This window comes from Oncorhynchus nerka, linkage group LG17, assembly GCF_034236695.1.
Source record: "Oncorhynchus nerka isolate Pitt River linkage group LG17, Oner_Uvic_2.0, whole genome shotgun sequence".
Taxonomy (NCBI): Eukaryota; Metazoa; Chordata; class Actinopteri; order Salmoniformes; family Salmonidae; genus Oncorhynchus; species Oncorhynchus nerka.
In genome coordinates this window covers 16,818,261-16,962,439 of record NC_088412.1, presented here as the reverse complement: position 1 = coordinate 16,962,439, position 144,179 = coordinate 16,818,261, and the positions used below count along the sequence as shown (strand labels likewise).

Sequence of the window (144,179 nt, the reverse complement as noted above, 5' to 3'; positions counted from 1 at the left end):
GGCTCCATCTGAATTCACTCGCCGACGTTCCTCTGTACTGCCACGCACAACTTTTTCTCAGCTGGCACAATTGGCTGCTGTCCGATTCAAACTGTAATCGGTTAAATGAAGAGTTGATGCGCTGCACACTTTTTTAATAGCATAATTTTTAATATTTGGGCTTGGGGAGAGTATCAAGTCAATTCGAGTCAAAAGGCTCAAGTCCAAGTTAAGTCACGAGTCATTGGTCAAAGTCGAGTTGCAAGTCATCATATTTCCAAGTCATGTGACTCGAGTCCACACCTCTGGTAATATGTACATGTAGGTAGAGTTATTAAAGTGACTATGCATAGATAATAACAGAGAGTATCAGCAGTTTATTTTGACTACGTCTGTCCTAGCTCGCTCATTAAGGTCATAATCAAAATTATGGATTGCCTCTTATCTGCTTGTCGTCCCCTTATGCCATAGTTTGCACATCTCAATTGTCCGTAGAAACCACATTTGTTTAAGCACGTCAGCCATATCAGCTATGTTTTTTTAAAGGCAGTAAATGAGCCTGAAGAATCTGTTTCACTGCCAGACAAGGCTCTGCTGATAGCCAGGTGTAGCAGTGGTAAGGTGTTGGGACTCTGCTGTTGAGACAGCTTTATGTAGGCCCTTTTTTTTTTTCATTTTACTTATTTTACTAGGCAAGTCAGTTAAGAACAAATTCTTATTTTTAGGAACAGTGGGTTAACTGCCTGTTCAGGGGCAGAACGACTGATTTGTACCTTGTCAGCTCGGGGATTCGAACTTGCAACCTTTCGGTTACTAGTCCAACGCTCTAACCACTAGGCTACCCTGCCGCCCCGGCAGTTTGTGGGCACCGTTTGTCACCATTATAGTGCAATTAATGTATTGTTTAGTGTTGTGTGGTGTGGTGTGGTGTGGTGGCTTTGCTGGCATGAATTCCACTTTTTTTTGTTGCCCCACCAAAATTTACATGCTAAAATCTCCACTGCATATGTGGAGCGCTTGTTGGCTGCTTTTCCTTCACTCTGCGCTCCAACTCATCCCAAACCATCTCAATTGGGTTGAGGTCAGATGATGTGGAGGCCAGGTCATCTGATGCAGCACTCCATCACTCTCCATGGTCAAATAGCCCTTAAACAACCTGGAAGTGTGTTTTGGGTCATTGTCCTGGTTAAAAACAAATGATAGTCCCACTAAGCGCAAACCAGATGGGATGGCGTATCGCTGCAGAATGCTGTGGTAGCCATGCAGGTTAAGTGTGTCTTGAATTCTAAATAAATCACACACAGTGTCACCAGCAAAGCACCCTCACACCATCACACCTCCTCCTCCATGCTTCACGGTGGGAACCACACATGTGGAGATCATTCGTTCACCTACTCTGCGTCTCACAAGGACACGGCGATTGGATGCAAAAATCTCAAATTTGGACTCATCAGACCAAAGGACAGATTTCCACTGGTCTAATGTCCATTTCTTGGCCCAAGGAAATCTCTTATTATTATTGGTGTCCTTTTGTAGTGGTTTCTTTGCAGCCATTCGACCATGAAGGCCTGATTCACGCAGTCTCCTCTGAACAGTTGATGTTGAGATGTGTCTGCTACTTGAACTCTGTGAAGCATTTATTTGGGCTGCAATTAATTATTTATTTATTTGGGCTGGTAACTCAAAATAACTTATCCTCTGCAGCAGGTAACTCTGGGTCTTCCTTTCCTGTAACATTTTGTGGCCTACATGTGTGGGACGTGGCAACAGGGTCATAATTCAAAGTTGTTGTGTGTGGCAAGTACTGGTCTCATTTTCTGATTCGCTGCGGAACCAGGTAGGTGTTTTTCCTGGGAGCTGGTAGATAGTCTTTTACACAGGTGAAAGCGACGCCACTCAAACAAATGCCCCAAAACACAGGGGAACTAAACAGTCCCGAACAACACACTCAATCAGAGACAACGATAGACAGCTGCCTCTGATTGGGAACCATACCAGGCCAAACACATAGAAAAGAAAACATAGAAAACCACATAGAATGCCCACCCCAACTCACGCCCCGACCAAACCAAAATAGAGACATAAAAAAGGAACTAAGGTCAAGGCGTGACACAGAGCTGGTGTAACTGATTCAGGTTTGTATGTAACCTTACTCACACACGCTTTTTCAGTTCTGCCCACACATTTTCCATAGGGTTGAGGTCAGGGCTTTGTGATGGCCACTCCAATACATTGACTTTGTTGTCCTTAAGCCATTTTGCCACAACTTTTTTGCGACCAAGCTTTTGAGACCAAGCTTTAACTTCCTGACTAATATCTTGAGATGTTTCCATCTTCATGATGCCATCTATTTTGTGAAGTGCACCAGCACCAGACCTCCGTGCTTCACGGTTGGGATGGTGTTCTTTGGCTTGCAAGGATCCCCCTTTTTCCTCCAAACATAACAATGATTATTATGGCCAAACAGTTCTATTTTTGATTCATCAGACCAGAGGACATTTCTCCAAAAAGTACGATCTTTGTTCCCATGTGTAGTTGCAAATCGTAGTCTGGCTTTTTTATGGAGGTTTTGGAGCAGTGGCTTCTTCCTTGCTGAGCGGCCTTTCAGGTTGTGTCGATGTAGGACTTTTACTGTGGATATAGATACTTTTATACCTGTTTCCTCCAGCATCTTCACAAGGTCCTTTGCTGTTGTTCTGGGATTGATTTGCACTTTTCCCACTTTTTCATCTCTAGGAGACAGAATGCGTCTCCTTCCGGAGCGGTATGACGGCTGCGTATTCCCATGGTGTTTATACTTGCGTACTATTGTTTGTACAGATGATCGTGGTACCTTCAGGTGTTTGGAAATTGCTCCCAAAGATGAACCAGACTTGTTGAGGTATACATTTTTTTTCTGAGGTCTTGGCTGATTTCTTTAGATTTTCCAATAATGTCAAGCAAAGAGGCACTGAGTTTGAAGGTAGGCCTTGAAATACATCCACAGGTATACCTCCAATTGACTCAAATTATGCCAATTAGCCTATCAGAAGCTTGTCAAGACATGACATAATTTTCTGAAATATTCCAAGCTGTTTAAAGGCACAGTCAACTTAGTGTATGTAAACTTCTGACTTGTGACATATACTTGTGTCATGCACAAAGTAGGTGTCCTAACCAACTTGCCAAAACTATAGATTGTTAACAAGAAATGTGTGGCGTGGTTACATTTACATTTACATTTAAGTCATTTAGCAGACGCTCTTATCCAGAGCGACTTACAAATTGGTGCTTTCACCTTATGACATCCAGTGGAACAGCCACTTTACAATAGTGCATCTAGGTCTTTTAAGGGGGTGAGAAGGATTACTTTATCCTATCCTAGGTATTCCTTAAAGAGGTGGGGTTTCAGGTGTCTCCGGAAGGTGGTGATTGACTCCGCTGTCCTGGCGTCGTGAGGGAGTTTGTTCCACCATTGGGGGGCCAGAGCAGCGAACAGTTTTGACTGGGCTGAGCGGGAACTGTACTTCCTCAGTGGTAGGGAGGCGAGCAGGCCAGAGGTGGATGAACGCAGTGCCCTTGTTTGGGTGTAGGGCCTGATCAGAGCCTGGAGGTACTGAGGTGCCGTTCCCCTCACAGCTCCGTAGGCAAGCACCATGGTCTTGTAGCGGATGCGAGCTTCAACTGGAAGCCAGTGGAGAGCGCGGAGGAGCGGGGTGATGTGAGAGAACTTGGGAAGGTTGAACACCAGACGGGCTGCGGCGTTCTGGATGAGTTGTAGGGGTTTAATGGCACAGGCAGGGAGCCCAGCCAACAGCGAGTTGCAGTAATCCAGACGGGAGATGACAAGTGCCTGGATTAGGACCTGCGCCGCTTCCTGTGTGAGGCAGGGTCGTACTCTGCGGATGTTGTAGAGCATGAACCTACAGGAACGGGCCACCGCCTTGATGTTATTTGAGAACGACAGGGTGTTGTCCAGGATCACGCCAAGGTTCTTAGCGCTCTGGGACGAGGACACAATGGAGTTGTCAACCGTGATGGCGAGATCATGGAACGGGCAGTCCTTCCCCGGGAGGAAGAGCAGCTCCGTCTTGCCGAGGTTCAGCTTGAGGTGATGGTCCGTCATCCACACTGATATGTCTGCCAGACATGCAGAGATGCGATTCGCCACCTGGTCGTCAGAAGGGGGAAAGGAGTTTTAATGACTCCAACCTAAGTGTATGTAAACTTGTGACTTCAACTGTATATGTACAGATTGTCCTTAGTTACAAGCACATGTTAAGTATTAGTGGATTGCAGTGGAGGCTGCTGAGTTGAAAACGGCTCATTATTTTGTCTGGAATGGAGTGTAATGGCTGGAATGGAGTGAATGGAATGGTATCAAACACATGAATGTGTTTGATGCCATTCCATTTACTCCATTCCAGCCATTATTTTGACCCGTCATCCCCTCTGCAGCCTCTATTGGTGGATTGAGTGCATCACTTTGCTCAGCTTTACTTCCTGAAGTGTTTCCATTCCCCTTTAAGTCTCTGTTGATTTATAAGTCTTGAAACAATCATAAAACAGTACTGAACATTCTGAACACCCACTATCAAGAGCAACAGTTGTGCTTTTGACTGCAGACAGATCCAGTAACAGGAATGGGCTACAGCATCTGTAGACTATATGATTCCTCCTTGACTTTTGGTGGAGTGTGATGATCACGTCCAATACAAGCAGACAGACCCACAGGGGGGAAGACAGGAAAGAAACGCCCAACATCAAGGGCATGAGGACCATAACCCCATACACATTTGGGATACTTTAAAGGAATAATGTGTGTGTGTGTGTGTGTGTGTGCGTGTGTGTGTGTGTGTGTGTGTGTGTGTGCACGTGTGAGTTTGTTTTTACAGGAACATGTCATACAATGAGTTTGTGATTCATTTCCATAACTTTTGGGTATCTTTTGATCATCACCATCATCATCCTCACCACTATACTCATACCAAACTGGATTCGGAGGGATACAACTGAAGCCTAGCCACTGTAATAGTCTGCTTATAACAAACTAAGCATGAAGTGATCTCTCTAACAATTGTCTCCCTCCACCTCTCCTTTCCAAAACTACCATTCACCATTAACACTAGGTCTCGGCCAGCTGACTGGGTCAAATGTCATACACTGGTTTTTACTCAGATATTGTTTTAAACATAAAGGTGAAGTGGACTGTCCAGATCCAGGGCAATATTCAATCAAAACAGCTATCCGCGTTGCCTGCGCCACCGCCAGAACCTGAAACTTGTGATGCACCATGAGGAGAAATTACAAAAACATAAAGGGTAATATTTCAATTTAATTGAGCACTTGTGTCTGTCAAATAATTTTAGCAATATATTGGTTATTGTTCATGGTTTAAAATACAAAATGATTGTCCCATGTCCATAAGAAGAGTTTGTGAATGAGTTTGACATGTGTTTGTGTTCAGCACTGTTAAAGGATTATGGTTATTGGCAGCTTAGGGAACTAACTTAAGGTCATAATATTGCCAACATGGGTCCTGATATTTTCATTGATCAACAAAACACATAAACCCTGTTTTATTAAAGAGGAGGGTGTCTCAAGACTAAGCAAACTGGGTGACAATTTATTGTGTGTGTGTGTGTGTGTGTGCGCTTGCACAGCACTAGTTGAGGAAATTGACATTTCTGACATGGACTTTCTACTGTAAGCTGTCTGTTTATCTGTTGGTCTCTCATTTCTGTGGTCTGACTATCAGGCTCATCTGTTTGAGATAATTAGAGGAGAGAAGGAGACTGCAGAGGTAAACATCTTAGGCCCCTTCTTACACAAATACTTTACAAGGCCTAAACACCAACAACTTCAGATGCAACATGATGTCTCCATGCAGCTGATGTCGCTCCTGCTCCCTAAACCCCTGGAGCCAGAGAAAAGGCAATGAGTTTTTCTTCCTGTACGTCTGAAGACCCCTTTCCCAAAAAACACGTCATTAACTTAAGTCCAGACGTAAACAAAGCACGCAACTTGACTCTCAGTAAGGTAATAGATGAACTACTTAACATTAATTGATTGTAAAAGATACACTATTTAATTGTTGAGGATAAACAAAGTATTTAATCTGATCAAATAGTAGCAGTTCAGATGTTATGCTATAAGTCTCTGTTGTGCAAAAAATCATTTGAACTAAATTCTAAACATATAGAAAGAGAAACATTTATTTTCCATTATAGCCTCTTACATTCACACTTGTTGGTAAAAATAGCTCAGAAAAGAAAAACAGAGGGGGTAAAGTATTGGAGTTGAATAATAGTGTGCCAGAAACAAAGGAAATGGAGTATTATTGTAATCACTGGACCCATGCTGCAGTATTTCAAGTAATTGAAGAGGTAAACAATGCCCATTTCCCACCCAAACACAGTCCAAGAGCACAATGAGAAAGTCATAGTAACATTACACATGTAATGGGGGTTAAAATATGATTTGTTTTTGACTGAGCTTGCCTGTAATGGTAGATGGGCTTTGTTTGCGCTTTTGGGACTATGTTTTGGTTCCATCGTGCCAGGCAAGCTCAATAAAGCACAGCACGCCCCCCACCCAATTTTATTTATTTTATTTTTTATATTTGAACCTAGGTGGTTTTCAGAAACAAGAGATGGACAGGACAGTTTTGGGCAATTGCAGAGTAACTTACAATTATAAATTCAAGTGACTCCAACAATAATATAACAAGGGGAAAACTGACACCACTCGGCACAATAAGAACCGTTTGCAACTCGTCCACAAGTGACCGTTGGAATGTTTCATGACTAATCCTTTCACATAAAACTTTTCCAAACTCAATGGATGTCAAACTTTTGCAGCATACATTGACTGTAGATTCACAACACAGCGTAACTGTAACATAGGCTTATGCCACACTGGAAATGTTTGTACTCTCTCAGAAAAACAAGAGGCACATCTCACACCACACATCCGTCATTGCTAATTGTCACCTACTCAGATCTATAGTTGACTTTAGCAGGTAGAGACTTTATAATTTACTATCTCCCTTAAAGACCAGCATTTAGTGCTAAAGACTGACACATCCTCATTACCAGTGTTGTGGAGAACATCTTACATTTCTGTCATTTAGCAGACACTCTTAAGAAAGGCACTTAACCCTAATTGTTCTGGATAAGGGTACATCAACAGATTTTTTTACATAGTCGGCTCGGGGATTTTAACCAGCAACCTTTCAGTTCCTAGCCGAACACTCTTAACAACTAGGCTACCTACAGTACATGTAGTTCAACTAGTAAGTTACAGTGCCTTTAGAAAGTGTTCCCACCCCTTGACTTTTTAAAATGTTTGTTGTGTTACAACCTAAATTTAAAATGGATTACATTTAGATTCGTTGGTCACTGACCTACACACAATACCCTATAATGTCAAAGTGGAATTATGTTTTTCTACATTTTTACAAATTCATAAAAAATGAAATGCTGAAATGTCTTGAGTCAGTAAGTATTCAACCCCTTTGTTATTGCAAGTCAAAATAAGTTCAGGAGTAAAAATGTGCTTGACAAGTCACATAATAAGTTGCATGGATTCACTCTGTGTGTAATAATAGTGTTTAACATGATTTTTGAATGACTACCTCATCTCTGTACCACACACATACAATTATCTGTAAGGTCCTTCAGACGAGCAGTGAATTTCAAACAAAGATTGAACCACAAAGACCAGGGCGGTTTCCCAATTCCTCGCAAAGAAGGGCTCCTATTGGTACAGTAGATGGGCAAAAAATAAAAAGGCAGACATTGAATATGCCTTTAAGCATGGTGAAGTTATTAATGACACTTTGGATGGTGTATAAATACACCCAGTCACAACAAAGATACAGGCATCCTTCATAACTCAGTTGCCGGAGAGGAAGGAAACCGCTCAGGGATTTCACCATGAGGCCAACGGTGACTTTAAAACAGTTGCAGAATTTAATTGCTGTGATATGAAAAAAACTGAGGATGGATCAACAACATTGTAGTTACTCCACAATACTAACCTAAATGACAGACTGAAAAGAAGGAAGGGTGTACAGAATAATAAAAATATTCCAAAACATGCATCCTGTTTGCGACAAGGCACTAAAGTAATACTGCAAAAAAAATCTGGCAAAGCAATTCACTTTTTGTCCTGAATACAAAGTATTATTTTGGGCCAAATCCAATTCAACACATAACTGAGTACCTCTCTCCATATTTTCAAGCATAGTGGTGGCTGCATCATGTTATGGGTACGCTTGTAATCGTTAAGGACTGGGGAGTTTTTCGGGATAAAAAATAAACCGAATGGAGCTAAGCACAGGCAAAATCCCAGAGGTAAACCTGGTTGTCTGCTTTCCATCAGACTCTGGGAAATGAATTCACCTTCCAGCAGGACAATAAACTACAAGTCAAAATCTACACTGGAGTTGCTTACCAAGAAGACAGTGGCCGAGTTACAGTTTTGACTTATTTAAATCTACTTGAAAATTTATGGCAAGAGCTAAAAATGGTTTTCTACCAATGGTCAACAACCAATTTGAAAGAGCTTGAAGAATTCTGAAAATAATAATGGACAAATGTTGTACAATCCAGGTGTGGAAAGACTTACCCAGAAAGACTCACAGCTTTAATTGCTGCCAATTCTACAAAGTATTGACTCAGGGGTGTACATAGTTATGTAAATCATTTTCAATAAATTTGCTAACATTTCTAAAAGCATGTTTTTACTTTGTCATATTGTTTGTAGATAGGTGAGACAAAAAAAATACTTAATCCATTTTGAATTCAGGCTGTAACACAACAAAATGTGGAATACGTCAAGGGGTGTGAATAAGTTCTAAAGGCACAGTAAATAACCTGCCCAATTCTCACTTGAAATACAGGTTTGTGTTTAATAGGCTACTATCACTGATCAGTACACTGCTAATTCACTGATTCATACAGAAAACAGGTTTAGGTGACACTTTGCAATCCTTTACTGTAAAAGATGTGTTGGCCAGGAAACTCATGTTTCTCCCTTCAGTCAGAGAGGAGTCTTGGTAACTCTTTCTACAAAACACATGTTTGTAAAGCATTAAGAATGTATCAATAACCTTAATGCGTTTACAAAGGCTGTTAAAATAATCATTAGATGTTCACAACAGGTGTGAAAAAAAGGAAAGAGAAAACGTGGATTACTTCTGGTCTTTTATTTGACCAAACCTCTGTGGTATTGGTCCTCATCCAGGATTGATGATACATGTCTTCTTGAATCTGAATGGGTCTGGGTGTTCTCAACCCCACTGAATCTGGAAGGGTCTGGGTGTTCTCAACCCCACTGAATCTGGATGGGTCTGGGTGTTCTCAACCCCACTGAATCTGGATGGGTCTGGGTGTTCTCAACCCCACTGAATCTGGATGGGTCTGGGTGTTCTCAACCCCACTGAATCTGGATGGGTCTGGGTGTTCTCAACCCCACTGAATCTGGATGGGTCTGGGTGTTCTCAACCCCACTGAATCTGGATGGGTCTGGGTGTTCTCAACCCCACTGAAACTGGATGGGTCTGGGTGTTCTCAACCCCAGTGAATTTGGATGGGTCTGGGTGTTCTCAACCCCACTGAATCTGGGTGAATCTGGGTGTTCTCAACCCCACTGAATCTGGATGGGTCTGGGTGTTCTCAACCCCACTGAATCTGGATGGGTCTGGGTGTTCTCAACCCCACTGAATCTGGGTGAATCTGGGTGTTCTCAACCCCACTGAATCTGGATGGGTCTGGGTGTTCTCAACCCCACTGAATCTGGATGAATCTGGGTGTTCTCAACCCCCTGAGTCTGGATGGGTCTTGGTGTTCTCAACCCCACTGAATCTGGATGAGTCTGGGTGTTCTCAACCCCACTGAATCTGGATGAGTATGGGTGTTCTCAACCCCACTGAATCTGGATGAGTATGGGTGTTCTCAACCCCACTGAATCTGGATGAGTATGGGTGTTCTCAACCCCACTGAATCTGGATGAGTCTGGGTGTTCTCAACCCCACTGAATCTGGATGAGTCTGGGTGTTCTCAACCCCACGGAAACTGGATGGGTCTGGGTGTTCTCAACCCCACTGAATCTGGATGGGTCTGGGTGTTCTCAACCCCACTGAATCTGGATGGGTCTGGGTGTTCTCAACCCCACTGAATCTGGATGGGTCTGGGTGTTCTCAACCCCACTGAATCTGGATGGGTCTGGGTGTTCTCAACCCCACTGAATCTGGATGGGTCTGGGTGTTCTCAACCCCACTGAATCTGGATGGGTCTGGGTGTTCTCAACCCCACTGAATCTGGATGGGTCTGGGTGTTCTCAACCCCACTGAATCTGGATGGGTCTGGGTGCTCTCAACCCCAGTGAATTTGGATGGGTCTGGGTGTTCTCAACCCCACTGAATCTGGGTGAATCTGGGTGTTCTCAACCCCACTGAATCTGGATGGGTCTGGGTGTTCTCAACCCCACTGAATCTGGATGGGTCTGGGTGTTCTCAACCCCACTGAATCTGGATGGGTCTGGGTGTTCTCAACCCCACTGAATCTGGATGGGTCTGGGTGTTCTCAACCCCACTGAAACTGGATGGGTCTGGGTGTTCTCAACCCCAGTGAATTTGGATGGGTCTGGGTGTTCTCAACCCCACTGAATCTGGGTGAATCTGGGTGTTCTCAACCCCACTGAATCTGGATGGGTCTGGGTGTTCTCAACCCCACTGAATCTGGATGGGTCTGGGTGTTCTCAACCCCACTGAATCTGGGTGAATCTGGGTGTTCTCAACCCCACTGAATCTGGATGAGTATGGGTGTTCTCAACCCCACTGAATCTGGATGAGTATGGGTGTTCTCAACCCCACTGAATCTGGATGAGTCTGGGTGTTCTCAACCCCACTGAATCTGGATGAGTCTGGGTGTTCTCAACCCCACGGAAACTGGATGGGTCTGGGTGTTCTCAACCCCACTGAATCTGGATGGGTCTGGGTGTTCTCAACCCCACTGAATCTGGATGGGTCTGGGTGTTCTCAACCCCACTGAATCTGGATGGGTCTGGGTGTTCTCAACCCCACTGAATCTGGATGGGTCTGGGTGTTCTCAACCCCACTGAATCTGGATGGGTCTGGGTGTTCTCAACCCCACTGAATCTGGATGGGTCTGGGTGTTCTCAACCCCACTGAATCTGGATGGGTCTGGGTGCTCTCAACCCCAGTGAATTTGGATGGGTCTGGGTGTTCTCAACCCCACTGAATCTGGGTGAATCTGGGTGTTCTCAACCCCACTGAATATGGATGGGTCTGGGTGTTCTCAACCCCACTGAATCTGGATGGGTCTGGGTGTTCTCAACCCCACTGAATCTGGGTGAATCTGGGTGTTCTCAACCCCACTGAATCTGGATGGGTCTGGGTGTTCTCAACCCCACTGAATCTGGATGAATCTGGGTGTTCTCAACTCCCTGAGTCTGGATGGGTCTTGGTGTTCTCAACCCCACTGAATCTGGATGAGTCTGGGTGTTCTCAACCCCACTGAATCTGGATGAGTATGGGTGTTCTCAACCCCACTGAATCTGGATGAGTATGGGTGTTCTCAACCCCACTGAATCTGGATGGTGTTCTCAACCCCACTGGTGTTCTCAACCCCACTGAATCTGGATGGGTCTGGGTGTTCTCAACCCCACTGAATCTGGATGGGTCTGGGTGTTCTCAACCCCACTGAAACTGGATGGGTCTGGGTGTTCTCAACCGCACTGAATCTGGATGAGTCTGGGTGTTCTCAACCCCACTGAATCTGGATGAGTCTGGGTGTTCTCAACCCCACTGAATCTGGGTGTTCTCAACCCCACTGAATCTGGATGAATCTGGGTGTTCTCAACTCCCTGAGTCTGGATGGGTCTTGGTGTTCTCAACCCCACTGAATCTGGATGAGTCTGGGTGTTCTCAACCCCACTGAATCTGGATGAGTCTGGGTGTTCTCAACCCCACTGAATCTGGATGAGTATGGGTGTTCTCAACCGCACTGAATCTGGATGAGTCTGGGTGTTCTCAACCCCACTGAATCTGGGTGTTCTCAACCCCACTGAATCTGGATGGGTCTGGGTGTTCTCAACCCCACTGAATCTGGATGGGTCTGGGTGTTCTCAACCCCACTGAAACTGGATGGGTCTGGGTGTTCTCAACCGCACTGAATCTGGATGAGTCTGGGTGTTCTCAACCCCACTGAATCTGGATGAGTCTGGGTGTTCTCAACCCCACTGAATCTGGGTGTTCTCAACCCCACTGAATCTGGATGAGTATGGGTGTTCTCAACCACACTGAATCTGGATGGGTCTTGGTGTTCTCAACCCCACTGAATCTGGATGAGTCTGGGTGTTCTCAACCCCACTGAATCTGGATGAGTATGGGTGTTCTCAACCCCACTGAATCTGGATGAGTATGGGTGTTCTCAACCCCACTGAATCTGGATGAGTCTGGGTGTTCTCAACCCCACTGAATCTGGATGAGTCTGGGTGTTCTCAACCCCACTGAATCTGGATGAGTATGGGTGTTCTCAACCGCACTGAATCTGGATGAGTCTGGGTGTTCTCAACCCCACTGAATCTGGGTGTTCTCAACCCCACTGAATCTGGATGGGTCTGGGTGTTCTCAACCCCACTGAATCTGGATGGGTCTGGGTGTTCTCAACCCCACTGAAACTGGATGGGTCTGGGTGTTCTCAACCGCACTGAATCTGGATGAGTCTGGGTGTTCTCAACCCCACTGAATCTGGATGAGTCTGGGTGTTCTCAACCCCACTGAATCTGGGTGTTCTCAACCCCACTGAATCTGGATGAGTATGGGTGTTCTCAACCACACTGAATCTGGATGAGTCTGGGTGTTCTCAACCCCACTGAATCTGGGTGTTCTCAACCGCACTGAATCTGGATGGGTCTGGGTGATCTCAACCCCACTGAATCTGGATGGGTCTGGGTGTTCTCAACCCCACTGTTTCCTACTCTCTTAGAGAAAAAGGTGCATTCTACAACCTAAAACGGTTCCATGTCAAACCCTTTCCATAGAGGGTTCTACATGGAACCCAAAATAGTTCTACCTGGAACCAGAAAGAGTTCTAACTGGAACCAGAAAGGGTTCAGAAGAACCCTTTTTGGAACCCTTTTTCTTGAGGCTCAGCCCTTAAAGGTGAAAGGTATGAGTAACATCTGTTATCATGACATCATGGTGACATTCACTCAATTGATCAGAGGGTCGACATAACCTTTCATCAGCCAGCTGTTCGTTGAAGTGTAAAAAATGATTTACTGGGGTGATGTATTCAGGTACAGGATACATACTATAACCAGTTGGACACCAAGACATTGCGAGAGATGCTCATTTTCCTTATACCTAGACACTGTATCTGGAGCCCAATTCCATCATGGTGAAACCATAGACATAATCATAACACATGCCATATGTTCACACAAACATGGAAATTCAGTTCAAATAGAATCTTCAATGGACAAGTACATTTTCCAACCAGAAAAAGAGAGAGTTGGAGAGTGAAAGAGTGAGCTAGGGGCTCCAATGTCAAGAGACAGGCTTTCATCCAAGGTGGTTGTAAAGTGAATCTAGAGGCTGGAGCAAGTATCTCAACACCAGGCCAAAAGAACCATCCCACCACTCCGAATGTGAGAATGTGGTTTTCTCTGAAATGCTCATAACCACCACCCACCCCCAGACTCTCGCTTGTTGGGAAGACGTTTGTCTCCAAACTGACTGTACGCAAAGGATGACTGTTGGCTGGGGCACTGGGAAATGGGGGTGTATACGATGGAGGACGGTGGGGTGGGGTGTGGTCCCATGGTCCCTAGCGGGCGTAGCATGAAAGGAGAATTTGATACAAAACTAACATTCACGTGAACAATTAGAAAACCGTGTGTGTGTGTGTTCACATCAAATCTCCGGTTTCTAATAGACCTCCACCATCTGTTCTGTGTTAGATGCAGGTTCATCATGTAGAAGTGTTGAGTAGTAGAGAGAAAGGAAAGTTGTACTCTGAGTTGGCTTTGAGTTGAGTCAGACTTGACAGTCAGGATCATGTTCAGCTCAATTGAGCTCAAGCTCTGACGTAATGCAAGACGGGTGGCACCAGTATTTACATTCCTTTGGATACTCAAAAACAACCCACACGAATATTTGGAATATCATTCAAACAGGATAGATATACAGATTCATTATCTGTGTTTTTAGCACCAGAGTGGATGCGTTTGACAAGAGAGTGTGTCAAGACAGTTTACTCAGTGCAAGACTGGCAAGTTAGTTATTTTACCAACTGAACTGAGAAGTTAGCTATTTAGATTATTTGCTAACTGTTTTTATTCGAAACAACGAGATGGCAGAGGCATGGAGACTGTTGAATATGGCAGAGACTTGGAGAATGTTGAATATGGCAGAGGCTTGGAGACTGTTGAATATGGCAGAGGCTTGGAGACTGTTGAATATGGCAGAGGCTTGGAGACTGTTGAATATGGCAGAGGCTTGGAGACTGTTGAATATGGCAGAGGCTTGGAGACTGTTGAATATGGCAGAGGCTTGGAGACTGTTGAATATGGCAGAGGATCAATAATAAGAATAAAAGCACCTCCTCCCAGCTGCTCAGGATAGGAAACATTGTCACCACCGATAAATCTACGATAATCGATAACTTCAATAATAATAAGCATTTTTCTACGGCTGGCCATGCTTTCCACCTGGCACCTGGCTAAGCCCCCCCCCCAATTCTCCTTCACCCAAATCCAGATAGCTGATGTTCTGAAATCTGGAGCCCTACAAATCAGCTGGACTAGACAATCTGGACCCTCTCCTTCTAAAAGTATCCCCCAAAATTGTTGCAACCCCTATTACTATCCTGTTCAACCTCTCTTTCGTATGGTCTGAGATCCCAAAAGATTGGAAAGCTGCTGCGGTCATCCCCCTCTTCCAAGGGGGAGACACTCCAGACCCAAACTGTTATAGACCTATATCTATCCTGCCCTGCCTTTCTAAAATCTTCGAAAGCCAAGTTAACAAACAGATCACCGAGCATTTTGAATCCCACCATACCTTCTCCACTATGCAATCTGGTTTCCGAGCTGGTCATGGGTGCATGAAAAGAGTAAAAGACTACTGTGCAGCCGTCTTCCTTGACCTGGCCAAGGCTTTCGACTCTGTCAATCACCGCATTCTTATCGGCAGACTCAATAGCCTCGGCTTCTCAAATGACTGCCTTGCCTGGTTCACCAACTACTTCTCGGATAGAGTTCAGTGTGTCAAATCGGAGGGCCTGTTGTCCGGACCCCTGGCAGTCTCTATTAGGGGTGCCATAGGGCTCAATTCTTGGGCCAACAATTGTCTCTGTACATATCAATGATGTCGCTTTTGCTGCTGGTGATTCTCTGATCCACCTCTACGCAGACGACACCATTCTGTATACTTCTGGCCCTTCTTTGGACACTGTGCTAACAAACCTCCAAATGAGCTTTAATGCCATACAACACTTCTTCCGAGGTCCCCAACTGCTTTTAAATGCAAGTAAACTAAGTGCATGCTCTTCAGCCGATTGCTGCCCGCACCCTCCCGCCCGACTAGCATCACCACTCTGGACGGTTCTGACTTATGAATATGTGGACAACTAAACTCTCCTTCCAGACTCACATTAAGCATTTCCAATCCAAAATTAAATCTAGAATTGGCTTCCTATTTCGCAATAAAGCCTCCTTCACTCATGCTGCCAAACATACCCTCGTAAAACTGACTATCCTACCGATCATTGACTTCGGCGATGCCATTTACAAAATAGCCTCCAACACTCTACTCGGCAAACTGGATGTAGTCTATCTCAGTGCCATCCATTTTGTCACCAAAGCCCCATATACTACCCACCACTGCGACCTATATGCTCTCATTGGCTGGCCCTTGCTACATATTCGTCGCCAAACCCACTGACTCCAGGTCATCTATAAGTCTATGCTAGGTAAAGCCCTGCCTTACCTCATCTCACTGGTAACCATAGCAACACCCACCCGTAGCCCGCACCAAAGCAGTTATATTTCACTGGTCATCCCCAAAGCCAACACTTCTTTTGGCCGCCTTTCCTTACAGTTCTGTGCTGCCAATGACTGGAACACATTGCAAAAATCACTGAAGCTGGAGTCTTATATCCCTGTCTCTAACTTTAAGCATCAAATGTCAGAGCAGATCACTGCACCTGTACACAGCCAATCTGTAAATAGCACACCCAACTACCTCATCCCCATATTGTTATTTATTCTCTTGGTCTTTTGTACCCCAGTATATCTACTTGAACATCCTCATCTGCACATCTATCACTCCAGTGTTGATACTACATTGTAATTATTTCACCTCTATGGCCTATTTATTGCCTTACCTCCCTACTCTTTTACATTTGCACACACTGTACATATATTTTTCTATTGTGTTATTGACTGTACATTTGTTTATGCGTAACTCTGTGTTGTATCACAATTGCATCACAATACCAGGAAGCCATTGCGAGTGTACCCATGAGTTTACCATTCAAATTGCCAGGGTTAGAGGTTCCAAGCCTGTTCTATTCATTCTTTTTCTAGGAGTTTTGCATATAATAGCTCTTAACTACAGGACTGGACACAAACAAGCTGAACAATGCTGTGCCTATAATGTTGGGTTTCCTTCGCTCTTGAGAAACACTCATTACTGCAACCATCTATTTACAGCCAACGAGCTAGTCACAGCTAATGCTATCTTCCATTGGTTGTCTGAATGCTCTGGCAGCTACAACCTGTTATATATCCTTATTGGAAGTCAACATTATGTCATAGCCTCTCATTGTTTGCCTTAACTTACAAAGGATCACAACTTACAATCGTTTTCTTTGTCTATGAACATAGCGGAACATTTGTTTTCTGGAAATATTCAAAAGATGATATCCCTGTAAACATTCAAAATGTAATGGAGGCCTCCCGGGTGGCGCAGTGGTTAAGGGTGCTGTACTGCAGCGCCAGCTGTGCCACCAGAGACTCTGGGTTCGTGCCCCGGCTCTGTTGTAACCGGCCACGACCCGGAGGTCCGTGGGGCGATGCACAATTGGCCTAGTGTCGTCCGGGTTAGGGAGGGGTTGGTCGGTATTGTGCCCCTCCAGCGACTTCTGTGGCTGGCCGGGCCCAGTGCACGGTGTTTCCTCTGACACATTGGTGTGGCTGGCTTCCGGGTTGGATGCATGCTGTGTTAAGAAGCAGTGCGGCTTGGTTGGGTTGTGTATCGGAGGATGCATGACTTTCAACCTTTGTCTCTCCCGAGCCCGTACGGGAGTTGTAGCGATGAGACAAGAAAGTAGCTTGTAAACAATTGGATACCACAAAATTGGGGAGAAAATGGGGTAATTTATTTATTTTAAAAAATATATATAAAAAAAATAATGAAAAAAAACGGAATGGAAACTGAAGATGACGTCATATAGGGGATGAATAATATCTACAAGCAATGATTAAATATATCTTACTTCAATGAGGTTTTGTTTTACAAGGCCAATAACTTTATTCGCTTCAGATATAAGCATTTTGATTAGTAAAATGGTCTATTGTTATTGAGTCATGCTGTCAGGCCAAATGAGGTCTGTTAAAATAACTCACCAGCATATTTTGAACAGACACCCAGGCCAAAGAATTAATGTGTACATTGACATACAGCACATTTGAATGTTTTGGGCGGGGTCTGCATTTTTCTCATAGTAAATGAGTGTGGTTAGCCATTGGACTCTCATGTTAAAGCCAAGTTAAATGAGTGTGTGGGTATGCAATAGCATTGAATCAAATCAATGACACACTAAAAGTAGCATGCATAACTTGCAAAGCACATTGCCGTAGACTAGATGGTATAAAGGCTGGAAAGTTCTGCTACATTAACGCACACTTGGTCACATGAGAGCCAGGAGACAGGAGACCCTCAGCCACGCACACATGCACACGCGCACATGTGGCCACACACACGCACACACACACACACGAGCATAAGACGTGCCAGAGATGATCAGACTTACACATTCAGATCAGTTTTAATGTAATTTATTTAAGGTTATACCCTCCCTCCATCATTCTCTCCTCCCTCCTCCTCCACTCCCCTCTCCTTCCCTACTCTAATCGCTCTGTTGTGGTGTTAGTTCGAGCTCAGTGGTTTCTCCTCCCTCACAGGAAACTCTCTCTCTCTTTAACTCTCTTTCTTTCTCTCTCTCTCCCTCTTGCTCTCTCTTCCTTTACACTATATAAGTGTGGTGTTTGGATTGTGTGTCAGACAGAGTCAAGGAATACTAGAGTGTAGGACAGATGAAGAGGGGCACAATTCCTGTGCCCCACCCCTGCCCCCACCCCCCTCTCCCCGGGATTGGCTGATGTGATGGTCACCGTACAGGATCTACAGGTGAGAGATCTCTCTGATTCGTCAGATTCTGACATTGCTCTCACACAAACCACATAATATAAAAGGAACAAAATAGCTTTTACTAAACAGCTTTCAAACTAATGGCACAACAGCAGTGTGAATAGGAGTTTTTTTTTTAAAGTTATGTTTTTGTGCCTGTCAAGGGGCTGTGTCTGACCAATAGCTCTTATCTATAGGACTGGACACAAACAAGCTGAACAATGCTGGAGACAATTTGTGCCTATAATGTTGGGTTTCCTTCGCTCTTGAGAAACACTCATTACCCAGTAATAGGTCTTTTTTTAAGTTATGTTTTTGTGCCAGTCAAGGTGCTGTGTCTGACCTGGAATGTTCACCCGTAGGCTGCGTTTAGACAAGCAGCCCAAATTTTGGATATATTTTTTCACTATTTGTTCTTTTGACCAATCAGATCAGAATCTGAAAAATAAAAGATATTATGTGATTGGTCAATTACTGAAAAAAAGATCAGAATTGGACTGGCTGTCTACCCCATCTTTTCATGTTTGCCATCTTTGTTCATGTTCACACTTAATGATGGGAAATGATGTAAAATATATCACTAGCCACTTTAAACAATGCTACCTAATATAATGTTTACATACCCTACATTATTCATCTCATATGTATACGTATATACTGTACTCTATCATCTACTGCATCTTTATGTAATACATGTATCACTAGCCACTTTAAACTATGCCACTTTGTTTACATACTCATCTCATATGTATATACTGTACTCGATAGCATCTACTGTATCTTGCCTATGCCGCTCTGTACCATCACTCATTCATATATCTTTATGTACATATTCTTTATCCCCTTACACTTGTGTGTATAAGACAGTAGTTTTGGAATTGTTAGTTAGATTACTTGTTGGTTATTACTGCATTGTCGGAACTAGAAGCACAAGCATTTAGCTACACTCGCATTAACATCTGCTAACCATGTGTATGTGACAAATAAAATTTGATTTGATTTGATTTAATGATGAACATAAAAGAGACATTTCAAAGTTTAGCGGTGGGAGCGAGGCTGGCGAGACAAGCGGAATTAAATGACATTACAACCCCTATAAAACATCCATTTTGTTTAGTGTTGCCTATTTTTTAATCTTCTCTTCACATAATTAAAACCGAACAGTAAGAATGCCTCCTATAGAGATGAGGATAAGAGGCCTTTGGGGGGAGAATTAGATACCTGAATACCGGAGGGGATTTTGGCTCATGGATAAAGCACTTCTCTGGCTCTGGGATAATAGTGACGAGGGATGAGTTATGCCCCCACACAAGCAGAGAGATGAGCCAGACACACTGCAGGACTGACAGATTGTGTTGACAATGTTTGGGCTGCTTCCTGTAGGTTCACCGCGGGGTGAAGGTTCTGGCACAACCTGAGGTGTTGCATTATACTGTATGTCTTTCTCTCCGCCACACTCTCTCTTCCTCTACCCTCTCTTTCTATTTGCTTTCATTTTCTTTCTTTCTTTCTCTCTCTCTCAATGTATTGATAAAATCCCTTTTTACATCAGCAGATGTCACTTTTACAGAAGCACAGCCTAAAACCCCAAACAGCAAGCAATGCAAATGTAGAAGCACGTGGCTAGGAAAACCTCTCTATAAAGGCAGGAACCTAGGAAGAAATCTAGAGAGGAACAAGGCTCTGAGTGGTGACCAGTCCTCTTCTGCCTGTGCCCAGTGGAGATTATAAGAGTACATGGCCATTAAGGCCAGATCGATGACCAGCAGGGTCAAATAACAGTGGTTATAGAGGGTGCAGATCAGTACCTCAGGTGTAAATGTCAGTTGACTTTTCATAGTCGAGCATTAAGAGGTTGAGACAGCAGGTGCGGCAGAGAGAGAGGGAGAGGGAGGGTCGAAACAGCTGGTCCGGGATAAGTTAGCGCGTTCGGTCCGGGTTCCATAGTCGAGGCAGAACAGCAGAAACTGGATCAGCAGCATGACCAGGTGGACTGGTGACAGGGACAGCCAGAAGTCATCAGGCCAGGTAGTCCTGAGCAATGGTCCTAGGGCTCAGGTCCTCCGAGAGTGGAGAGAGAGAGAGAGTGATGGGAGAATAAGAGGGGGCATACTTACGATCACAATGGACACCAGATAAACAGGAGAATTACACCAGATAGCACAGAGTGACTCTAGCCCCTCAGTTGTTTTAGCCATCCAGCAAGGAAGGATCCAACTCAAACCAAAACAAAACAGTACTGTAGATTAGCTCAGCATTTCTTAATCCCCCTCTCCCAGTACCCCTGGCAATGTCAGGTGCTGTTAAAACATATTTCGAAATGTACTGTTTTAAAGGCCCATGGCAGTCAACAAAAATCATTTGAATGTATTTTACATATATTTCCACACTATAATGTTTGAATAATACTCTAAAATTGTGAAAATTATGTTAATTCCCTTTTAGTGTAAGAGCTGTTTGAAAAGACCACCTGAAATGTCTGCCTGTTTTGGGGGGATGGAGTTTTGGCCTGCCTGGTGACATCACCAGGCGACAATTTAGTCAATAGACCAATAAAAAAGAGAGTTACAAACCTCTACCAGTAACAGCTACTTTTCAGTTTTCTACTCCCCTCTCAGACCACTCCCAGACAGTCCTAGCAAAATTCTTGCTTGGGAAATTGCTCTTTGCTAAGTAAAGAGTCAAAGTAAGGTACTTAATTGCTATCCAAAAATGATTTGATAGTGAGATAAAAACATCTGCATGTTACCTTTAAGGGATACTTAGGGATTTTGGCAATTAGGCCCTTTATCTACTTCCCCAGAGTTAGATGAACTTGTGGATACCATTTGTATGTCTCTGTGTCCAGTATGAAGCATGCTAACACATACCCATAGACTTTCAGACAATGTGCTAATGCTAGTTAGCATTGGCTTGCAAAACTACCTCTAACTTCCTTCATACTGCACATAATAATGGTATCCACAAGTTCTGACTGTTCTGACTGATTTTGCCAAAATCAAACTATCCCTTTAAATGAACAGTGAAATGGAATAATATTTTCTCACTGTGTCTCCTACAAATCACTTTAAGTTCACATTTGAGTTTACAGTCAGAGTTCTTGGTCCAATAGAAGTTCCAACATCTTTAAACTCTAAGTGAGGTATGCAGGGATGAATTGTAGATGAGCTGTCATTGGCTAGAACAGATACTTAAAAACAGTTCAGTTTTAGAAGTTGTTGATGTTGGTCAGTAGGCTTCCATGTAAACCACAGTCATCAACAAAATCTTATCTTAATTGCTACCAGATAGGTCTGCGGGTTCCGGGCAGGAAGATAAATCGTTCAATTTGACAGTCGGCCAAACTTACACGCTTCTTCCAATATACAACTGTGGTTGCTTGCCTCCTCTTGGAAAAGACAATTTTATCATGTTATTATACTATATGTACACAATAACATCTGCAAAAGGCATTGAATCCTAGCAATATTTCAAAATGGGTTGCACTTAGTCAATGTTAGTGTTATTTCTTTTGGGGGGGGGGGATAGATCAGCTTTAATCTTGCAGTTAGATTGTGACTTCTAGCAATGTAATTGTCTGCATAATTTCCAATCCCCCATATATATTATTTTAAATATATATATATTTTAAATATATTTTCCTTCTATATTATTTTCCCCTTATCTACCACCCCTCCCCTAATTGAAGTAAACTAATGGACAACAATACTTAGGCTTCTACTTCCAGCTCATACATACTACAGTTGAAGTCGGAAGTTTACACACACTTAGGTTGGAGTCATTAAAACTCGTTTTTCAACCACTCCACAAAATTCTTGTTAATAAACTATAGTTTTGGCAAGTCGGTTAGGACATTTATTTTGTGCATGACACAAGTCATTTTTCCAACAATTGTTCACAGACAGATTATTTCACGCATAATTCACTGTATCACAATTCCAGTAGGTCAGAAGTTTACATACACTAAGTTGACTGTGCCTGTAAACAGCTTGGAAAATTCCAGAAAATTATGTCATGGCTTTACAAGCTTCTGATAGGCTAATTGACATAATTTGAGTCAATTGGAGGTGTACCTGTGAATGAATTTCAAGGCCTACCTTCAAACTCAGTGCCTCTTTACTTGACATCATGGGAAAATCAGAAGAAATCAGCCAAGACCTCAGAAAAAAATGGTAGACCTCCACAAGACTGGTTCATCCTTGGGATAAATTTCCAAATGCCTGAAAGTACCTTGTTCATCTGTACAAACAATAGTACGCAAGTATAAACACCATGGGGACTACGCAGCCGTCACACCGCTCAGGAAGGAGATGTGTTCTGTCTCCTAGAGATGAACATACTTTGGTGTGAAAAGTGCAAATCAATCCCTGAACAACAACAAAGGACCTTGTGAAGATGCTGGAGGAAACAGGTATAAAAGTAAAACAAGTCCTATAAAACATAACCTGAAAGGCCGCTCAGCAATGAAGAAGTCACTACTTCAAAACTGCCATAAAAAAGCCAGACTACGGTTTGCAACTGCACATGGGGACAAGATCGTACTTTTTGGAGAAATGTCCTCTGGTCTGATGAAACAAAAATATACTTGTTTGTCTATAATGATCATCGTTATGTTTGGAGGAATAATAGGGAGGCTTGCAAGCCAAAGAACAACGTCCCATCCGTGAAGCACGGGGGTGGCAGCATCATGTTGTGGGGGTGCTTTGCTGCAGGAGGGACTGGTGCACTTCACAAAATAGATGGCATCATGAGGGAGGGAAATTATGTGGATATATTGAAGCAACATCTCAAGACGTCAGTCAGGAAGTTAAAGCTTGGTTGCAAATGGGTCTTCTAAATGGACAATGACCCCAAGCACACTTCCAAAGTTGTGGCAAAATGGCTTAAGGACAACAAAGTCAAGGTATTGGCGTGGCCATCACAAAGCCCTGACCTCAATCCTATAGACAATTTGAGGGCAGAATTGAAAAATCATGTGCTTGCAAGGAGGCCTTACAACCCTGATTCAGTTACACCAGCTCTGTCAGGAGGAATGGGCCAAAATTCACCCAACTCCTTGTGGGAAGTTTGTGGAAGTTTGTGGAAGTTTGACCCAAATTAAACAATTTGATGGCAATACTACCAAATACGAATTGACTGTTTAAGTTATTCTCTCTACTCTTATTCTGACATTTCTCTTTAAATCAAGTGGTGATCCTAACTGACCTAAGACAGGGATTTGTTTACTAGGATTACATCTCAGGAATTGTGAAAAACGGAGTATAAATGTAGTTGGCTACGGTGTATGTAAACATCCAACTTCAACTGTATATTCATTTTATGCACAGTATATTTAACTTGAGTTATATTTTGTTTGTCCATCTGTCTCTGAAGACCATCCAGTTTTCATTTCTAGCTGCCATATATTTTCCCACTGTGCTGTGATGTTTCACAAAGGTTCTGAACCTTTCTGTTCGCATAGTTTCTACAGATCGTAAAATTAAAATGGTAATTTTTTTCACAAGCATTGTTGTGAAACACTATATGAAACACTATATGATAAAATGACCCCTCATCTATAATCCCTAATGTCCTCTCTCTTCCTTTCTCCTTCTCTCTCACTCACTCTGCCTCTCTTTCTCTCTCTCTCTTCCTCATCCACTCTTTCTCTCTCCATCATTCCTCTATATTGTTCACTCTCTCTCACACCATTTCACTCTCTGTCCTTCTTCTGTCTGTATCATTCACTATCTTACTCACTCTCTCTTCCCTTTTCTCTCTTCAGGATGTTTGACAGCCCTTCCCATTGACCAAAGCTCCAGGATGCTCATGGTGCCCGTCGGAAGTGGCCAACCTCACCACGCCGTGCCTGTGGCCTGCGCCCTCACCTGTTCCTGGCTCCTGCTATTCTTTCATGCCGCCTTCAGCCAGAAGCCTGCCAAACTGCCCCTGGTGGGCCGCAAGCCCTTCATCGCTGCCTGGAACGCACCGCTGGACCTGTGCACTGTCAAGTACAATGTCCACACCAACCTGGAGCACCTCTTCCACATTAGTGGCAGTCCGCGGGCCGTCCACACTGGCCAGAACGTTACCATTTTCTATGCCAACCGGCTGGGCCTCTACCCTTTCTACACGGACCACAGCATCCCTATCAATGGAGGCCTGCCCCAAAACTGCAACATGAATGACCATCTCCTCAAGGCCTACAGGGATATCAACCATTTTATCCCCTCGGAGGACTTTGCCGGTCTGGCGGTCATTGACTGGGAGTACTGGCGCCCACAGTGGAACCGCAACTGGCACAAGAAAGACATTTACCGGCGGAAGTCCCGGGAGCTGATCACACAGGCCTATGTTAACGTGACTTCATCACAAATCGAAGAGCTGGCGAGCAAACGCTTTGAGAAGAGTGCCCAGGCGTTCATGCAGAAGACTGTCCAGCTAGGGACGTTCCTTCGCCCCAACGGACTCTGGGGCTTCTACCTCTATCCGGACTGCCACAACTACAACCTGTATGAGCACAACTACACAGGCTCCTGCCCTCTGCTGGAGAGCCTGCGTAATGACGAACTGCTCTGGTTGTGGAACAGCAGCACAGCACTGTTTCCCTCAGTGGCTATCAGGAAGAGCCAAACAGACAGTGTCAGCAATCTCCATTTCTCCCAGTTTAGGGTGCTGGAATCTCTGAGGATAGCTGGGCTCACCTCACACGGCTATGACCTGCCCACATTCGTGTACACACGCCTGGGCTACAGAGACGAGGCAATGGCCTTCCTCACCACGGTAAGAGTGCCACACTTAGTAACCCAAAGGTCTAAAATCAAATGCTTTTCATCGTACATTATCCCAATGGGACTGGTAATTCACTGATTATTAGTTGATACTACAAAGCTTTGTAATGCTTTACAGACAGGATCAGTTTAGACATAATTTGTTTGACTGGGAATAATTTATTTTTGGCATTCTTTAACCTACACTAATCTGTTTCCCCCTCAGCAGTCAACCCTATTTAGAGTACTGCATCATCAGTTGTGTGCAGGCAATTCTGCTTTTCCTGAGGAGACATTAGCACCATCTTGTGGCTGCTTAAAAAAGTTGAAAATGTGGTGGAATCATCCTGTCTGTGTGTCTGTGTGTGTATTGCAGAAAGACTTGATCCACACCATTGGGGAGAGTGCTGCTCTTGGTGCGGCTGGTTTTGTGATCTGGGGAGACCTCAACCTCACCTCATCCAGAGTGAGTCTGATTCTCCATCTTTACTGTTATTTTATATCATTTGCATTATAGTTAGACCATCCAAGTGTTAGACAAGCTAGAATAGAGAAGAGCCAAAAAGGCTCTGAACGAGCACGAGCTCCAACTGCTGGCAATGAACAGCTCTGACAAAGACAAATCATGAATTAAAGCTATGAAAATAATGTGCTTGCTATTTCATTCTGTTTGGATTTAATTTTTAAGTTTAAAGTCAACACCTCCAAGGCCTGTGTACATCTGTCATTCAAAATGAGGCTTTGTGAAGAAATGTAATGTATTCCTAAATGTATTCCAAACATTCTTCCCACTAAGCATTTACCAATGGCGATGTCTTTTGGATGTCTTTTTTTGGTGCAGTCTGGACTGGCCTTGTTTTCAGCATACAAGGATGCAGCATTTTGGTCTCAACTTTATTTTAGCCAAACATAGACATCTATGGTTCAGATTTTGTCAGGTCTGGACCAGCCTTGATTTCTCCTTCCACAGATGTCTGTTCCGGACTTGCCTATATTTGGCCCAAACATAGACATCTATAATTGGTTCAGATTTGGTCCGGTCCGGTTTGGACCAGACCGTACAATATAGTACATTGATGAAAAGTAGAGTACAATACATTGCAGTACAGTAGAGCACATTAAGGAACAGTAAAGTATAGAAAAGTAAAGTATAGTGTACTGTTTTGCACCCCACTGTACTCTACGGAATTAAACTATACTGTACTGTAATGAATTATACAAGGGTGGGTCTAATCCAGAATGCTGATTGGTTAAAACCGCATTCCAGCCAGTGTCTATTTCACAAGTTACCACTGGCTGAATCTATGATGTTGAAATGCCTATTTCCTCTGTTCCATCTTCACTAGAAAACAGTTTAAACAAATGCAAATGCAAATGCAGCTACTTGCTGTTATTCTGGCTGCACTTTTTGACATGACTGTAAATTAACCGTAGTTGGCTAGCTAGCAGGCAAGGGAAAAGAACTTTGCCAGTCAGTATGGCAATGGAACATTTGGAATGAACGACTGGATCGTGTCTGTAGATACAGAACAAAAAGAATGAACGACTGGATCGTGTCTATAGATACAGAACAAAAAGAATGAACGACTGGATCGTGTCTATAGATACAGAACAAAAAGAATGAACGACTGGATGGTGTCTGTAGATACAGAACAAAAAGAATGAACGACTGGATCGTGTCTATAGATACAGAACAAAAAGAATGAACGACTGGATCGTGTCTATAGATACAGAACAAAAAGAATGAACGACTGGATCGTGTCTATAGATACAGAACAAAAAGAATGAACGACTGGATGGTGTCTGTAGATACAGAACAAAAAGAATGAACGACTGGATCGTGTCTATAGATACAGAACAAAAAGAATGAACGACTGGATCGTGTCTATAGATACAGAACAAAAAGAATGAACGACTGGATCGTGTCTATAGATACAGAACAAAAAGAATGAACGACTGGATCGTGTCTATAGATACAGAACAAAAAGAATGAACGACTGGATGGTGTCTGTAGATACAGAACAAAAAGAATGAACGACTGGATCGTGTCTATAGATACAGAACAAAAAGAATGAACGACTGGATGGTGTCTCTAGATACAGAACAAAAAGAATGAACGACTGGATCGTGTCTATAGATACAGAACAAAAAGAATGAACGACTGGATCGTGTCTATAGATACAGAACAAAAAGAATGAACGACTGGATCGTGTCTATAGATACAGAACAAAAAGAATGAACGACTGGATCGTGTCTATAGATACAGAACAAAAAGAATGAACGACTGGATGGTGTCTCTAGATACAGAACAAAAAGGAACGACTGGATCGTGTCTATAGATACAGAACAAAAAGAATGAACGACTGGATCGTGTCTGTAGATACAGAACAAAAAGAATGAACGACTGGATGGTGTCTCTAGATACAGAACAAAAAGAATGAACGACTGGATGGTGTCTCTAGATACAGAACAAAAGAATGAACGACTGGATCGTGTCTATAGATACAGAACAAAAGAATGAACGACTGGATCGTGTCTATAGATACAGAACAAAAAGAATGAACGACTGGATCGTGTCTATAGATACAGAACAAAAAGAATGAACGACTGGATGGTGTCTGTAGATACAGAACAAAAAGAATGAACGACTGGATCGTGTCTATAGATACAGAACAAAAAGAACGAACGACTGGATCGTGTCTATAGATACAGAACAAAAAGAATGAACGACTGGATCGTGTCTATAGATACAGAACAAAAAGAATGAACGACTGGATCGTGTCCATAGATACAGAACAAAAAGAATGAACGACTGGATCGTGTCCATAGATACAGAACAAAAAGAATGAACGACTGGATCGTGTCCATAGATACAGAACAAAAAGAATGAACGACTGGATCGTGTCTATAGATACAGAACAAAAAGAATGAACGACTGGATCGTGTCTATAGATACAGAACAAAAAGAATGAACGACTGGATCGTGTCTATAGATACAGAACAAAAGAATGAACGACTGGATCGTGTCTATAGATACAGAACAAAAAGAATGAACGACTGGATCGTGTCTATAGATACAGAACAAAAAGAATGAACGACTGGATCGTGTCTATAGATACAGAACAAAAAGAATGAACGACTGGATCGTGTCTATAGATACAGAACAAAAAGAATGAACGACTGGATCGTGTCTATAGATACAGAACAAAAAGAATGAACGACTGGATCGTGTCTATAGATACAGAACAAAAAGAATGAACGACTGGATCGTGTCTATAGATACAGAACAAAAAGAATGAACGACTGGATCGTGTCTATAGATACAGAACAAAAGAATGAACGACTGGATCGTGTCTATAGATACAGAACAAAAAGAATGACTGGACTGTAGATACAGAACAAAAAGAATGAACGACTGGATCGTGTCTGTAGATACAGAACAAAAAGAATGAACGACTGGATCGTGTCCATAGATACAGAACAAAAAGAATGAATGACTGGATCGTGTCTATAGATACAGAACAAAAAGAATGAACGACTGGATCGTGTCTATAGATACAGAACAAAAGAATGAACGACTGGATGGTGTCTGTAGATACAGAACAAAAAGAACGAACGACTGGATCGTGTCTATAGATACAGAACAAAAAGAACGAATGACTGGATCGTGTCTATAGATACAGAACAAAAAGAATGAACGACTGAATCGTGTCTATAGATACAGAACAAAAAGAATGAACGACTGGATGGTGTCTGTAGATACAGAACAAAAAGAATGAACGACTGGATCGTGTCTATAGATACAGAACAAAAAGAACGAACGACTGGATCGTGTCTATAGATATAGAACAAAAAGAATGAACGACTGGATCGTGTCTATAGATACAGAACAAAAAGAATGAACGACTGGATCGTGTCTATAGATACAGAACAAAAAGAATGAACGACTGGATCGTGTCTGTAGATACAGAACAAAAAGAACGAACGACTGGATCGTGTCTATAGATACAGAACAAAAAGAATGAACGACTGGATCGTGTCTATAGATACAGAACAAAAAGAACGAACGACTGGATCGTGTCTATAGATATAGAACAAAAAGAATGAACGACTGGATCGTGTCTATAGATACAGAACAAATAGAATTTACGACTGGATCGTGTCCATAGATACAGAACAAAAAGAACGAACGACTGGGTCGCACATCTAGCAACCCTAGATTTGTGTCAGGACTATATCTTATTGAACACAGACAACAACACAGGGTTACATATGGAATAAACAATAAACAAGCCAATAACAAAATAAACAAGTCAATGACACAGTAGAAAAAAGAACGATAATATACAGTCTATATACAGTAGAGTACTGTACTCTACTCTACTGCATTAAACTCTACTGTACTGTACGCAACTGTACTCTACTGTACTAAACATGTGGGAAGCAGGTAGCCTAGCTTTAAGAGCGTTGGGCCCGTAACCAAAAGGTTGCTGGTTTGAATCCCTGAGCCGACCAGGTGAACCATCTGTCGATGAGCAAGACAATCTGTTGATGTGCAAGGCAATCTGTTGATGTGCAAGGCAATCTGTTGATGTGCAAGACAATCTGTTGATGAGCAAGGCAATCTGTTGATGTGCAAGACAATCTGTTGATGAGCAAGACAATCTGTTGATGTGCAGGACAATCTGTTGATGAGCAAGACAATCTGTTGATGAGCAGGACAATCTGTTGATGTGCAAGACAATCTGTCGATGAGCAAGACAATCTGTTGATGTGCAAGACAATCTGTTGATGAACAAGACAATCTGTCGATGAGGAAGACAATCTGTTGATGTGCAAGACAATCTGTTGATGTGCGGGACAATCTGTTGATGAGCAAGACAATCTGTCGATGAGGAAGACAATCTGTTGATGAGCAAGACAATCTGTCGATGAGCAAGACAATCTGTTGATGTGCAAGACAATCTGTCGATGAGCAAGACAATCTGTTGATGTGCAAGACAATCTGTTGATGTGCAAGACAATCTGTTGATGTGCAAGACAATCTGTTGATGAGCAAGGCAATCTGTTGATGTGCAAGGCAATCTGTTGATGAGCAAGACAATCTGTCGATGAGGAAGACAATCTGTTGATGTGCAGGACAATCTGTTGATGAGCAAGACAATCTGTCGATGAGGAAGACAATCTGTTGATGTGCAGGACAATCTGTTGATGAGCAAGACAATCTGTCGATGAGGAAGACAATCTGTTGATGAGCAAGGCAATCTGTTGATGTGCAAGGCAATCTGTTGATGTGCAGGACAATCTGTTGATGAGCAAGACAATCTGTCGATGAGGAAGACAATCTGTCGATGTGCAGGACAATCTGTCGATGAGGAAGACAATCTGTCGATGTGCAGGACAATCTGTTGATGAGCAAGACAATCTGTTGATGTGCAAGGCAATCTGTTGATGTGCAGGACAATCTGTTGATGAGCAAGACAATCTGTCGATGAGGAAGACAATCTGTTGATGTGCAGGACAATCTGTCGATGAGGAAGACAATCTGTTGATGAGCAGGACAATCTGTTGATGTGCAAGACAATCTGTCGATGAGCAAGACAATCTGTTGATGTGCAAGACAATCTGTCGATGAGCAAGACAATCTGTTGATGTGCAAGACAATCTGTTGATGTGCAAGACAATCTGTTGATGAGCAAGGCAATCTGTTGATGTGCAAGGCAATCTGTTGATGAGCAAGACAATCTGTCGATGAGGAAGACAATCTGTCGATGAGCAAGGCAATCTGTTGATGAGCAAGACAATCTGTTGATGTGCAGGACAATCTGTTGATGAGCAAGACAATCTGTCGATGAGGAAGACAATCTGTTGATGTGCAGGACAATCTGTCGATGAGGAAGACAATCTGTCGATGAGGAAGACAATCTGTTGATGTGCAGGGCAATCTGTCGATGAGGAAGACAATCTGTTGATGAGCAGGACAATCTGTTGATGTGCAAGACAATCTGTCGATGAGCAAGACAATCTGTTGATGTGCAAGACAATCTGTCGATGAGCAAGACAATCTGTTGATGTGCAAGACAATCTGTTGATGTGCAAGACAATCTGTTGATGAGCAAGACAATCTGTTGATGTGCAAGGCAATCTGTTGATGAGCAAGACAATCTGTCGATGAGGAAGACAATCTGTCGATGAGCAAGGCAATCTGTTGATGAGCAAGACAATCTGTTGATGTGCAAGACAATCTGTTGATGTGCAAGACAATCTGTTGATGTGCAAGACAATCTGTCGATGAGGAAGACAATCTGTTGATGAGCAAGGCAATCTGTTGATGAGCAAGACAATCTGTCGATGAGGAAGACAATCTGTTGATGAGCAAGGCAATCTGTTGATGAGCAAGACAATCTGTCGATGAGGAAGACAATCTGTTGATGAGCAAGGCACGAAACACAAATTGCTCCTGTAATCCGATCTGTATAAGAGTGTCTGCTAAAATGTAATGTAAATATAAACTGTGCAGTACTGTGATGTTCAAACTTGTGAAATATATCCTAGACGTCTATGATTCGTTTGGACAGACCACATTTGTACTTGTTTGCTTAATAAATTATTAGTGTGATATAATGCCTCTTAAAATAGGAAAGATAATCAAAATGAAGATTGCAACATTAAATGTATTACATTATTGTAAATGTAAAAACAAACACTTGCAAACGCATGCTGGGTATTATTCTAATGAACTCCACCCCCAAACAAGTACAAATGTGGTCTGTCCAACCGAATCATAGACGTCTAGGCTATATTTCACAAGTTTGAACATCACAGTACTGCACAGTTTATATTTACATTACATTTTAGCAGACACTCTTATACAGAGCGGATTACAGGAGCAATTTGTGTTTCGTGCCTTGCTCATCAACAGATTGACATTGATAATGTATGTGCAGTTGAAATTTGGCCACAAAGTCAATGAGCAAAAAAATACTTATTTCAATATCTGTAAAATGTCTGGAAAATACATATTTTTGACGTCTTTGTATTTTCTCCTTTCATTCAGCACCTCAAATGCACTTGATTGCAACGGTCAGAAAACAAGTATTTTCAGCATCCGGAAAATAAGTATTTTCACCTTTCATTCAGCATATAAAATACACCGTCAACGTCTGGAAATGAAGTCTAAAATATGTATTTTCAACTAAATTTTGCTTACTGGGTTCTTTTGAAGCTTGAGTTGAAGCTTCAAGCATTTTATAAATCTGGGTGTAAGACGTACCAATGCTATAAGGAGGACAATAGTTGGTTGAAAATAGCTGAAAACCAACAGAGAATAGTTATGACAGTATGGGGCAACGCGCTAAAGTATATAAGGGATTATCGTGGATTGTACAATGCCCTTATTTGTTTGACTGTCTCTTCGTTTTCTCTCTCTCTCTCTCTCTCTCTCTCTCTCTTGTCTCCAGCACAACTGCACAAAGGTGAAGTCCTTCCTGAACCAGCGCCTGGGTCAGTACATCACCAATGTGACACGGGCTGCAGAGGTCTGCAGTGACTTCCTGTGCCAGAGCAACGGCCGCTGTGTCCGCAGGAACCTCCATGCCCCGTACTACCTCCACCTGAGCGGAGACAGCTACCACATCCAGCCCTCAGGGGACGGGGACTTTGTGGTCACTGGCTGGCACTCGCAGCACGAGCTCCAACTACTGGCCGAGAGGTTCCGCTGTCACTGCTATGAGGGACACACCGGGGAGAAGTGTGACAGCCTGAACAAGGTGGTGGAAGAAGAGGAGGAAGAGGAGGGGGGAGAGGGGGAGGAGGAGCAGAGGGAAAGTGCTGCTTCACGAACTGGGAACACCCTTGTCTTGGTGGTGTTGCTCCTCCTATTGAACTTATATCCTTAGTGGGGACTGTTGTATGATGATAGCACTTTAAGTGCCGTGTGTTATTTGTGGTAGGGGAGACAGAGCTTGAAGTCACTTCCATGGGACACTGCTTTCATGCAATGCTGTGTCATTTTTCAACTGGGGTCCTTCACTATAATGGGTAACACTTTACTTGAAGGGTACCACCTTGTCAGCTCAGGGATTGAAACTAACAACCTTTCAGTTACTGGCCCAATGCTCTAACTGCTAGGCTACCTGCCACCCTAAATGCTTATCCTGTCATCAAACCTACTTTATGGTTTCATTAAGCCTTACTAAATATTAGGATCAATATAAACTGTGGGCTGTTTTTTGCTCCAGTCTCCCCTAATACTGTGCAGTTTCATCTAGCAATAAGCTTTTTGCTCCAGTCTCCCCTAATCCTGTGCAGTTTCATCTAGCAATAAGCTTTTTGCTCCAGTCTCCCCTAATACTGTGCAGTTTCATCTAGCAATAAGCTTGGTATTTCCACAACGCAAAGTTTATAATGTTTTTAACCGTACGCTATCATTGAATGCTAATTCATTTGAACGGATTATCTAATTTGACTACTGGAGGAACAATAAAGTTTTAAAAAGTTCCTTGGCACAGCGCAATTTGAAAAAGCCTATAACAAATTGGTGTATCTCCATGGAAAAGTTTCCGAACCACGTCACGTTCGGGCCTTCCCATGGCCTTCCACAGGGAACACTGTTTAGCAGGCAACGTATAGGAGCATTGTGTAACAGAGGCGCTATGGAGGGTGCCAGCTGTTTCCTCCCCACACCTTTTTGCAAACATTGGTGTTCAAGTTGTATTTAAACTGGACATCTCATCGATTCACAGGGGTATGTTCAAAAGAACCCAAAGCCTTTACGTATCACTCTGACATTAAAGCTCAGGTAGGCAGGGGTTAACACTGAGCAGCAATGGAAGAGACCTTTATGTCATGTCAACACCTTTTGCCTATCCTCCTTAGTTAGTAGTTTACTGTAGGAGAGTTACAAGGTATGTCATGTCAACACCTTTTGCCTGTCCTCCTTAGTTAGTAGTTTACTGTAGGAGAGTTACAAGGTATGTCATGTCAACACCTTTTGCCTGTCCTCCTTAGTTAGTAGTTTACTGTAGGAGAGTTACAAGGTATGTCATGTCAACACCTTTGCCTGTCCTCCTTAGTTAGTAGTTTACTATAGGAGAGTTACAAGGTATGTCATGTCAACACCTTTTGCCTGTCCTCCTTAGTTAGTAGTTTACTGTAGGAGAGTTACAAGGTATGTCATGTCAACACCTTTTGCCTGTCCTCCTTAGTTAGTAGTTTACTGTAGGAGAGTTACAAGGTATGTCATGTCAACACCTTTTGCCTGTCCTCCTTAGTTAGTAGTTTACTGTAGGAGAGTTACAAGGTATGTCATGTCAACACCTTTTGCCTGTCCTCCTTAGTTAGTAGTTTACTGTAGGAGAGTTACAAGGTATGTCATGTCAACACCTTTTGCCTGTCCTCCTTAGTTAGTAGTTTACTGTAGGAGAGTTACAAGGTATGTCATGTCAACACCTTTTGCCTGTCCTCCTTAGTTAGTAGTTTACTGTAGGAGAGTTACAAGGTATGTCATGTCAACACCTTTTGCCTGTCCTCCTTAGTTAGTAGTTTACTGTAGGAGAGTTACAAGGTATGTCATGTCAACACCTTTTGCCTGTCCTCCTTAGTTAGTAGTTTACTGTAGGAGAGTTACAAGGTATTGTCTTGTAACACCAAAGTGAGTGTTTTCTACCCAGGTTACTCTTGAAATGTGTGAAACTGTAAAATCATTTTCATGTACAATTGTTATGCTAAACTAGACCGTAAAACCATTATGTATATGGACTATATGTTATTTTAATGTAAAGAACAGAAATGTTTCAAATCTTGTATTCATGTTGTTCTTTACCCATGCACGATGGCACTGCACAAATGTACTCCAGATGTTCTTTCTGTGAAGCACCAAGGGCTAGAGTCATAATTGACTTGGCATCAATATAAGGCATGTCAGCATTTTGATAGCCGCCAACATTTCTTTTTGGATTGCTTTACTCACTTTTTGTTCATGTTTTATGTGTATGAACAAGTGGCTCATATAAGTAGTTCATACAATATATTTCATTATGTCTACTGACTGTGGTTTCACTGTAGACAAATCCATCTCAATGTGGATGATTTCATCATCTCAGCCATCTCAGCTATAGTAGCCCTGTGCTTTTGCCTAGACTGCACTTAAGATTCCAAGATTGTAAACCAAATACACAAGGATTATATGCAACATATGACACGTGTTGCTTGAATGTAGATGAACTGCAAAAAAATAAAAAAAATGGATCATTTTGGATACATCAATTTGTTTCTACATTCTGCTTCAAAGCTAAGAAACTTAATTAAATGACATTGTATGTAGGCTGATATCAAGAAATTAACATGGATGACTATTTTCCGATTGACAACGTATCAATGAAGATTCTCAATTGAGAATGGTTTTTAATCGGCCCCTAGTAGACCTTTAACAGTCCCTGAAAGTGGCCCTGAAAGTGACCCTTAAAGTGGCCCTTAAAGTGGCCCTTAAAGTTTGGATTCTATTGCATGTGTATTTGGACACATTCCTTCTCTTACACGCAATGTGTTAGGCTGATAACTGCAGACAAACACTGATATCCTCGGCACACTCCAGAGGTCAGGTGCCTTGAAGGGCATCTGTGTTTTCCAGAGTGCAGAAACGAGATAGGAGACCAGATATCAGTAAAAGCAGCAGTTTCACAGAAATTTGTTTGTCTGTTGCCAGTATGTCCTATTTGTCAAGTCAACCAGCATTTTGTCTCAGCTCCTGTTTTTCCCCAGTCTCTTTTTCTCGTCCTCCTGGTTTTGACCTTTGTCTGACCCTGTCCCTGAGCCTGCCTGCCTGACCACTCTGCCTGACCCTGTCCCTGAGCCTGCCTGACCACTCTGCCTGTCCTGACTCTGAGCCTGCCTGCTTGACCACTCTGCCTGTCCTGACTCTGAGCCTGCCTGACCACTCTGCCTGTCCTGACTCTGAGCCTGCCTGCTTGACCACTCTGCCTGTCCTGACTCTGAGCCTGCCTGCCTGACCACTCTGCCTGTCCTGACTCTGAGCCTGCCTGCCTGACCACTCTGCCTGTCCTGACTCTGAGCCTGCCTGCCTGACCACTCTGCCTGTCCTGACTCTGAGCCTGCCTGCCTGACCACTCTGCCTGTCCTGACTCTGAGCCTGCCTGCCTGACCACTCTGCCTGTCCTGACTCTGAGCCCGCCTGCCTGACCACTCTGCCTGCCCCTGAGCCTGAGCCTGCCTGCCGTCCTGTGCCTTTGCCACTACTCTGGATAATACTCTGTGATAGTAACCTTTAACCCCATAACCTTTGAGGGGCTTTGAGTAATGCTACTGTGATAATTAAGTTGATGAAATAGTTTGTTTTAACCCCTTAGAGTAGATTGACACACCGGTTCATAACAAAAAATTCCAATCAATGTTTAAGATAGAGATGTTTTTTTGCATTGGATGCTTCTCAATCCACCACATCTGCCTGTCGCACTTCCACAACTGTGGTGAAAGGTGGCAAAGCTAGAGCGGTGTTTGTCAGACCATGAGACATCCCGAAAATCAGTCTTCTCACAAAAACGTCTGTTGTGTCCGAAGGACTTGAGCTATTATGACCAGTCTTTTGAAAGGGGGAGACTCACGAATGATGTTCTCCATTTTGCTCTATGACCCCCACAAGTGTCAAGAGACTCGTATGAAGTCGGTACTGTCGATGTGCAAACTTCTGTTTGGTAGCGTCCAAACACTTAGGTAAAAAAAAGTTAGTTTTGTGCCTTCCCAATAAGGGGTTAAATATGTGTAAAAAATATAGATATATTTCCTGAGTTTTTTTGTAACACTTCAAAACCTTATTATTTATTTTTGGACTGTCCTTTTTGCCATTTATCAATGTGTTATTCAATGTGATTCTATGTGCATATACATATTTTATATATATTATACCTAAAATGTATCAAAAAAAGGTCCTACAATTCCAAATCAAATAGCTAAATGATCCATAGTATGACCATCTAAAAACAAATCCATATTTCAACTTAACACCCCCCCCCAACGTCTTAGACTCCAAAGAATTAACAGATTCGGTCATAGATATGATGAAATTACTGGCTACATATGTACAATTACTCAGCAGTACATTTCCAATTTAAACTGACCAAGCATATAGAGGGAAAGATACTAGAGACAAATCAAATCATGACACATAGCAAGGATATTTGGTGGTGTCCACACATTGTTGTGATAAATATGTTTCCTCATACCCCCCTCCAGGCACAGACAAGTTCATTTTAAACCTGTTCATATCAACGAATCCCAATAAATAGAACCCCCTGAGGGAGTCACAAGACCTAGCATATAAATCAACGTCTGTCTTCTCCGTGCTGACAAGTTTACGCAAGCGTTTGCTTTGTAACACCAAGCTACACTCAAAGCTGTCGCAAAACGTATTTAGAGACACACTATTTCAATTTCCCAGATGAGACCTGTGGTGAGGTTTGTATTAAGGGATCAAACATTTTGAGCAGGAGAAGGGGAAATACAGATTGTGCTGGATTGCAAGGGATTTGTGTGCGAATCCCTGGAACAGGTGTGTGCACATTCATGTTGTAACCTTTATTCCTTTGTTCTACCAGCTCGACAACTTTGTTAAGTCTCATTTTCTCTCATGTTATTGTTTGAAGTAAATTTGAAGTGGTATAGATATAGGATCTTAATTTGAGCCAGTTCGCAACAGCAGGAAAATAATCCTGCAGCAAAAGGAAATGTGAATTATTATCTGGATTATAATTAATGGACATTTTAGTAGGGTTTGATTCATTTTTCATTTTTTGGAAATGACAAACTTTATAGAAGCCTTTTTAAACCTTGAGTACATTACAAGGTTGCATAATGTGAGGAATGAGAGTGGGAATTGGAGTTGATGATCATTGATTAGTAATGCCTGACGTGTGTCTAAGTTCCTATCTGCCATGTAAATGAATTGAGATGGTGGTAATGCAATGCTCCGTTTGTAGGTTTCAGAGTGGAACATCATCTTTATTAAAGAAGAGACTTGGACAGGAGACAGCTTAACTGGATGTGACTTTATTCCAGTACAACCACCATCCAAATTAGTTCAAGTGAGAGATACATGTACACTCTCAGAAAAAAAGGTGCTATGTAGAACCAAAAAGGGGTCTTCGGCTGTCCTCATAGGATAACCCTTTGAAGAACCCCTTTTGGTTCCAGGTAGAACCCTTTGTGGAAAGGGTTCTACATGGAACCCAAAATAGTTCTACCTTAGTTCTACCCTTAGTTCTACCTTGAACCAATAAAGGTTCTTTATAACACAAAAAAAGTGTTATCCTATGTTGACAGCTTCAGAGCCCTTTTGGAACCCTTTTTTCTAAGAGTGTAGAACTGGGACAATAAACTCTGACCATACCAATCACTTATCGCAGACATTTTGCAGATATCCTTCATTAAAATAATTCACATTTACTACAGAAATGGGAAATACGTTTGTTAATATGGGTGTTTGTTCATTTTACAATTGATGACTTCAACCATCAAACTATTTGTAGTTTAAAGTATATAAAAATATATATATATATATATATGTGATGCACATTAAAGTTCTGTATAGTATATGTATAGTTCTAGTTCTACTCACAATATTCAGGCAATTTATTGTATTACGGATTTTTGTCCATATCACAGAGCTCTAATTCACACGTCAGGCATTGCTAGTCAATGATCATCAACTCCAATTCCCACTCTTCCAGTTGCAATACATTGTGAAATAGTACAAGTACCAACAGGTGTTCTTGAGGAAAGAGAAAAACAGAACATAGATCAGATCTTTGGAAATGCTCCAAATCAATTACCCTTTACATAATGATGGAATTTCTCTACTAACTCTATTGTGCGGGAAATGGGGTGTTAATTTTCAGCAGTTGAGAAATCACAGATATGATTCACCTCATTTGCTCACATTGTATATAGACTTAAATAAAGGTGATTGAATACAATGTGCTTAGTTTTGTGCTGATGTCATTCTCTATTGCCTCCATTTTAACTATTACTTCTATTTTTACAATTTGTGCAGTGTTTGGTTGTATTTTCCACTCCACACAAGATGTTCCCTCGCAGAAAAATGTTATTATTTTTTATTGAACACTTTAAATTTAAAAGCTTTTTTTGAGTAGATGGTGCAGGATAGAATGCTGACCAGTGATGTCACAGTTATGTTTGTATTTGCCAAAATTACATCAAACAAAAACAAATACTTCTTCTTTGAAAGGAAATCTGCTTTGAAAAGAAAGGTAGTGCAGAACACATTTACCTACTTAAATCTGGGTTGGATGTGCTTTCTTTTGATACTGCTCCAAAACATTACTCACAAAAACTTCATTATGCTTTGTTTTCCCATCTTAAGGAATAAGACAAAGAGTTGAAAATGAATCTGGACAGGGTCTCCGTTCGTGGACTGCACTTCATGGAATGTTTTTTTCTCATGACTCTGCTGGGCACTAACTGGGCACTACCTAAAACAGACCCACCTGTAGATCCTGACTACCCCTTCCTATTCATGTGGAACGCTCCCACAGAGCTCTGCGAGACCAGATTTGGCGTAGGTCTCAACCTCTCCCACTTCCAGTTAGTGAGCAGCACTTTGAAGTCTGCCACCAACCAAAGCATCTCCATTTTCTACACTGACCGTTTCGGCCTCTTCCCCTACGTGGACGAGGACACAGGGGAAATGTATGATGAAGGCCTTCCACAGCTGATTGATTTCCAGGAACACCGTGAGCAGGCCGAAGATGACATTGAATACTACATCCCCGAAGACCAACCGGGCCTCGCCATCCTTGACTTTGAGGAGTGGCGACCACAGTGGGTCCGGAACTGGGGCAGCAAGGACATCTATCGAGATCTCTCAATTGAGACTGTGAAAACCAAGACCCCAACCTTATCCGACGACGAGGCCGAAGACAGAGCCAAGATAGTGTTTGAGCGAGCAGCAAAGCGATACTTTCTCCGATCTCTCTTGGTTGGGAAGAGGCTAAGACCCAACAGGCTTTGGGGATACTATCTGTACCCGGACTGTTACAACTACGACTACAACCAGGATATGAGTGATTATTCTGGGATATGTCCTGAGCTTGAGCAAGAGAGGAACGATGCGTTGATGTGGCTGTGGAAGGAGTCCACTGCTCTCTATCCATCCATCTATCTGGAGCTGATCCTGAGAGATTCCTACCAAGCCCGCCTGTTTGTCCGCCACCGCATTCAGGAAGCTATGAGAGTATCCATGCTCCCCAACCAAAGTTACGCCATTCCTGTCTACGCCTACATCCGCCCAGTTTTCAAAGATAGTGGTGATGACTACATGTCAGAGGTCAGTGAACACTGTCAAGAGATCTGAAAACTATGTATGTACCTGACAGCACACTAACTGTCCTGAAATCAGACATAGCCTAAACCAGGGGTCTGCAACTAGATTCAGCCGTGGGAGAGGATGGAACTTAATTATAATCATTTGTACACTGCATAATTGACCACAACTAAGCCCAAAAAGAGATTGTATTTCAAAAGAACAATACTTATGTCTCGTTTTATATTTGTGGGAATAATTTAATAGATTTCCTAAATTAAACAAATGTTTTACTGGAATACTGGTGATTTTAGTCTTTTTTGACATAAAACTAAAATCCTACAAAAAAGATGTATAGTTTTTTATGTTGCTAAAAACCTTTGGCCGACCCCTGGCCTAAATGTCTCAAGGGTATTGCTAAAAAATCATAGTGATCTCTCTATCTTTTTCTTTAATCCTCTGTTCTACCAACATGACAACTTTGTTTAGTCTCATTTTCTATCATGTTATTATTTGAAGTGTGTTTGAAGTGCTAGTGTTTTGTCTTGGCAAAATGTGTATCCTTTGAATGACTTGGTGTGATTTGTATCTTTTAAATGACTTGGTGGGGGTGTATTATGTCATAGTGATTTTTCCTTCTGACTTTGTAACTCTGTGGTTTCCAGTATGACCTGGTGAACACCATTGGGGAGGCAGCTGCCCTGGGAGCGGCTGGGGTGATCTCCTGGGGGGACATGAATGTCACTGACTCAGAGGTATGCTCCCTATTTCTTTACAGATCTATTTCATATGCTTCTAAGAACAATCCATACATCTTTAACACCTAAATGCATTTAATCAAACATATAATGTAAACACAACAAAAGCACTTTAACATTCTGTCCCTAACTTTTCACAGGAGTCCTGCTTCACTGCCAGACGCCACCTGGAGAAGATCATGAATCCATACATCTTGAATGTTTCCACAGCATCACGGCTGTGCAGCGAGGCTTTGTGTCGGGCGAATGGCCGATGCATAAGAAAGCACTGGGACAGAGACGACTACCTACACCTCAACCCATATACCTTCCAGATCAAGAGATATAAAACAGGCAATCTGGCTGTGAAGGGTGAAATGTCCCAATATGAGATCGACTGGTTTGCTGACAGATTTGACTGTTTGTGCTACTCTGACGAACCATGTCAGTCCTCCATTACTCTAAACTCCTTCCCCAACTTTGTCCAAAGCAATGGAACTCCCCAATACTTCCAACCGTTTGTCATTCTGACTTCTGTCTACAGTAGTATGTATGTTTTTCTTGTAATGATATGCAACAACACAGGAAGCTGGTGAAGGGAAGACTGCTAATAATGTCTGGAATGGAGTGAATGGATTGGTATCAAGCATATGGAAACCATGTGTTTGATACCTGTCACGCCCTAACCTTAGAGATCCTTTTTTATGTCTCTATTTGGTTTGGTCAGGGTGTGATTTGGGGTGGGTATTCTAAGTTCTATTATTTGCATTTCTATATTTTGGCCGCGTAGGGTTCTCAATCAGGGACAGCTGTCTATCGTTGTCTCTGATTGAGAACCATACTTAGGTAGCCCTTTTCCCACCTGTCTTTGTGGGAAGTTTACTTTTGTTTATGGCACATAGCCTGTAGCTTCACGGTTGTTTTCGCGTTTGTTGTTTTGTTGGCGTCATTTTTTATAATAAAATAAAATGTATGCTGACCACTCTGCACCTTGGTCCAGTTCTTCCTTCAACAGCCATGACAATACCATTTGATTTATTCCGTTCCAGCCATTACTATGAGCCCAATTAAGGTGCCACAAGCCACCTGTGATGTATGTGTATTGTGTACAAAAGGAGGTGTTGTACTGTCACTTGGAGTTTCCAGGGCTTCTTGAGTTTATGTTTGGGATACTAGTTTGGGTTGCTACCATATGTAAAAAATTATTGTAAAAAAAGTTCAGGTAAAAGGTATGAACATTGCACTTTTGGTGAAAATACGAAAACATAAATGAAACTGCTGTGAAAAGTGTAAACACACTTGATGGTGATGTAAAAGTACACATTATGGTGAAAATACCATCATTTCCAAGTAAAGACAAGATCACAAGTGTAACTGGATATACTGTATACCCACAACCTTTAACTAGGTTTCTAATGTGATATACTGTATACCCACAACCTTTAACTAGGTTTCTAATGTGATATACTGTATACCCACAACCTTTAACCAGGTTTCTAATGTGATATACTGTATACCCACAACCTTTAACTAGGTTTCTAATGTGATATACTGTATACCCACAACCTTTAACTAGGTTTCTAATGTGATATACTGTATACCCACAACCTTTAACTAGGTTTCTAATGTGATATACTGTATACCATCAACCTTTAACTAGGTTTCTAATGTGATATACTGTATATCCACAACCTTTAACCAGGTTTCTAATGTGATATACTGTATATCCACAACCTTTAACTAGGTTTCTAATGTGATATACTGTTTATCCACAACCTTTAACTAGGTTTCTAATGTGATATAGTGTTTATCCACAACCTTTAACTAGGTTTCTAATGTGATATACTGTTTATCCACAACCTTTAACTAGGTTTCTAATGTGATATACTGTTTATCCACAACATTTAACTAGGTTTCTAATGTGATATACTGTATACCCACAACCTTTAACTAGGTTTCTAATGTGATATACTGTATATCCACAACCTTTAACCAGGTTTCTAATGTGATATACTGTATACCCACAACCTTTAACTAGGTTTCTAATGTGATATACTGTTTATCCACAACCTTTAACTAGGTTTCTAATGTGATATACTGTATATCCACAACCTTTAACCAGGTTTCTAATGTGATATACTGTATACCCACAAGCTTTAACTAGGTTTCTAATGTGAAATACTGTTTATCCACAACCTTTAACTAGGTTTCTAATGTGATATACTGTATATCCACAACCTTTAACCAGGTTTCTAATGTGATATACTGTTTATCCACAACCTTTAACTAGGTTTCTAATGTGATATACTGTATATCCACAACCTTTAACCAGGTTTCTAATGTGATATACTGTATACCCACAAGCTTTAACTAGGTTTCTAATGTGAAATACTGTTTATCCACAACCTTTAACTAGGTTTCTAATGTGACATACTGTACCCAATATCTTATGACACTGTAAGGCCAGCATTCATCAGGTATATAGACCACTGGCATCTCCTGTCAATGACAAATTTCCTGTTCACAAATCTCCAGATAGCTTTCAAAACCTGTTGTTTAGCTCGAGGGAACTTTGTCTGACAGATTTTTTTTAAATACATTGATCATGAAAATACTTTTTAACTCTGCATTGCTGGGAAAAGGCTCGTAAGTAAGCATTTCCCAGTAAAGTATACCTGTACCTGAAGTATTCGGGCATGTGACAAATAAAATGTGATTTGATTTCAGTAATTTCTCACAGATATTAATCAAATCAAATCAAATGTATTTATATAGACCTTCGTACATCAGCTGATATCTCAAAGTGCTGTACAGAAACCCAGCCTAAAACCCCAAACAGCAAGCAATGCAGGTGTAGAAGCACGGTGGCTTGGAAAAACTGCCTAGAAAGGCCAAAACCTAGGAAGAAACCTAGAGAGGAACCAGGCTATGTGGGGTGGCCAGTCCTCTTCTGGCTGTGCCGGGTGGAGATTATAACAGAACATGGCCAAGATGTTCAAATGTTCATAAATGACCAGCATGGTCCAATAATAATAAGGCAGAACAGTTGAAATTCACACAGGACACCGAATAGGACAGGATAAGTTATTATTGGACTTTGCAGATCCATAGCATGAATCCATGTGTCTTCTGGCTAGAGTGCCTATGTGTCTCACTAAGGGGACAATGTAAACAAATAAACCAGACCATACCGCTATGTTCCACCCGAGCTCCTTGTTGCTGTTAGCGTTCCTCCATTTGAAAATATGTATCCATATGTATCCTAGCCAGACAGGAAGGGAATGCTGTCCTAGCCAGACAGGAAGGGAAATTAAACTCCTGCTGATAGTGTAAAGTAACTGTAGGGGGCGATAAATCTGCATTTTGCACTGATTCCTCTGGGTTAGTCAAGGGATAACAGTGACAACAATTCCTCTCATATATCCCGTTTTCGTGGGAAACACCTCATGGATTAAATGAAATACATTTTGAAACCAATAAGGCAACTTGAACTGGTTACATAATTTCACATAGCAATGACACATACCAATGGCACTCATCATTCATTGAAATGACTATTAAACAGCTGGACATATCCCAGATTGTGTCTATAATAAGAGTTCAAGAGTAACTCCAAGTGTTTTTCTATTCAGTAAAACATTTGATATTCAGTGAAGTTCTTGCTTCCACAGGTGGCAGTCTAATACTGGGTAGCCACAGTCCAGCTGAATGAAACAGTGCAAATGGTTTAACTGTACAGCATAACACAGGGCCATAAGCATGACACATCAACACACACTGCTGCGACACCGCGTGACTGTCTACGATTAGAGTGGGTTTACACTCATCTCAAGGGTGGGTGGAGGTGGTCTTTACAACTACAGAGTGAACTAAGCGGCATTGGCTCTCTCAAGTGCAACACAAAAGGGGGTCTATAGCCGGACAGTGTATCTGCACAAACCATTCAGCAATGACTCAGCTTGAATACAACTGTCAATGCTGAGAAAAAGCATTGCTCTTTGGTGGTTGTTTGTCCTCTATGATATCTATAGTGATAAGGAGGATTGTTACTTCTCGTGTCTGCCGTAGTTTAGAGTAGCTGTTCTTAATAGAGTCTTTTTTTCTTCTAAAATGTCGTATGAATATCACCATGTCAGAGTAATGTCAGGAACAGTTTTGAGTGACCCACTCCTTTCATCAGAGCACTCAATTCAACGTCTAAAGGACATGGAACAACGCTGACTCAACCAGTGTCTGCCCAATGGGAAGTGTTCCATCTGACAGAGAGAGAAGTAATTTAGAGAAAGGACTGGGGAATGCAGTAATATGAAATAATGTACTCTCTTAGAACAGTACCTTAAAGCTACTGTGCTGCAGGGTAAGCCCTAATGGTTATTATATTTCATGACTCAGAGAATGCTACATTGTCCTACTGATTGATTTAGATTAGGGAGAGCATGCTGATGAGGGTAGATCAAATCCCTTTGTCTGAAGACTTAGATTAGGGAGAGCATGCTGATGAGGGGAGATCAAATCCCTTTGTTTGAAGATTTAGATTAGGGAGAGCATGCTGATGTGTGGAGATCAAATCCCTTTGTCTCTGAAGACTTAGATTAGGGAGAGCATGCTGATGAGGGGAGATCAAATCCCTTTGTTTGAAGATTTAGATTAGGGAGAGCATGCTGATGAGGGGAAATCAAATCCCTTTGTCTCTGAAGACTTAGATTAGGGAGAGCATGCTGATGAGGGTAGATCAAATCCCTTTGTCTGAAGACTTAGATTAGGGAGAGCATGCTGATGAGGGGAGATCAAATCCCTTTGTTTGAAGATTTAGATTAGGGAGAGCATGCTGATAAGGGGAGATCAAATCCCTTTGTTTGAAGATTTAGATTAGGGAGAGCATGCTGATGAGGGGAAATCAAATCCCTTTGTCTCTGAAGATTTAGATTAGGGAGAGCATGCTGATGAGGGTAGATCAAATCCCTTTGTCTGAAGACTTAGATTAGGGAGAGCATGCTGATGAGGGGAGATCAAATCCCTTTGTTTGAAGATTTAGATTAGGGAGAGCATGCTGATGTGTGGAGATCAAATCCCTTTGTCTCTGAAGACTTAGATTAGGGAGAGCATGCTGATGAGGGGAGATCAAATCCCTTTGTTTGAAGATTTAGATTAGGGAGAGCATGCTGATGAGGGGAAATCAAATCCCTTTGTCTCTGAAGACTTAGATTGGGGAGAGCATGCTGATGAGGGTAGATCAAATCCCTTTGTCTGAAGACTTAGATTAGGGAGAGCATGCTGATGAGGGGAGATCAAATCCCTTTGTTTGAAGATTTAGATTAGGGAGAGCATGCTGATAAGGGGAGATCAAATCCCTTTGTCTCTGAAGACTTAGATTAGGGAGAGCATGCTGATAAGGGGAGATCAAATCCCTTTGTTTGAAGATTTAGATTAGGGAGAGCATGCTGATGAGGGGAGATCAAATCCCTTTGTTTGAAGATTTAGATTAGGGAGAGCATGCTGATGAGGGGAGATCAAATCCCTTTGTCTCTGAAGACTTAGATTAGGGAGAGCATACTGATAAGGGGAGATCAAATCCCTTTGGACTCCATTCTCTTCATTAGTCAAATGAATTTGGGCTTGGGCATATTTATGCGTACTTGTCTTCTTGTCAACATATGTTTATTTTGTGTGTGTACGTGTGTGTTTAGCGAAACACACACACAAAACAAACCTTGCTACACACCTGCTGCCTGTGCCTCACTGCATTGAACATCCCTTACGGGAAAACCACACGAGGTCACGTGATCACATGTGAAATTCACATGGTTTCTCCGTAAGGGTTTTCTTTGATTCCTGTATGACTGTGAGATACAAGAGGACTGCTTCAAATACAGAGAGCTGAGGCTATGAAGTTCCAACCCAGTGTGGGATACTCACAGAAACAAGAACAAATAATTACATCTCTATAATCCACTGCAGAAAACCTCAATCTCCTCTCTTCTAAAGCTATAGCCATCTACAGAGAGAGTGAGAGCCTTGATATCACCATGGTTACAATTCTAATCACATTCTCATCTAATTTCCGTCACAAAACAAAACTTCTTATCGACATACTGGAGTATCATCAAGTTAATCCTGACAACTATAATCCACATGGTTTCCCTCTAGAAAGCTTACCATTGGATAATATCTGGGAACCACAAACTAAGTCGTTTTTTCAAGCCAGTTTTGCAATGTTTAACTTCGAAAGTTCGAGGATAGGATTGAAGTTGATCACTACTTGGTGAATGAGAGATAAGTAGAGAACACTATCGTGTCCCTTTGCATAGGCCCTTTCCCAACCCTCCAGAGGGTTCACACTAAAAGCATCCAGGAAATACATCTGTATAGATCTCAATAAAGAGAAAACCGTGTGTGTGTGCATGTATATCAAGGAGCATTATGTGTAGACTTTTGTCTATCATCCCCTAAAATCATATTCTGGGGGCAGGAGGGCGTCAAGGTTCTATAGCAGGAAGGGATCAAGGTTCTATAGAAGGAGGGGATCAAGGTTCTATAGCAGGAGGGGTTCAATGTTCTATAGCAGGAGGGGATCAAGGTTCTATAGCAGGACGGACTTAAGGTACTATAGCAGGAGGAGATCAAGATCCTTTAACAGGAGGGAATCAAAGTCCTATAGCAGTTGGAAATCAAGGTTCTACAGCAGGAGGTGGTCAAGGTTCTATAACAAGGGGGGTAAAGGTTTGATAACAGGAGGGGGTCAAGGTTCTATAGCAGGAGGGGTTCAAGGTTCTATAGCAGGAGGGAATCAAAGTCCTATAACAGGTGGGAATCAAGGTTATATAGCAGGAGGGGCTCAAGGTTCTATAGCAGGAGGGGATCAATGTTCTATAACAGGAGGGGGTCAAGGTTCTATAACAGGAGGGGTCAAGGTTCTACAGCAGGAGGGAATTAAGGTTCTATAGCAGGAGGGGTTCAAGGTTCTATACCAGGAGGGGATCAAGGTTCTATAGCAGGAGGGGATCAAGGTTCTATTGCATGAGGGAATCAATGTTCTATAGCAGGAGGGGCTTTAAGGTTCTATATCAGGAGGGGATGCAGGTTCTATAAAGGGGGGGTCAAGGTTCTATAACAGGGGGGTCAAGATTCAATAGCAAGAGGGGGTCAAGGTTCTATAACAGGAGGGGGTCAAGGTTCTAGAGCAGGAGGGGACCAAGGTTCTATAGCAGGAGGGGTTCAATGTTCTATAGCAGGAGGGGATCAAGGTTCTATAGCAGGAGTGGATCAAGGTTCTATAAAGGGGATCAAGGTTCTATAGCAGGAGGGAATCAAGGTTATACAGCAGGAGAGGGTCAAGGTTATATAACAGGAGTGGGTCAAGGTTCTATAGCAGGACGGGCTTAAGGTACTATAGCAGGAGGGGATCAAGGTTCTATAGCATGATGGGATCAAGCTTTTATAGCAGGAGGGGATGAAGGTTCAATAAAAGGGGGGTCAAGGTTCTATAGCAGGATGGGTTCAAGGTTCAATAGCAGGAGGAGATCAATGTTCTATACCAGGAGGGGGTCAATGTTCTAGAGCAGGAGGAGACCAAGGTTCTATAGCAGGAGGGGTTCAATGTTCTATAGCAGGAGGGGATCAAGGTTCTATAGCAGGACGGGCTTAAGGTACTATAGCAGGAGGGGATCAAGATCCTTTAACAGGAGGGGATCAAGGTTCTATAACAGGATGGGTTCAATGTTCTATAGCAGGAGGGGTCAAGGTTCTATAGCAGGAGGGGATCAAAGTTATATAGCAGGTGGGGTTCAAGGTTCTATAAACGGAGGTCAAGTTTCTATAGCAGGAGGGGGTCAATATTCTATAGCAGGAGTGGATCAAGATCCTTTAACATGAGGGGATCAAGGTTCTATAGCAGGAGGGACTCAAGGTTTGATAGCAGGAGGGGATCAAGGTCCTTTAACAGGAGGTGGTCAAGGTTCTATAGCAGGAGGGGTTTAAGGTTCTATAATAGGAGGGGTCAAGGTTCTATAGCAGGAGGGGATCAATGTTATATAGCAGGTGGGGTTCAAGGTTCTATAAACGGAGGTCAAGGTTCTATAGCAGGAGGGGCTTCAAGTTCTGTAGCAGGAGGGGATCAAGATCCTTTAACATGAGGGGATCAAGGTTCTATAGCAGGAGGGACTCAAGGTTTGATAGCAGGAGGGGATCAAGGTCCTTTAACAGGAGGTGGTCAAGGTTCTATAGCAGGAGGGGTTTAAGGTTCTTTAACAGGAGGCTATCAAGGCTCTTTAACAACAGGGGGTCAAGGTTCTATACTATAGCAAGAGGGTGTCAAGGTTCTGTAACAGAAGTGGATCAAGGTTCTGTAACAGAAGTGGATCAAAATTCTATAGCAGAAGGGGATCAAGGCACCCAGTGACATACTATACATCCTTAATTAAGCCCCTCCCTTTCTACTCTGTCCATCTGTTGGGGAGCCCCTGTGGCTCGAAACCTCTCTCACTCATGCACGCACCCGCACGCGTTCGCACACGCACACACACAAACACAAACACACACACATGCACACACTCACGCACATACACATGAAAGGTGAAACTACAGTTGAAAAGTGATTGTTACAAACGCAACCATGAGTCAATTTTGATAGCTGTACCTGATCATTGAAAAGCTCACATGCTAACATTCCTTTCCACACAGTACTAACGACATAAAGTAACAACAATAGTAAGTGATAGCTGAATCCCATCCTTAATGGTGTCATTATAAATCCTCATTTGATTAGTCATATCCTTTGTTTAAAAGGTTATGTTCAAGATTAAGCTTGTGACCATTCTTGATAATCAAGTTCCTTATCCCTCCCCAAGTCCCAAAGCTGTAATTCAGTGACTGAATTGAACTCAACTGAATTCAAATTAACTGATCTGATCTGCACTGAATTGAGTCGAGTTTTACTGAACTAACTTGAAGTGAACTGAGCTGAATATTGGCCTAATTGTCTACTGAGCCACTTTAGCATCATGAACCACTTTCATGCAATAATAGTATGATTTAATTTCCCATCACAACGTCATCTCAGGTGCTCTGACACTGTGATAGAGAACAGGCTGGTGGTTTGTGGGATGAAGCTTGATGCTATCATGTGCATTAGCAAGCTAGCTTGCTAGCTGAAACCATTGAAACCATTACCAGAGGTGTTCCTGTGGATTGCAAGGCCTACCTTCAAACTCAGTGCCTCTTTGCTTGAAAAAAAGTTGTAGACCTCCACAAGTCTGGTTCATCCTTGGGAGCAATTTCCAAACGCCTGAAGGTACCACGTTCATCTGTACAAACAATAGTACGCAAGTATTAACACCATGGGACCACACAGCCGTCATACCGCTCAGGAAGGAGACGCATTCTGTCTCCTACAGATTAGCGTACTTTGGTGTGAAAAGTGCAAATTAATACCAGAACAACAGCAAAGGACCTTGTGAAATGCTGGAAGAAACAGGCACAAAAGTATCTATAGCCACAGTAAAAAGGGTCCTATATCGACATAACCTGAATTGCCGCTCAGCAAGGAAGAAGCCACTGCTCCAAAACCACCGTAAAAAAAAGCCAGACTACAGCTTGCATATGGGGACATAGCTCGTACTTTTTGGAGAAATGTCCTCTGGTCTGATGAAACGAAAATAGAACTGTTTGGCCATAATGACCAACGTTATGTTTGGAGGAAAAATGGGGAGGCATGCAAGCCGAAGAACACAATCCGAACTGTGAAGCACGGGGTGGCAGCATCATGTTGTGGGGGTGCTTTGCTGCAGGAGGGACTGGTGCACTTCACAAAATAGATGGCATCATGAGGCAGGAAAATCATGTGGATATATTGAAGCAACATCTCAAGACATCGGTCAGGAAGTTAAAGCTTGGTCGCAAATGGGTCTTCCAAATGGACAATGACCTCAAGCATACTTCCAAAGCTGTGGCAAAATGGCTTAAGGACAACAAAGTCAAGGTATTGGAGTGGCCATCACAAAGTCCTGACCCCAATCCCATAGATAATTTGTGGGCAGAACTGAAAAAGAGTGTGCGAGCAAGGAGGCCTACAAACCTGACACAGTTACACCAGCTCAGTGAGGAGGAATGGGCCAATATCCACCCAACTTATTGTGGGAAGCTTGTGGAAGGCTACCTGAAACGTTTGACCCAAGTTAAACAATTTAAAAGCAATGCTACCAAATACTAATTGAGTGTATGTAAACTTCTGACCTACTGGGAATGTGATGAAAGAAAGAAAAGCTGAAATTAATCATTCTCTCTGCTATTATTTTGACATTTCACATTCTTAAAATAAAGTGGTGATCCTAACTGACCTAAAACAGTGAATTTTTACTGGGATGCACTAATATCTCACAAGCAAAAAAATACTGCAAAGATACTTAGCAGTCTGAAACAATGCGGCCATGTCCATTGGCGCCATCATGCAACTGCATGTGGAGATAGGTACTGTCCATCAGCGCCTTCTTGCAACTGCATGTGGAGATGGGTACTGCATATGGAGAATGGTAATTTTACAAGGTCACTGAAGGTTACCAGAGTCGTCTATGGCAACAGTTGTCTGCTAATATAATAGGGGGGCTATATACCAGACTTTAGCAAAACATGATGCTGTCCAGAGTAGATGAGATAAAGCCATACTGTGCATTCAGAAAATATTCAGACCCGTTGGCTCTTTCCACATTTTGTTACTTTACAGACTTATTCTAAAATGGATTAAATAAAGATTTTCCTCATCAATCTACGCACAATACCCCATAATGACAAAGTGAAAAGAGGTTTTTAGAAATTTTAGCAAATACCTTATTTACATAAGTATTTTTTGCTATGAGATTCTAAATTGAGCTCAGGTACATCCTGTTTCCATTGATCATTTTTGAGATGTTTCTACAACTTGATTGGAGTCCACCTGTGGTAAATTCAATTGATTGGACATGATTTGTAAAAGCACATAAAATAAAATAAAATGTAATTTTATTCGTTACATGCGCTGAATACAACAGGTGTAGACCTTACAGTGAAATGTTGACCTACAAGCCCTGAACCAAGAATACCGTTTTTTTAAATAGCTGGGTAAAAAAATAAAAAATAAAATTTCAAATCATTACCTTATGACATCCAGTGGAACAGTAGTGCATCTAAATCTTTTAAGGGGGGGGGGGGGGGTGAGAGGGATTACTTTATCCTATCCTAGGTATTCCTTAAAGAGGTGGGGTTTCAGGTGTCTCCGGAAGGTGGTGATTGACTCCGCTGTCCTGGCGTCGTGAGGGAGTTTGTTCCACCATTGGGGGGCCAGAGCAGCGAACAGTTTTGCCTGGCCTGAGCGGGAACTGTACTTCCTCAGTGGTAGGGAGGCGAGCAGGCCAGAGGTGGATGAACGCAGTGCCCTTGTTTGGGTGTAGGGCCTGATCAGAGCCTGGAGGTACTGAGGTGCCGTTCCCCTCACAGCTCCGTAGGCAAGCACCATGGTCTTGTAGCGGATGCGAGCTTCAACTGGAAGCCAGTGGAGAGAGCGGAGGAGCGGGGTGACGTGAGAGAACTTGGGAAGGTTGAACACCAGATGGGCTGCGGCGTTCTGGATGAGTTGTAGGAGTTTAATGGCACAGGCAGGGAGCCCAGCCAACAGCGAGTTGCAGTAATCCAGACGGGAGATGACAAGTGCCTGGATTAGGACCTGCGCCGCAGCAGAAAAATAACAATAGCAAGGCTATATACAGGGGGTACCAGTACAGAGTCAATGTGCGAGGGCACCGGTTAGTCGAGGTAATTGAGGTAATATGTACATGTAGGTAGAATAAAAGAGAGTAGCAGCAGCAGCATAGCATAGGGGGGGGGGCAATGCAAATAGAGTGGGGAGCCATTTGATTAGCTGTTCAGGAGTCTTACGGCTTGGGGGTAGAAGCTGTTCAGAAGTCTTTTGGACCTAGACTTGACGCTCCCGTACCGCTTGCCGTGCGGTAGCAGAGAGAACAGTCTATGACTAGGGTGGCTGGAGTCTTTGATAATTTTAAGGGCCTTCCTCTGACGCCGTCTGGTATAGAGGTCCTGGATGGCAGAAAGCTTGGCTCCAGTGATGTACTGGGCTGTCGCACTACCCTCTGTAGTGCCTTGTGGTCAGATGCCGAGCAGTTGCCATACAAAGGCAACCATGCAACCAGTGCTCTCAATGGTGCAGCTGTAGAACTTTTTGAGGATCTGAGGACCCATGATAAATCTTTCCAGTCTCCTGAAGGGGAATAAGCTTTGTTGTGCCCTCTTCATGACTGTCTTGGTGTGTTTGGACCATGATAGTTTGTTGTTGATGTGGACACCAAGGAACATGAAGCGCTGAACCTACTCCACTACAGCCCCGTCGATGAGAATGGAGACGTGCTCGGTCCTCCTTTTCCTGTAGTCCACAATCATCTCCTTTGTCTTGATCATGTTGAGGGAGAGGTTGTTGTCCTGGCACCAAACGGCCATTTCTCTGACCTCCTCCCTATAGGCTGTCTCATCATTGTCGGTGATCAGTCTACCACTGTTGTGTCATCGGAAAACTTAATGATGGTGTTGGAGTCGTGCCTGGCCATGCAGTCATGAGTGAACAGGGAGTACAGGAGGTGACTGAGCATGCACCCCCATGTTGAGGATCAGCGTGGCGGGAATGTTGTTCCCTACCCTTATCAGCTGGGGGGCGGCCCGTCAGGAAGTCCAGGATCCAGTTGCAGAGGCAGGTGTTTAGTCCCAGGGTCCTTAGCTTAGTGATGAGCTTTGAGGGCACTATGCTATTGAACACTGAGCTGTAGTCAACGAATAGCATTCTCACATAGGTGTTCCTTTTGTCCAGGTGGGAAAGGGCAGTGTGGAGTACAATAGAGATTGCATCATCTGTGGATCTGTTGGGGCAGTATGTAAGTTGGAGTGAGTCTAGGGTTTCTGGGATAATGGTGTTGATGTGAGCCATGACCAGCCTTTTATAGCACTTCATGGCTACAGACGTGAGTGCTACGGATCGGTAGTAATTTAGGCAGGTTACCTTAGTGTTCTTGGGCCGAGGGACGATGGTGGTTTGCTTGAAACATGTTGAGATTACAGACTCAGTCAGGGACAGGTTGAAAATGTCAGTGAAGACACTAGCCAGTTGGTCAGCGCATGCTCGAAGTACACATCATGGTAATCATCTGGCCCTGCGGCCTTTTGAATGTTGACCTGTTTAAAGGTTTTACTCACATCGGGTACGGAGCGCGTGATCACACAGTCGTCAGGAACAGCTGATGCTCTCATGCATGTTTCACTGTTACTTGCCTCGAAGCTAGCATAGTTCTAATTTAGTTAGTCTGGTAGGCTCATGTCACTGGGCAGCTCGCGGCTGTGCTTCACTTTGTAGTCTGTAATAGTTTGCAAGCCATGCCACATCCGACGAGCGTCAGAGCCAGTTTAGTACAATTCAATCTTTGTCCTGTATTGGCCTGTTTTATGGTTCGTCGGAGGGCATAGCTCTACCTTGAAAGCGGCAGCTCTACCCTTTAGCTCAGTGTGGATGTTGCCTGTAATCCATTGCTTCTGGTTGGGGTATGTACGTACAGTCACTGTGGGGACGATGTCATCGATGCACTTATTGATGAAGCCAGTGACTGATGAGGTGTACTCCTCAATGCCATCAGAAGAATACCAAAACATATTCCAGTCTGTGTTAGCAAAACAGTCCTGTTGCTTAGCATCTGTTTCATCTGACCATTTTTTAATTGACCGAGTCACTGGTGCTTCCTGCTTTAGTTTTTGCTTCCTGCTTTAGTGTTTGCTTCCTGCTTTAGTTTTTGCTTGTAAGCTGGAATCAGGAGGATATAATTGTGGTCAGATTTACCAAATGGAGGGTGAGGGAGAGCTTTGTAAGTGTTTGTTTCCCTCTGGTTGCACATTTAACATGCTGGTAAAAATGAGGTAAAACGGATTTAAGTTTCCATGCATTAAAGTCCTCAGCCACTAGAAGCGCTGCCTCTGGATGATCGTTTTCCTTTTTGCTTATGGTTGTATACAGCTCATTGATTGTAGTCTTAGTGCCAGCATCGGTTTGTGGTGGTAAATAGACAGCTACGAAGAATATAGATGAAATCTCTCTCGGTAAATAGTGTCGTCTACAGCTTATCATGAAATCACCTCAGGTGAGCGAAACCTCGAAACGTCCTTAGATTTAGTGCACCATCTGTTGTTTTCATTTCACCATCTGTTGTCTTACTGTTGTTCTATCCTGCCGAAAAAGCGTAAAACCCACCAGCTGTATGTTATTCATGTCATCTTTCAGCCATGACTCTGTGAAACATAAGATAATACTCATAGTTTGTCTATTTTATTATCCAATGATTGTATGTTGGCTAATAGGACTGATGGTAAAGGCAGATTAACCACTCGCCGTCGGATCCTTACAAGTCACCCAGACCTACGTCCCCGATATCTCTGTCTCTTTCTCCTGTGAATGATGGGGATGAGGGCCTTGTCCGGTGTCTAGAGAAAATCCTTTGCGTCCGATTCGTTAAAGAAAGAATATTATTTCAGTACGGGTGAGTAATCGCTGTCCTGATATCTAGAAACTCTTTTCGGTCATAAGAGACGGTGGCAGAAACATTATGTACAAAATAAGTTACAAATAACGTGAAAAAACACACACAATAGCACAATTGATTAGGGGGCCGTAAAACGACAGCCATCTCCTCCGGTGCCATTATCATTACACCTGTCTATATAAGGTCCCACAGTTGACAGTACATGTCAGAGCAAAAACCAAGCCAAGAAGTCGAAGGAATTGTCCATGGACCTCAAGGAGGTGACCAAGAAGCGGATGTACATTCTGACAGAGCTCCAGACTTTTTTTCCTTTTTTTTCAAATTTTATTTGTCACATACACATGGTTAGCAGATGTTAATGCGAGTGTAGCGAAATGCTTGTGCTTCTAGTTCCGACAATGCAGTGATAACCAACAAGTAATCTAACTAACAATTCCAAAACTACTGTCTTATACACAGTGTAAGGGGATAAGGAATATGTACATAAGGATATATGAATGAGTGATGGTACAGAGCAGCATACAGTAGATGGTATCGAGTACAGTATATACATATGAGATGAGTATGTAGACAAAGTAAACAAAGTGGCATAGTTAAAGTGGCTAGTGATACATGTATTACATAAGGATGCAGTCGATGATGTAGAGTACAGTATATACGTATGCATATGAAATGATAATGTAGGGTAAGTAACATTATATAAGGTAGCATTGTTTAAAGTGGCTAGTGATATATTTACATCATTTCCCATCAATTCCCATTATTAAAGTGGCTGGAGTTGGGTCAGTGTCAATGACAGTGTGTTGGCAGCAGCCACTCAATGTTAGTGGTGGCTGTTTAACAGTCTGATGGCCTTGAGATAGAAGCTGTTTTTCAGTCTCTCGGTCCCAGCTTTGATGCACCTGTACTGACCTCGCCTTCTGGATGATAGCGGGGTGAACAGGCAGTGGTTCGGGTGGTTGATGTCCTTGATGATCTTTATGGCCTTCCTGTAACATCGGGTGGTGTAGGTGTCCTGGAGGGCAGGTAGTTTGCCCCCGGTGATGCGTTGTGCAGACCTCACTACCCTCTGGAGAGCCTTACGGTTGAGGGCGGAGCAGTTGCCATACCAGGCGATACAGCCCGCCAGGATGCTCTCGATTGTGCATCTGTAGAAGTTTGTGAGTGCTTTTGGTGACAAGCCGAATTTCTTCAGCCTCCTGAGGTTGAAGAGGCGCTGCTGCGCCTTCTTCACGACGCTGTCAGTGTGAGTGGACCAATTCAGTTTGTCTGTGATGTGTATGCCGAGGAACTTAAAACTTGCTACCCTCTCCACTACTGTTCCATCGATGTGGATAGGGGGGTGTTCCCTCTGCTGTTTCCTGAAGTCCACAATCATCTCCTTAGACTACCTCTGTGGAGATGGGAGAACCTTCCAGAAGGACAACCATCTCTACAGCACTTCACCAATCAGGCCTTTACGCTAGAGTGGCCAGACGGAAGCCACGCCTGCGCTTTGGTCCACTTCTTCATGCAACGATGACCGTTAAACCATGAGGTCAAATTAATTGTCCGTAGAGCACAGATCTGGGAAGGCTACCAAAACATTTCTGCAGCATTCAAGGTCCCCAAGAACACAGTGGCCTCCATCATTCTTAAATGGAAGAAGTTTGGAACCACCAAGACTCTTCCTAGAGCTAGCCGCCCGGCCAAACTGAGCAATCGGGGGAGAAGGGCCTTGGTCAGGGAGGTGACCAAGAACCCGATGGTCACTCTGACAGAGTTTCAGAGTACCTCTGTGGAGATGGGAGAACCTTCCAGAAGGACAACCATCTCTACAGCACTTCACCAATCAGGCCTTTACGCTAGAGTGGCCAGACGGAAGCTACGCATCAGTAAAAGGCACATGATAGCCCTCTTGGAGTTTGCCAAAAGTCACCTAAAGGACTCAGACCATGAGAAACAAGATTATCTGGTCTGATGAAACCAAGATTGAACTCTTTGACCTGAATGCTAAGCTTCCCATCAGGAGGAAACTTGGCGACATCCATACGGTGAAGCATGGTGGCGGCAGCATCATGCTGTGGGGATGTTTTTCAGTGGCAGGGACTGGGAGACTAGTCAGGATCGAGTGAAAGATGAATGGAGCAAAGTATAGAGAGATCCTTGATGAAAACGTGATCCAGACTGGGGCAAAGCTTCACCGTCCAACAGGACAATGACCCTAAGCACACAGCCAAGACAACGCAGCAGTGGCTTCGGGACAAGTCTCTGAATGTCCTTGAGTGGCCCAGCCAGAGCCCGGATCGAACATACAGTGCCTTGCGAAAGTATTCGGCCCCCTTGAACTTTGCGACCTTTTGCCACATTTCAGGCTTCAAACATAAAGATATAAAACTGTATTTTTTTTGTGAAGAATCAACAACAAGTGGGACACAATCATGAAGTGGAACGACATTTATTGGATATTTCAAACTTTTTTAACAAATCAAAAACTGAAAAATTGGGCGTGCAAAATTATTCAGCCCCTTTACTTTCAGTGCAGCAAACTCTCTCCAGAATTTCAGTGAGGATCTCTGAATGATCCAATGTTGACCTAAATGACTAATGATGATAAATACAATCCACCTGTGTGTAATCAAGTCTCCGTATAAATGCACCTGCACTGTGATAGTCTCAGAGGTCCGTTAAAAGCGCAGAGAGCATCATGAAGAACAAGGAACACACCAGGCAGGTCCGAGATACTGTTGTGAAGAAGTTTAAAGCCGGATTTGGATACAAAAAGATTTCCCGAGCTTTAAACATCCCAAGGAGCACTGTGCAAGCGATAATATTGAAATGGAAGGAGTATCAGACCACTGCAAATCTACCAAGACCTGGCCGTTCCTCTAAACTTTCAGCTCATACAAGGAGAAGACTGATCAGAGATGCAGCCAAGAGGCCCATGATCACTCTGGATGAACTGCAGAGATCTACAGCTGAGGTGGGAGACTCTGTCCATAGGACAACAATCAGTCGTATATTGCACAAATCTGGCCTTTATGGAAGAGTGGCAAGAAGAAAGCCATTTCTTAAATATATCCATAAAAAGTGTTGTTTAAAGTTTGCCACAAGCCACCTGGGAGACACACCAAACATGTGGAAGAAGGTGCTCTGGTCAGATGAAACCAAAATTTAACTTTTTGGCAACAATGCAAAACGTTATGTTTGGCGTAAAAGCAACACAGCTCATCACCCTGAACACATCATCCCCACTGTCAAACATGGTGGTGGCAGCATCATGGTTTGGGCCTGCTTTTCTTCAGCAGGGACAGGGAAGATGGTTAAAATTGATGGGAAGATGGATGGAGCCAAATACAGGACCATTCTGGAAGAAAACCTGATGGAGTCTGCAAAAGACCTGAGACTGGGACAGAGATTTGTCTTCCAACAAGACAATGATCCAAAACATAAAGCAAAATCTACAGTGGAATGGTTCAAAAATAAACATATCCAGGTGTTAGAATGGCCAAGTCAAAGTCCAGACCTGAATCCAATCGAGAATCTGTGGAAAGAACTGAAAACTGCTGTTCACAAATGCTCTCCATCCAACCTCACTAAGCTCGAGCTGTTTTGCAAGGAGGAATGGGAAAAAATTTCAGTCTCTCGGTGTGCAAAAACTGATAGAGACATACCCCAAGCGACTTACAGCTGTAATCGCAGCAAAAGGTGGCGCTACAAAGTATTAACTTAAGGGTGCTGAATAATTTTGCACGCACAATTTTTCAGTTTTTGATTTGTTAAAAAAGTTTGAAATATCCAATAAATGTCGTTCCACTTCATGATTGTGTCCCACTTGTTGTTGATTCTTCACCAAAAAATACAGTTTTATATCTTTATGTTTGAATCCTGAAATGTGGCAAAAGGTCGCAAAGTTCAAGGGGGCCAAATACTTTCGCAAGGCACTGTATCTGGAGAGACCTGAAAACAGCCATTCAGCAACGCTCCCCATCCAAACTGACAGAGCTTGAGAGGATCTGTAGAGAAAAATGGTGTGCTAAGCTTGTAGCATCATACCCAGGAAGACTCAAGGCTGTAATCGCTGCCAAAGGTACTTCAACAAAGTACTGAGTAAAGGGTCTGAATATTTATGTAAATGTGAATACAAATGTTGTCAATATGGGGTATTGTGTGTAGATTGATGAGGGAAAAAAACTATTTAATAAATTTTAGAATAAAACTGTAATGTATCAGAATGTGGAAAAAGTCAAGGGGTCTGAACACTTTTTACGAATGCACTGTATGTAAAGCGATCTCAGTGGATTAGTGCAAGCAGTTGGATTCCCAGTTTATACCCTGATATTACCAAATGTACAATGGGGACATATTGCTTTGAGGACTTTTATTGGTGAGTTGTGAGCCCTGTTCCTTAGAAACAAAGTTGACTGGTGATTGACTGGTAGATTGTGTGCATTGCACCTGTGGCATGGCTCCCTTGGCTTTGCTGTTTTCCCTCTCTATTCTCCCGACAATAGAATGTGCATTTGATTATAGCAATATTTCCTCTGGCCTCTTGGATCCTTCCTTAAGTTATGTTAGTCATCTTGTTACTTCTCATCTCCCCCCAGGAACAGTCTCAGTCAGACACATGCAGCTTTAACAAGAGGCGCTAGCCTCCATGAGACAAAGAGCCTCTGTGGCCGCATACTGTCGTATTCCAGCATCAGTACACGATTTTGATGCACTAGAATGTAGAATAATGGTCGACATTCTCTCTGTGCTATATAACTGTGTTATGTTGGCATATCTTTCCTTCTTCTCAGTATACTGTCATCCATCCTCAGAATAAAATAGATCTTTACTGAATTCTATAGTATGTCTTTTGGGTGTGTTTTCCGACATTTGCGTAAGTGCAATTAAAGCCCCTGATTAAGGGTGCGAGTTCAATCCATTTTGAGCCCATTTAGCATTAATATTCCCTCTGTATCACAGATTACTGTGAAAGGACGTTATTTCCTGTTGACTTTGAGGCATATAAAAGGTGTATGTAATTACACAGCCCACGTTGGGTTCAACGGTGCAATGACAGACCACCTAGAACATCAGTCTTTCAGTAGGCTTCACTTTACAGGCCTCTGTTGGTCTGTCAAGGCAATGTACAAGTTCCCTGGTGATATGAGGAGCTCAAGACCATCCATTCCTCACTGTCTTCCACATACAATGTTGGGAGGGTGGAGGTGGAGGATGGGGCTTTTGCTGCACCTTGGGCCCAATGGAGCGTAGGCGTACAGAGTTGTTAACTTTGACGCGGACGAAGTGAGCTCACAAGTGGCACAGCGGTCTAAGGCAGTGCTAGAGGAATCACAACAGACCAAGGTTCGATTCCATGTTGTATTTCAAACAGCCGTGATTCGGAGTCCCATAGGGTGGCAGAAAACTGGTCCGGGTTAGGCCGTCATTGTAAAAAAAAAAAAAATCTTAATTAACTGACTTGCATAGTTAAATAAGAAGTGGGTTATGATTTTAAACAGCCAATACAGAGATGCATAGGGAACAGCTAAGGCTACTATCATCATCATTATTCTCCCAAAATACGCAAAACCTCAAGAGGCTTTGTACAGAAAGTACATAAAATAGCATCAGTGATGGAGAAGTCATATGAGGACAGATGTCTTTCATTTTAGTCTGAATTTATCCTCAGAGAACTAATGTGACGTTACTATGGTAATGCTAAGATTGTGCACTGTGTTTGTCTTACACAAAATATGTTTGAACTTTTGAAGTCTCATTTTGTGGCAGCTACTGATTTAACTTGCCTGGGGAAAAATGGGTAGGTTCCTAACATGAATATTTGACTAAATCACAAATTAGGAGTAAAGAAAATAACACTTGAATAAAGCCCTCGAAGATGACAATTTCTTTATAAATCATGCATACATTTAGTAACACTACATTTTAAGGGCTATACTGAAATCAAGTGCATGGGTCTGCCAGAGTGGAGTTACTCGAGAACTGAAGCATCAAACACACTAACCTCAAGATTCTCCATTCTCTCATTTAGAGATGGTATAAATAGATGGGTGGGTTGTTAAACAACAATTTTGGGGCAAAACAACTGTCAAAGCATTATTTACTACATGTAAACTATATTTAGTCTTCAAGTGTTTATTGAAAACATAAATACATTTGCACATACATTTGTGTTCTATCAAATCTATCAAATACATCGTTACAGTTGTTGGTTAGCTATTTAGCAAATCTTACCATATTAGCATAGACGTGACTTAAGTCAAAACACCTCAAAACAAAACATATCAAGAACAAGACACAACTAGCTGAAACAAGCCACCTATGATTCCCCACATGGCAGCTTCTTGTCATTGTTCCTAGCTATCTGATTGTTCAGAATCATAACACTACACAGCCTTCTGCCTCAACGATGCGCGCACATACATTTTTGTGATGTTGATGTAAAACAGAATAATTAGGAGCTGTCATGCATGAGACAAACTTGGCTTGGAGCTTTGGGAATGCTAGGTCGTTAGCAAGGATGAGGGAAGGGCACTTGCATGATCATGTCATTCATTATCTAACAAAACGTAGACCAGCCAGAGGAGAATAAGTAATGTCTGCCTCTCAAAATCTGTTTTCTATTTCTCCCTTTCTCTGATACCTGTCCCTCAGAGCTGAGTATTCTTCCTCCCTCTGCTAATTGCATTTGGAATGTATTCTGACTTTTTCCACGTTGTTACATTACAGCCTTTGTCTAAAATGGATTAAATAGTTTTTCCCCTCATCAATCTACACACAATACCCCATAATGACTAAGCAAAAACAGTTAACATGTGCATATGTGTGATTAGGGTCATTGTCCTGTTGGAAGGGGAACCTTCACCCCAGTCTGAGGTCCTGAGTGCTCTGGAGCAGGCTTTCATCAAGGATCTCTCTGTACTTTGCTCCGGTCGTATTTCCCTCAGTCCTGACTAGTCTTCCAGTCCCTGCCGCTGAAAAACATCCCCACAGCATGCTGATGCAACCACCATGCTTCACCGTATGAATGGTGCCAGGTTTCCTCAAGATGTGATGCTTGGCATTCAGGCCAAAGGGTTCAATCTTGGTTTCACCAAACCAGAGAATCTTGTTTCTCATGGTCTGAGTCCTTCAGGTGCCTCTTGGCAAACTCCAAGTGGGCTGTCATGTGCCTTTAACTGAGGAGTGGCTTACATCTTGCCACTCTACCATAAAGGCCTGATTGGTGGTGTGCTGCAGAGATGGTTGTCCTTCTGTAAGGTTCTCCCATCTCCACAGAGGTACTCTGGAACTATGTCAGAGTGACCATCGGGTTCTTGGTCACCTCCCTGACCAAGGCCCTTCTCCCCCGGTTGCTCAGTTTGGCCAGGCTGCTAGCTCTAGGAAGAATCTTGGTGGTTCCAAACTTCTTCCATTTAAGAATGATGGAGGCCACTGTGTTCTTGGGGACCTTGAATGCTGCAGAAATGTTTTGGTACCCTTCCCAGATCTGTGCCTCGACACAATCCTGTCTTGGTGCTCTACGGACAATTCATTCGACCTCATGGTGTAACGGTCATCGTTGCATGAAGAAGTGGACCAAAGCACAGCGTGGTAAGTGTTCATGATTTATTAATAGAACTGAACACTGAATAACAAAACACCAAAGAGAACGAACTAAACCAAAACAGTTCTGTCTGGTGCAGACACAAAAACAGAAAACAACTACCCACAAAACAGAGGTGGGAAAAGGCTACCTAAGTATGGTTCTCAATCAGAGACAACAATAGACAGCTGCCTCTGATTGAGAACCACACGCGGCCAAACACACAGAACTAGAAAACATAGAACACAAAACATAGAATGCCCACCCCAACTCACGCCCTGACCAAACCAAAATAGAGACATAAAAAGGATCTCTAAAGTCAGAGCGTGACAGTACCCCCCCCCCCCCCCCCCCCAAAGGTGCAGACTCCGGCCGCAAAACCTAAACCTATAGGGGAGGGTCTGTGTGGGCATCTATCCGCCGTGGGTGGCGGCTCTGGTGCGGGACGTGGACCCCGCTCCTCCTTAGGCTTGGCCCACTTAGGTGGCGCCTCTGGAGCGGGGTCCCTCGCCGCCGACCCCGGACTGGGGACCCTCGCAGCGGGCCCTGGACAGGAGGGCGACTCTGGCAGCTCCGGACAGGGGGCGACTCTGGCAGCTCCGGACAGGGGGCGACTCTGGCAGCTCCGGACAGGGGGGCGACTCTGGCAGCTCCGGACAGAGGGGCGACTCTGGCAGCTCCGGACAGGGGGGCGACTCTGGCAGCTCCGGACAGGGGGGCGACTCTGGCAGCTCCGGACAGGGGGGCGACTCTGGCAGCTCCGGACAGGGGGGCGACTCTGGCAGCTCCGGACAGGGGGGCGACTCTGGCAGCTCCGGACAGGGGGGCGACTCTGGCAGCTCCGTACAGGGCGCAGGCCCAGAACTCACCAGGCTGGGGAGACGTGCCTTTCCAAATCATGTCCAGTCAATTTAATTTACCACAGGTGGACTCCAATCAAGTTGTAGAAACATCTCAAGGATGATCAATGGAAGCAGGATGCACCTGAGCTCAACTTTAAGTCTCAGAGTAAAGGGTCTGAATACTTATGTAAGTAAGGTTTTTTTTTTCTTTTTTTTTCTTGGAAACATTTATAGAAAACAGTTTTTTCGCCTTGTCATTATGTGGTATTGTCAGTAGATTGATGAGGAAAATGTATTTTTAGAGTAAGGCTGCAATGTAACAATATGTGGACAAAATGTGAGTCTGAATACTTACGAACCTTATCTAGGCCTACCCTCCACATTTCTAGGATCAGCCTACTCCCTACCACAGATCTAGGACCAGCCTACCCTCCCACAGATCTAGAATCCGTCTACCCTCTCACAGATCTAGGTTCAGCCTACCCCTCTCACAGATCTATTATCAGCCTACCCTCCCACAGATGTAGGATCTGCCTACCCTCCCACTGATCTATAATCGTGCTAACCTCTAACATATCTATGATCAGCTTACCCTCCACAGATCTAGGATCAGTCTACACTCCCACAGATCTAGGATCAGCCTACCCTTCCCACAGATCTAGGATCAGCCTAACCCTCCCACAATCCTGACCATAACCAGATATGAGGTGGGTCTAGGTGCAACATTAGCTTACTCCTGACAGGACAAGACATATATGGTCAATTGTCCTCCTTCTTCCAATTGTGTTGGCATGTTTGCCACTTGAAGGATCAGAGGGGTGACCTAACAGCATGCCCACTCACTCAGGGTGTGTCTCCCATGGCTGCTCCTTAGTGAGTTACAGACCATCAGTGCCTGCCTTGGCCATTAACCCACACGCCATAAACAACCCCACACAAAGCACCGATTGTTCCCCCTCGATCCGAGTCACACAGTGACGCAAACCCTCTTCTTTGTCTTCCTGTAAAGTCAGCAAAACGTATCTTTTTGAATGAAAGAAAGTCAGTGTGGGTTTAGTTTTCTAAATGCTTACTTTATCAAATATGAATGAAAACAATAGGAAGTGCTGGCTCTTGAAATAGATTCACACTTTTCAGTTTGTGTTCTGTCATACAGATGGTTATCCAATGTTTATCCCAAAAACACCAATGTACTGTAATACATTTATTTCAAATTTAAATGTTTCAGTTCATTCACAGATATCAACTGCTATTACATGGCATATGTTACAGGAAGAGCTGCCCTTGGTGATCATGTAGTGTTTGTGTCCTGTCAGAGCGTTGTGACAGTTGGTGCAGGGTGAAACCACCATTAAGAGATGGCCTCGATGCCATAGTTGTCCTCTCTCTATTTCTCTCTCTCTCACACACACAAATGCTTATACAGAGTGACACAATGCAGAGTTTGTTATGGCCTCTGGTCAGTGCTGTGTTACCCTTTTCCAGCCATTGGTAACTGTCCAGAGGGAGGAAAAGGGTGAGGGAAGGAGAGTAAGGGAGGAGAGGAGGAGAATGGAAGAGGAGAGGAGAAGGGAGGCGAAGGAGAGGAAGGGAGGGAGAACGGAGGAGAGGAGAAGGGAGGAGGAGGAGAGGAAGGGAGGAGAGCAGAGGAGAGGAGAGGAGAAGTAGAGGAAGGGAGTAGAATGGAAGGGATGAGAAGGGAGGATAGGGAGAGGAAGGGAGGAGAAGGGAGGAGAAGGAGAGGAAGAGAGGAGGAGAGGAGAAGGAAGGAAAAGGAGAAGGGAGGAGAAGGGAGGAGAACAGATGGGAGGAGAAGGAGAGGAGAGGGGAATGAGAAGGGAGAAGGAGAGGAAGATAGGAGGAGAAGGAAAGAGAAGGGAGGAGAAGGAGAGGAGAAGGGAGAAGAAGAGAAGTAGAGGAGAGGGAGAGGAAGAGAGGAAAGGAGAAGGGAGGAGAATGGAGGAGAACAGATGGGAGGAGAAGGAGAGGAGAAGGAAAGGAGAAGGGAGAAGAAGGAGAGGAAGGGAAGAGAAGGGAGCAGAAGGGAGGAGAATGGAGAAGAAGATAAGTGGAGGAGAAGGAGAGGAAGGGAGGAAAGGAGAAGGGAGGAGAATGGAGGAGAACAGATGGGAGGAGAAGGAGAGGAGAAGGGAGGAGAAGGGAGGAGAACAGATGGGGGAGAAGGAGAGGAGAAGGAAAGGAGAAGGGAGAAGGAGAGGAAGATAGGAGGAGAAGGAAGGAGAAGGGAGGAGAAAGAGAGGAGAAGGGAGAAGAAGAGAAGTAGAGGAGAAGGAAAGGAAGGGAGGAAAGGAGAAGGGAGGAGAAAGGAGGAGAACAGATGGGAGGAGAAGGAGAGGAGAAGGAAAGGAGAAGGGAGGAGAAGGGAGGAGAACAGATGGGAGGAGAAGGAGAGGAGAAGGAAAGGAGAAGGGAGAAGGAGAGGAAGATGGAAGGAGAAGGGAGGAGGAGAGGAGAAGGGGGAAGAAGAGAAGTAGAGGAGAAGGAAAGGAAGGGAGGAAATGAGAAGGGAGGAGAATGGAGGAGAACAGATGAGAGGAGAAGGAGAGGAGAAGGAAAGGAGAAGGGGGAAGAAGGAGAGGAAGGGAAGAGAAGGGAGGAGAAGGAGAGGAGAATGGAGAAGAAGAGAAGTGGAGGAGAAGGAGAGGAAGGGAGGAAAAGGGAGGAGAAGGAGAGGAAGGGAAGAGAAGGGAGGAGAGGGAGAGGAGAAGGGAGAAGAAGAGAAGTAGAGCAGAAGGAGAGGAAGGAAGGAAAAAGAGAAGGGAGGAGAAGGGAGGATAACAGATGGGAGGAGAAGGAAAGGAGAAGGGAGAAGAAGAAGAGGAATGGAAGAGAAGGGAGGAGAAGGGAGGAGAAGGAGAGGAGAAGGGAGAAGAAGAGAAGTAGAGGAGAAGGAGAGGAAGGGAGGAAAAGGGAGGAGTGGAGAATCTAAAGCATGATTTAATTACGTAGTAACTTTTCATCATGTTTACGTCAGTGCCCGAGTGATGTTGAGCCAGATTGTGTCTCATGTCACCAGAGTTCCGCTCCAAGCACATTCACTCTTTGTGACTCCAACATTAAATGGACGAGTGCACTGCTTTATTTATAAGGCTATGTTGTTTCTTTACAGACGTTCTGTGCTAGGGATCACACCTGGGGCCAGTTGGGCATATGCCTGGTCGTAACTCGACGCCTGATAGAATTCGTTTGAATGTTTTGCTTGATAGCCACAGTCAAAGCACTTCAATTGCTGCAGTAAATGGTGTGTAATTGCTGGAAAAAGTACAGTGTGCTATGCAGACTTATGGGCTTACTTGTTGGATAAATTCACTTCCTCTTCCTCGGTTTGGTACACCAAACAGGTTAACAGAGGAATACCGTTGGCCAGCACTGGCGGAATTCACAAAACTTCCCTGGATCTCTTAAGAAGGGGCACCATCTCTTTGCAAATATACTTGAAAGGTTCAAACCATTCTTGTCAGGATTTATGGTTTGTGTGCAAAAACCATCCTGTTCATGGCTTTTGTTTTACTGAATTCAAGATACGTGCCACCATTCTTTCTTGTTGATTAAAATCATCCTTCTTAAAACTAATATGGAGAAATCATAATATTTGAAGTAATTTTCCAGCAGGGCTATTAGAGGGTATGGGTGAAGCAGATCATTAGTGCTTCGATAATGACTTCTTAGTATCAATACCCAGCTGTCAAAGCCAGGCATGAGCACTAATAAACTCAGCAAAAAAAGAAACGTCCTCTCACTGTCAACTGCATTTATTTTAAGCAAACTTAACATGTGTAAATATTTGTATGAATATAACAAGATTCAACAACTGAGACATAAACTGAACAAGTTCCACAGACATATGACTAACAGAAATGGAATAATGTGTCCCTGAACAAAGGGGCGAGGGGGTCAAACTCAAAAGTATCAGTCAGTATCTGGTGTGGCCACCAGCTGCATTAAATACTGCAGTGCATCTCCTCCTCATGGACTGCACCAGATTTTCTAGTTCTTGCTGTGAGATGTTACCCCACTCTTCCACCAAGGACATTTCAGGGTGGAATGGCCCTAGCCCTCACTCTCCGATCCAACAGGTCCCAGACGTGCTCAATGGGATTGAGATCCGGGCAGAACACTGACATTCCTGTCTTGCAGGAAATCATGCACAGAACGAGCAGTATGGCTGGTGGCATTGTCATGCTGGAGGGTCATGTCAGGATGAGCCTGCAGGAAGGGTACCGCATGAGGGAGGAGGATGTCTTCCCTGTAACGCACAGCGTTGAGATTGCCTGCAATGACAACAAGCTCAGTCCGATGATGCTGTGACACACCACCCCAGACCATGATGGACACTCCACCTCCAAATCGATCCCGCTCCAGAGTACAGGCTTCGGTGTAACGATCATTGTTTTGACAATAAACGTGAATCCGAAAAAAACGTGACTCGTCAGTGAAGAGCACTTTTTCTGGTCCAGCGAGGGTGGGTTTGTGCCCATAGGCGCTGTTGCCGGTGATGTCTGCTGAGGACCTGACTTACAACAGGGCTACAAAGCCCTCAGTCCAGCCTCTCTCAGTCTATTGCGGACAGTCTGAGCACTGATGGAGGGATTGTGTGTTTCTGGTGTAACTCTGGAAGTTGTTGTTGCCATCCTGTACCTGTCCTGCAGGTGTGATGTTCGGATGCACCGATCCTGTGCAGGTGTTGGTACACGTGGTCTGCCACTGCGAGGACGATCAGCTGTCTGTCCTGTCTCTCTGTAGCGCTGTCTTAGGCATTGCACGGTACAGACATTGCAATTTATTGTCTTGGCCACATCTGCAGTCCTCATGCCTCCTTGCAGCATGCCTAAGGCACGTTCACGCAGATGAGCAAGGACCCTGGGCATCTTGCTTTTGGTGTTTTTCAGAGTCAGTAGAAAGGCCTCTTTAGTGTCCTAAGTTTTCATAACTGTGACCTTAATTGCCTACCGTCTGTAAGCTGTTAGTGTCTTAACGACCGTTCCACAGGTGCATGTTTATGGTTCATTGAACAAGCATTGGAAACAGTGTTTAAACCCTTTACCATGAAGATCGGTGAAGTTATTTTAATTTTTACGAATTATCTTTGAAAGACAGGGTCCTGAAAAAAATTACGTTTTTTTTGTTGTTGCTGAGTTTATATGCTAAACCCTGCTATGATTACAAATCAGAGTCAGTAATAACGATGCTGATGAGAGTGAATGGGACATAATGAGAGCCTACAAAATGGTGGAGATAGCTGAAGAGATCTGAAGGTCCTACTGAACACCAGTTATTGCCATGAATAACCCTTTTGTCGAAAAAAGCTTTTTGTCAAGAGAAGAAAATCATTTGGCAGCTCATAGCTATGTCATTGTAGCCTCTCATCCCAGTAGAGGAGGTGAAGGGGGGACCACTTATTGTACCCCTAATAGCAGGCAGGCAGTCCTTTCAGGGCATTCAGTATGGGAGGGAAGCGGGAATTCTCAGTGCGAAAAACACTAATTTATGCACTCAAGCGTTCAATCACAGGCGGTGACCTAGATATTAGGATACAATGCAACAGAGGGTTGAGACAATAAAGCCCTTATCCTCCCAGGATGGCTGTCCATCCGCTCCATCAGATGGATCCCATATACAACAAGGCTGAGCTGAGCCGACAGCCCTGTCTGCACCCGCACTCACAGGGCACTGCCCACGGGAGGGAGTCAGGACATGGCAGCCATACTGTGCGCTGTGGATTCCTCCAAAAGCCATTGGGATGTGCATGCAAATCAACCCGGTCTCTCATTAACTAGGTACTATATGGACAAGTGCATCAAAACATTGTGCCTATTTTTACATATAGTACATATGCCAATGTAGAGCAGAGGAACCGCTTATCCCTTCTGAGACCAAGGAGTTCAGTACCAGAATCTCTGCGGGGGTGAGTTTCCCAGAAGTTTTGCAGCACTAACGTCTTTACGAGTTTTACACTTGTAAAACTGTGGCGCTTTAATATTAAAGATCCATTGATACTGGGGAAACTTGCCTGTGTGTTTATATAGCCATTTGGTGTCTGTTTCATAGAAACCAGGGAAATTATGTTTGGCATGTTTTGGCTGTCACGTAGCATTGTTTGGTCTGTGTTTTAGATGGTGTTAGGCTCACCAGAGTTTATTTGAGGAAATCTGTCTTTTCCGAGGGGCTTTTCTTTCCTACAAAGGGGCTCCCGAGTGGTGCAGTAGTCCAAAGGCACTGCATTTCAGTGCTAGAGGCGTCACTACAGGCCCTGGTTTGATCCCGGGCTGTATCACAACCAGCCGTGATTGGGAGTCCTTTAGGGCAGTACACAATTGGTCCAGCATCGTTCGGGTTAGGGTTTGGCTGGGATCGGCCGTCATTGTAAAATAAGAATTTGTTCTTAACTGACTTGCCTAGCTAAATAAATAAATATAAATGAGAGACTGGGTTGTGCAAACACACGAGTAGATTTTTGAGGAACATCCAACTGATCATGCGGACAGAGTGGTAGTGATATACTAACCCATAGTAAATGTTTTGTGTCCACGTATACCACAGGGGAATTTGACAGAAACGTAGGGACAGACCTGGTTATTGTGGATTCATATTGTAGCATTAGTCTGGATGAGCGTGTTGACATGGCAACCATAAACTGTGATGGGTAACATTACGGACAGCGTTGCCCTGTACCAGATATAGAACGTTCTATGTACATATGAGAGTACCATCATTCATAACACAGATGAATGCAACGTACACCTCACGTATCAAACCCAGACTATATCACGTGGACCCCCCCATGTTGCCCTGAAGTGCCAAGTCATATCAGAAACAAGAGTTTACAAGCATTAAATATTCATAAGGCACACGCCTTACAACAGAATAGATGTTTGCTTGTACAGTATAATTATTAATCCACAGATGTGTGGGTTGGGACACATCTGAAAATCATTTGACTGGGCAGACTTCATGAAAATAGATGACAGTTTCGAACAATACCAAAGGGGCTTTTCAACAATGAAATACCACATTGTTTCAGAGTGCAGTGAGTAGCGCACCCAAACATGATGTTATGTGAGAATGTGTTTTGAACCAATGGCAGACACTTTAGTCGATGGATGCTGTATTTCTGCATGCTTACTGTGTAGTTACCTGATAGATCCAGCCGTGAGACGGGAGACTTGCTTTAGACTCTGCTTTCGATATCCACACTCACTGTTTTCTCATTTCACACCTTAGTTTGCATGTGGCATAACTCCCAGAGGTGGTTTTGGTTACCATGGCACCCTGGCTCCTTGTCAATCATGAAGGATACTGGGCTTGTACAGAATGCCCTGCCCATCCCACGTAACCCTGAAAGGAGTTAGTCTAAGGTCACTGAGCAACTTGTTTAGCGGCAATACATCAATGTATTATCAAGCTATTGTTTCCAAAGGAATAGAGGAACCTTTAATTGCAACTAGGAAGCAGGGATGTCCAACCGACTCGCAGGTTTTCATGGAAAGGAACTACTGTGATATACTGGACTTTTGGCATATTGTAAATCTTTCGTGTTTTTGATCATCATTATGAAAAGTGAAGCAGGATTTTTTTTTAGGGACGCTGAGGTAACTGTCACTCTAGCGGCCGACCGACAGATGCCCATCAATCACATCCAGCTGCCTTGTTAAGTTATAATAAATGCCTGTGGATTTAAATGAATAATTCCATTACATGGGCACATAACATAAAGAAAGAACCATGGTTGTTTTCATCTGTAGACTACACTGAAAACCCCTGTACATAATGTACATAACTGTTGAATACCATACAAACAGTGACTATGGTCAGTATGATTGTTGATGAATGAAATGAGGAGCATGCGGGTTCAGGAAAACGGACATCTTTGTTGTTCTGCGGAGGTCCTGACTGGCAGCTTCTGTGGCACAACAGTTTTTTCATACAACAGAGAGCTTGAACCTCACAGTGAGTTGCAGATTGACCAAGACACTTTCAGGCATGTTATTTTGGATAGTTAATAGAGATGAGCGCTAATATTCTCAGTTCCCATTACAAAAATGCCATTGTCATTGAACAGGGTATATATACTGTAGATAGAATTGTGCATGTTTAATGTCACCACAAGCTCAGCTAAAGTAAGAACTTAAGAAACACATTCCTTAACAAAATCAATGCACTGCCTCAACAAAAGGACCTCACTCTTATGACTGGATGAGCACGGGAGGCTGAAATCATTTTTATGGAACATTTTCTTTTTCTCTTTAATCAGATTGAGCTTTTCTGATAGCTGGACTCTGGAGACATGCCATTCCATTAAGAACAGCAGTTCAATCGACAGGTCACCTACCGTAGCCATGGATTTGCATAACGGTCGAGGTTCAAAAATACTTATTTTCCCGGTTTCCAAATAAATACACTATTCCAGTCTTTTTGTCAAAATAGGTTTAGCCAAACGTTGACCAACGATGTCTCATTTCTGGTAATATGTTCACCTGTAAAATGTGTTGCTGTTCAATGGCCCTCAGCTACAGCATTATCCTAACAGTCAGAGTGAACTCTATGGAGCCTTTTACTTCCTGTGAAGAGAAAAAAAGTGTAGTCACTATGCATAATCCCATCAGGAACAGAGGGAGTGATTGAAAATGAAAGACGGGCTCAGAAGCACTGTGGGAGGACAGTGTTGTGAGGAGAATAAGCCGTTGTGTTCCATAACAAGACCGGATCTGACAGCCAAATGATTTGGGGACATCATGGGTCTATATACGGCAGATGAAAGTCGTACACCATTTTGTTGCACTGTGTATGGACGTTATGGCAGCCATGTTGTTTTGTTACTGTAGTATTGCAGGCAGGCAATATCTCCACAATGTATTACAAATCAGGACCAGGAAGCCATAAAACAGCATCATTCTGTTAAACAGAGACAATGCAATTTTGCCAAAAATATGATTGTGTCCATCTATGCCGTTCCTATCAGCGCAGATGTTACTTGATCACAAACATGTTGTAAGCTTGACATTCAAGTCAAGCATGTTCCAGAAATGTTCTAAGGACACAGTTTTCAATAGAAACGTTCTTAGACTGTCTAGAAAACTGGACGACTATACAGAACATTGAAGGAAGGCTGAACAGAACCAAGGCTCACGTCTGAAATGAACTCCTGAGAGCCAACAACCAACCATCTCCATGGAAATGCATGATTCGCACCATACCCTAGTTAAGTCCAATACTATGAACACTTCTTCTCTACCCACCCTACCATCTGATCTAACTCCCTGCCACTCGGCCGACCATGACGTCATGGAGACAGCTGAGAAGCAGATTCCTGCGGTTGCCGTGGTGACGGGTAGTGAAACAAGGGTTACTGTGTACTCTGGGGAGTGGGTAGTGATGTCACAATGGCCAGATGAGAAACTCCCCCTCTGAGAGCTAACTGGCCATTCTCAGGAAACCACACTCCTCTTCTCCATCTGGAGAATATTATCACATATGTTTAGTTCCCAAGACAAAATGACGAGGTAGATTTATTATCCATAGTTAACAGTTTTGGAAGAAGGTATGTTAGTCCCTAAATAGTAAGTGGATTGTTTATTCCATATATGAAGATATTGACATTTTGAGGGTCAAAGAAACATTCAAACAAATTCTGTGTTCTTTTTTTATTAAAGTGAGCAACAACAACAAAAAAAGACCACTCCAGTAACTTTACTGACTGACTGAAGTGTATCGTACAGTTTTCTGCTATCAAATACAGAGTGCATAATATACTTACATAGCAAGGGAGCTAGGCATAACTTTGACCTGATTCACAAGAATCACCATTATAAGCTAAACACAATACAGTACGATCAGCCATTTTCAATATATTACTTTCCATTTGACACAGACTCTCTGTGGAAGCAGAAAAAGAACACTATGACCCACCCCAAAAAATAATATAATAATTAAAAAGAGAAAACACTGGTGAGTTTATAATGAATTTGCTATAAATTGAATTGAACTACACATATGTATTCCTTTCCGTATGGTTTCTGTAAACAAGTGGTCACCAACCTTTGAGTGAAGATCACTTTGAGTCAAAATGGAAGCTGAGATCTACTGCTCAGATTTTTTTTTGAAAACGTAACCAATTACAGTTCTGTAACAATGAGGTTTGTGCAGTAGGCTATAGGCCCAATACATTATCAATGCTTGAATTTCCCTGACAATGTTTTTCTTCTCAGACCATTTGGAAATCCTATTTAAAAAACGTTATTCAAAATGGGAAGACTTTGCCTTCCTGGCGCCAGGGGTGCTGAATCAAGTGCATCTACATCTTACAACCTAAAAGAAATCAGAAATAAAGTGCAACTACCGCCAACAGCGCAAAACAAATAACAAAATAGGAACGCAAGGCTTTATTGTTTAGTTTTTTACAGAGATGTTTGGTGATTGACTAGGAATGCCTTGGAGATCAACCACGGTTGGTGACCACTGCTGTAAACAAAGTGTAGACAGACAGTATAGTACGTATACAGAATTCTGCCCTCAAGTAGACAGACAGTATAGTACGTATACAGAACTCTGCCCTCAAGTAGACCAAGACAGTATAGTACGTATACAGAACTCTGCCCTCAAGTAGACCAAGACAGTATAGTACGTATACAGAACTCTGCCCTCAAGTAGACAGACAGTATAGTACGTATACAGAACTCTGCCCTCAAGTAGATAGACAGTATAGTACGTATACAGAACTCTGCCCTCAAGTAGACCAAGACAGTATAGTACGTATACAGAACTCTGCCCTCAAGTAGACCAAGACAGTATAGTACGTATACAGAACTCTGCCCTCAAGTAGACCAAGACACTTATGTCCACCAGAGTTTACGTCAATTTAATTCAAAGTCAAGTGGACATGGATTTAAAATGGGATGTGCCCTTTATCCGCATTATCAATTCAATTCCTATATTGACAGGAATAAAAAATGAACTGATCATAACTCTTAAGGGCCGGTCTCCCAGACTCAGATTAAGCCTATTCTCTGATTTACAAGCACTCTCACTGGAGATTGTCCATTGAGCATGCCTTTTATTCCAGGAGTAACCTTAACCTGAGTGTGGGGAAACCTGTCCAAATGGTTTAAAGTCCGAACTCTTCACATGGCAGTTGTAACTTTCTGAAGGAGGTCATGACCTTTGACCTCTCAGCAGTGGGTCCCCACAGTGGTGTAGGAGGAGGATGCCTCCCTGTGGATGGTGCTGAATGGTGACAGCTCCAGGTCGGTGGTGGTGCACTCGTGCTCGTTCTCCTCGCTGGTGGTGGCGGTGGTGGAAGACCTGGGAGGGCCGCACTCGTTACAGCAGCAGCAGCAGCAGTCCAGGAAGGCCCGGCTGAAGGGCTGGTACAGGCAGAACAGCAGGACGGGTGTCACCGCTGACTTACAGAACAACAGCAGCTGGCTGACCAGGTGGAGAATGTCCAGGGTCCGTCTGGGCACACCCGCTGCCATGTAGACAGTGACGATGTTGCAGATGTTCTCAGGGATGATGCAGAAGCCGTAGAGGATGGCCAACGCCACAACCGTACAGTTCATCTGGTTCTCCAGCTGGAGCTGCTTCTTGTTGCCACGCACACAGGCTCGCTCGGCCTGCTGGATTTTACGGGCAGTCACCAGGGAGCTGCCGATGGTGAACAGCGTTGGCAGGCAGAAGTAGCAGCCAAAATACCACCAGAGGCGGGCTCCGTCGTAGGTGAGGCCCAGCACATAGAGCGTGTCGGGGAGGTCGGTGGAGATACGAACCACACAGCGCTGGCAGGGCGTCACATCCGGAGGCTCGCCATCTTCAGTGACCAGCTGGTGGATCAGGAGCTCTGGCAGGGCCAATAGGAGAGCCCCGATCCAGATAACGGCCAGCTTGGCGGCCGTGGAGGCGCAGTTTTCAATCATCTCGTAATACATCTGGGCGTTGGTGGCGGCGCGAAGGCGGTCAATGCACAAAGCACACAGGGTGAAGGTGGTGACCCCGAGGGAAGAGACCTGGAAGGACAAAGAAAAGAGAGGAGGAAGTCAGACACTACTGTATGCAGTTGATGTGTTATTTCTGCACATTAACATTACAAATGAAGCACTTTGACAGAACTTTGATGGAAACAAGTATAGACTGTCACCAGGCCCTAGGCTTAACACACAATAGAGGAGACTAATCCTAATTGCAATGCACCTTGGAAAGTCTGGATGATATACCAAGGCCCCAGAGTCATCTTGTTCTCTGAAAAGACAGAATGAATGTGTCCACTGTACACTATGCGTGTTCAAAACACAGTTTAGAACAATTTTCATGTGACAATGGTACATACAGCACAGTATACTGGATGTCAACAGGTTTAGAGCGGGACAGCTCTGTTACTTACTGCACACGAGTTCCCAATTTCCATACTGAGATGCTTGAAAGTAGCCATGAGTAATGATTTATGTGTGATACTTTAAAGAATGGGAAGACTACATTTGGGCGTCAAAAAGGGGAACTTTAGACTTTCTAATTATATCAAATCATAATATTGATGACTGTATAACATAATAAGGTGCACAGTATACCGTGTGCAAGGGAGCCCATGACACAGAGAGAGCGAGAGAGATTGTGGAAAGAGTTTGATTTATATGCTAGGTCTTGTGACTCCCTCAGGGGGTTCTATTTATTGGGATTTGTTGATATGAACAGGTTTAAAATGAACTTGTCTGTGCCTGGAGGGGGGTATGAGGAAACATGTTTATCACAACAATGTGTGGACACCACCAAATATCCTTGCTATGTGTCATGACACACAAGGAATGCTTTGTCTCTAGTATCTTTCCCTCTATATGCTCGGTCAGCTCAAGTTGGAAATGTACTGCTGAGTAATTGTACATACGTAGCCAGTAATTTCATCACAGCTTTGATCAAATCTGTTAAAACACACCACCACTCCAGAGGCCCCAGCTAAAATTGGCCACAAACAGTTGCATTCATGAGTTTTACTGACAAATGTCAATAAAAAAAAATAAGGTCAGCCAAAGCAAAAACCTGATAATTTTTTAAAATGTATATGAATGCTGTACAGAAATTGTTTGTTTAGTGGGAAATTAATATCCAACTAGTCGGTGACAACTGTGTGGAGTTTGTGACAGCAACTATGTCAGCTTATTACAGTATTATAGACACTATGTCCTGGGATTGCCTATGATTTTTGTAGAAGTCCCCTTACCTTGTAGCAGACCCCTTACATTCCTACGACTTATCTAGCTTGTGAGAAATCAAGAGAAGAGAGAGGGAGTGAGAGAGAGAAAAGAGGGAGGGAGTGATAGAGAGAGAATATATTAAGGGAGAGAGAGAGAGAAGAGCAAGGGATAGATGGAGAGAGAAGATAGGGAGAGATGGAGAGAGAAGAGTGAGGGAGAGATGAAGAGAGAGGGAGAGATGGAGAGCGAGAGAAAAGAGAGAGGGAGAGAAGAGAGAGGGAGAGAGTATTGTCAAGACAAAGCGCTCTCAGCAAATACCATCATCGTCAACGTGACAGCTATCCTCTAGAGCTGTGTCAACAGTGGCGGGCAGGCCTTGTCTAACTAACCTCTCACCTTGGTGTCCATAATGACAAAATGTCATGTGACAGAGCACTTAGTTGCCACAGGAGCCATTAGAATTAATTGCCCCACTGTTTGTGTAGTTATGCTCCATTAATTGCTTGATTAGCGAGTCGCTTAGCATAACGAGGATGCGTCTGCCGCTATCCATTTAATGTTCTTACCACGGAGGCTGGCTACTCAAAGAGACTCAAAGTGCTATGTTTGGGACTGTGGTTTTAAAATGGCCTACAGGTCATGTTGGCATAGAATGGGACTTACAAACACAATGACAATCACTGCCACTAAGCAGCTTACAGACTAGCGCTGGCAGTTTATACAGCATCACTCATACAGATTGTTTGGGTCGTTTTGAGGTTGTTTATTTGTCTTGGGGTCATTGTGTAGGCCTATACACTGAGTGTACAAAACATTAAGAACACCTTCCTAATATCCCCCCCTTTTGCCCTCAGAACAGCCTCAATTCGTTGGGGCATGGTCTCTACAAAGTGTCGAAAGCGTTCCGCAGGGATGCGGGCCAATGTTGACTCAAATGCTTCCCAACTTGTGTCAAGCTCGCTGGATGTCCTTCGGTGGTGGACCATTCTTGATAGACACAGGAAACCCAGCAACGTTGCAGTTCTTGACACAAACCAGCGCGCCTGGCACCTACTACCATACCTTGCCCATTCACCCTCTGATTGGCACACATACACAATCCATGCCTCAATTGTCTCAAGGCTTAGAAATCCTTCTTTAAACTGTCTCCTCCCCTTCATCTACACTGATTGAAGTGGATTTAACAAGTGACATTAATAAGGGTTCATAGCTTTCACTGCCCCAACACTTTTTTAGCTCACAATATTTGACAGATTTCACAAGGAAGAGATGGTTATGACAGCAGACGTTGAACACCAGCTTCATCACCCAATCATAACATTCAATCAAGTAACACAATAGCTAGTGGACATTATTACCTCAATATAGGGGATGATTTTACAGGAGAACTCCCCCAACAGCCAATTCTTGGTCAGTTCATGGAAGATCACCAGGGGCAGGCAAAAAAAGATGACAACAAAATCCCATAGGGCGAGATTGGCTAGAAGAGAATTTGAAATACTTCTCATGTAGTAGTTGTGGCACACAATGCACATGATTGCTATATTCCCAATTAATCCAACAGTGAAAATGATGACCGAAATGATCATGATGGCATATGCCCCATATGATTCTGCTGTTACGGGGTAAAATGGGTTTTTTACATCTTTTCTCCTAGTTTGAGGATTGAGAGGAATCAGTGGGGTATAGTCCTGGAGGTCTGGCAAAGTGAACTGTTCATAATCAGTGGCATGAAATGGCATGTCTGTTGACTGGTTCTGGGCCATAGGTTTAGGCAGCGGTTCCCACGTGGCCAGCGGTGTGTCCAAAGACGCATCTGACAGCAAGGTTGGCTCGTTTATTAAGTTCCCTTTTTTACTGCCATCCTTCGCATTTCTTCTCCGACGGTCTACACTTGCTCTTTTGTGTATGCAGATCCGGTTGTGCTCGCCACGGTGGTGTCCTCCTCGCTTATGTCTCGTGGAGGGCTTTAAATGAATGTATACACCATCTCGTGTTTTCATGGCTGCATGTTTCTCCGTGTCCAACTTTTCTTCCATCAGCCTTTTTGACTCGCCTTCCTCGTGTAACCAAATGGGTTCTGTTCCATTTGACGAATTGCTTTTGCGCATTGTTATTTCATTCATACCCCTTTTCGTATTGAATGAAGTCACATGTATGTTATCCATCCATGTCCTAACCACATCCCAGGAGGATGAACTTGGAGTACGCACCCTTTTATTGTCAATGTCGTTGATAACTCTGCCATACGCCGAGTGCAATCTCTGACTATCACCATTGGTTTTGTGTAGATTCCCGATAGTGACGGCGGTTTCATAATGTCTAGGAATCATATTTGTCTTCTCCCCGTGTATTTGCGAGAACACATTCTCGCTCCAAAGTGAGAAACACAGTAATCTTAAGAGTAGTACCATCATTGTTTATTCTAAAACAGGCAACAATAGTATATTGTATTCCAAATATATTTATCCATGGATGATTACCACATCGGAGAGACGACAGAAATAAAGCCAAACCTTCATTCCATAGTTGTCAACACCACTTCGAATTAAATAAAGTGCACTTGGCAATTGACAGGTGCGTCTCCGAAATGCGACAAAGTAAAGTTCAACAACGGTTGTTTGCATACCATGTGAAGTAGGGTATGTTTGAATTTCGTCTGTGCCTCTGAATATATAACAGATTGTAAAAAGGTTAAATGGACACAAGATCGCATTTTCTATTCAAACGCATTTGCTTCTATGTCCGAAAAGCGCCCTGGACGGTTATTACTGGTACCCACGATCCGGGCGCCCAGAGTCGGAGAGGGAGTGCGTATTGTTGGGAATGTGCCAAGCTCCGTCTAGAGCTGCACACGTGAGCATCATGGAGAGAAGAGACGGGCTCCCCTGGCGGCTAAACCGGATCTGTTCAACTAAATCAGCTAGCATCACTCAACCATGTCAGACAATGTTTCTCCTTGAAATACTGAAGTAGCCTACAAAATGGTTCTTGTTTTGCTGGAGGTTTATCTCTGTTGTGCAACTTTCCAAAAACATGATTCACTGCAACTAGACGTTTTGGTTCAGCGTGGTGGCATGTTGTATAAGGACTACTGTACACATCAATGGATATGGCCTGGACTGCAGGACCACAACGTGTGAGGCGCTCGGGTTCATGGATGCAAGCACTCATTGTCTTTTTGTGAAAAACTTTTGGGGCCCATGCTTTCAGCAATTCCAAACACACCAGCATACTAGTCTATAGGCTATTGATTAATTTACCATTTTACTGCCACATTCAGTGGACAGGGGTTAAAGTAACTGTCCAGGGTTTCCAGATTTATATGAAATATTACCTAGAATTAATTACAATATGAGTGAAATAGTTTCCTTCTAAAAAAAAACTGTAATTAAGTATGTTCATCTTTTTTGTGTTGGAATGGTTTGGGGGTACCCCAATAACAGAATGGTGTGGCTATATGCAGTTGATAAAAATATTTACGCTAGTAATCCGCTGATTGGCCAGATCATCCTCCTCGGGAGTATGACATTATACTCTGTGAGAAAATAGCAATAATTAGTTGTGGCTGCTTTGGATGATGTATTGATGTCTCTATCTTCTTGCCCTTCGTGTAGTCTATGCCCAATAATGTTTGTACCATGTATCGTGCTGCGACCATGTTGTGTTGCTACCATGGTGTGTTGTCATGTGTTGCTACCTTGCTCAGTTGTTGTCTTAGGTCTTTTTTTATGTAGTGTTGTGTTGTCTCTCTTGTCATGCTACCACTAGTGTGAAAGCACCGCCAGCATTCAAAAGTGACCAAAACATCAGCCAGGAAGCATAGGAACTGAGAAGTGGTCTGTGGTCCCAACCTGCAGAACCACTCCTTTATTGGGGGTGTCTTGCTAATTGCCTATCATTTCCACCTGTTGTCTATTCCATTTGCACAACAGCATGTGAAATTGATTGTCAATCAGTGTTGCTTCCTAAGTGGACAGTTTGATTTCACAGAAGTGTGATTGACTTGGAGTTACATTGTGTTGTTTAAGTGTTCCCTTTATTTTTTTGAGCAGTGTATATATATATATATATATATATATAAAATACTTTTGAAAAATCCCAACCCCCTGTCCCCGCAGGAGGCATTTTGCATTTTGGGAGGCCCTCATTGTAAATAAGAATTTGTTCTTAACGTAAGTGGCCTAATTAAATAAAAGTTTAAATAAAATAAAACAAAAAAAGTCTGTTTGAGATTGAAGTGAGGTGGGGTTTTTGATGTGTTTTTTCCCTCTAATTTATGCTTTGGCCACAAACACGAGTATAGGATAAGTCAACAAAATTATGTGGGAATGAGTTAACCTCTTGAAACTAGGGGGCACTATTTTTATTTTTGGGAAAAATAACGTTCCCAAAGTAAACCGCCTATTTCTCAGGACCAGATGCTAGAATGTGCATATAATTGACGGCTTAGGATAGAAAACACTCCAAAGTTTCCAAAACTGTCAAAATATTGTCTGTGAGTATAACAGAACTGATATTGCAGGCGAAACCCTAAGGAAAATCCAATCAGGAAGTGCCTCTTATTTTGAAACCGTTGTGTTCCTATGCACCCCTATTGGCCATTGAAAGGGATATCGAGATTCCTTTTTCTACGTATTCCCTAAGGTGTCTACAGCATTTTGACATAGTTCCACACCTTTATGTTGAAGAATGAGCGTAAACGACTACATTGCGCAAGTGGCCAGCTGAGTGCTCTCAGAGTGATTCTTGCGTAAAAGACAGAGGTAGTCATTTTTCCTCTCGCTCCTACTGAAAAGCCAATTGTCCCGGTTGATATATTATCTAATAGATATTTGAAAAACACCTTGAGGATTGATTATAAAAAATGTTTGACATGTTTCTGTCGATATTATGGACATATATATTTATTTTTTTTGCCGTTGTCGTGACCGCTATTTCCGGTGGATTTCTCAACATAATGTGACCAACAAAAGGAGGTATTTGGGGTATAAAAATAATATTTATGGAACAAAAGGAACATTTGCTGTCTAACTGGGAGTCTCGTCAGTGAAAACATCCAAAGATCATCAAAGGTAAACGGTTAATTTGATTGCTTTTCTGATTTTCGTGACGCTAGGCTATCGATAAACTTACACAAAAGCTTGTCTTGCTTTGGCTGTAAAGCATCATTTCAAAATCTGAGATGACAGGGTGATTAACAAAAGGCTAAGCTGTGTTTCACTATATTTCACTTGTGATTTTATGAATATGAATATTTTCTAGCAAAAAAAATTGACCGTTGCGCTATGCTAATTCGTATAGTTGATGACAATTCTCCCAGATCCGGGATGGGTAGTTCAGGATATTAACTTTTGAAAGTGAGATTTCACCTCCCGAGTGGCACAGTGGTCACTAGAGGTCCTGCTTTGAGTCCAGGCTCTGTCGCAGCCGGCCGCGACCGGGAAACCCATGGTGCGGCACGCAATTGGCCCAGCGTTGTCCGGGTTATAGGGGAGGGTTTGGCCGGCAGGGATGTTCTTGTTCCATCACGCACTAGCGACTCCTGTGGTGGGCCGGGCGCAATGCACGCTGACACGGTCGCCAGGTGCACAGTGTTTCCTCTAACACATTGGTGTGGCTGGCTTCCGGGTTAAGTGAGCATTGTGTCAAGAAGCTGTGCGGCTTGGCTAGGTTGTGACCGTGTCACCTCTCCCGAGTCCGCACGGGAGTTTCAGCGATGGGACAAGACAAGACTGTAACTACCAATTGGATACCATGAAATTGGGGAGAAAAAAAAGGTTACAAAAAAATACATAAAACAAATACAGTGAGATTTCACTGGACAGTTACTTTTGTTATCTAAGTACCTGGGTCTATCATGTCATACCCAGACAAGTATAATACATGTAATCACCGTAGCTTTTACACACAGCTCATTGGCACCCCCTGGGGAAAATGGTAGCAACAACGAAAACGATTTAGGCTATAGCAAAATATGATGTGTCATTCAATATAAAAATAAACAGAAGAACATAACAGAAAATAAACAATTGACTCCAATTTAGGTTTGAGCAGTCCTGGATAAATGCAATTGGAGTGTGTGATAATAGCTACATAAAGTAAAGTAGCATAAAGTTTAATTTTACAGGAACAGTGCACATTCATCAACATTACTGTAAAAGTGCCAGTTTAAGCCAACTGCAGACCGATTGCCTTGGGATAAGGGTTGTTAATAACTAATTGAAGCATGTTTGGTGAATTTTTATATCTCACTCGGATGTTAACCTGGACTAATGGGCGTTAGGCAACACACATTGGTGTTATTTGCTCTAATAACATCATTGATAATCGACTAATTAGTTATTCCTCTACGGGATCAGTGTTCCCCCCCCGCGAGACGGTAGAGCTAACATGCGCTAATGTGATTAGCATGACGTTGTAAGTAACAAAAAAAAAATCCCAGGACATAGACATGTCTTATATGGGCAGAAAGCTTAAATTCTTGTTAATCGAGCTGCACTGTCCAATTTACAGTAGCTGTTACAGTGAAACAATACCATGCTATTGTTTGAGGAGAGTGCACAACAAAAAATTATCACGGCAACTGGTTTGATACATTCACCTCTGAAGGTAAATAATGTACTTACATTCAGTAATCTTGCTCTGATTTGTCATCCTGAGGGTCCCAGAGATAAAATGTAGCATAGTTGTGTTTGATAAAATAAATTGTTATATTAAAATGTAGGAACTGGGTTCTACAGTTTGTTTGAACAGCTGCTGTGTCTGCTACTCACCTTTGTACGACCACTATGCCACCAGCACAAGATTCTTTCCACCGTAGCTGCTTCCTGACACCATGTAGCAGTGTATTCCACTATATAAATTTGCTTCACTGTGAATATCCATTTCAGGGACATTGAAAACCCCTTTTGAAGCTTTGGCTGTGAGAAAGGTATGCCGGGGGGTTCTGTTGCGCTCTGCTCACACAAAGGGATGAAGTTAGAGAGCAGGTGTTGACGTGGGTGGATTTTCCCCAAGCAAACACTGGTTCCTCACAGCATGGATGATGCATACGGTACAAATCCAGGATTCAGGAAATCAGAATAAAGCTGAGATCAAAAAGTCCCCTGCCAACCGCATTACAGCACACATCAACATCACTCCAGGCACGAGTCTTATTCATCTTTTTAATCATTTTGATCAGTGTGCCCTTGACTTAGGAGCCATTGGGCTATATACTGAGTACACAAAACATTAAGAACACCTGCTCTTTCCAATACATAGACGGGCCAGGTGAAAGCTATGATTCCTCTATTGACGTCCCTTGTTAAATCCACTTCAGTCAGCGTAGAAGAAACAGAGGAGACGGGTTAAAGAAGGAGTTTTAAGCCTTAAGACAATTGAGACATGGATTGTGTATGTATGCCATTCAGACAGTGAATGGGCAGGACAAAAAATGAAAGTGCCTTTGAATGGGGTATGGTAGTAGGTGCCAGGCACACCGGTTTGAGCTGCTGGGTTTTTCACGCTCAACAGTTTCCTGTGTGTGTCAAGAATGGTCCACCAACCAAAGAACTTCCTGCCAACTTGACACAACTGTGGGAAGCATTCGAGTCAACATTGGCCAGAATCCCTGCGGAACGCTGTCGGCACCTTGTAGAGTCCATGCCCCAACGAAGCGAGACTGTTCTGAGGGCAAAAGGTGGGGTGGGAAACTCAATATCTCAATATTAGCAAGGTGTTCCTGTTTGATATATTCTGTGCAGTGCCCGCCTGATTAAGTCCTGTATAGCAAATCAAACTCTCACAATTACATAAATCAAAAGAATGCATCCGGTAATTAGGTTCTTGGCTGTTTCAACCAATGTTTTATCTGCTTATTGCAGTTTTTCCCCTCTATTCATTTAGCAGCAGGCATTTTATTTTGCTGCCATTTTATTTTTAAATGGTAAAACGTTTTCAGAATAAACTTAAAATCAGATATAAAGTACAGTATGTACACAAGATAATGGAGCTATATATGAATTTTTAACAAGATCTTTGAGAACTAACAACGGCCAAATAAAAACTACAGTCGGGGAGAATCTAAAATTCCCATAGATTTTGTTATGTTTGAGTCACTCAGAAAGCATTAGAACACAAAATAGCGATGGCATAATGTGTAGAACTGCAGGACACAAGGTTGAAAACAGTCAAATGTTCTCCCCACTGATAAAATGTGTAGAATTGCAGTGAAAAGCTTTAAAAGGAACTGCCCAGTGAAAATCCAACTTGCAATAGTTCATGTTCTGTTAACTCATGCGTAAATAATGTTGTTGACCCTGTTCTATATTTGTATTTGTGGCCAAAGCAGAAGTTGGAGAATTTTGTTACCAAAATTCCAAGAACAAGCCTGGCCACTAACATCATTAGCCTAATAATCAAACATGATCAAGTAATAGATTAGAAACCAAAAACCTGCATGCACCCCACAGGGGCTCCATAGCGTTCATAACACATTTCACTGATACACCACCCGATGGAGCCCTAGAGCTACATGGACAATAGGACGTCACTACTAGTTCCCAGTGAACTATATCCATTTCAGCCACATTACCTCGGGCCATGAAGCCCATCATAAAACAATCGGTCACCCACAGTGGAGCTCCATTGAGAGTGATTCGAATCTGCTTTTAGAACCCATCAGGTGCCAGTGAAATTCAAAGATAATTATGAACTATCAGTAGGCATTGAACACAGAAATAGTCATTCTATGGTTTTGACATGACATCATTCCACCCTGAGGCGGCCCTGGGTTGAAAGTGCCTACTGTAATGATATCCAATTAAAAACGTAATATATATTCTTTTTGCTGCAATTAAGCAGATGCAAACCTTCACATCTGTCCCTATAAAGGCTACTTAAGAAATAGTGTGATATGATGTAGAGCAGTGGTTCCCAAACTTTTTACAGTCCCGTACCCCTTCAAACATTCAACCTCCAGCTGTACCCCCTCAAGCACCATTGTCAGCACACTATCAAATGTTTTTTTTTGGCGTCATTGTAATCATCCTGCCACACACACTTTACGATACATTTATTAAACAGAAGAATGAGTGTGAGTTTGTCAATTCCCACGACCCGGGTTGTGACAAAGAGCTCTTATAGGAGGACCAAGGCACAAATAATAATCATTCATTGTGCTCTTTATTTAGCCATCTTACATATAAAACCTTATTTGTTCCTATAAAATTCGGGAATAACTCACCACAGCTTCATGAGAATGGTGTGCTAGAAACGATGCACATAACTCGCAATGTTGGGCTGTATTGGAGTCTCAATCTAAAATAATTTTCCACACAGTCTGTGCCTGTATTTCTTTTTTTTGTGCTAGTGAGGGCCGAGAATCCACTCTCACATAGGTATGTGGTTGCAAAGGGAATCTGTGTCTTAACAGCTTGCCAAAGCAGGATACTCTGAACGCAGCCCTATCTTGTCTCCTAGAGATTAACGTACTATGGTGCGAAAAGTGCAAGTCAATCCCAGAACAACAGCAAAGGACCTTGTGAAGATGCTGGAGGAAACAGGTACAAAAGCATCTATATCCACAGTAAAAACGAGTCCTGTATTTATTTATTTTTCTTTCACCTTTATTTAACCAGGTAGGCTAGTTGAGAACAAGTTCTCATTTGCAACTGCGACCTGGCCAAGATAAAGCATAGCAATTTGACACATACAACAACACAGACATGGAATAAACAAAACATAGTCAATAATACAGTAGAACAAAAGAAAACAAAAAGTCTATATACAGTGAGTGCAAATGAGGTAAGATAAGGGAGTTAAGGCAATAAATAGGCCACGGTGGCGAAGTAATTACAATATAGCAATTAAACACTGGAATGGTAGATTCCACGATTCATGGAATTTCCATGATTCAAATTAATCCATGCTTTTGTTACTTCTAGGTTCGACTACTGCAATGCTTTACTTTCCGGCTACCTGGATAAAGCACTAAATAAACTTCAGTTAGAGCTAAATACGGCTGCTAGAATCCTGACTAGAACCAAAAAATGTGATCATATTACTCCAGTGCTAGCCTCCCTACACTGGCTTCCTGTTAAGGCAAGGGCTGATTTCAAGGTTTTACTGCTAACCTACAAAGCATTACATGGGCTTGCTCCTACCTATCTCTCTGATTTGGTCCTGCCGTACATACCTACACGTACGCTACGGTCACAAAACGCAGGCCTCCTAATTGTCCCTAGAATTTCTAAGCAAACAGTTGGCGGCAGGGCTTTCTCCTATTAGAGCTCCATTTTTATGGAATGGTCTGCCTACCCATGTGAGAGACGCAAACTCGGTCTCAACCTTTAAGTCTTTACTGAAGACTCATCTCTTCAGTGGGTCATATGATTGAGTGTAGTCTGGCCCAGGAGTGGGAAGGTGAACGGAAAGGCTCTGGAGCAACGAACCGCCCTTGCTGTCTCTGCCTGGCCGGTTCCCTTCTCTCCACTGGGATTCTCTGCCTCTAACCCTATTACAGGGGCTGAGTCACTGGCTTACTGGTGCACTTTCATCCTGTCCCTAGGAGGTGTGCGTCATTTGAGTGGGTTGAGTCACTGACGTGATCTTCCTGTCTGGGTTGGCGCCCCCCTTGGGTTGGGCCGAGGCGGAGATCTTTGTGGGCTATACTCGGCCTTGTCTCAGGATGGTAAATTGGTGGTTGAAGATATCCCTCTAGTGGTGTGGGGGCTGTGCTTTGGGCAAAGTGGGTGGGGTTATATCCTTCATGTTTGGCCCTGTCCGGGGGTATCATCGGATGGGGCCACAGTGTCTCCTGACCCTGTCCTGTCTCAGCCTCCAGTATTTATGCTGCAGTAGTTTATGTGTCGGGGGGCTAGGGTCAGTCTGTTATATCTGGAGTACGTCTCCTGTCTTATCCGGTGTCCTGTCTGAATTTAAGTATGCTCTCTCTAATTCTCTCTTTCTTTCTCTCTCTCGGAGGACCTGAGCCCTAGGACCATGATGACTCCTTGCTGTCCCCAGTCCACCTGGCCGTGCTGTTGCTCCAGCTTCAACTGTTCTGCCTGCGGCTATGGAACCCTGAACTGTTCACCGGACGTGCTACCTGTCCCAGACCTGCTGTTTTCAACTCTTTATAGACAGCAGGAGTGATAGAGATACTCTTAGTGATCGGCTATGAAAAGCCAACTGACATTTACTCCTGAGGTGCTGACTTGCTGCACCCTCGACAACTACTGTGATTATTATTATTTGACCATCTTGGCCATGTTATGTTATAATCTATACCCGGCACAGCCAGAACCAGAAGAGGACTGGCCACCCCTCATCATTTGAGAAACCACGGCTGTTGAGTCTGCCGATAAGAATGTGGGGATTGACAGAGTCGAAAGCCTTGGCCAGGTCGATGAATACGGCTGCACAGTAATGTCTCTTATCGATGGCGGTTATGATGTCATTTAGGACCTTGAGTGTGGCTGAGGTGCACCCATGACCAGCTCTGAAACCAGATTGCATAGCGGAGAAGGTACGGTGGGATTCGAAATGGTCGGTAATCTGTTTGTTAACTTAGAAAGACAGGGTAGGATAGATATAGGGCTGTAGCAGTTTGGGTCTAGAGTGTCACCCCCTTTGAAGAGGGGTGTGACCGCAGCAGCTTTCCAATCTTTGGGAATCTCAGACGATATGAAAGAGAGGTTGAACAGGCTAGTAATAGGAGTTGCAACAATTTTGGCAGATAATTTTAGAAAGAGAGGGTCCAGATTGTCTAGCCCAGCTGAATTGTAGGGGTCCAGATTTTGCAGCTCTTTCAGAACATCAGCTATCTGGATTTAGGTAAAGGAGAAATTGTGGGGGCTTTGGCGGGTTGCTGTGGAGGGTGCCAGGCAGATGACCGGGGTAGGGGTAGCCAGGTGGAAAGCATGGCCAGCCGTAGAGAAATGCTTATTGAAATTCTCAATTATAGTGGATTTATCGGTGGTGACAATGTTTCCTAGCCTCAGAGCAGTGGGCAGCTGGGAGGAGGTGCTTTTATTCTCCATGGACTTTACAGTGTCCCAGAACCTTTTTGAGTTAGTACTACAGGAAGCAAATTTCTATTTGAAAAATCTAGCCTTAACTTTCCAAACTGCCTGTGTATATTTGTTCCTAACTTCCCTGAAAAGTTGCATATCATGGGGGCTATTCGATGCTAGTGCAGAACGCCACAGGATGTTTTTGTGCTGGTCAAGGGCAGACAGGTCTGGAGTGAATCAAGGACTATATCTATTCCTCGTTCATTTCTTTTTTGAATAGGGCATGCTTATTTAAGATGGTGAGGAAGGCACTTTTAAAGAATAGGCATCATCTAATGACGGGATGAGGTCAATGTCATTCCAGGATACCACGGCCAGGTCAATTAGAAAGGCCTGCTCGCATAAGTGTTGTAAGGAGCGTTTGACAGTGATGAGTGGAGGCCGTTTGACCGCTGACCCATTACGGATGCAGGCAATGAGGCAGTGATCGCTGAAATCTTGATTGAAAACAGCAGAGGTGTATTTGGAGGGTGAGTTAGTTAGGATGACATCTATGAGGGTGCCCGTGTTTACGGATTTGGAGTTGTACCTGGTAGGTTCATTGATAATTTGTGTGAGATTAAGGGCATCAAACTGGGATTGTAGGATGGCCGGGGTGTTAAGCATGTCCCAGTTTAGGTCACCTAGTAGCACGGGCTCAGAAGATAGGTGGGGGGCAATCAATTCACATATGGTATTGAGGGCACAGCTGGGGGCAGAGGGAGGTCTATAGCAAGTGGCAACAGTGAGAGACTTGTTTCTGGAAAGGTGAATTTTTAGAAGTAGAAGCTCAAATTGTTTGGGTACAGACTTGGATAGTAATACAGGACTCTGCAGGCTATCTTTGCAGTAGATAGCAACACAGCCCCCTTTGGCAGTTCTATCTTGACGGAAAATGCTATAGTTAGCGATGGAGATTTCAAGGTTTTTGGTGGTTTTCCTAAGCCAGGATTCAGACACGACTAAGACATCCAGGTTGGCAGAGTGTGCGAAAGCAGTGAGTAAAACAAACTTAGGGAGTAGGCTTCTAATGTTAACATGTATGAAACCAAGGCTTTTACGGATACAGAAGTCAACAAATGCGAGCACCTGGGGAGTGGGAGTGGAGTTAGGCACTGCAGGACCTGGATTAACCTCCACATCACCAGAGGAACAGAGGAGAAGTAGGATAAGAGTACGGCTAAATGCTATACGAGCTGGCCGTCTAGCACGTTCGGAACAGAGAGTAAAAGGAGCAGGTTTCTGGGCACGATAGCATAGAGTCAAGGCATAGTGTACAGACAAGGGTAAGGTAGGATGTGAGTACATTGGAGGTAAACCTAGGTATTGAAAAATGATGAGAGAGATATAGTCTCTAGAGACGTTTAAACCAGGTGATGTAATCGCATATGTAGAAGGTGGAACAACATGGTTGGTTAAGGCATATTGAGCAGGGCTAGAGGCTCTACAGTGAAATAAGACAGTAATCACTAACCAGGACAGTAATTGACGAGGCATATTGATATTAGAGAGAGGCATGCATAGCCAAGTGAACATATGGGTCCAGTGAGTGGTTGTGCTGACTGGGAATACGGCGATTCAGACAGTTAGCAGGCCAATGCTAACACGCTAACAGTTAGTAGGCCGGGGCTAAACAAGCTAGCAGTTAGCAGACCGGGTTAGCAAGCAAAGCAGTTAGCAGACCGGGGCAGGCAAGCAAGCAGTTAGCAGGGGCTAGCAAGTTAGCCTTTGGGGGACATCGCGATGGGGTTAAGTCTGTTTTTGCCTCTTCGTGCGGTGACGCCGATAGACCAGTCATGGAATTAGTAGGGTTCCAAGTAGCTCTAGGTAACCGGCAGGTTAGCAGAATGGGCCTTAAGCGGGCGTCGCGCCATAGGGGCCTGTTGGAATCCTCGGGCTGATTATGTCGGTATTCCAGTCGCAGAGGATCGGCGGGGTTCCGTGCCCCGTACCGGCAGTAGAAGGGGTCTGGATATTGTAGCCCAGGAGTGAGCCGGGAGATGGTTCTAGCATGGGCTAGCCCCAGGCTAGTTGGTGCTAGCTCCGGGACGGAAACGTTAGCCAGGAGTAGTCAACCCTGCTTGAGGTATTCCAGTTCTGAGGTAAATAGAAATACTTTAGGGGAAAAAACATATAAATCCACACCACATTGGGTGAGGCGTGTTGCAGGTGAGTATTTTGAAGTTGAGGTTTAGGAAAAATATTAAAAAGAACGCGAAGAAAAATATATATACACATGGGACGAGACAAGACGTCTGACTGCTACGCCATCTTGGATTCTGAAAGGACACTCAGCAAGGAAGAAGCCACTGCTCCAAAACTGCCATAAAAAAAGCCAGACTACGGTTTGCAACTGCACATGGGGACAAAGGTCGTACTTTTTGGAGAAATGTCCTCTGGTCTGATGAAACAAAAATAGAACTGTTTGGCCATAATGACCATTGTTATGTTTGGAGGAAAAAGGGGGATGCTTGCAAGCCGAAAAACACCATCCCAACCGTGAATCACGGGGGTGGCAGCATCATGTTGTGGGGGTGCTTTGCTGCAGGAGGGACTGGTGCACTTCACAAAATAGATGGCCTAAGACATTAGTCAGGAAGTTAAAGCTTGGTCGCAAATGGGTCTTCCAAAAATGGACAATGGCCCCAAGCATACTTCCAAAGTTGTGGCAAAATGGCTTAAGAAAAACAAAGTCAAGATTTTGGAGTGGCCATCACAAAGCCCTGTCCTCAATCCAAAATAAAATTTGTGGGCAGAACTGAAAAATCGTGTGCGTGCAAGGAGGCCTTAGAAACCTGACTCAGTTACACCAGCTCTGTCAGGAGGAATGGGCCAAAATTCACCCAGCTTATTGTGGGAAGCTTGTGGAATGCTACCCAAAACTTTTGACCCAAGTTAAACAATTTAAAGGCAATGCTAACAAATACTAATTGAGTGTATGTAAACTTCTGACCCATTGGGAATGTGGTGAAAGAAATAAAACATTCTCTCTACTATTATTCTGAAATTCTTAAAATAAAGTGGTGATCTTAACTAACCTAAAACGGAATTTTTACTAGGATTAAATGTCAGGAATTGTGAAACTGAGATTAAATGTACTTGGCTAAGGTGTATGTAAACTTCTGACTTCAACTGTAAGTGAACCCCAAATCAATGTAAATTGTCATCATATTTGCGCCTCTTCGATGGTCCAACGTCCCTGTCGGTTTTTCGGTGCTTTCCCGGGTAAGCGGGCAGTAGCTCTTCAGCTGCATCAGATTCACAACTGTCAGTATCCATGCTAGCTGGGCTAACAACAAATGTAGAATTACTGATGCTAGCATTGGATGTGCTCGTGGAAGCAGAACAACTTGTGTCGTCAACAGGTGTAGGTATAGTACTGCTGGTAGTAGCAGTACTACCAGTAGAGCTGGTATGTGTCTCTATGGACGCAAGCCTTGTTTTATAAAAACATTTTATAAATTTTCGAGCAAACGGAATGAGAAGCAGCTACGTTAGTCACCAAAATGTATAGCCCCGTTGGAAAATCTAAATGGACTGTTTGAAAATGTGAATCACATTTTTATTTGGCGCAGCCCCGACTGTATTGCGTGTACCCCCAGTTGGGGAATAGCTGATGTAGAGTATTCAACTCTTACCCTATGAGGCCCGGAGCCTGCTGGTTTTCTGTTCTACCAGATAATGAATTGCACACACACCTGGTCTCAGGTCTAAACCAGTCCCTGATTAGAGGGGAACTCTAATGCAGTGGAATTGAGTTTGAGGGATGTAGACAATGAAAATGCCATGGTTAAATTCAAATTGACAATACAAATAATTTTCACATAATTTATTTCTAAGAAGGGGAAAACAGAGTTTACACATACTCTCAATAAAGTACAAAACATATAAAATGTTGGTACAAAGGAGGAAATATGACAAAGGAAATGGTCAGAGACACTCAAAGCCAGATACATTTCAGCCAATATAATTTGTTTTATTAATTTGGAGGTACACAACTGTATACCAATATTCACAAATAACTATTTTGGCATATAGATGATATTTTGGTTGGTTGAGTGTTATGTGTCTCTAGGCGAGGCGTGAGGGTGTGTATGTGGGTTAGTGCCTCTGGTACCAGTGTGGCAGATCTGGTAGCAGGCCCGTCTCTGGCCGTTCTCCTCCACTGTGTAGGCACTGAGACACAGGTCCATCCAGGGCCTCTCCGCTGGGCACAGGAAGGGAAAGGGCACAGACAGACATAAATACGCCACACAAACATGCACGCACACACACCAAATTGACATCCTTAAATACATATTTTAGCCTAGTCTGCTCAGGAGGACATGTGAAAACTAATTGCTGTCCAGTTACTTGCTCAATTGCTGCAGTGCATGCACGCTCTGAGGGGTCATCTGCCTGGAAGCTCATCCAGCCTCATTGCTCACTAATGGGAAACCTCTACGCGCTGTTTGTCAATGCTTCATTAGAGCCCACTGTTGATGTGGGGTTAAAATCTCTGCCCTTGAAATATTGACAAAAACATTCTCACTTCACAGGTCTATTTATGTGATAGTGATACATCCGTGGACAGTGCTAGAAGCTGTAGCTCAGTTGGTAGAGCATGGCGCTTTCAACGCTTACCCATATGTAAAAAGTATGCATGCATGACTAAGTCGGTTGGATAAAAGCGTCTGCTAAATGTCATATTGTTATTATTATTATAATAAAATATGATTACCCGTACTACTCCCTGGTGGGCAGAGTCTGTCCATGGTTTCCTGGACCCGGTCTTGTGCCTCCTGGTCAGCTGATGCGTCCTCAGCTGACACGTGGAAGAAGGATTCCTGCCATAGGGTTAATGGTGTTACCAGTTAGACAACAATAATACAACACACATAGAGCCCAAATACCCATGCAGACCTATGGGCACCAAGTTGAAAAATATTTCAATGTGTTGTGTCTGTCTCGTCTCTTCATATGGATGCCCTCACGTACTGCATCTCTCCAGAGCAGGGCCTCCAGGAAGCCGGTGCCATCCTGCAGCTCAAGCTTCATCAGTAGGCCATACTGCAGCAGCTGCACCCCGAGAGCTGGGCGAGGGAAGAGAGCCGAGAGGAGAGCCATAACATTAAAACCACATGATTTAAGAGAGAGACCTGAGCAGAGGCAGGAGCGGACGCTAGGCGTAACTTTACAACCTAAGGAGGGAAGTCATAACATTAAAACCACATGATTTAAGAGAGAGACCTGAGCAGAGGCAGGAGCGGACGCTAGGCGTAACTTTACAACCTAAGGAGGGAAGTCATAACATAAAACCACATGATTTAAGAGAGAGACCTGAGCAGAGGCAGGAGCGGACGCTAGGCGTAACTTTACAACCTAAGGAGGGAAGCCATAACATTAAAACCACATGATTTAAGAGAGAGACCTGAGCAGAGGCAGGAGCGGACGCTAGGCGTAACTTTACAACCTAAGGAGGGAAGTCATAACATTAAAACCACATGATTTAAGAGAGAGACCTGAGCAGAGGCAGGAGCGGACGCTAGGCGTAACTTTACAACCTAAGGAGGGAAGCCATAACATTAAAACCACATGATTTAAGAGAGAGACCTGAGCAGAGGCAGGAGCGGACGCTAGGCGTAACTTTACAACCTAAGGAGGGAAGTCATAACATTAAAACCACATGATTTAAGAGAGAGACCTGAGCAGAGGCAGGAGCGGATGCTAGGCGTAACTTTACAACCTAAGGAGGGAAGTCATAACATTAAAACCACATGATTTAAGAGAGAGACCTGAGCAGAGGCAGGAGCGGACGCTAGGCGTAACTTTACAACCTAAGGAGGGAAGCCATAACATTAAAACCACATGATTTAAGAGAGAGACCTGAGCAGAGGCAGGAGCGGACACTAGGCGTAACTTTACAACCTAAGGAGGGAAGTCATAACATTAAAACCACATGATTTAAGAGAGAGACCTGAGCAGAGGCAGGAGCGGACGCTAGGCGTAACTTTACAACCTAAGGAGGGAAGTCATAACATAAAACCACATGATTTAAGAGAGAGACCTGAGCAGAGGCAGGAGCGGACGCTAGGCGTAACTTTACAACCTAAGGAGGAAGCCATAACATTAAAACCACATGATTTAAAGAGAGACCTGAGCAGAGGCAGGAGCGGACGCTAGGCGTAACTTTACAACCTAAGGAGGGAAGTCATAACATTAAAACCACATGATTTAAGAGAGAGACCTGAGCAGAGGCAGGAGCGGACGCTAGGCGTAACTTTACAACCTAAGGAGGGAAGCCATAACATTAAAACCACATGATTTAAGAGAGAGACCTGAGCAGTGGCAGGAGCGGACGCTAGGCGTAACTTTACAACCTAAGGAGGGAAGTCATAACATTAAAACCACATGATTTAAGAGAGAGACCTGAGCAGAGGCAGGAGCGGACGCTAGGCGTAACTTTACAACCTAAGGAGGGAAGCCATAACATTAAAACCACATGATTTAAGAGAGAGACCTGAGCAGAGGCAGGAGCGGACGCTAGGCGTAACTTTACAACCTAAGGAGGGAAGTCATAACATTAAAACCACATGATTTAAGAGAGAGACCTGAGCAGAGGCAGGAGCGGACGCTAGGCGTAACTTTACAACCTAAGGAGGGAAGCCATAACATTAAAACCACATGATTTAAGAGAGAGACCTGAGCAGAGGCAGGAGCGGACGCTAGGCGTAACTTTACAACCTAAGGAGGGAAGTCATAACATAAAACGGAGGATTGGTGGAGTAAAGAAACACAGCAGACGTAACATTAAAAGTGCCGGTGGAGAGGAGACATAAGATCAAAACAACTGAGGGTTCAGGAAAGGAGGAGGAGCCGAGTAACAAGAGGGAGAGAGAAGACAATACAGTCCAACTAGAAGAGGCTGGTGGGAGGAGCTATAGGAGAACTCACTGTAAAGACGAATGGAATAAATGGAATGGTATCAAACACAACAAACATACGGAAACCATGTTTGACTCTGTTCTATTCATTCCATTCCAGCAATTACAATGAGCCCTTCCTCCTAGAGCTCCTCCCACCAGCCTCCCCTAGCTGAGGGCATGGTGCAGAGAGAAGATCAAGAATAGCCAGTACATTTAAAAGAAAAGAGAGGGATGAAGGTAGTCCTAACATGATCAAAACGAATGCTGTGACCATAGCATTAACAAACCGAGACGTCACAGACACAACAGAGCAGTGAAGTGGAAAACCCAGCCGAGTCAGAATATCCACGAAAGCTGAAGGGGCAGTTACATAAAAAAAAAACGTCAAGAACATAAACCCAGGTCACAAAGGTCACCGTGAGAGACCTGTCTCTGTGTATTGTAGCTCATGTTCCGCAAAGACCAGGTCACAAGTGTTCAAGTCACTCAAGTCCTTAAACTTGTACTTTTATTGCATGGAAAATAATGGTCTAACTAGTCTAATAAGATCTTCCTACCACTGCAAAATGTTTTGCTGAGGTTTTGCCTGTGAACACGACCCAGGTAAGAGGTTAATGTGATCAAGGGGTGAATAGGGAGAAATGACAATGGGGTCAGGTCCACACTAAATCGCCACCACCTAAAAGGTGTACACAGTGAGAAAGAGATCACCATACCGTCTGCCACACTTTTCTCATCCCAAACCTCTACTCCTTCTCCCAATGATTCTCCCACTTTTAGTTGGGAGCACTGTTTGCATCTGAAAAACAAAGGCATAAAAACCCACATCACATTTGAGTGTATTTAAGTACACTGATGGACAAAATGTGGCCTGTGTCAGATGTGGCTAAGACAGTCACTTTCAAGATAGGTACAGACCCATAGTATCTTTTCGTGCCCCGGAAGAGGAAGGGAGCCGAGAGATCCAGCGGGGTCATGGTTCCTTGTGGTGATGTCACTGGGACAATGTTACTGTACGCGGATGCTATCCGACACGTCTCCTCCAAGGTAGCCCCTACGGGAAAGCAGACAAAATAATGGATAACAGTTTAGCCTTTGGCGTAAAACGTAGAATCAAACTGTCATAGCATAGCTTTTAGAAGGTAAATGTGAAATGCATCACTAAAAGAGACACACATCACTGTTTTTCAGTAGAAATAGATTGCATTTATATAGTGTTTCTTTACTAGGTTTCAAGTCTGTACGGTTGTGGCCATGAGAGGAAGAGAGATGCAGATAACACTCCATAGTAACAAGGCAGTTGTGTGGTTCGCACCCATAAGGAAGATCAGCTCCTTTGCCTTGCCCTTTCCCATTAGCTGACTGGACATCAGAAGGGTCAGGGTCCGGCTGGGGGATTCAGAAGGAGGCTCTCTCGGGAGTGGCAGAACCAGAGTCCAGTAACCATTATTACATGGTCCAACGTCCTTCTGGGCTTCTGAGAACAAGCCCCCCACTGTGACATCATCAGGGACGTCCCGTCTGAAAGGTACAGGGCAGTTTCTCAACCCTAATCTTGTCCTTAACATTTAAAAATGTTTAAACGTTAACTTCAAATGGAGTAAGGATGTCACAAGGATCCCAGATAGCAAGGACAATACCTGATTGACACCCAGAGAGTGCACACACCTGTTTCAACTAATCAAAGGCTTGGTGATTAGTTGATCAGGTGTGTTAGTGCTGGACTAGATAATTGTGCACACCCTGGGGTCCCCAATGGATTGAGAGAGACATGTGCGAGTATGTATATGAAGAAGCATGGATAACCTATGACCTCACAATTGGAGCAATGTAGCTAATACAATCAAATAAATGTTGTGTTTTGCGTGTTTGTGTTTGGTTGTCAGTGTATAGCAGTAACTCACATGGTTTTACACTTGTGACAGAAGAGTTTCAGGGACTGGTAGAGTCTCTGAGGCTGGTAAGACTTGAGCTGAACCTGAACGTGGAACACCTGAGGAGGGTTTCTGCTCTTCACTTCAGCCAGACTCACCTGTTCCACAGTGTGGTCACACGTCCTCTCTACACCAATACACATACAACAAGTGTCAGAGTCGCTAGCAGATTGTAACGGGCTAATGTGATTCTCCATTAGCCGTTACGGGATAGGTACTGTTTGGCGTAGCAGAGAATTTTCCACCAACCTTAACGATACTATCTTAGTTCTCGATTCACTCTAACATGCATGTTCTAAAATGCCCATGTCCAGTCGCAGCTGGTTCGTTTGAATGTAGAAAATAAAACACATTAATGTTTTGCTCTATGAAGTAATCCAACAATGTGTACGCCACCATCTTTATTTCTAATCTTCTCTCTGTGTTGGATCACGTTATGGAGCAAAACCAATTATTTATTTTAATAACAGAGCATTTTCTAAATTCAAACGAACCACTTACAACTGGACACAGACATTTTCGGAGATATATATTTGGCCGAATCGAGAAAGAAGATAATATCGTTAAGGTTGGCCAAAAATTCTCGGTGCTATGCCGTATCTATCCTGTAACGGCAAATGGAGCAGCACATTAACACGTCACAATCTGCTAGCTAGTGTCAGACAGGACTGCAACAAATCAAAGACATAGACTTCTATCACAGATGTGGATGTACATTAGTAGTGGAGGGTGTGGATTACACCTAGACTGGGAAGTGATTTTGTACTGGCTGAGGGTGTGGATTACACCTAGACTGGGAAGTGATTTTGTACTGGCTGAGGGTGTGGATTACACCTAGACTGGGAAGTGATTTTGTACTGGCTGAGGGTGTGGATTACACCTAGACTGGGAAGTGATTTTGTACTGGCTGAGGGTGTGGATTACACCTAGACTGGGAAGTGATTTTGTACTGGCTGAGGGTGTGGATTACACCTAGACTGGGAAGTGATTTTGTACTGGCTGAGGTGTGGATTACACCTAGACTGGGAAGTGATTTTGTACTGGCTGAGGGTGTGGATTACACCTAGACTGGGAAGTGATTTTGTACTGGCTGAGGGTGTGGATTACACCTAAGACTGGGAAGTGATTTTGTACTGGCTGAGGGTGTGGATTACACCTAGACTGGGAAGTGATTTTGTACTGGCTGAGGGTGTGGATTACACCTAGACTGGGAAGTGATTTTGTACTGGCTGAGGGTGTGGATTACACCTAGACTGGGAAGTGATTTTGTACTGGCTGAGGGTGTGGATTACACCTAAGACTGGGAAGTGATTTTGTACTGGCTGAGGGTGTGGATTACACCTAAGACTGGGAAGTGATTTTGTACTGGCTGAGGGTGTGGTGTGTGATTTTACACTGGCTGAGACTGGGAAGTGATTTTGTACTGGCTGAGGTGTGGATTACACCTAGACTGGGAAGTGATTTTGTACTGGCTGAGGGTGTGGATTACACCTAGACTGGGAAGTGATTTTGTACTGGCTGAGGGTGTGGATTAGACACTGGCTGAGGGTGTGGACTAGACTGGGAAGTGATTTTGTACTGGCTGAGGGTGTGGATTACACCTAGACTGGGAAGTGATTTTGTACTGGCTGAGGGTGTGGATTACACCTAGACTGGGAAGTGATTTTGTACTGGCTGAGGGTGTGGATTACACCTAGACTGGGAAGTGATTTTGTACTGGCTGAGGGTGTGGATTACACCTAGACTGGGAAGTGATTTTGTACTGGCTGAGGGTGTGGATTACACCTAGACTGGGAAGTGATTTTGTAAGGGTGTGGATTTTGATTTGTACTGGCTGAGGGTGTGGATTACACCTAGACTGGGAAGTGATTTTGTACTGGCTGAGGGTGTGGATTACACCTAGACTGGGAAGTGATTTTGTACTGGCTGAGTGGGTGTGGATTACACCTAGACTGGGAAGTGATTTTGTACTGGCTGAGGGTGTGGATTACACCTAGACTGGGAAGTGATTTTGTACTGGCTGAGGGTGTGGATTACACCTAGACTGGGAAGTGATTTTGTACTGGCTGAGGGTGTGGATTACACCTAGACTGGGAAGTGATTTTGTACTGGCTGAGGGTGTGGATTACACCTAGACTGGGAAGTGATTTTGTACTGGCTGAGGGTGTGGATTACACCTAGACTGGGAAGTGATTTTGTACTGGCTGAGGGTGTGGATTACACCTAGACTGGGAAGTGATTTTGTACTGGCTGAGGGTGTGGATTACACCTAGACTGGGAAGTGATTTTGTACTGGCTGAGGGTGTGGATTACACCTAGACTGGGAAGTGATTTTGTGACTGGCTGAGGGTGTGGATTACACCTAGACTGGGAAGTGATTTTGTACTGGCTGAGGGTGTGGATTACACCTAGACTGGGAAGTGATTTTGTACTGGCTGAGGGTGTGGATTACACCTAGACTGGGAAGTGATTTTGTACTGGCTGAGGGTGTGGATTTAGACTGGGAAGTGATTTTGTACTGGCTGAGGGTGTGGATTACACTAGACTGGGAAGTGATTTTGTACTGGCTGAGGGTGTGGATTACACCTAGACTGGGAAGTGATTTTGTACTGGCTGAGGGTGTGGATTACACCTAGACTGGGAAGTGATTTTGTACTGGCTGAGGGTGTGGATTACACCTAGACTGGGAAGTGATTTTGTACTGGCTGAGGGTGTGGATTACACCTAGACTGGGAAGTGATTTTGTAATGGCTGAGGGTGTGGATTACACCTAGACTGGGAAGTGATTTTGTACTGGCTGAGGGTGTGGATTACACCTAGACTGGCAAGTGATTTTGTACTGGCTGAGGGTGTGGATTACACCTAGACACCTAGACTGGGAAGTGATTTTGTACTGGCTGAGGGTGTGGATTACACCTAGACTGGGAAGTGATTTTGTACTGGCTGAGGGTGTGGATTACACCTAGACTGGGAAGTGATTTTGTACTGGCAGGGTGTGTGAATTATGTCTAAACTGGGAAGTGATTTTGTTTCTTGAGATGTGATTCAAACCTTTATTTTTCTGCTCACATCCTAATATTTTACAATTATATAAGCTTATAATTTGCCCACAAGTGTAACAAAATAGCGCCATACTTCTCATTTCATACCTGTAGCAATTTCATCTGGAGCAGTACCTAAAATGATAGCAGAAACTTATGTGGTGCCATAAGTTTCCTCCAAACCACAGCCTTCCAAGCCATTATGGCTGTAAGGAATATTAACAGGAAAACAAGATATTGTTCATATAAGCATCAGTGAAAAATGTCAACATACCAAAAGACTCTGGTGGTGTACTCCAGACTTCAAACATGGACGAGTCATTTATGTCAGACTCGGAGAATGTCTCCAAGATCCTGAAACAATGAGAAAATAAACTTAAAAGATTGGCACTTCAAGTGAAAGTGTCCTATCATTTAGGCCTTATGAGGTGACAACACAAATTGGCAGACAGCCCCCTCTTACTTTTTGAGGTCCAGTATATCTGGGCTGTCTTCAGGCAGCACACGTAACCCCCTGCCGTATGAGGTGCCCCCATGCAGGTGGAAACCCAGGTGTCCCGTCTGATCAGACTGGACAGAGTCATTGCTTGGCAACCGACTAGCCCCAGGAACTGCGTGTAGGTTGTATATCCGAAGGTATGACCCGGGCTAGAAGGAGAAGGAGGGGTCAAAGACATGTTAGAAATGTATGTATCACTCCAACCCCTCTCAACTAAAATAGCACCTGCATATTGGAAATTGATGAGGTGAGTTACTGTTTCACGATCTTTGGATTTGAGTCATCCAATGTATCATTTTTGCAATGCAGATTGTATTTTTTTTAATTTTTTTTATGTAGTTGCAGTCTTCGCATCAGATGGAAATCAGCACCAGACATCATACTGCTCCCCATAGTGGTCATTGAATCATTTCACTGTTGCTGAATAACAAGTAGCAGGATGCATCAGTTTAATTTGACACTTGCAGCCAGAAGAGGGCGGTATGGTACCAAATCTAAACCTTTCCCGTGATACGAGACAAATCAGGTTTAAGTATTTTTAACAAGTATATCTCATCAAGGGTACACAAATCAGCTAAATCAACGAACAGATGAGCTTTATGGTCACAACCAGCTTCAGGGTGACAGGAACCTGACTCTCATGCTCTATCAGTGAGAGCACATGAGTACAGGGTAGTAGAGTAGTACCGTTTATCTCTACTGCTCATCAGGGGCTTTGTTCAGCTTCCGGCCACAACATGGGCTAGTACCGTGTACCTATCTAGTAACACTGGCCACGTTTAAAAGACGGCCTACATTTCCTTAACATGTTCTTGTTTAGTTGTTTTGTAAAGCGACTGCACAAAGCAGGCATTCCAAAGAACATTTGTGGAATTTTGAGATACTATTCTTAGAAGTATCCTCCACAGGGTGAAAAAAGCTAACAGCAGAAGAAAATTGTCCAATTCATTCTTTATACTCAACTGCAACATCTACAGCCCAAAGACATTCCCTTATGTGCAGACAGAGGCAAGCAAGGTTTGCCTGATGGTCTCCCAAAACCTTCCTTTCTGGAGCAACACTCAGTTCTGAAGATTCTATCAGTCAGGGCTGACTGGAGCACAGGGGGTTGATAATGGTGCTGGGGGGGGGGCACCAAAATTGCAGCACATTGAAGACATTTCACAGAAACATTGTCACAATATCCTAAGTATTAAAAAAAATGAAAAGATCAACAACATTGGGGCGCCCAATGTTTAGTATTTGAGAGTTCTGTGAGTTGGCCACAATTTTGTTTGTGTTTAAATGCCAAAGATAGAAACAGGTGTTAGAACCGCAGAGTAAATGATTAATGCTCAGAGACTGGTGAGAGAACACAGGAGGACAGTGAGTCTTCAGCGAAACGGGGGTGATGCTGCATGCTTCTGGTTCAAAGCCAGCCAAGCTCAGTCCTGCTGCTAACCCCAAAGCTGTTCCTGCCTTGCTACAGCTATTACATCTACCATCCTCTGCCCAAAGTAGCCAGGTGTGGTTATAATGAGAACACATACTGAGCCAAGCGATGGGGGCTCTCTTTCTGCCAGTGACAGCTCTGGTTCCTGATATATTTCGTTGACGCATTAAGGTGACGTTTTCTATCCGCTTTAACAGTCATCGCCCAAAAATACATGTTCAAGTGCGTCTGTGTGACCAAACGTCATGATCCCACCGACTAACAGTGTCTCATTCTCCGAGTGACGCAATGATTGCTCAGTAAATTATTCTCCAAATTCAGAAGATTGCTTTCGGCTTTACAGTTTCTTAACGAGTCAGGCTCAATAAACCAGACCAAACTTTAGTCGCCTGGCAGAGAAAAAAAAACAACAACCCAATTTCACACCAGTCTTTTTATAATAGAGGGAAACTAGAACCAGAAGCTAGAAAGAAAGCCGACATTACTCAGTTACAGGATTCAGGGGTTGTGGGTGGGGAGTGGGGAAACTCACAGGAGAGGGGAAGGGGAGTAGCACAATAAGTGTGGCTCATTGAGATTAAGCACCTCGATTAAAAGTACAATGTTTGGGGCTCTTGGCAGACATTTTGTTAACACTTTTCTGGAAGGTAAACAAAGTCAGACAAAGTGTTCCCTAAGATACAAGATTAAAACAAATGAGGAAACAGTGCATTGAAACAAGAGCTGCCATAGTAATGAAGGTGGTTTCAGACCACGCTCATCTGACAAGTAACCTTGTGTGAGACCTGAAGACTTGTGTAGACTCCCTGAACTAATGCCTAGGCTTTAGCTCAGCAGCCTAACACCATCTTGTGGTGTTGGCAAGCCACGCAAGTGTGTTCAGACAGCACAGGTGCCCTGTCTCGCTCTTGTATTTATCTCACACTTCATGAATAACAGATGACAAGATGTGTGGCTAGCCAAGAGGCCACAGTGGTACAGTATGGGGGATGGGCCTAACTATCCGCAGACAGAAAGTCATCTCTCTGGTCAACATGCACAGTCTACGAAGGCTAAAGTGGTGGGACATTTACATAGAGGCGGCAGTTTATTCCCACTGTAGAGCAGGCCACATGTTAAAAGTTGTCCACGCACCCAGTCACGTAACTGACACGCTTTAATGCAATCTCAGAAACCCAGGGTGAGGTAAAACACCGGTGTGAGAATGGGACTGAAATCCTCAACTTGAGACAACCTGAGTCAAGAAAGGATACTACTACTAGGAGAGTTGCATTCTGGGAGCAGACCAATGGAACTAGGTCCAGTTTTGAGTTCTACTCTTCACATTGCAATTCTAATGATGTCAATAAGCCTCAAACCCCCTCATCCCCACAATGATTAATAAGTACCCTTATTCAAAACAGCAATGATAGGGATCTGGAATCCAGGTGCTTCAATGACACCGCGACCTCTCTTGGTCCAGACACCAGGGTTCACTTACAAATGGGGCTATTTATACGAACACAGACCTATGCAAAGCAGCGCTCCCAATTTGTCATTTTCCCCCCTTAAAATAACTCTAAAAATGGCATTGGGTTAAAAATGCCTTCTCACAGAAGGCGAGCATGGCAGATCATGTTTTCACAGGCAAAGGGAGCGAGCGGAGTAATGAAGCAGAAGTGTGAACGCTATTCTTTCTCAGAATGCTCTCGCCATGCGCAATTGCTTTTTAAAGCATGAGGAGAAATGGCGTCTGACACTTCTGTACTTTACGAGGACTTTCAACCACAGCGTTAATCTCATTTTCACCATCATACACTGTGTTCAACAAACAGGAAGCAAGGGCAAGGGGGTGTGGGGGAGGGGGAACTGCATCCAGCAAGTGCAGGGTCAGCTGTAAATAATCACCATAGATTGTCCTCTATATGTGTAAGTGTCTATACGTTCACATGGAAGGTCACTAGCTATTAAGGGACTCTACTCTGCCTATTTTCTTACTAAAAGCAAATGGACATAACCAACACCGTTCCAGTTTATTTAGAATAAGTTGAATCCAAAAGTATCTATACATTTTGGGGCGGCAGCCTAGTGGTTAGTGTTGGACTAGTAAACGAAAGGTTGCAAGTTCAAATCCCCGAGCTGACAAAGTACAAATCTGTCGTTCTGCCCCTGAACAAGGCAGTTAACCCACTGTTCCTAGGCCGTCATTGAAAATAAGAATGTTCTTAACTGACTTGCCTAGTTAAAAAAAGGTATAATAATAATACACACAAACAGTTGAAGTCGGGAGTTTACATGCACTTTTTTCCCCCCTTAACACATTTAATCGTAGTAAATATTCCGTCTTTGGTCAGTTAGGATCACCACTTTATTTTAAGAATGTGAAATGTCAAAATAATAGTAGAGAATGATTTATTTCACTTTAATGTCATTCATCAAATTCCCAGTGGGTCAGAAGTTTACATACAATTAATTAGTATTTGGTAGCATTAACTTTCAATTGTTTAACTTGGGTCAAACGTTTCAGGTGGCCTTCCACAAGCTTCCCACAATAAGTTGGGTGAATTTTGGCCCATTCCTCCAGACAGAGCTGGTATAACGGAGTCAGTTTTGTAGGCCTCCTTGTTGGCACACACTTTTTCAGTTCTGCCCACAAATTTTCTATAGGATTGAGGTCGGGGCTTTGTGATGGCCACTCCGATATCTTGACTTTGTTGTCCTTAAGCCACAACTATGGAAGTATGCTTGCGGTCATTGTCCATTTGGAAGATCCATTTGCGACCAAGCTTTAACTTCCTGACTGATGTCTTGAGATGTTGCTTCAATATATCCACATAATTTTCCTTCCTCGTGAGGCCATCTATTTTGCGAAGTGCACCAGTCCCTCCTGCAGCAAAGCACCCCCACAACATTTTTTTTATTTGATACATTTTTATTTCACCTTTATTTAACCAGTTAGGCTAGTTGAGAACAAGTTGTCATTTACAACTGTGACCTGGACAAGATAAAGCAAAGCAGTGCCACACAAACAACGACATAGAATAAACAAACATACAGTCAATAATACAGTAGAAAAAGTCTATATACAGTGTGTGCTAATAAGGTAAGATAAGGGAGGTAAGGCAATAAATAGGCCATGGCGGCGAAGTAATTACAATATAGCAATTATACACTGGAGTGATAGATGTGCAAAAGATGAATGTGCAAGTAGAGATACTGGGGTGCAAAGGAGCAAGATAAATAAATAAATACAGTATGGGGATGAGGTAGTTGGATGGGCTATTTACAGATGGGCTATGTACAGGGGCAGTGATCTGTGAGCTGCTCTGACAGCTGGTGCTTAAAGTTAGTGAGGGAGATATGAGACTCCAGCTTCAATGATTTTTGAAGTTCGTTCCAGTCATTGGCAGCAGAGAAGTGGAATGAAAGGCGGCCAAAGGAGAAATTGGGTTTGGGGATGACCAGTGAAATATACCTGCTGGAGTGCTTGCTATGGGTGGGTGCTGCAATGGTGACCAGTGAGCTGAGATAAGGTGGGGATTTCCAGTTTGTTGAGTAGAGTGTTGGAGGCTATTTTGTAAATGACATCGCCAAAGTCGAGGATCGGTAGGATGGTCAGTTTTACGAGGGTGTTTGGCAGCATGAGTGAAGGATGCTTTTTTGCGAAATAGGAAGCCGATTCCAGATTTAATTTTGGATTGGAGATGCTTAATGTGAGTCTGGAAGGAGAGTTTACAATCTAACCAGACACCTAGGTATTTGTAGTTGTCCACATATTCTAAGTCAGAACGATCCAGAGTAGTGATGCTGGACGGGCAGGGGCAGGGGCGGGCAGCGATCGGTTGAAGAGCATGCATTTAGTTTTACTTGCATTTAAGAGCAAGTAGAACCCTGTGGCACCCCTATTGAGACTGCCAGAGGTCCAGACAACAGGCCCTCCGATTTGACACACTGAACTCGGTCTGAGAAGTAGTTGGTGAACTAGGCGAGGCAGTCATTTGAGAAACCAAGGCTGTCGAGTCTGCCAATAAGAATGTGGTGATTGACAGAGTCGAAAGCCTTGGCTAGGTCGATGAATACGGCTGCACAGTATTGTCTCTTATCGATGGCGGTTATGATATCGTTTAGGACCTTGAGCGTGGCTGAGGTGCACCCATGACCAGCCTGAAACCAGATTGCATAGCGGAGAAGGTACGGTGGGATTCGAAATAGTCTGTAATCTTTTTGTTAACTTGGCTTTCGAAGACCATAGAAAGGCAGGGTAGGATTGATATAGGTCTGTAGCAGTTTGGGTCTAGATTGTCACCCCCTTTGACGAGAGGGGATGACTGCGGCAGCTTTCCAATCTTTGGGAATCTCAGACAATATGAAAGAGGTTGAACAGGCTAGTAATAAGGGTTGCAAAAATTTTGGCAGATAATTTTTAGAAAGAGAGGGTCCAGATTGTCTAGCCCGGCTGATTTCTAGGGGTCCAGTTTTGCAGCTCTTTCAGAACATCAGCTATCTTGATTTGGGTGAAGGAGAAATGGGGGGGGCTTGGGCGAGTTGCTGTGGGGGGTACAGGCGGGGTAGGGGTAGCCAGGTGGAAAGCATGGCCTGCCGTAGAAAAATGCTTATTGAAATTCTCAATTATAGTGGATTTATTAGTGGTGACAGTGTTTCCTAGCCCCAGTGCAGTGTGCAGCTGGAAGGAGGTGCTCTTATTCTCCATGGACTTTAGTGTCCCAGAACTGTTTTGAGTTTATGCTACAGGATGCAAATTTCTGTTTGAAAAAGCTAGCCTTAGCTTTCTTAACTGCCTGTGTATATTAGTTCCTAACTAACCTGAAACGTTGCATATCACAGGGGCTATTCGATGCTAATGTAGTACGCCACCGGATGTTTTTGTGCTGGTCAAGGGCATTCAGGTCTGGAGTGAACCAAGGGCTATATCTGTTCCTGGTTCTACATTTTTTGAATGGGTCATGCTTATTTAAGATGGTGAGGAAGGCACTTTTAAAGAATAACCAGGCATCCTCTACTGATGGAATGAGGTCAATATCCTTCCAGGATACCCGGGCCAGGTTGACTAGAAAGGCCTGCTCGCTGAACTCTTTTAGGGAGCGTTTGACACTGATAGGGGATGGTTGTTTGACCGCAGACCCATTACGGATGCAGGCAATGAGGCAGTGATCGCTGAGATTTTATGAGGGTGCCTGAGGGTGCCTGTGTTTACGGATTTGGCGTTGTACCTGGAAGGTTCATTGTGATGCCGCCACCCGTGCTTCACGGTTGGGATGGTGTTCTTCGGCTTAGAAGCCTCCCCCTTTTTCCTCCAAACATAACGATGGTCATTATGGCCAAACAGTTTTATTTTGGTTTCATCAGACCAGAGGACTTTTCTCCAAAAAGTACAATCTTTGTCCCCATGTGCAGTTGCAAACTGTAGTCTGGCATTTTTATGGCAGTTTTGGAGCAGTGGCTTCTTCCTTGCAGAGCGTCCTTTCAGGTTATGTCGATAAAGGACTTGTTTTATTGTGGATATAGATACTTTTGTACCCGTTTCCTCCAGCATCTTCACAAGGTCCCTTTCTGTTGTTCTGGGATTGATTTGCACTTTTCGCACCAAAGTAAGTTGATCTCTAGGAGACAGAACGCGTTTCCTTGCTGAGCGGTATGACGGCTGCGTGGTCCCATGGTTTTTATACGTGCGTACTATTTTTTGTACAGATGAATGTGGTACCTTCAGGCATTTAGAAATTACTCAAAATGATGAACCAGACTTGTGGAGGTCTACAATGTTTTTTTCTGAGGTCTTGGCTGATTTCTTCTGATTTTCCCATGATGTCAAGCAAAGAGGCACTGAGTTTGAAGGTAGGCCTTGAAATACATCCACAGGTACACCTCCAATTGACTCAAATTATGTCAATTAGCCTATCAGAAGCTTCTAAAGCCATGACATAATTTTCTGGAATATTCCAAGCTGTTTAAAGGCACAGTCAACTTAGTGCATGTAAACTTCTGACCCACTGGAATTGTGATACAGTGAATTATAAATGAAATTATCTGTCTGTAAACAATTGTTGGAAAAATGACTTTTGTCATGCACAAAGTAGATGTCCTAACCGACTTGCCAAAACTATAGATTGTTAACAAGAAATGTGTGGAGTGGTTGAAAAACGAGTTTTAATGACTTCAACCTAAGTGTATGTAAACCTTTGACTTCAACTGTATATCTAGGTTTTGCATGTGGAGGAATTGTACCAAGACATTTGCCGTTTCAGCAGAAAGGGAAATTGGGAGATCCAGAGCTGAGCATTAGCATCTGTGTGAGAGTTTGTGCTGAGAAAGAGAGAAAGGGACCTGAGATGACAAACATTGATTTTTATTTTTTTTACTTGGCAAGTCGGTTAGGAACAAATTCTTATTTACCATGACGGCCTACATCGGCCAAACCCAGACGACGCTGGGCGAATTGTGCGCAGCCCTATGGGATTCCCAATCACGGCCGGTTGTGATACAGCCTTGATAAAGATAAATGAAGGGAGATTCGGGAGAAAACTTAAGTAATGACAGAGGGATAGATGGAAAGGGACAAAGGGAATGTTAGAGGAAACCGATGCAAAGGGATGGGACAAGTGCAGTAAGAGAGAAAAAGAGAGATGAGAGAGAGTGGAACAGACCATGCCGGATAATACCATGTCATTTTCGGGTCTGACACGGCATGTTCCCCTTCTGGTCTAAAGACGTGGAAAGATACAGCTGGATTTGCATGATCCCACAGTATCATGACTTTGTGGTCCATGTCATTGGACCCTTACCAGCGAATTAATGAAGCTGGGCATCCAATCTGTCCTGCACTTCAGACAAAGCACAAAAGATCTGCCAGTCCCCTGCATGCATAACTCAATGTTCTGTACATGTTGAGAAGTGGGTGACACGTATATGAAACCAGATATAGAGTGATGGCGTATCAGTTGTGTGCTCTATGATGAATGCGTAGGGGTCAATAAGAGTGTGTGTTAACAGTGCCATTGAAAGCTACAGGCCCCATGATGTCTCACTGTGTAGTCATATATCTGTTTGAGTGTGTGGAGAACAGAATGTGGTATCCAGACCGCAACTGAAAGCACCCTGCTGTTTTAGCAGTGGCGAGTGTGTGTGTGTGTCTCAGAGACACCATGCTGTGAGGGTGACCACAGGGAAACCATGACGGAGGCGGATCGATTGGGCACTTCTCCTTCTCCTCCCAATTCCCCCACTCTCTCATTTTCCGTTATCCTAATAACCTCCTTTCTTCTCTAACTAGCCGTCTTCTCAAAAGCCGGCTCTGCCAATTTCACACACTATTACTGACGATTCGCCAGAGGAGATTGATAAATGGGGAAACATTTCTATTTTCACACTCATCTGCCCTGAAAACCCTTTATTTAGGAGGGTGAATTGATTGATAAGCATTAAATGACTCCTGTCAAATAAATCCTCTATCGTTTAAGAGGCTATGATATTAAGTACTGTATTCCACCTAATCAGAGGAAGTCTGAAATAACTGGAGAATGTGTGAAGACAAAATCAATAGTATTACAGTATAAAAAAGGAGGATAACATTTTTGTTTTGACCTTTTTTTTCTCCCAGTTACAAACAAAACACTGAAATTCTCAAAATTGTGGAACTTTTTAGTCATGTATCAACATAGGATTTGTTTGTGCATGTGTGTATCAAATGAACGTTTATTGGTTGCATACACAGTTTAGCAGATGTTTTAGCAGGTGCAGCTAAATTCTTGTGTGTGTTGCATAGGTCATCTCTCTGCTGTCACACAGTAATGTTTATCCATGATGAAGGACAGTTAGGCCAGTGGACAGAAGTCATGAGTGGTCCAAAATCAAATGTATGTCAAACTCCATGATACAAATGCATGTTAGATGGGAGTTATCATTGACTTTTAAGCTTGTGATACTGTACATACATAATGTAGGTCGACCTGTATTCTACAGAGTTTGGCAAAATGGGTAGTTTGCACAGTTTGGTAAAAGCAGAGTATTGTTTTCCTTTGTGACAGAAATGTTTTGTCTTATCATCCTTAATAAAATAGCACAATGTGAAACTGCTTCTTCTTAATCAAGAGAGGATTGACTACACATAACACAACATATTACTCAATGCATTGGTCTAGGCTAGGGGTTGTTGATGGAGATGACCCCGATGAGTCCTACAGATGACCCCAATGAGTCCTACAGATGACCCCAATGAGTCCTACAGATGAGATGTTGAGTGGGTGTGGACAGGCCACCCTGGTGACAAGAGGAATCTTGTCGGAGTGGGTTAACAAATTATGCAATCACGCAACCATATGCTAATAGCGCCTATCTCCACTGATAAGGATGATCGCTAAGGCAGAGGATCAAAGCTTTGCTGCTTCTGTCAAGCAGAAAGACGGAATTATACATTCAGGAAGGGTGGAGAAGGAGAGAGTAAGAAATGGAACGTGTGAGAAAGCAATGCATATTGTAGCATTTTAAATATTCATCGTTATTATTGTCAGCAGGGGAAATGAGGGGGAAGAAAGTAAAACAGATTTGCCTGAGGCGCTGCAAAAAGCAAAGTACTCAAGAGTTTGTGTTTTGAAGGAGAACACAGTGAACTATTAGAAGACGAGAGAGAGAGAGAGAGAGAGAATCGTTGAATTAGGGCACGACGCAGCAAAACAGCCCGTGGCAAAACCTTCAGGTGTTGATGTAGTGACAGGGCACTAATTCTTTTTTTTTTTTTTACCTTCCCTCCCGATCTCTGTGTAATCACACAGCCATGTAGCCTACCGTCACGGACTGGTAGGCCTGTATTTCAAAGACAAAACCATTGGATTGACGATGAGCACAAAGTACCTGATGTGGTTTTCCGTCCCACATTGCTGAGCGACAGTCTGTGACCTCTCACCTTAAACTGCCGGGCGACCTCTACATGGTTGTCGTAGACCAAGATGTTGGCTGTGAGGTTTGCCATGTCCTTGGACAACGTGGGACTTCCTTCAAGAGTGTTGGGCTCCACAAATACATCCAGCAGGGGGTGAGGGCACTTTGATCCGTCCCAAACCTGGAGAAAGAAAAAGGTTGATCATTTTTAACTTACACAGAGGGAGAGAGAAAGAGTGAACAAGACGGAGAGCCAAAAACCAAAGAGGAAGACAACAGAACAAAACAAGTACAAAACAAGTCAACGACTCAAGTTGTCAACTGCCATACAAAATGTCTAAGTGTAAAAAATTAAAGAATGGAAAGAATACGCTACAAAGTGAGAACAAATAAAAAGGAGGGAATGGCCCCCCAGGCACTAGTAATCTAATGTCATGTTGCCATCCCAACACAGGAGGGTCATGAGCCTCCAGTTCTGTGGTTTATCACTGCGTACCCACAATAAGGATCTTATGTAAACATACATGACTATTATTAAACTGAGTGGAGTGGCATCCCAATGAGGACAAATTCCCTGAGGGTTGACACGGTTTCTACCTCATAATGAATATGTTCTTTGGCATAAAGTGTCAACACTCACAACTGCATCATTGCACTAAGCCCATGTCTTTTTACGTCCTCATATATATTTCAAACTGTATAAGCAGGGAGATGAAGTGCTCGCAGATATAAGTAGAAAAGAAAAAAGAAAACCTTTGCCACAAACTGTTAAGAGGGATGCTCAAAGACATACACTAGCCTAAATCAGAAAACGTTTTTCTCATCATTATGCTTTTGCTAAATGTCAAACCTTTTATTCACTGTACACCAAGGTAGCAATCCGATGACCAAAATATCACATTTTCCACTGGATTTCCAGTTTCCTAGATACCGGATTCAATACAGTCGCTAAAGAAGTGGAAAAAGGTTCTTCATGGTTCTTACCTTCAACAGGGTGCAGCTGCTGTCCACAGGGGCTTTAGCCAGCAGTTGGCAGGTCAGGTCAAAGTAAGTCTTGGGCTGTACTGCCGACAGGGGTACACAGGGCTGGGCAGGAACCAGAGACTGGTTGGCCACCCATGTGCGCAGGGCCTCCACGACCTGGCAGTCTTCCTCCCCAAATTTGAAGGACTCGCTGGAGGTACGAGGGACCACGGGACTGCCAACCATTCCATCAAAGGTGACCACAGAGAAACCATGGCTGGTCAAAAGGCTAATGGCTCCATTAAAAAGCTGGGTCTGAGAGGCAAAGAGATTTGAGCTTTGTGACTGGATAATCTCAAACATTTCAGCAAGGCTCACATTCTAAATATCAGTTCATTTCAAAGGTCAGAATCAATCTTGGGCAAGTCCACAGTAAGAGTGATGCTGAGACTAAGATTTCTCACTTTAAAATAATGTCAAACAAAAACCAATGATTGCAAAGTTAAACAAACCATCCAACTCTACGGACAAGGATGACCTTTCATAATTTCCACAGAAAATTTTACAGATGCAAAGTTTGGTAACAGAATGACGGCACCAACTGTTATTCTGTTACAAAACGTTGCATCTGCACTGCTCTTCAAGTAAATGTGTTTTTGTAAATTGTTCAGTTAAAGTTGTCCTTGTGGCCTCCCGAGTGGCGCAGGGGTCTAACATTCAGACCACACAATTTACACATACCCACACTGCTTGCTCGCTCGCGTGCACCAACAAGCGTCTGCGTTGCCATGCTCTAAAATAGAATAAAAGTCAGTTCTATTTGTGACACTGAACGCCTTGCAAGTCCTGCATCTCCCATCTCCTCATTGGTTTATCAAAGCATATACCCACGTGCCATCTCCTCATTGGTTATACCCACGTTGGCGATTGAAAGATGAACTGAGGTCGGTCAGTTGTGGTGATACACCTTATTAGAAAAAGTTAGATGCCAATCGCCATATAAAGTCCAAAAAAGTAAAAGCCTGGAAGGAGGAGAAATGACTAGAAACGATTCGGTTGACCGTTTCATGTGTGGATTAATTGTTGGAGTATAGGACCTTGTGCATCAAGTAAAATAACAACTCAACGTGTATATCCCAGGGCAAATTTGCTAGCAACAGCAATCTAGCTAAATAGGACAAATTAGCAATCAACTGCAAGCTAGCTAGCTAAATTGCCATGAATGTTTAATGCTTTTCGACCTGTCCCCAAAATAATAAAATCGGTTCAGAGTTGGTTTTGATATTTCAACCTGCATGTCGTGATCTTGTTTGGTGTGGGGGGACAAAATCAATCTGCGCGCGTCCGGTTTGGGCATGGTGTAAGGCACTGCATCGCAGTGCTTGAGTCGTCACTACAGACCTGGGTTCGATCCCAGGCTGTGTAACAGCTGGCCGTGACCGAGAGACCCATGAGGCGGCGCACAATTGGCCCAGCATCTTCCGGGTTAGGGGAGGGCTTGCACGGACGGGATTTCCTGGTCCCATCATGCTCTAGCAACTCCTTGTGGCGGGCCGGGCGCCTGCAAGCTGACTCTAGTCGCCAGATGGGCTGGTGTTTTCTCCCGACACATTGGTGTGGATATCTTCCGGATTAAGCAAGCAGTGCGGCTTGGCAGGGTCATGTTTCAGATGACGCATGGCTCTCAACCTTCGCCTCTCCCGAGTCTGTAGGGGAGTTGCAGCGATGGGACAAGACTGTAACTGCCAATTGGATATCACAAAAAAGGGGTAAAAGTACAACAACAAAAAAGTAATCCTTATGGTTTGTTTAACTTTGCAATCATTGGTTCTTGTTTGGCATACATTTTAAGAAGTGAAAAATCTGATTCTCAGCCTTACTCATTTACATTTGAGTCATTAAGCAGACGGTCTTATCCAGAGCAACTTACAGGAGCAATTAGGGTTAAGTGCCTTGTTCAAGGGTACATTGACAAATTGTTCACCTAGTCAGCTCAGGGATTCGATCCAGCGACCTTCCGGTAGCTGGCCCAAAGCTCTTAACTGATAGGCTACCTGCTGATCACACATTTACCTTGACTCTGTGTAGGCGTATGATGTCTCCCATTTTGAAGATTTTAGGGTGTTCCTCGAGCTTGTCACAAAAGATGGTACAGCCCACTTTTTTATTTGATTGGTCTGTAATCTTCAGTGTGGAGCAGTAATCTATGGGGGATAGAAATCGGGACCACTGTCAGATCAGATTCCAGATATGGCCTATGGTCTACTGAATACTGAGACGGGTCCTAGTATGCACATCTCATTGCAATGTGATTTGAGACAGCCCAAAATGATTGCTTGCTTTAAACATACTTTGACCGCAGCTTTCAAAAAGGCAAGGTTCTCAACCTTCTTATGCTCCCAACAAAAGCCCTTCTAATCCAGTGTTTCTCAACTCTGGTCCTTGAATACCCTCAACGGTACACATGTATTTTAGAGCCCAGACAAGCACACCTGATTAAACTAGTCATCAAACCCTTGACTACTTGAATCAAGTGTGTTTACTTGGGTCTACAACAATGTGTACTTTTGGGGGTACTCGAGGATTAGAACGCTGAGACACACTCACCACACAACAGTACACAATGTAAGAAATACACTCACCGGATGGTTTTATTAGATACACACCCCAGTTCACGAAAATGGATCGCTCCTACAGACAGTGAGTCACGTGGCCGTGACTTGCTATATAAAGCAGGCAGACAGGAATCGAGGCATTCAAGTTAGTTAGATTGAACGTTAGAATAGGTAAAACGAGTGACCTAAGCGACTTTGAGCGTGGTATGATCGTTGGTGCCAGGCGCGCCGGATCCAGTATCTCAGAAACGGCCACCCTTCTGGGCTTTTCACACACGACAGTGTCTAGGGTTTAACGAGAATGGTACGACAAACAAAAAATATCCAGTCAGCGGCAGTCCTGTGGGCGGAAACAGCTCGTTGATGAGAGGTCGAAGGAGAATGTTAAGAATCGTGCAAGCTAACAGGCGGGCCACAAACTGACAAATAACAGCAGTACGTACAACAGTGGTGTTCAGAACGGCATCTCGGAAAGCACATCTCGTTGGTCCTTGTCATGGATGGGCTGCTGTAGCAGACTACCAGAGGGTTCCAATCCTATCAGCAAAAAACAAGAAGCGGCTCCAGTGGGCACCCGATCAACACTGGACAATTGAGGAGTGTAAAAACATCACTTGTCTGGCGAATCACGGTTCCTCTTGCGTCATACTGATGGCAGTCAGGATTTGGCGTAAGCAGTATGAGTCCATCATGCCTGGTGTCAACGGTACAGGCTGGTGGCGGTGGTGCATCGCTGTCCAATCTGCAGCAACTGCGTGATGCCATCGCGTCAGCATGGACCAATATCCACCTGGAACATGTCTGACTTGTAGAATCCATGCCCCAAAGAATTCAGGCTTTTCTGGCGGCAAAGGGGGGTCCGACCCGGTACTAGATGGGTGTACCTAATAAACTGTAATAATAACATTAGATTCCTAGGCTGAGGGGTGGTAAGGGGTCATCTGGCTAATACCTAACTCTGTGTTCTCTTCGCTGCGTAGTCAAGTGCGTGGCGTCAACCAGGCTAGGTAAGGGGCTCATCCATCTGCCACCCCACCAGTGTCTCAACTGATGGATTCTCTTAATATCTCCCTTCTGCTGCCACTAGGATTCAGTAGCATGACAATACACGGTCAGTTAATGCTGTACGACTAACACTGCTGTTTATAATTTATTTATTCATTCATTCATTACTCAATCCAGTTTGGCTTAAGGGGGAACTCTTTGTATGAGGCTCCCACAAACAAAAAGGACCCCAAGGTACACTGTTTGCAGGCTTTGTGAGACGCACAAGAAAATGTGAATTGGAAAGGCATGGACATATTACTGTCATTCAATATTGAGCTCTTTCTTTCATTACGGTACTTCCCGAGACAAGAGGGGTTCAGAGATTACTACTAACCGACTGTCCCCTCAGGTCAAAAACAAGGCATAAATGGCTTGGCTCGTAAACGTTGTGCTCCTCGAAGCATATCAAGTCTGTTGTGCTTGCCATGTAAACGCCTTGTGAAAATAAGCAGAGCAAAGCCCTGACCACAAAAGAATAATAATTTTGTAAGGTACTTCCACATTAAAATGGTAAATGTTACAAGTTGGATCACACACAGATTACAGCTTTTCAAAGCATTAACACATGCTTTGCTCAGGCCCCATTTTACCACCTTAAGATCAGTTAACTATACTTATGCTATAAGGCCCGAGGGGGTGTGGTATATGGCCAATAAGGGCTGTTCTTATGCACGACGCAACGCGGAGCCCTTAGCCATGGTATATTGACCATATACCACAAACCCCCGAGGTGCCTTATTGCTATTATAAACTGGTTACCAATTTAATTAGAGCAGTAAAAATACATGTTTGTCATACTTGTGGTACAGTGCCTTGCAAAAGTATTCACCCCCTTGGCGTTTTTCCCATTTTGTTGCAGTACAACCTGTAATTTAAACGGATTTTTATTTTTATTTCATCTAATGGACATACACAAAATAGTCCAAATTGGTGAAGTGAACTGAAAAAATTACTTGTTTAAAAAAATTCTTTAAAAAAACACAAAAAAAACAGAAGTGGTGCGTGAATATGTATCACCCCCTTTGCTATGAAGTCCCTAAATAAGATCTGGTGCAAGCAATTGCCTTCAGAAGTCACAAAATTTGTTTAAAAAAAGTCCACCTGTGTCTAATATAAGTGTCATATGATCTGTCACATGATCTCAGTATATATATACACCTGTGCTGAAAGGCCCTGTTCTGAGAGTCTGCAACACCACTAAGCAAGGGGCACCACCAAGCAAGCTGCACTATGAAGACCAAGGAGCTCTCCAAACAGGTCAGGGACAAAGTTGTGGAGAAGTACAGATCAGGGTTGGGTTATAAAGAAATATCTGAAACTTTGAACATCACACGGAGCACCATTAAATCCATTATTAAAAAATGGAAAGAATATGGCACCACAATAAACCTGCCAAGAGAGGGCCGCCCACCAAAACTCACGGACCAGGCAAGGAGGGCATTAATCAGAGGCAACAAAGAGAACAAAGATAACCCTGAAGGAGCTGAAAAGCTCCACAGCAGAGATTGGAATATCTGTCCATAGGACCACTTTACGCCGTACACTCGGAAGAGTGGCCAGAAAAAAGCCATTGCTTAAAGGAAAAAGCCATTGCCAAAAGGCATGTGGGAGACTCCCCAAACATATGGAAGAAGGTACTCTGGTCAGATTAGACTAAAATGTTGCTTTTTGGCCATCAAGGAAAATACTATGTCTGGGCAAACCCAACACCTCTTATCACCCGGAGACCAGTGAAGCATGGTGGTGGCAGCATCATCCTGTGGGGGTGTTTGTCCATTGGCAGGGACTGGGAAACTGGTCAGCATTGAAGGAATGATGGATGGCGCTAAATACAGGGGAATTCTTGAGGGAAACCTGTTTCAGTCTTCAAGAGATTTGAGACTGGGACGGAGGTTCACCTTCCAGCAGGACAATGACCCTAAGCATACTACTAAAGCAACACTCGAGTGGTTTAAGGGGAAACTTTTAAATGTCTTGGAATGGCCTAGTCAAAGCCCAGACCTCAATCCAACTGAGAATCTGTGGTATGATTTAAAGATTGCTGTACACCAGCGGAACTCATCCAACTTGAAGGAGTTGTAGCAATTTTGCCTTGAAGAATGGGCAAAAATCCCAGTGGATAGATGTGCCAAGTTTATAGAGACATACCCCAAGAGACTTGCAGCTGTAATTGCTTCAAAAGGTGGCTCTACAAAGTATTGACTTTTGGGTGGGGGGGTGAATAGTTATGCATGCTCAAGTTGTTTTTTGTCTTATTTCTTGTTTGTTTCACAATAAAACATATTTTGCATCTTTAAAGTGGTAAGTCTGTTGTTTAAATCAAATGATACAACCCCCCAAAAATCTATTTTAATTCCATGTTGTAAGGACACAAAATAGGAAAAATGCCATTGGGGGGGGGTGAATACTTTCGCAAGCCACTGTATACCACGGCTGTCAGCCAGTCAGCATTCAGGGCTCGAACCACCCTGTTTATAATTGCTTTTTTTGCCATTTGCATCACAGGCACTTGCATTCCAAATGGATCTTACATGCAGAGTTTTCCCTCCAGACACAATAAAGAACCAACTGCTCCATTCTGGGCCACTGATTCAATTGGACGAGATGGCCCAGAACATTGTACAGTACATCAAAATCAAGTCAGATATCTACAGGGTTGGTTGAGTGGGATGAGGATTGATTTTTCACCACTTTATGTCAGCTTGCATGACAAGATCTAATGCTCGATCAATGCTTAGGGTGTGTTAAGGCAGAGATTAACCGCACGAGGACTCAGTGACTGTGGTTTAATACAGGGTGCTGTAATTTACCTTGTAATTTTTACAATGTGTTTGTATTGTACAAAAAGTAATTGGTTTGGAATAGTAGCAATAAAGAGCAGACACTGTAAATGTTGAGTATCCAGTTGTTCTGTTCTGGAGATTATTGGACAACCATAATAAAACCATTGGTGATAAAAGAGTTGGAGAAGCTAGAGATGAAGAATATTAGGTGGATATGAGAGGGGGAGAGAAGGAGAAGAAAAGAGGAGAAGAGGAAGAGAGGAGAACAAGATAGGAGTCAGAGAATAGGTGCTATGAGGACAGGATAGGACAGAGTATGTTCGTATAATAGCAAAAGAGCGAGGTTCCCTTACCTCGGACAACCATTCTGCGTGCCCTTCTGCGCTTTCTACAGCAAGGTTTTTTCTTCCTCTGTGTGAACAAACCTCGCCACACTGCCTGACTCCCGGCAAGGGCCGACCAGTTAAAAAGGCAGTCGCATCACTTCCAAGTCAAAGGTCACGAGTCGAAGGGCTAAGCAACACCGCAAGGACTCATATGTACCCTGTGATGTTAGGTGCTTAGAGAGAGGGTGCAGAGAGAGGTCCTCTTTTTCCCATTGACAGCCTCCACCTCACCTCCCCCGCCCGCCAAACCCTACGCCTCTACAAATGCTTGTTTAATGAGATCACAGTACAGTAACCACCACCCAACCTACCCTGGATGACACCACCTAGACACACCAACAAACCCCTTATTATCTCGCAGCAGCAAGTCAGGGGGTCCAGTAGTCATAGCAACCAGCCTGTTGGTTGGTTGAATATGGACTTCAAAGTGCTTTGCTGAGTAGGAAGTGTGTCCATTTCTGCCTGTAGAGTATCTTAGCACAGAGCCAACACCTTGAACTGAGCTCAACATGGGGCTGGTGGAATATCACCATATTTGTCTATACCATGTTAGTGCATTTGCAGGGCAGGTTGACCTACCTGTCCCCTTGGTCCGGAATGGCTGCTTGAAGAAGGTGACCACAGCGTAGACATTCACCACTACCCCAGGCTTCAGGTCGCTCAGTGGGACGTAGGTGTACTTAACCACCTTCACTGCCTTAGTGACCTGAAGACAAACACTACTGCATTACCATTCAGGATCGGACAACAATTTAATAAGTAAAGAGAGAATGTCTATTTGTAAATTACTTCAGAGAGAACAACAGTCAGTTGTAGAGACTGGATATAATCAGTCTCTAAATTGATCGATTGGAAAGACTAAAGTTGTTTTGGGATCAGTAAGAGTGATTTAAGTAGAAGGGCCAAAGGCCAGCTATTTTATATGTATTCAGTACCATAAAGATCCTGCAAAACATTACACACACAGGTTCACATTGGGATGAACATCTGATGACATGAGATTTTTCAGACAGGCACAATACGGCATCTGACAGCCTCCATAAAACCAAGGTCTTTGAGCTAATGAGTTCACAGACTGACCTCAGTGCTGGCTGGAGAGGTTCTTTTGCGGGGTACAGATGCTCTCGAGCTTACAGTAGATGGCCACACCTAGGACACAGAGAAAAACATTTCAGAAAACTAAAAGGGTCACATTTTATTAAACCCTCCCTATAATTAACAACCAACGTAGGAACTCCTCCCTAAACATGTACTCACATACATCCAGGCATCATCTCCAGCTAGCTGCAGGTTACAGGCATGGAGCTTGTCCTTTTGAGCTGTGGGAGAATTGCCCACAGAGAAGCCAGTCACCAGCAGCATGTCCTGGGTGAACAAACACATGCAACAGAGAGAGTTATGTGGTGTGGTGAGAGGCGAGATAACACTGCCCCCCCCCACCCCCAAATATTTAAAAAATAATAATAAATGATGTAAAATAGCATTGACCTATATTAAACCTATCTGGGATACTTGGGATGTCCCTAACCTAACTCTTACCCTAACCAACCATTTAAAATGGAATGGGGTAGGGAAGTCCCAAGGATAGCACAGACCGTTTCATATAGCAGATGTTGTGGTAAGAAATACAGGTTGTGAGTAATACGCTACACTCAAAATAGAGATAAGCCAGTTGTATTTTGCTTGGGGAGCAGTGTGTGACTGTCCTCCAAATGGTTTAACAGTGTTCTCTGACATAACTCATACAGCAGACAAAGGGAAGGGAGATATACAAAGTAATCATGTTACAGTGGATTAAACAAACCATTGACAGACTACTCTACAGCCACGATAGCCAATCCCTTTTCCCGCTACGTCTGCTCAGAATGTGATGATTCTTCTCCTCTCAGGGATGTTCTGAGACAATAGGTCAGCCATGTCTAACACTGGTGCAACGCTCAGCTCATTCAACTTTGTCTGTGCATTGGTCTTAAATGACATGGATGCCTGAATCCTATCATTGGGTTTGAGTGTCATTTTATCAAGGTTAATAAAAAGATTTGCTGATCAGTCACCACCGTTACAGAGCATGTCAACACTGCTACAGAGAGAGCATGTAGGACGTCAACACTATTACTAGAGGACATAAACAACCAAAATGACTAACATCCCTATGTGTTCGCACTTAAAGAGTCTGTCTGATCCTCAGACTCTGAATAGCATCCCTAAGATCAAACTGTTGACTTAATCTACTTCAATGTAGATGATAATTGCGTGATAAGAACTCGCTCCACAAGGAAGATGCTCTCTCTCATTGGGAGTGTTGCAATTTTGCTCACAATGACTAGAGCTCTGATCAGCAGCTAACGCTCCAATCATCTCTTTTGAAGATTATACCACTCCTCAAAGCAATATGGAACTGAGGATAAGCATGCAGCTACAATATGGAACTGAGGATAAGCATGCAGCTACAATATGGAACTGAGGATAAGCATGCAGCTACAATATGGAACTGAAGATAAGCATGCAGCTACAATATGGAACTGAGGATAAGCATGCAGCTACAATATGGAACTGAGGATAAGCATGCAGCTACAATATGAAACTGAGGATAAGCATGCAGTTACAATATGGAACTGAGGATAAGCATGCAGCTACAATATGGAACTGAGGATAAGCATGCAGCTACAATATGGAACTGAGGATAAGCATGCAGCTACAATATGGAACTGAGGATAAGCATGCAGCTACAATATGGAACTGAGGATAAGCATGCAGCTACAATATGGAACTGAGGATAAGCATGCAGCTACAATATGGAACTGAGGATAAGCATGCAGTTACAATATGGAACTGAGGATAAGCATGCAGCTACAATATGGAACTGAGGATAAGCATGCAGCTACAATATGGAACTGAGGATAAGCATGCAGCTACAATATGGAACTGAGGATAAGCATGCAGCTACAATATGGAACTGAGGATAAGCATGCAGCTACAATATGGAACTGAGGATAAGCATGCAGCTACAATATGGAACTGAGGATAAGCATGCAGCTACAATATGGAACTGAGGATAAGCATGCAGTTACAATATGGAACTGAGGATAAGCATGCAGCTACAATATGGAACTGAGGATAAGCATGCAGCTACAATATGGAACTGAGGATAAGCATGCAGCTACAATATGGAACTGAGGATAAGCATGCAGCTACAATATGGAACTGAGGATAAGCATGCAGTTACAATATGGAACGGAGGATAAGCATGCAGCTACAATATGAAACTGAGGATAAGCATGCAGTTACAATATTACAAAATTCAGCGTTATATTCTGCCAGATAACACAGCCACCTACACCATTAACGTCCATTACATTCCAATTAAGATTGTTGTGCCCACTTCCTCAGTAAGTACAAATCAGGGCCATTATTACACTGTGTTTGAGATCCTATAGGGAATGGTCAGAGACCTACCCCTTGACTGACGGATTCGGAGTAGTCCTTCGCCAGCGCACCAAACAGGATGATATTGATGGATGAGTGTTCCGGGGACATGTTCTGTTGGGAGTCTACTTCTGACGGAGGCAGAGACAACTCTTAAGCAGAAGATAGTTTACACACGCAGCAAATTTGACAGATGCAAGACATATTCAGAAAATACCTGAGCCTGTAAGGCTTTAAGGGTATTCTATTATTAGGGCTACACTTCAATGAAATGTCACCCAACACCGCTCTGCACAAGGTGCAAGTTCAAAATTGGATAGAGGGTAATCCGTTTTCCTGTCAGTCATTGCATATCTTAGAGAACTATAACTCAACTAGCCCATGTCAGCTAATGTTTTTCAGCCCATAGATTTTGTAGTAATGTTTGGGTTACTCAAACATCACATGAACACACATTGGACATGGCAAAATGTATAGAATTGCAGGAAATAAGCTTTAAACCTGCAACATATTCTCTCCACCAACAAGAGGGGTGTGAACAGTTTGTGTCATGAACAGTACCCATAGAAATAGACGTGGCATGCGAGGGGGGAGGGATGTTCCCCAGTGCTGGAAGGGGGACCTGAGTGAAAAAGTTGCTCTAAAAGGGACAATGCAATCAGCATCTCTGAAATGCTCTGTACACTACTAAGACAATTAGCACTTCCCTATAATTCCAACCGCTCTGGGTTGTGTAAATGTCAGCCGAAGAACACAAAGTGAAAAACATTATCAAAAAATAGCACTGATCATTCTGTCACGACTGACAATTGCTGTGGTAATACAATTATTACACAAGACAAGGAAACAAGGCATATTTCAAATGGGTTTGAAGTACTGTATTAACAAGCGAGATAACCCTCTCTGAATAAGCAGTGCTGCTGTATGAATGCTAATCATAATGCAGAGGGATAAATGTAGCATGGACGACACAACAAAGAAGAAATGGCCTTTTTCAACAATCCTATTGAGATCCATTCCAGCTGAACGGCTTACAGTGGGAGTGAGACAATCGAGCCAGCTGAGATCTAACACAGCCAGCTACATGCCCTCCAAGGAAATTCCACCAATGCATGATTGGGCAGTCACTCCTTCATTGTATAGGCCTACATCCTTCTGGGCCGAAATGTTTTCTCATATACAATACCTTGAATCACAGTCTTCAGGACATAGTTGTCTTCTCCCATGGATACCAATGGCCCTTTGTGAACTACTCTCCCCTGGCAGAATAGCAGAAAAATACAACTTTAGATGAATGGTAAAACATGTCAAATCAATGCGTGTCAAATCGGTCAAGTCCACAAGCACAAGCACATAACTCCCTTAGAAGGAAAATGGTGGATGGGGGGGGTTGTTGTTAATTGCTTTGTCTGCTTTACAATCATCTGCCAATAATGTACTTGAAAGAAGGTAAATAAATAAACTGTGGAGAGAGGAACATGGATAAATAGACAGAGAAAGGAAAGTGAAAAAGAAAAGCAGGCAGTGGAGGACAGGATCGAGAATGTAAGAAAGGGAGAAGAGGGGGATTTATGGAGATATAAGAAACGAAGCAGAGCGGAAGGGTTTGACCTGACTGAGACACACCTTCACAGTCTTGCCAGTGCAGTCTGAGGTAGGGCTGAGGAGTGGAATGGGGATCCTCTGGAGTTGAGGGGGAACCTGGGTGCCGGGCCCGGGCCCATCCTTGACCACAAGGACAGGCATTACTTCAAGAATACCTGATGAAAAACATACATTTACATTTTAGTCAATTAGCAGATGCTCTTATCCAGAGCTACTTACAGGAGCAATTAGGGTTAAGCGCCTTGCTCAAGGGCACATAGACAGATGGTTCGAATCCCTGAGCCGACTAGGTGAACAAACAACCTCTCGGTTACTGGCCCAACACTCTTAACCGCTGGGCTAGCTATACACTATGTAGCCTATTGTCACAGAAATAACAGACATCTGTTCAAAAAAATAATAATAGGCCAACAATGAAATGACTAAACTTCAAAATACAACTGACTCATCAACAAGCAAAAAGGTGTATGTTTATTTCCCCCAGGCAGTTGACTGAGAACACATTCTCATTTACAGCAATGACATGGGGAACAGTTACAGGATAGATAAATGAGCCAATTGGAAGCTGGGGATAATTAGGCGGCCATGATGGTATGAGGGCCAGATTGGGAATTTAGCCAGGGTTAACAAGTGCAATGGGATATTTAGTGACTAAAGAGAGTCAGGACATCACTGCCCTGGGGCATTTGGATATTTTTTTATTTTAGACCAGAGGAAAGAGTGCCTCCTACTGGCCCTCAACACCCCTTCAGGCAACATCTGGTCTCCCCCATCAAGGGACCAACCAGGACGAATCCTGCTTAGCTTCAGAGGCAAGCCAGCAGTAGGAAGCAGGGTGGTATGCTGCTGGCATATCACAAAAGCCTTAGCGAGGGACACAGGAGAGGTGTTTTAGATGCATTCCCAGCAGGTGCAAGGTTGTTACCTGTCAGTGTGAGTACTTGTTTGCTTTGGGGGGATTTGACTGGTGCATCCGACTCCCACAGTGCTACATTGTATGGCCAGCCTTGGAGGCAGCCAGTCAGTTAACCATTTAGTCAGTCAGAATGAAAGATTTTCCTTCCAATTTCGACTAGGGGGGGGAGGAGCCACAGGCACAACGTGTGAGCCTGCTGGGAGGCTCATTGTAATTAGAACTGTCAATTGTTTACTTTTGAAAAAACGTTCCGACTTAACCAAGAACATCTCCATTTCATCTATAATCCCTCAGTCACAACTCTCTCTAGAACAGTCTGTCATTCTCTCCCAGCTCCATGTAAAACTAAAAGAGGATAGTCTGGCTCCTGGCTCTCTCCGTGTGCATCTTACCCTCAGAACAGCGGCAGCGACACAGTGGGGTTGAGGAGGGGTAGAGGCGCACCAGCTGTAAATACCACCCACAGCCCTGGAGCTTGGTGCCAGCCTGTACCCAGTGAGATGGCAGACGCTCTGGCCTAGGTCCTGCGGTGGAGAGACAGCTGCCTCACCCGTTCCTCAGTCGCCAACCCCCAGCCCTGCCTGGCTCCTTCAAACCACAAGGCGCTCGTTAAGTAAAGAGGCTAATTCAAGTTCAGCCAAACAAATGATTAATGGAGAGGTTTAAATGGCTGAATAACGCTGGAGAATGAGGGAGAAATACTGGCTACTATGTGTTTGTAGGTTAGTACATTCCAGTGTTCTGTAGTGGATGACCAACTGAGTGATATTGAGGACCAAATTAGACATAAACTACATGACATGATGCTCTCCTGAACTGAACACTCCCAAGCAAGACCTGAATATTGAGAGTGGATAAGCTCCCAGGTGTCAATTATCATTGGCCAATAGTTAGGCTACATTAGTAACGCGTAAACATGCTAACAGCCTCTGCCATTTATCAAGGGCCTCAAGAATATATATATATATATATATTTTTAGAGGGTGGATAATCTTTAATACTGCAAGTAGATTGTGGCTTCTATCAATGTAACTGTCTGGATAATTTTGAATCCCCCATATACACACACACACACACACTACCAGTAAAAAGTTTGGACATACCTACTCATTCATACATTTAAAAAAGTATACATTGTAGAATAATAGTGAAGACATCAAAATTATGAAACAACAGATTTGGAATCAAATAGTAACCAAAAAACTGCTAAAACTAAATATATTTTATATTTGAGATTCTTCAAAGTAGCCACCCTTTGCCTTGACAGCTTTGCACACTCTTGGCATTCTCTCAACCAGCTTCACCTGGAATGCTTTTACAACAGTCTTCGTGTTCCCACATATACTGAGCACTTGTTGGCTGGTTTTCCTTCACGCTGTGTTCCAACTCATTCTAAACCATCTCAATTGGGTTGACGTTGGGTGATTGTGGAGGCCAGATCATCTGATGCCGCACTCAATCACTCTCCTTCTAGGTCAAATAGCCCTTACACAGCCTGAATGTGTGTTGGGTGATTGTCCTGTTGAAAAACAAATGATAGTGCAAACCAGATATGATGGTGTATGGCTGCAGAATGCAGTGGTAGCAATACTGGTTAAGTGCGCCTTGAATTCTAAATAAATCACTGACAGCGTCACCAGCAAAGCACCCCCAAAACCATCACACCACCACCTCCTCCATGCTTCATGGTGGGAACTACACATGCAGAGGTCATCCGTTCACCTATTATGTGTCTCACAAAAACACAGCGGTTGGAACAAAAAATCTCAAATTTGGGCTCATCAGACCAAAGGACAGATTTCCACCGGTCTAATGTCCATTGCTCGTGTCTAAGGCCCAAGCAAGTCTCTTGTTCTTATTGGTGTCTTTTAGTAGTGGTTTCTTTGCAGCAATTAGACCATGAAGGACTGATTCATGCAGTCTCCTGCGTGTTACTTGAACTGCAGAGTTGTCACACTATCCAGGTCTATGCCCAAACAGGTCGAGCTTCTACTTTTAATGATCCATCTCTCCAGAAATAAGTCCTGCACTGTTGCTGCTTGTTATAGACCCCCCCTCAACTCCCAGCTGTGCCCTGGACACCATATGTGAACTGATTGCCCCCAATCTATCAACAGAGTTCATACTGCTAAGTGACCTAAATTGGGATATGCTTAACACCCCGGCCATCCTACAATCTAAACTAGATGCCCTCAATCTCACACAAGTTATCAAGGAACCTAACAGGTACAACCCCAAATCCGTAAACATGGGCACCCTCATAGATATCATCCTGACCAACCTGCCCTCTAAATACACCTCTGCTATTTTCAACAAGGATCTCAGCGATCATTGCCTCATGCCTGCGTCCGTTATGGGTCTGCAGTCAAACAACCACCCCTCATCACTGTCAAGAGCTCCCCGAATCACTTCTGCGAGCAGGCCTTTCTAATCGACCTGGCCCAGGTATCCTGGAAGGATATCGACCTCCTCCCATCAGTAGAGGATGCCTGGTTGTTCTTTAAAATTGCTCTCCTCACCATCTTAAATAAGCATGCCCTATTAAAAAAATGCAGAACTAAGATCAGATATAGCCCTTGGTTCACTTAAGACTTGACTGCTCTTGACCAGCACAAAAACACCATGTGGCGCACTACACTAGCTTTGAATAGTCCCCGCGATATGCAACTTTTCAGGGAATCCATACCAGGAACAAATACACACAGTCACTTGCGAAAGCAAAGGCTAGCTTTTCAAACAGAAAGCACTAATTCCAAAAGGTTTTGGGAAACTAAAGTCTATGGAGAATAAGAGTACCTCCTCCCAGCTGACCACCACTGAGACTAGGAAGCACTGTCACCACTGATAAATCCACGATAATTTGAATAAGCATTTTTCTATGGCTGGCCATGCTCTCCACCTGGCTAACCCAATCCCGGCCAACAGCTCTGCACTAGAGGTCGACCGATTATGATTTTTCAGCGCCGATACCGATAGCGATTATTGGAGGACCAAAAAAGCCGATACCGATTAGTCCCTCTCCTCGCTCCAAAAACAAAGTGTTGGAGAAGAAAGTAATATGTGCCATGTAAAAATGTGTGCCATGTAAAATATGTGCCATGTAAAAAAAGCTAACGTTTAAGTTCCTTGCTCAGAACATGAGAACATATGAAAGTTGGTGGTTCCTTTTAACATGAGACTTCAATATTCCAAGGTAAGAGGTTTTAGGTTGTAGTTAATATAGTTTTAAAGGACTATTTCTCTCTATACCATTTGTATTTCATATACCTTTGACTATTGGATGTTCTTATAGGCACTATAGTATTGCCAGTGTAACAGTATAGCTTCCGTCCCCCTCCTCGCCCCTACCTGGGCACGAACCAGGAACACATCGACAACAGCCACACTTGAAGCATCGTTACCCATCGCTCCACAAAAGCCGCGGCCCTTGCAGCACAAGGGGAATAACTACTCCAAATCTAAAAGCGAGTGAAGTATGAAACAGTATTAGCGCACACCCAGCTAACTAGCTAGCCATTTCACATTGGTTACACCAGCCATTAGGCTGATAGGCTTGAAGTCATAAACAGCGCTGTGCTTGCGAATAGCTGCTGGCAAAACGCACAAAAGTGCTGTTTGAATGAATGATTACGGGCCTGCTGCTGCTCAGTCAGACTGCTCTATCAAATCAGACTTAATTATAACAACACACAGAAATACGAGCCTTTGGTCAGTAATATGATCGAATCCGGAAATTATCATTTCGAAAACAAAACGTTTATTATTTCAGTGAAATACGGAACCGTTCGGTATTTTATCTAACGGGTGGCATCCCTAAGTCTAAATATTATTGTTACACAACCTTCAATGTATGTCATAATTACGTAAAATTCAGGCAAATTAGTTCTCAATGAGCCAGGCAGCTCAAACTATATACCCTGACTCTCTCTGCGTGCAATGAACGCAAGAGAAATTACACAATTTCACCTGGTTAATATTGCCTGCTAAACTGGATTAGTAGTTATAACTAGTGATTATGATTGATTGTTTTTTATAAGATAAGTTTAATGGTAGCTAGCAATTTACCTTGGCTTCTACTGCATTCGCGTAACAGGCAGGCTACTCGTGTAGTGCAATGGTTAGAGCGTTGGACTAGTTAACTGAGAATGTGTTCTTAACTGACTTGCCTTGTTAAATAAAAGGTATAAAAATAAATGTAAAAATATATATTTTTAAATAAATCGGAAATTGGCGCCCAAAAATACCGATTTCCGATTGTTATGAAAACCTGAAATCGGCCCCAATTAATCGGCCATTCCGATTAATCGGTCGACCTCTACTACAAATACCTAGGTGTCTGGCTAGACTGTAAACTCTCCTCCCAGACTAGCATCTCCAATCCAAAGTTAAATCTGGAATCGGCTTCCTATTTCGCAACAAAGCCTCCTTCACTCATGCTGCTTAACATATCCTCGTAAAACTGACTATCCTACCGATCCTTGACTTCAGCATTTACAAAATAGCCTCCAACACTCTACTCAGCAAATTGGATGCAGTCTATCACAGTGCCATCCGTTTTGTCACCAAAGCCCCATATACAACCCACCACTGCGACCTGTATGCTCTCGTTGGCTGGTCCTCACTACATACTCATCGCCCAACCCACCCGCCAAGCCCTGCCTTCTCAGCTCACTGATCACCATAGCAACACCCACCCGTAGCACGCGCTCCAGCAGGTATATTTCACCTGTCATCCCCAAAGCCAACACATATTTGGCCGCCTTTCCTTACAGTTCTCTGCTGCCAATGACTGGAACGAATTGCAAAAATGACTGAAGTTGGAGACATATCTTCCTCACTAACTTTACGCGTCAGCTGTCAGAGCAGCTTACCGATCGCTGCAGCTGTACAAATAGCCCATCCATCCAACCAACTACCTACCTCATCCCCATATTTGTTTTTCTGCTCTTTGCACACCAGTATCTTTACTTGCACATCCACATCTATCACTCAAGTGTAAATTATTAAATTGTAATTACTTCGCCACTATTGGCCTATTTATTGCCTTACCTCCTTACTTAATTTGCACACAACTGTATACAGATTTTTTTATTGTGTTATTGACTATACGTTTGTTTATCCCATGTGTAACTGTTGTTTTTGTCGCACTGCTTTGCTTTATCTTGGCCAGGTCGCAGTTGTAAATGAGAACTTGTTCTCAACTGGCCTACCTGGTTAAATAAAGGTGAAAAAATAAATAATTTAAAAAACAATCTGAAGCATTTATTTGGGCTGCAATTTCTGAGGCTGGTAACTCTAATGAACTCTGGGTCTTCCTTTCCTGTGGCGGTCCTCATGAGAGTCAGTATCATCATAGCGCTTGATGGTAGCTCTTGATAGGTGCTTGGATAGGGCTATCTTCTGTATACCACCCCTACCTTTTAGTATAAGAAATAAAACACTAAGTTTTGAATCCTACGTCATTTGGTCACTTCATAAACCATGTTCCATGGAATCGGTACATTGAAAATCTCTTCCCAATTATTTTGCCATCTGTATGGCACAGCTGTCAATTTGTTGGTCCTTAAACAAAACTGGTATACTTTTTTTAAATCACAATTTTATTTAAAACAATAATGATTATCATTTGACTTTATGATACTCAAGTCTCCTCTTAATAATAGATCATATCTCCAAGCCTTACTGTTCAAACCCCAATTGCAATAACATTAGCCTGTAACAAAAAGGTTCATTTCCTGAATATCAAAACGCCAGATTAATCAGTTTTATGCTCTTGCAGGTGTATGAAAATGTATCCTTTGGCTGAGTAAAAACCCCACAGAAGATAAAACGGTACAGCAGGTGTTTCCATTGCTCTTTTATCGGCTGGGGAACAGTTTGCCAGTGGGAGTGTGAGTGCATGCGAGAGCCTAGTTATGCGCCGGCGGAGCCAAGGCCACTCTCTCACAGACCCAATTTAAAACTCGGCATCACTCTGTTCCTGAGTCAGACTCTCTGCAGGTGAGTGGAGAGGGGGATGGCTAGCAGTCTGTCCAGCCAGATAGACACTGCCTCAGACCCTTGTCCTTTGGTTCTCTCCTCACGCCCTTGAGGAAATCGGGCTGTGGACAGACTGAGGTGGCAATGATGAGTCGGTCCGTTCACTGCTAATTCTGCACAACAGCATAGGAAGGGTTTCTAACTCAGTCAACATCCGTAGAGGGAGTGTCATAGTAGAAGATACTGTATGAGATGCCATGGCTTTTATTCAAAGGGCCCCCCTTTGTAGGCCTGCTAATACATTTCCAAAAACAAACAAAAAAGCTTACTGTAGAGAGTTAGAATACACATGGTGCAAGTTTGAAATGTGGTTGTGAATCAGCAGTTTCTTTCATTATGTCAGTCACAGTCACTTTTTTTTAGATTGGTAAATTAGCCAGCTATCCAATTTGAAAACAAGTGTTGACGGTCCATATTCTCCTTTCACTCTACAGGTGCCATTCTACTGGGTCCGCAAACACAGAAGGAGCTGAAATTCCAAGTGGCATGAGTCTCTATGCTGCCTGACTTAAATCCCCATCTTGGTGAGTGTGGCATTTGAAGGTGACAGGCCTCACAGAGAAACTCCCATCAGGCTGTGACTCCCAGAAATGCCAAACAAAACAAAAAAGAAAAGAAAAACTTGACAAGTTTCACAATAAATCGGTGTAAACTGTAAAATGTCAACAAAAAAATCTAGATCAAGGTACCCATTTCTATATCAAATGCTAAAAAAAGATACACCACAAAATTGTCGTCTTTGTTTAAAGGATTGGATTTGAGGTGTCGTTCTGACGCCTTTGAACTGGGATTTTACAGATTAGGCCAACTGTGGGAGCAACGACACCTTTCAGTGTGACTTGTAATGTGATACCAGTATGAAAGCAGATAGTTTTGTTAATTCAACCGAACCATCCAAATATTTCAACATTTGTGCTGAATAGTCAGTTGATTTTGTTTGTTTCAATTCTTTCATCCACCAAGGCCTGTGCAAATCGGCTTGATTCCACAAATCTTGCCAGGGAGGGATTCACGACGAACATGTAAATAATATGCCGTACCAAATGTCTTGCTGCTGCAGAGTGTAAATGTGGGATTGAGGAAAAGCATAGAGGAAAAAAAACATGTTGAACAAAGAGCGACGTCTGTATTCAGTGATGCCTCCAGGGCAATGCTGACAAAGCGTCGCTACATGTCAAACAAAATGTTGCGGATGAAGGGAGGACCCTTCGCTTGCTCCACATTTCCATAATCTGGTTTTGATAAAGGCTTACAGAATGGGGCTACCGAAATAAGTCTTCAAAAGGGCTTGTCCAAATCTTAACGATACCCACTGCCAAGGGAAGCTTTGTGTTCCTGTATCTCTACAGTGCATGGGGAATTATGGCTCCGACAGAGATGCTGCAGCTGTTATGCTGTTTATGTAAGAAGTGTGATGGGACAGGGTTCTTCCAGAATGTCGTCTTTGCCATCTTTCTCTCCTTATCTGCAGTCTTCTTTTGAGGTTTCACAGTAGACTGCAAAGGCATTTGTATCTCTGCTCTTCTTCCTTCAAATGGAGTTTATTCCTCTTCTGTGCACCTGTTGTGACTTAGGCGACCATCTTAGCACAAACACTTGCCGTTAAGGCCCGGGTATTTGCTTCTGGGTCAATCCCTTTCAATGGACACAAAGGAATAATGGATAGCAGACAGAAAACACAAGACCATCTTTAAAAAACATCTGTTTATTTTCTTTCATGAATTACAGAGCAGTTTTGCATCCTCTCATTATTATTATCATCATCATCTTTATTCCATATTTAATAGTCTATGTAAAGTACGTATTTTCCTCCTATATATTTCTCTAGTTTTAACAGTGCATTCGGAAAGAATTCAGACCCCTTGACTTTTTCACTTTACAGCCTTATTCTAAAATGGATTAAATATTTATTGTTTTCCAGGAATCGACACACAATACCCCATAAAGACATAGCAAAAACAGGTTTTTAGAAAAATCTGCAAATTTATTATAAGTAAAAAACAGAAATACCTTATTCATATACAGTGGGGCAAAAAAAGTATTTAGTCAGCCACCAATTGTGCAAGTTCTCCCACTTAAAAAGATGAGAAGCCTGTAATTTTCATCATAGGTACACTTCAACTATGACAGACAAAATGAGAAAAACAATCCAGAATATCACATTGTAGGATTTTTAATGAATTTATTTGCAAATTATGGTGAAAAATAAGTATTTGGTCACCTACAAACAAGCAAGATTTCTGGCTCTCACAGACCTGTAACTTCTTCTTTATGAGGCTCCTCTGTCCTCCACTCGGTACCTGTATTAATGGCACCTATATGAACTAGTTATCATTATAAAAGACACCTGTCCACAACCTCAAACAGTCACACTCCAAACTCCACTATGGCCAAGACCAAAGAGCTGTCAAAGGACACCAGAAACAAAATTGTAGACCTGCACCAGGCTGGGAAGACTGAATCTGCAAAAGGTAAGCAGCTTGGTTTGAAGAAATCAACTGTGGGAGCAATTATTAGGAAATGGAAGACATACAAGACCACTGATAATCTCCCTCGATCTGGGGCTCCACGCAAGATCTCACCCCGTGGGGTCAAAATGATCACAAGAACGGTGAGCAAAAATCCCAGAACCACACGGGGGGACCTAGTGAATGACCTGCAGAGAGCTGGGACCAAAGTAACAAAGCCTACCATCAGTAACACACTACGCCGCCAGGGACTCAAATCCTGCAGTGCCAGACGTGTCCCCCTGCTTAAGCCAGTACATGTCCAGGCCAGTCTGAACTTTGCTACAGAGCATTTGGATGATCCAGAAGAAGTTTGGGAGAATGTCACATGGTCAGATGAAACCAAAATATAACTTTTTGGTAAAAACTAAACTCGTCGTGTTTGGAGGACAAAGAATGCTGAGTTGCATCCAAAGAACACCATACCTATTGTGAAGCATGGGGGTGGAAACATCATGCTTTGGGGCTGTTTTTCTGCAAAGGGACCAGGATGACTGATCCGTGTAAAGGCAAGAATGAATGGGGCCATGTATCGTGAGATTTTGAGTGAAAACCTCCTTCCATCAGCAAGGGCATTGAAGATGAAACGTGGCTGGGTCTTTTAGCATGACAATGATCCCAAACACACTGCCCGGGCAATGAAGGAGTGGCTTCGTAAGAAGCATTTTAAGGTCCTGGAGTGGCCTAGCCAGTCTCCAAATCTCAACCCCATAGAAAATCTTTGGAGGGAGTTGAAAGTCCGTGTTGCCCAGCAACAGCCCCAAAACATCACTGCTCTAGAGGAGATCTTTATGGAGGAATGGGCCAAAATACCAGCAACCGTGTGTGAAAACCTTGTGAAGACTTACAGAAAACGTTTGACCTCTGTCATTGCCAACAAAGGGTATATAACAAAGTATTGAGATAAACTTTTGTTATTGACCAAATACTTATTTTCCACCATAATTTGCAAATTAATTCATTACAAATCCTTCAATGTGATTTTCTGGATTTCTTTCCTCATTTTGTCCGTCATAGTTGAAGTGTACCTATGATGAAAATTACAGGCCTCATCTTTTTACGTGGGAGAACGTGCACAATTGGTGGCTGACTAAATACTTTTTTTGCCCCACTAAGTATTCAGCCCCTTTAAAATGAGACTAAATTGAGGTCAGGTGCATTGTGTTTCCATTGATCATCCTTAAGATGTTTCTACAACTTGGACTCCACCTGTGGTGAATTCAATTGATTGGACATGATATGGAAAGGCACACACCTGTCTATATAAAAGGTCCCACAGTTGACAGTGCATGTCAGAGCAAAAACAAGCCAAGAGGTTGAAGGAATTGTCCGTAGAGCTCTGAGAAAAGGATTGTGTCGAGGCACAGACCTGGTGAAGGGTACCATAACATTTCTGCAGCATTGGAGGTCCCCAAGAACACAGTGGCCCACATCATTCTTAAATGAAGAAGTTTGGAACCACCAAGACTCTTCCTAGAGCTGGCCGCCCAGCCAAACTGAGCAATTGGGGAGAAGGGCCTTGGTCGGGGAGGTGACCAAGAACCTGATGGTCACTCTGACAGAGCTCCAGAGTTCCTCTGTGGAGATGGGAGAACCTTTCAGAAGGACAAACATCTCTGCAGCATCCACCAATCAGGCCTTTATGGTAAAGTGGCCAGACGGAAGCCACTCCTCAGTAAAAGGCACGACAGCCCGATTGGAGTTTGCCAAAAGGCACCTAAAGACTCTCAGACCATGAGAAAGAAGATTCTCTGATCTGATGAAACCAACATTGAACTATTTGGCCTGTATGCAAAGCGTCCCGTCTGGAGGAAACCTGGCTCCATCCCTACGGTGAAGCATGGTGGTAGAAGCATCATGCTGTGGGGATGTTTTTCAGCGGCAGGGACTGGGAGACTAGTCGGGATCGAGGCAAAGATGTCCGGAGCACAGTACAGAGAGACCCTTGACGAAAGCCTGCTCCTGAGCGCTCAGGACCTCAGACTGGGGTGAAGGTTCATCTTCCAACAGGAAAATGACCCTAAGCACACATCCAAGACAACACAGCTTTGGGACAAGTCTCTGAATGTCTTTGAGCGGCCCAGCTGAGCCCGGACTTGAACCCGATCAAACATCTTGACAGAGATTGAGAGGATCTGCAGAGAAGAATGGGAGAAACTCCCCAAATACAGAATTGCCAAGCTTGTAGCAGCATACCCAAGAAGGCTCACTGCTGTATTCGCTGCAAAAGGTACTAAAATAAAGTACTAAGTAAATACTTATGTAAATGTGATATCAGTTTTTATTTTTAATAAAATAGCAAACATTTCTTCAAACCTACTTTTGCTTTGTCTTTATGTTGTATTATGTGTAAATTGATGAGGATTTGTCTTTTGTTATCAGTTTTAGAATAAGGCTGTATCATAACAAAATGTGAAAAATGTCAAGGGATCTAAATACTTTCCGAAGACACTGTATAAAAGGAAATCATCAATACAGTACATTTACATTTCATAATACAAAAGAGAATATGTGAATGATTGCAAGAAATATCAACAATATCTCTTCATTCACCCCCTCCTCGTTCTTAACCAGTTACCATCTTACCTATAAAAAAAAGACCTACTGTACCTTATTTTTACCATTTTTTTGTCACTCCTTTTTGGTTGTTGGCCAACTGGTTTCCCTCTCGGGTTGCTCGCCTTCAGGCTTCTGCTGCTAGCATTCCTCTTCTGCTAGCTCTTCGCTAGAAGCTGCCCGTCTTCTCTTGGCTGGTCGAAGGAGGAGTGGCCATCTTCATCACATAGAGTGCATTACTGGAGTTCTTGCATTCTCTGGCCTTGTGTCCAAGGGATTCATAGCACTAGCACTGTATGTATGCACATTCTTGATGGTCAGCAAGGCCGCAGATGAAGCAGTGCAGGACCTGTCCGGGGTAGAAAATCCTACCACTGTAGGGGCCCAAAGTGATTGCGTTCAGCACCTCTAACAGCTCTCCTGTCCTTCCCCTCTTCAACTTCACCCTGTACTTCCTCACTCTGTACCAGAAACCATACTTATCTACAGGCTTTAAAGCTGGCTGTAGAATGGTGCAGTATCTCTCAATGAAGCAGTCAACATCTTCATCAGTTAGATTTCCCGTCCAGAACTTAACCACAAGGTTCTTCTCGTCGATGTTCATTGCAGATTCCACCTGCCGGGACTTCCACTTTTCTTCATGTGACTTACATAGACTTCGAGGAAGTGGAGAAAAGACCTCTCTGCTTTGAAAACAAGTTAATGTTCCCTCCTATTAGGTAAGGCTCTGAAACTATAGATGTCACTGGCATTAATCCAATTAGATTCAAATAAATATTGTTTCCTACATAGTCTCTGTTAGGGGCTAAAGGTCGACCGATTAATCGGAATGGCCGATTAATTAGGGCCGATTTCACGTGTTCATAACAATCGGAAATCTGTGTTTTTGGACGCCGATTTTGCCAATATTTTTTCCCCACAACTTTAACGATTTAACGATGCAAGTCAGTTAAGAACACATTCTTATTTTTAATGACGGCATAGGAACGGTGGGTTAACTGCCTTGTTCAGGGGCACAATAACACATTTTTACCTTGTCAGCTCAGGGATTCAATCTTGCAACCTTACGGTTAACTAGTGCAAGGCTCCAACCACCTGCCTCACGAGGAGCCTGCCTGTTACGCGAATGCAGTAAGAAGCCAAGGTAAGTTGCTAGCTAGCATTAAACTCATCTTAAACAATCAATCATAATCACTAGTTATAACTACACATGGTTGATGATATTACTAGTTTATCTAGCGTGTATAATCGATGCGGTGCGCATTCGCGAAAATGCTGCCCAGTGTCGAAGGGAGATTTAAACAAAAGGAAGGATTTGTTTTTACAAAGAAAGAGAAAGAGAGAGAAAGAGAAAATACAAGAGGCTTATTAATTCCATACTCTTCACATAGTGATAATTCATTACATGATCCTGTAGCTGAACCATTATTCTCAAAGATGTATGCTTTGATTCTAGCTGCCGATGAAAGGCGAGATCCTAAAATAATGGCAGTGGGCAATTTAGCAAAACAAATCTATTAGCCTAAATGATAGAGCAGATAAAAGTAAACAGGGATTTTTAAAGAAATTGGTTAAAATTACAGAGCCAATTTAAACATGTAATGCCCTACCTTTAACAAATATGGCACTACCTTAAAAGCCCTTGGTGATAGAAGTTATTCATGTGCTAATAAGCCTATGATCTAAAATGTAGCCTTGCAACACTTCAGCTAAAATTAACTTGTGCTACTTTGGCTATGCCTAATTTAAACACTGTTTATTACTAAATGAACATGATGAGCCCCACAGACACCTTCACCTCATAGTATAGGGAAGTGGTTTTCAAACCTCTCCTTGGGGACCCCCAGACTAGCTCACCAGATTCACCTGAAGAGCTTGATAATTAGTTGACAATTTAAATAAGGTGTGCTAAGCAGTTAGGGCTGGCACAATTACCAGGGGTCCCCTGATTAAAAGCATAAGAAATGTCTTCCTGCATTTTGTAAACGCAGACCTAAAATGCTTCTTCTTGTAATTTCTGCTCGGCATCAGACTAATTTTGTGCTTCATTTGCACTTCTCTACTTGGATGAAAATTCACGAACTAGGCATTCTATCAGCAAACAGCACTCTGACTGATGTGTAGCTACTTTTCTCGGTGTAGCCTACTTTAAATCAGGTAAAATCCAAGATTAACTTCAAGAAAAACATTAGAAATATGACCTTGCTTTGTCATTTACTTGTGTGGCTACTAGCCAAATATCATTGCACCTCTGTTCTCATCTGATGAAAACAAAGCTATTTTCTGACAAATGTGTAGCACTAATGTATTTTCTGTGAAGGAAAACTATAGTTGCAAGCCAATGATCACTAGTGAAGAAAAAAATAAACACTTGACTTTCAAAAGAAACAGGTAAAATGGTTTGAAAAAAAAACACAGATTTATTTATGGTCTGAGTTTTGACAATGCAGTTTTTTGAACATTAATGTGATTGATGAATTACTGTATAACCCTGTAGCCAACAGTTATTGTTGAAGACATCATGAAAATAAAATAACCGTTTAAACAATTTGTTATTCTTTTTTTTGTGTGTGTGGAAAGAACAGCTGACTGAAGACGGGATGGCCGGGCATTCATGTGGTTTAGTCCGTTTCTACTTTACCATTGACTCTACAACATGATGAAACTTTGTTGCACATTGCTGAAACAAGAAAGATGTTGTAGCAAACGAGTCTTCGGTTGCCTATGCAGCAGCAGCTCATGCGTTCAGGAGCAGAAGAGAAAATGTGAGTCTTAAAAAATATATAGATATTATTTGTTGTGCTATTCGAATAGCTATTACGGTGACAGCGATCATTTGGCTGACCAATAACCGTCATCCAAAATTCAATGACCGTCAAAGCCCTACTAGCAGTAAAATCGTTCAAATTAGAGGTCAGCCGATTATGATCTTTCAGCGCCGATACCGATTATTGGAGGACCCAAAAAAATCTGGTACCGATTAATCGGACGATTTAAAAAAAAATGTTTTTGTAATAATGACAATTACAACAATACTGAATGAACACTTATTTTAACTTAATATAATACATCAATAAAAATCCATTTAGCCTCAAATAAATATTGAAACATTCAATTTGGTTTAAATAATGCAAAAACAAAGTGTTGGAGAAGGAAAAGTGCAATATCTGCCATGTAAAATAGCTAACGTTTAAGTTCCTTGCAAAGAAAATGGGAACATATGAAAACTGGTGGTTCCTTTTACAATATTCCAAGGTAAGAGGTTTTAGGTTGTAGTTAATATGGTATTTATAGGACTATTTCTCTCTATACCATTTGTATTTCATATACCTTTGACTATTGGATGTTCTTATAGCCACTATAGTATTGCCAATGTAACAGTATAGCTTCCGTCCCTCTCCTCGCCGCTACCTGGGCTCGAACCAGGAACACATCGACCACAGCCACACTCGAAGCAGCGTTACCCATCGCTCCACAAAAGCCGCGGCCCTTTGCTGAGCAAGGGGAATAACTACTCCAAGTCTCAGAGCGAGTGACGTTTGAAACGCTATTAGCGCGCACCACGCTAACTAGCTAGCCATTTCACATTGGTTACACCAGCCATTAGGCTGATGGGCTTGAAGTCAAACAGCGCTGTGCTTGCGAAGAGCTGCTGGCAAAATGCACGAAAGTGCTGTTTGAATGAATGCTTACGAGCCTGCTGCTGCCTTCCATCGCTCATGAGAAGACTGCTCTAACAAATCATAGACTTATTTATAACATAATAACATACAGAAATACGAGCCTTTGGTCATTAATATGGTCGAATCCGGAAACTATACATTTCGAAAACAAAACGTTTATTATTTCAGTAAAATATGGAAACATTCCCTATTTTATCTAACGGGTGGCATCCCTGTCTAAATATTATTGTTACATTCCACAACCTTCAATATTATGTCATAATTATGTAAAATTCTGGCAAATTAGTTCGCAATTAATCGGCCCTAATTAATCAGCCATTCCGATTAATCAGTTGACCTCTAGTGCAAATACATGGAATGTCTGGGGGAGCCCGAGGAGAGGTTTGAAAACCCCTGCTGCTGTAGGGTAGGCCTACCTTTAGGAGAAAGGCCTATCAAATAGGCTTTCTTTTTAGTATTATTTGCGTAATCAGTGTCCTGCACCAATTTCAGTGACGTACCATAACGCCAGAGGTTGCTGATGTCAACATAGTTAGCAAGACCTGCACCATTGAAGTGGGACATTTGTAATAATTTCCAGCACAACCATCTACCCCGTGCTTCAAAACACTTCAAGAAATTAGCAAGCTTTGAGTTAAGTGGGTTAAGGAGAAGTAAAAGTTAGTCTATGTTCTGATGGTGGATGCAGTCAATTACAATGTAAAAGCGTGTTAAGACCTATAAAATGCATTCTATCATTATCATGCTCTGTTGCACTCAGTCGTACCTGGAAAAACATATTCCATACCCATCCCTAATAGAGGGGGCAAAACAAAGGCCTCGTCGGTTGCCTCCCTATAGGTCCTTGGTATTTGTTGTCCCTTTCTGTGTCATCTCTACTCTGGGCCCAGTATCTCTAAATCGAACCTAACTGAAGTGATTACACAAGGCTAAAAACAAATGCAGGACCAGAATTAAGAAAACACTTGAGGTTGTGAAAACAGCACTGGAAACAGAGTGATGACGCAAATCTCACGACATCTAAGCACAGAGCTGATGATGGCGAACAGCTCCAATATTTTGCATGAGTGTTACTGTAGATTGTGGAGTAGTTTTTTTCTTCTTCAAAATCACATTTGCTCAATTTCAAACATTACGCTATTCAACCTTCTTGCCGTAAACTTGTCCTACACAGTCCCTCCAGCCTTGATACTAATAGCAAGCATTTGTCCCAGCCTAGCACTACAACAGCTGATTCTAGTAGCCTAACCAAGGTGTTCATTAATTAAGAGTGTGTGTGTTCGTGCTGGCCAGGAACAAAAACCTCCACACCCTGTAGGTGTCCAGGAACAGGGCTGGTCACCACAGATCGACAGGGTTTGATCCCGTTTAAGCAATATATTTACAAAGAAAAACTAAAGGTGAATAAAGTAACTTATAATTCAGGATGGAAAACCACAGCTGTTAGGACCGTATAATTACAGTGATTTATGATTAATAGCGCAACATTTTTTTACTTGATTAAATTATTTTGTCTATGTGCAGTCTTGATCACTGGAACTAGTCTGCTATTTAATATTCTTAATCATTATTCGTTTGTCTCTGTACCACCATACAGCCACCCAATGGGGACCAATTACACAGTGGAATTACAGTTCCCTTAAATGGTAATTATGCCTGCATTGGGGCCCACAGTGTAGCGCTACATAGTAATTTAGCTGCTTTAGTGACTTTGTAAGTTGACTGGGAACTTATTCCATTACATTTAAACAGAAAGTCATCTTGGCACATTAGATTTTTTTTTTTGTAACCTTTATTCAACTAGGCAAGTCAGTTAAACAAATTCTTATTTACAATGACGACCTACCCCGGCCAAACCCTAACACGGACGACGCTGAGCCAATTGTGCGCCGCCATTTGTGACTCCCAATCATGGCCAGTTGTGATACACCGTGGAATCGAACCAGGGTCTGTAGAGACGCCTCTAGCACTGAGATGCAGTTACTTAGACCGCTGCGCCACTCGAGAGCAAATCCCTGGCACACACCACTTATGCATTTTACAAGTATTATTCATCCTGCTACCAGTCACTTTCTCCTAATCCCTCGCCTATATGTACATCTACCTCAAACTACACCAGTATCCCTGCTCATTGTAAATTTGGTATTGGCACTGACCCGGTTTGTAGCTTCCTCTATTTTCTTTATTAAATATTAGATATACTATTCTGATATTGATTACTGCACTGATGGGTTGAGCGTTTCACTGTACTTGTCAATGTGACAATAAAACCATGAAGTTGACATGTTTTGGACTAGTTAGTTAACTTAAATTCGGTCTAGCTAACACGTTCATAAATGAACAGTCAAACAAGTTCGCTAGCTAAAGACAGTAGCTGGCTTCAGTTCGCCGCTCACTTGCTAGCTCTAACGCTCTGGTCCACGCGCATGCGTCGGATGCACACGCATGGAGAGCTAAAATGCTTTTTTTTTTATTTTTAGAAACGACATCCTGCGCACACAACACTTTTTCAGGACTTTAACAACATTTTTACTATGTTGCGGTTATGAAAGCATACTGAAGATAGTCACTAAACAAAATCGGGGGGAAACAAAGACAACTTGCTGTTGTTGTGCGATGGACCAGAGCTACTTGGCTAAAATGGCTAGGTATAGTAACTTTCTAAAACAATTGCTAGTAGATATGACGCTACGTTATGCCTCAATCTGATTAGCTACATTTCCTAATTTAGATATTAAGTAACTAGAAAGGTATCCATATTCTGACCATACGAAAAGTTTGACTGTTCACTAGCTAACGTTGGTCGGTGAGATAGCCAGCTTCTTCACAGCTAACGTTAGCATGCACGATAGCTAGCAGTAGACAACAAGATAAGTCTTGCAAGGATCCAAAGCAAGTCCATTTTCCTCATACATGACAGACGAGGACACCAATATAAATTATGTTGAGGCAATGACTAAATGAAAGTCAAAGTTTGTCAACTTACTTTGAGTTTACATGCAGCACGGACTGATTCCTTGAATTTCCCTCTTGTTTTTAACTATTGAGGAACCAACTACCAGTATGACAGATATCGACGTCATCTTTCTGCGCATGCGTACGGCATATGGAGGGCCGCGTTCACCTCAGTCAAAGAGGGAAAGGCAAAGTCAGTATAATATATATTTTCAACGGTTTGTGTAATGTTTACTGTTAATTTCTAATTGTTTATTTCACATTTGTTTATTATCTATTTAAATTACCTTGACAATGTTAACATATGTTTCCCAGGTTCAATAAAAAAATAACTGAATACAGATGCTCTTTGCTTGCGTGCAAACAGTCAGACATGCTTCCAGAGAATCTTGTGCAGGGTTTCAAGTAATTTCTATCGCAAATACAATTGTATTTCTCACTTACGCCGAATACAACAGGTAGACCTTACCATGAAATGCTTACTTACTTAAGCCCTTAACCAACAATGCAGTTCAATAAATAGAGTTAAAAATATATATACAAAATAAACTAAAGTAAAAAAATAGATAAATTAAATTACATG

The 144,179-nt window shown here is 43.2% G+C and overlaps 4 protein-coding genes across 8 annotated transcripts; 2 read left to right on the top strand and 2 right to left on the bottom strand.

The window, feature by feature from the left end:
* Nucleotides 1–18,297: 18,297 nt before the first annotated feature.
* hyal4 (hyaluronidase 4) lies at nt 18,298–35,414 on the top strand. The gene is made up of 4 exons (XM_065003004.1): nt 18,298–18,403; nt 24,168–25,165; nt 25,529–25,618; nt 32,613–35,414. Exons 2-4 carry the CDS (start codon nt 24,206–24,208, stop codon nt 33,048–33,050), a joined length of 1,488 nt encoding a protein of 495 aa, XP_064859076.1. The 5' UTR covers nt 18,298–18,403; nt 24,168–24,205; the 3' UTR covers nt 33,051–35,414.
* A 2,115-nt stretch (nt 35,415–37,529) lies between these two features.
* On the top strand, nt 37,530–42,210 carry LOC115145439 (hyaluronidase-5-like). The gene is made up of 4 exons (XM_029686971.2): nt 37,530–37,717; nt 39,548–40,510; nt 41,152–41,241; nt 41,385–42,210. Exons 2-4 carry the CDS (start codon nt 39,569–39,571, stop codon nt 41,817–41,819), a joined length of 1,467 nt encoding a protein of 488 aa, XP_029542831.1. The 5' UTR covers nt 37,530–37,717; nt 39,548–39,568; the 3' UTR covers nt 41,820–42,210.
* A 31,633-nt stretch (nt 42,211–73,843) lies between these two features.
* On the bottom strand, nt 73,844–80,210 carry LOC115144785 (prosaposin receptor GPR37-like). 2 transcript variants are annotated; one of them, XM_029685846.2, is made up of 2 exons: nt 78,754–80,210; nt 73,844–76,216 (listed from the first exon to the last, which is right to left on the bottom strand). In XM_029685846.2, exons 1-2 carry the CDS (start codon nt 79,810–79,812, stop codon nt 75,383–75,385), a joined length of 1,893 nt encoding a protein of 630 aa, XP_029541706.1. In that variant the 5' UTR covers nt 79,813–80,210; the 3' UTR covers nt 73,844–75,382. The 2 variants fall into 2 exon arrangements, with proteins under 2 accessions (XP_029541706.1, XP_029541707.1); XM_029685847.2 differs by lacking the exon at nt 78,754–80,210 and adding an exon at nt 76,401–77,173.
* Nucleotides 80,211–93,247: 13,037 nt separating this feature from the next.
* Nucleotides 93,248–143,727, bottom strand: pot1 (protection of telomeres 1 homolog). 4 transcript variants are annotated; one of them, XM_029685841.2, is made up of 21 exons: nt 143,628–143,727; nt 126,249–126,444; nt 124,962–125,095; nt 124,522–124,594; nt 123,366–123,466; nt 121,167–121,274; nt 120,990–121,058; nt 120,489–120,615; nt 115,152–115,282; nt 113,100–113,393; nt 112,141–112,296; nt 101,777–101,961; nt 101,588–101,667; nt 101,422–101,448; nt 98,243–98,399; nt 97,654–97,859; nt 97,257–97,392; nt 97,055–97,137; nt 94,411–94,505; nt 94,154–94,259; nt 93,248–93,640 (listed from the first exon to the last, which is right to left on the bottom strand). In XM_029685841.2, the coding sequence occupies exons 3-21, from the start codon at nt 125,079–125,081 to the stop codon at nt 93,495–93,497; spliced, it is 2,400 nt and encodes a 799-aa protein (XP_029541701.2). In that variant the 5' UTR covers nt 125,082–125,095; nt 126,249–126,444; nt 143,628–143,727; the 3' UTR covers nt 93,248–93,494. The 4 variants fall into 4 exon arrangements, with proteins under 4 accessions (XP_029541701.2, XP_029541703.2, XP_029541704.2 ...); XM_029685843.2 differs by having other exon boundaries at nt 123,366–123,463; XM_029685844.2 differs by lacking the exon at nt 101,422–101,448.
* Nucleotides 143,728–144,179: the final 452 nt, after the last annotated feature.

Coding starts and splice junctions, on each gene's coding strand:
- hyal4 (XM_065003004.1), top strand. CDS start 24,206: ATGCTCATGGTGCCCGTCGGAAGTGGCCAACCTCACCACGCCGTGCCT. Junction 25,166..25,528: donor CAATGGCCTTCCTCACCACG/GTAAGAGTGCCA, acceptor TGTGTATTGCAG/AAAGACTTGATCCACACCAT. Junction 25,619..32,612: donor TCAACCTCACCTCATCCAGA/GTGAGTCTGATT, acceptor TCTTGTCTCCAG/CACAACTGCACAAAGGTGAA.
- LOC115145439 (XM_029686971.2), top strand. CDS start 39,569: ATGAATCTGGACAGGGTCTCCGTTCGTGGACTGCACTTCATGGAATGT. Junction 40,511..41,151: donor GTGATGACTACATGTCAGAG/GTCAGTGAACAC, acceptor TGTGGTTTCCAG/TATGACCTGGTGAACACCAT. Junction 41,242..41,384: donor TGAATGTCACTGACTCAGAG/GTATGCTCCCTA, acceptor AACTTTTCACAG/GAGTCCTGCTTCACTGCCAG.
- LOC115144785 (XM_029685846.2), bottom strand. CDS start 79,812: ATGATGGTACTACTCTTAAGATTACTGTGTTTCTCACTTTGGAGCGAG. Junction 76,217..78,753: donor AAATCATCCCCTATATTGAG/GTAATAATGTCC, acceptor TTGTCCTTCCAG/GTCTCTTCCCTCGGGGTCAC.
- pot1 (XM_029685841.2), bottom strand. CDS start 125,081: ATGCCTGTCCTTGTGGTCAAGGATGGGCCCGGGCCCGGCACCCAGGTT. Junction 121,275..123,365: donor CCGAATCCGTCAGTCAAGGG/GTAGGTCTCTGA, acceptor TTGTTCACCCAG/GACATGCTGCTGGTGACTGG. Junction 97,138..97,256: donor GGCACGAAAAGATACTATGG/GTCTGTACCTAT, acceptor TTTGTTTTTCAG/ATGCAAACAGTGCTCCCAAC.